This window comes from Miniopterus schreibersii (assembly GCF_964146895.1).
Source record: "Miniopterus schreibersii genome assembly, chromosome: 9".
Lineage (NCBI taxonomy): Eukaryota > Metazoa > Chordata > Mammalia > Chiroptera > Miniopteridae > Miniopterus > Miniopterus schreibersii.
This window is the reverse complement of record NC_138118.1, coordinates 19,532,604-19,676,782: the sequence shown is the minus strand read 5'-3', so window position 1 is coordinate 19,676,782 and position 144,179 is coordinate 19,532,604. Positions and strand designations below refer to the sequence as shown.

Sequence of the window (144,179 nt, the reverse complement as noted above, 5' to 3'; positions counted from 1 at the left end):
CACAGAGTGGAGATATATAGATAGATATCATGTCATATCGAGAGTAGTGTCTTTATAGCTCTATGTAGAGACATAGATTCATATATATAAAATATGTGCTTTCATTTTTTTCTAATCAATACCATATGCGTGAATTTTAACTTCTCAGATGACTTTCCCATCTGCTCTGCCCCATCCTGCACATTTGCCAGCTCTATGCCTGAGACTCAGAGGGAAGTAAACATGCACTGGGACAGCTGATTAGTGGTAGGCCCAAGGACCCAGGTGTCCTTGCCTCCTGCTTTTTCCTCTAGGGCCCATATTGCCACCCTTGCGGTAGGTTTTAGTTGAAGAATAGCTAGATGTCAATCTGCCAATGCAATGCCATTTGGTTTCCACTTTTCTTATTTTTCTTGAAAATATACATAGCCCCCTGCACTATTTTATGAATGTTAGAAACCTATTGAAATATGTCTTTTCACCTTGATAACCTGTGTCTGCAGGTGTCTTTTATTTCTGAGAAAAAATTTAATGTGAACTCTTTAATTCAGCTTATCGCACTTCAGTATCATCGTGGTGTTTATTTTCAGCCCTTTGCTGAAACTAAGAAATGTCTGTTGACTCGCTAAAAGCAAGAACATAATGCTTCCACTTTGGGCACTAATGACAGTGAGTGGGATGAGGAGTACTCAAAGCCTCTATAATGTAAAACACATAAAACTAACTCAGAAGGACAGGATTAAAGCAAATAGTTCTATTAAAAATAGGCCTACATGTTATCAATATAGTTACTCTGTAGACACTCCGTCTTAAGGCCTGGGAGTGTGGAATTCTCACTCTCATTGTTGACTAAAACAAATAAATGTCTCCAGGCTATTGCTAATGCTTTAAGTAAAGAAATGAAGCTTCTGACAATCATAGTAAAAATTAAAGCAGAACAAAAAGAATGCGGGAAGATTCTAACTGTTGAGTTCCCAAAATAGATGCCTAAAATCATTCTTTAAAGAGAGCAGTGGTAGTTTAAAGCTTCCACCCTCCAAAGATCACAAACTTTTATTTTGTATTTCAGAACGCTTAAAGGATATGTGAAGAATCCAGAGTCCAAAGCCAAAATCTACTTTATTTTCAGAGGTGTGGCATCCCCCACCTTCTAGCACCTTCCCCAGGAGTAAAGGCTGTCCTAACCCAGCAGCCCCCATGACCCAGGGGAGCCTAGTGAGAAGGTCCTCGCCCAGGCCGTCTAGTGTGGCTCCAGCGCCTCAAGATTGTGGGCTGGGAGTGCCCACGGACGAGCTCACTGAGTGGAAAGTCTTCCTTTTTGAAGTTCTGAGTGGACGCTGTAACTTTAGTTTTCCTCTGAAACTACTTGGAATCTCTGAAAACCTCCACACAGTTGGGAAAGGCCCTCCCACCCCCAACTGTGTTAGGCCTAATTATGTTTCTCAAGGTCTCCAAATAATGGCTTTGCCAAGATGCTGCTTGAACTTGTGGGGTGTTTCTTCGGCCTGGGTTGGCTTCTCGCACCTGATGGCCTCCTGGAGGGTTAGGTGATGCCAGGTGGGTCCATTAACTGCCTCCCACAGCCAGTCTGTGTCATTTGATCACCTAGAGTTTGCACTTTAGTATGGCTAGATCTTTTCTGTATTGATTGTCCTTCATTCGGAAACCCAAGTTTTATGTATAAATAAATGTATAATTAAAAATCAACTATAGATTACATGTAGAAGCAAAATGTGTAATTTGTGCACTGGCTGCAGATTTTCTTCAGAAAAACAAAAATACTTCATGTGAGGTTTTGGAATTAATAGAAACCTGTTCAGTTGTGATTTATGTGCACTTCCAATCTGAGATTGTTACAGAAAAAATTGTGGCAGTTAATCAACATGCAAATTACATGTTTATGTATGAGTTAAAATGAATTTTGACAGAAGTATGGATGCCAAATATTAAAATTTAAAGCTTTAGCTTTGTGATGAAAGAGACTCAAACCACAGAAATATCTGCCTTACCTGTTAGGTATATTGAAGGTCAAGAGAGTTTTAATTAATGCTTGTCAGATAATTTTTCACTTGTTGGTAACAGGTGATATAAAATAAAATATTCAAAATGCAGGAAGTAAGAAAACACTCATACTCAAAACCTCACTTGCCACCTCCTTTACAACATGTTGTTATAATATCCATTCCAATAAACATAATTTTTAGACATGTTTTCAGAATTAAAATGGGTATATTTAAATGACCATTGTGAGATGAAATTCTTTTTTTCTGTTCATAAATACTTGAAAATAAACTACTGTTTCATGGAAGGAACACCATGGAATACTATGCAGCTGTAAAGAAGAATAATCTTGTACCCTTTGGGACAGTATGGATGGACCTGGAGAATATTATGCTAAGTGAAATAAGCCAGGCAGAGAAAGACAAATATCACATGATTTCGCTTATATGTGGAATCTAAAGAACTTAATAAACTGATGAACAGAATAGATTCAATGACATAGATCAAACTAATGAGTCTCAGAGGCATGGAGGAGGGCAGGTAGGTGCAGGGGGAGAGATTAACGAAAGAATTTATATGCATATATGCATAACCCAAGGTCACGGACAATGGTGTGGTGAGGGACTGGGGAGGGGGGTGGGACGGGGTGGAACGGGTCAATGGGGAGAAAAGGGGACATCTGTAATATTTTGAACAAAAAAAAAAAAAAAAAAGAAAGAAAATATGCTACTGTTTCTGAATCTCAATCACAAAAGTTCAACTTTTGTTAGAAACTTTACAAGATTCTGAATAAAAGAAAGGAGCTGTGCCCTGGCCGGGTAGCTCAGTTGCTTACAGTGTCGTCCCAATACACCAAGGTTGGGGGTTCAGCCCCCAGTCAGGGCACATACAAGAATCAACCAATGACTGCATGGAGGGGGGAGCAGCAAATCAATATTTCTCTCTTTCCCTTTCTCTGTCTCTCTAACATCAGTAAGTTTTAAAAAAAAGAAAGGTGCGTTTATGAAAAAGTATGAGATTAAAAGATAAACACGAAGTAATTAAAGTAATTTTCAGTAATGTCACTCATCTGTGCTCTCTTTAATTCTCATCGCTCATTTGGAAGAGCCTCAAGTTAATGTGATTTAACACTTACAGGGTGTCCCATCAGTGTTAGCTACTGTTATGTACTAGGCAGTGCACTAATTGCATTACAATCATTATTCTCTTTAAATGCTGGGAATTCAAGGAAACTGAAGCAAACTGAGGCCAAAGGAATGAAATAACTTGACCAGCTCACCCTGCCAAGAAGCAGTAGAGCTATGTTTTCAACCAAGGTCTGATCCCAGACTCCATGCACTTAACCCCTACACTGTACATTTCAGACTAAATAATTGACAAAGGACAATGTTTTCTCCCCCAATTCTTTGTCACTTCCTGGGTACATGACTGGTTCATGAATTTGCCATGGAACTAAAGTTGGAGTTACAAGATCCAGGATAGCACCTATGATGCCCAGGAACAGTTCGAGAAGGAGAAATACTAGCTTTTGGTGTGAGAGGCAACAGGAAGTCAAAAGAGGGTAACTACAGAGAAGATAAGTGGATTTGGTCAGGGTCCGGGCAGAGACTAATTTCACAAATGATAGGCCTTCAGTGAGACAGCAAGGCAGAAAGTAGGGAATGGAAAGGGTGGTAGAAAATTCAGAATGACAAATTTAAAATGTACATTAAAGAAATTTAATTATAAAGTGGAGACCAAAACGAACCAGTAATTAGAAAGGGCTGATGGAAAGAAGGAAGACCAAAAGAAGAAGGCAAGATAAAGGAAGAGAAACTAAAATGTATTTGTTAGCAGTGGAAAACGGGCACCAGGCCTTAGCACGGAGCTAGGCCAGACCTGGGTTCAGCAATCTTGCTACTTGAGTTCAGGGTAAGAGAAGAATTCAGAGCCAAGACTCAAATTATAAGAGAAAGTTTATTTAGAAAGCCACAGAGGTAGAAGTGAGCCATAGGAGAAACGGGCTCAGGAAGCAAGTTACGGAGACAAAGGAAGGGCCCTTGGAGTTTGGGGGGGAAGGGGCACCCTGGGGAAAGAAGAGGGTGGGGAAAGGCCCAGGCCTGCTCCACAGAGGGAGCCACACAGGCCCTCTGCCCCGAGGGCTGTCGTCTAAGGCCTCAGGGGAGGATCTCAATGGAATATTCATCAGCCTCCCGCTGTGTCTCCTCAGGGTTGTGGTCTCCACTGATTGCTTGGCACCAGGGGAGGGGGTCCTCAGCCATTGCAGCTGGTCCTGATGTCAGTCCTGGCATCCGGTCCATCTGACTTTGGTGCTTCTCTGGGCCTGGAGGAGCCCAGCTCAACTGAAGTCTAGATGTCATCTCCAGGGTTAGTAACACTTCAGGGAGTGGCCCTGCTGGGCTCCAGGGGCTCGCCGCCTGGTGACCCTCGGCGCCTGGCCCATTGCTCCTGCTCTGCTCACGCCTGTCTAACTGCCTACCGCACATTTACTGTCCCCCATGGGACAGGCATGTTTGGATGCTTCGCTCCATTTAATTTCCGTATTAACTGCTCCAAGAGCAAATACCTTAGAGTATATTTTTCCTCGTTGTTATCGATGAAGGTACTAAACCTTTTGAAGAACCCTGGGCTGACAGAACTTAAAGAGCCAGTATTTGACCCCAAGCCCTTTGATTCCAAATGCTGCCCTGTGTTTAAGTACAAGGAGAGAGGGAGTTAATAAAGAGAGATGTTTTAGATGATTTTGAATAGATATAATTTGGTAGGTAAATTGGAAACTTTCTGCCTATTATTTCTAATTGTTTTTTTTACCATCTTAGTCATTTATAAGTTTATAGTTCAACAGTGTTAAGCACGTTCACATTGTGCAACCAATCTCCAGAATTCCTTTCATCTCACAAAACTGAAACTACCTATTAAACAACAACGTTCCCATTCTCCCCTCCCCCAGCTGCATATTAGCTTTTGAATATGAGAGTTATTAGTGGTTGTTGTTTTTTTACTAATCTACACTTTATTTTCTTTTTCATGGAATTTTTTGGGTTATAAAATTATACAGGTTTCAGGTGTATAACTCTATAATGCATCACCTGTATATTGTATTGTGTGTTCACCACCCCAAGTCAAGGCTCCTTCCGTCACCATTTACCCCCCTATACCCTCTTCTACCTGCCCCTTCCCTCCCCTTCTGGTAACCACCATATAGTTGTCTATGACTTGTTTTGTTTTGTTTGTTTTTTCTTAATCCCTTCACCTTTTTCACCCAGGTTAGCAACCCCTTTCCCTCTGACAGCTTGTAACCACCGTACATATTTATGGGAAGAAATGAAAAAAACATTTTCTAAAATTTTCTCTTTTTTTCATTCCTTTTATGAAATATCTGTACTTTTCGTGTGAGTTGAAATGTATTTTTATAAGCCCCAAATGACCTTTTTTGTTTCGGTTTACTCCATCTTTAAAGAAAGGTCTATACGTGAAATGGGGCGTATCGGACAACGATAGAGATCCCCCCTTGGAATATTCTGGGTGCAGCGGAGGTGGAAAGGGGTAAATTTAGAGGTGCAGACTATTTCTTTGAAAATATTATTTTCTTTATTTTGACTGGCAACAGGAAATTAACTAAGGGCGCTGTTTTTGTGCACATGATAAACCAGGACATGTTCAGTCTAAAGGATGTATCACATTCTCTGTGGCTTTAGCACCAAATAAGGCCTCTGGGCTGCCCAGATGGTGAGCATCTGGGCTTCTCTGAGACCTTCTCCACTTATTTCCAGGTACTCTGCTGTGAGGTGGCAGCTTAGGTTTGTCCTTCATTATTTTTCTATTTGATCTACGTGAATTGGAAACCTCTCAGCTTCTGAAGAGTGGCTATCGCTATTTCATATTCACCTGCCTGGAAGGGAAGGGGGAGAGAGAGAAACACCGATGTGAGAGACTCATCGATTGGTTGCCTCCTGCATGCTCCCAGACCCGGGGTGGGGATTGAACCTACAACTCCGGTACATGCCCTTGACTGGGAATCGAACCCGAGACCCTCCCGTGCACAGGCCCATGCTCTAACCACTGAGCCACACCAGCCAGGGCCTCTTTGTTGTTGTTGTTAAATAATCCATTGGTCATTCTAAAGGCTGAGGGGGTTAGACACGCCGTAAATTTACCATTTTAAATCCAAGTCCCTTTTGAGAAGACTGTCTTCATACATTTTTAATGACATATAAATTTTTCAAAACTAAGAAATGTATGTGGGAAATCCTCCAAGTGATTATTTCTTTTGCATATTTGCAAGCCTAGAATATATATCAAAGTACTTTTAAGTACATTGTACTAATGCAAGTATCATGTTGTAAATGTTTTATTTGCCTTCAAATAAATGGATCTAGTGTTTTTATGTGGCTTGTAATTATGTGTCATGATGGGACTAAAACGTTAGTAGGGCCTGCCTATAGAGGGTGTGTAAACATAGTGATCATCAATACCTGTTTGCAGTCTGTGGAAGAAAAGGAAAAATTATTTTTCTTTAGATACCTATTCAGATTACATGTTATTTAAAGCATTCTTTTTTAAAAAAAATTAAAGAAATTTTTAAAAGGAAGTCAAGTCTATAAAAATTTAAAAATTCTAAGCAGCCTGGCCAGGCGTGGCTCAGCAGTTGAGCATCGACCTAGGATCCAGGCGATCAGGGTTCGATTCCCCGTCAGAGCACATGCCCGGGTTGCGGGCTCGATCAATGACTCTCTCATCATTGATGTTTCTATCTCTCTCTCTCTCCCTCTCCTTCCCTCTCTCTGAAATCAATAAAGATATATTAAAAAAATTTAAAAATTTAAAAAAAATAAATAAGAAAAGTAAATAAATAAATAAATAAATAAATAAATAATTCTAAGCAAATATTATTTATGAAAGTTTGTTTGGCTGCTCATGGGAAGGCTACTGTTCTTCTTCTACCTATTTTATTACACCCTTAGTAGAGAGAAAGCCAGTACGTTGCCCCAAAGGCTGGAAATCATGCTTTTTGGACACGTGCATAAACATTCTCACAGCTAATCCGAGAGAGACACCCCCAGACTTTTACCAGCTACTCTAAAGATGTCTCTTCTCTCTCAGAAGGTGACTTCTCCCTGCCCCACAGGGCACTCAAAGCCTTGCAAGTTAGTTGCCCTGAATGGTGCTCCTCCTGAAAGAACAAAAATACTAGTTATAACATCAACAAAATTCTAAATGCCTAGTCAATCCGGCACAAAACTGAGGAACAGAGTCCAACTCTGAAGTGACATTAAGAACACTGAGAGGTAAGTGACAAAACCAGTTTGGGTGTCAGCGGTTTCTGATAATCCCATGGCCGGGCTGGGTGGAAGGAGGCAGGGTTAGAGCCTAAAGCCTGAGTACAGCTTGGCCCCAGCACACCAAACCCTCAGAGTAAAGGCGAATGAAAGATATATTCTCTCCTTAGAAGAAGATGACAAAGAATCGTGTCTGTCTAGAACTCGATGCCTCCTCTGAGAGTTAGAACCAGTAGCAAGCTTTCACCTGAGTCTCTAGTCCAAATTATCACCCCTTTTGTTGTGTGAAGAAAGTTTGAGCAGAAATTTTAATTTCAAGTAATCTTGGCTTTAATTAAAAAAAAAAAAAAATAGAACTTTAAGAAATTGAAAAGACAGACATTAAAGAAATCCAATGAAAGAATTACACAGCAGATCTGCATCGCTGAAGACGGAATGATAGAATCTGTAGGGGGAAAATAAATTGCCCAGGGAGTGAAAGCAAGAGGGAGGAGAAAGACAGAGGGAAAGGACTATGCAGCTATCGAAATTCCAGAAAGATTACCTGAGATACTTAAAGAGATGATTGCTAAAGATTTTCCTAAACTGTTGAAGAACATCAAAATTTAGAATCAGGAAGCTCAATTAATCCCTACAAGAAAATGATAAATAAATTCCCTCTTCGAAACATTATAATAAACTGCAGGGGCCTCTGAAGGCAGAGAAAAGATCATAAGCCACAGTTTTTGCTCTCAGTGGTCTCACAGTCTGCAGACACGTGGAGGACCCAGCCTTCCACAGTTACAGCAGTTACTTCTGGAACGAGAGGCCCTCATGATAATAGTTTCCATAAATGCTATTTTGCCCCTTCATCCCACTTTCATTCTCTCTCATGCCCGTTGACAGAAAGATTGACTCCTGTAGACTTAGGATTTCATTCTGGCTCCAGCAAGTCCTGAGAATCCAGAACCTCGAGGACAGAAGTCTCTCTAAAACAGGTACAGACTGAACATCTCTTGTCTCAGTGCTGCTTCTGGTGCTTTTCCACCTTCTCACATTTTCGATCTTTACTGCTGGTCTATGCCCATCAGATACTCCTGACTATATTTGTATACTTAGCTGATTTCTCAGCACATGACTCATTTTGTTTCTCTTCTGGGCCCAAAGAATCATTTCTATAAGTCATAAATGGGGCAGAAAACTGTACAGGAGAATGACCATAGCCTCCCGTGAACACACACACACACACACACACACACACACACACACACACACACACACACAGAGAGAGAGAGAGAGAGAGAGAGAGAGAGAGAGAGAGAGAGAGAGAGAGAGAGAGGCATGCATGTAAATGTTAGATTAGGGGAAACCACCGGAGTAGGACTCCAGTAGAACTGGGAGAGGCCAGAGAGGTACCTGGGAAGTGAGAGCAACTACTACACTCATCAGCTTCCATCTGAGAAACTAGACAAGCTAGAGAAGAATGTCGCTGAAGGAAATGTCCCTCTCCTGTTTCTTCCGTGTGCTGCACCGTGATGTCATTTGGTCTATGCCAACCTCTACTCTGCCTTCTCTCTGTCATCTGCTGACTTCCTGGTAACTCCCCAATATTCACTGAAGCCTTTAGTGTCTGACTCATGGTTTTTGTCTCTACCTCAATTTCTATTTAAAAATTCAAAAAATGTGAAAATCTTATCCAGTGCCACCGTGGCTTTCTGTCTCCAGTGACCTTCACCTTCACCCAACTTCAGTCATGCACCCCCAATGCCACACCCTGGGCTTTATCATTACCTAACATTTCTCCATCACATCAACTTGAAAGTCCCACTCTGCACAAATTCTTACTCTTCCAGCTCTTTCACTCTATTACTTCCATCAAACATTGTTTTACTTTTTAGTGTTCAGTCCTCTCAAAACCATGTCTGTGAACACCCTTTGGTACTCACATCTTTTATAATTCAATAGATTCCCACGACTCTTATATTGCAAGTCCTACAATCCAACTACTTAAATATTTCATGAATCTGCACTCCTCTACCCCATTGTGATATTGTGATTTATAACTACAAATATATATTTGGTCTTTGTCCATTTCTGGCACAAATCTAGATCCCTTGTAACTTCCTAAGTAAGAGCAGAGACATAGGTATCTTTTGTTATGTTAATGAGGTGGCTTTTGAACCCAATCTAAGGATGGGGGCTGGCTGCCAGTGGAGCCAACCATGTGATCAGAGGGTTGGAACTTTCAGTCCCACACCCTGGTCTCCTGTGAGGGGAGAGGGGCTGAAGATGGAGTTCAGTCACCAATGACCAATGACTTAAGAGTGACTATGTAATGAAGCCTCCATAAAAACCAAAAAGGATGGGGTTCAATGAGCTTCTGGGTTGATGAACATGTGGAGATTGGGGGGAGTGGTGTGCCTGGACAGGGAATGGAAGCTCCAGCCATTTCCCCGTACCTTGTCTGATGCAACTCTTCCACCTGACTGTTCCTGAGCTATATCCTCTTATAATCAATCTGCAGTTTGGTAAGTGAAATGTTTCTCTGAGTGTTTTGAGCCTCTCAAGCAAATTAATTGAGTCCAAAAAGGAGGTCATTGGAATCTCCAGTTTGTCGTCTGTGCCTCAGAAGCACAAATGACAACCTGGGCTTTCAATTGGCCTCTGAAGTGGGCAGGGAGGGAGGGAACAACAGGCTGGTAGGACTGGACCTTTAACTTGTGGAATCTGATGTTCTCTTCGGATAGTGTCAGAATTGAGTTGAATGGTAGGACACCTAGCTGGTGTCCAGAGAATTGCTTGTTGGTGTTGGGTAACCACACCTCCACACTGGAATTGGTACCAGAGCCTATTTACTATTGTCACCACTCTAGCTTAAGTCATCATTCTCTCTCACGTGGATCACTTAGTAATATCTACTCTGGTCTTCCTGATTCTAGTCCTTCTAAACGTACTCTCCAGCCCAGAGTGATCTTTCCACAGTACAAATCTGACCATGCCATTTCCCCCTTTAAAACACTGTAAGGACTTCTAGTTGCTTCTGAAATAAACTACAAATTTCTAAATGTCACATATTACTTATACATTTTCTATGATCCAGTACCCACTTTCTTCACAAGTCCCCCTCCCCACCTCATTAATCTACTCACTCTAACTCGTTCCATATTTCAGCTAGACTGAGTGATTTTTGCTTCGCTAAATTGCCATGCCTTCTCCCACCTATAGGCTGTTGCACAGGCTCATTCCCTTTCCTGAAATATTCTCCTGTACTCTATCTTCTTCCTCCACCACTCCCCTAATCCTGATCATTCTTTAAATCTCACCTTAGAGGTCACATCTGTCAGGCACCTTCCCATGACCTCCCAAGTCTGAATTATAAACGCTTTTGTATGCGCTGTGCTGCCCTATCAAGGCACCTGGCACAATATCTCATAGTTGTCTAATTGTGAGTATCTCTCATTAGATGGAGAGATGTAAGGACACGGAGAGCATACCCATGGCCTAGCCCAGGCTGAAACACAGCTCCTCCATAAATATTGAGTGAAAGAAAAGCCTAGGGCATATAGTCCAAAATAGAGAAATTAAGTACACATAACCCTAAATCAGGATATTAAATTTAGAAACTAGAGATTTCCTATGAGTTTATATACTTGGAAATATGGAACCTTATCTGCTATCATGGAAGGCTACTGAAAGAAAATCAGTATTATTTCCAAAATGATTTGTCTTTTTTATATTACATTAAGTAAGCATTTATAATCCATGAATTCTGCATTTTTTTAAAAAGTTCATGTTGAAATTTGCACGTGTAATCTCCACACTCAGCACATGTACATTAGGGCTATAAATTATTTTCCTGATTTGAAATCAGCATATTTTCTGAAGAATTTCCTTTTACTTTTTGCCTCAGCATGGTGGAAGGTGACATGCAGGGACACAAGAAACTGGTTCATACCAAATCCCTTGTGACTTGCCTTCTGCTGTACTGCTGGTCCCATTGGACCCAAGCGTTTCTGACAGGTTCTCCGCCTTCCACACAGCTCTGGCTTTACATAAATACAGTAAGTGCCACCGACTTATCCCCTTAAAACCTCAACACCAAATCCGCTCAGCACATACATATGTTGAAAGAGAGCTCTGATATTCCCCTGCAAGTCTCCTTTTCCTATAAAAATGGGAGTGTCAGATGATGACAGCTCTCTCTCCATCAAATGCCTGTAAAAAGCAGTCAAATTGAGATAAGATAAAAGTTAGCAAGAAGTGTGTAAAAATAAATGAGAAAAAAGCAAGCTGTTAAAACTCTCCAAGGCCTTCATAATTGCTGTCATTTTGATAACATAGTTCTTTCAGACCATTAGGCCATAGCCAGCTTCCTCCAGCTGACAAGTCCGAGAGGCTCCTGCTGCTCTTACAATTGAGTGATGTGTTTGTATGGAGGAGAGAACTGCCTGTGAGAGGACTTGTGCTTTCATAGCCATGTGGAAGTTGGTAAGGTCTCTCTACCTTAGTTGTTTCGGACATGGAAGATCATCACAAAGAATACATTTCTGAATTCCACTCCCAATATTCTGATCTACTAGGTCTATTTATTCATTTTGTTTTTATTTTTTCTTATGCTTTACAAAAGTACAATTTACATACAATGAAATGCACAGATCTCTTTCTTTTCCTCTTTTGGGTTAACTATTAGCATTCCATTTTAAATATTTTTGGCTTTTCCCTACAACTCCATTGATTTTTTTAGTAATTTATATATAATTACCATGTACATCTTCAAGTCACCACAGTCTAGAGTTAATATTTTTCCACTTGACCTAAAATGCTAGAGCCTAACCACAGAATAATGCTATCTACCCCCGTCTTTTGTGCTATTGTTGACATATATTTCAAATCCACGTACATTATAAACCCAACAATACAACCTTATAAAATTTTCATTAAAAGGCAGTGGTCTTTTAAAGAAGTTTAAAAAAGATATTCTTTTACATGTATCTAAATATTTACCTTTCCTTCAGCATTTAAGTTCTTCCAGAAGATGTGAGTTCCCCAGTCTTCATTTTTTCTTCAATCTAAAGACAATTCTATGGCATTTATTTTAGTGCAAGTCTGCTGGTGGCAAATAATCAAGTTTTATTTATTTGAAATGTCTTTGTTTTGTTTTAATTTTTTAAAGATATTCTTCCTGGAGGTAGGATTCTTAGCTGAGAGTTTTCTTTCAGCACCTTAAAGAATTTGTTTAAGGTGCTCTGTCATCCACAACTTTTGGTGAGAAGTCAACTATCCTTGAATCACTGTTTCCCTGTATGTAATAACATTCCACTCTATACACACACACTTCTGACTGCATTCAAGATTTCCTCATTATTTTTGGCTATCAGCAGTCTGATTATGATGTGTATTCTTACAGCTTTCTATGTATTCATCCTACTAGGGATTCTCTGAGATTTTTAAAACTGACGTTTATGTTACCTTCCTAATTTGGGAAATTTCAGACATTATATTTTTAATCTATATTCTTTCCCATTTTCTCTCTCCTCCTTCCCTGGTATTCTAAGGATATGTACATTAGACAACTTGACATTATCTCAAACGTTTCTGAATGTCCAGATGTTCCCTGTTTTTAGGATTTCTTCTCCTGTTCTTCAAATTGGATCATTTCCATTGATCTGTCTTCAAGTTCAATTCTTTTTTCCTGCCATCTCCAATCTACTATTAAGCCCATCATGTGACTTTCTTATTTTAGATATTTTAATTTCAGCTCTATAATTTGCAGTATGACTCACTTTATAGTTTGCATTTCTCTGCTGAAATTCTCTCCATGTTCACTGAATAGGACCATCTTTTTCTTTCAGCCCTTGAACATATTTGTAAAGGTGGGTTTAAAGGTGTTTTCTGATAATTCCAGCACCTCATTCATCTCTGGGTCTGTTGGTCTCTTTCTAGTGACTGCTTTGTTTTCCTACTGATCCAGTGTCATAATTTTGTTTTGCATATTTAGTGATGTTTGTTACATTTGGGCATTATGAAGGATACATTGAAGAGACACATGATTCTGTATTACTCTCTGAGTACTGTTGATTTTTAAAAGAAATTCCCAGCAGGCCGTTACATTACTGGCTGCTCATCTTGAACTTGTGAGGCTTGCTTTTACGTACTGCTGAAGCAGGCCTCATTTGAGATTGTTCATATATCAGTGCACGTCCCATATAGCAAATCCTGGGATTATAGCCTGAAAGCATGGTGTTCCAATGGAAAACCCAAGGCATCTGTCAAGCCATCCTAACTGGCCATGACTCACAGTTTAAATGCCTGCCTTCCCTGCAGTGGGCAGCAGCTAAAAATCTCTCTTGAACCTTTTGAACTTTGAAGCCATTGATTTTCACTGAACTCCTCAGATTCTTCCTTACACTTACACAGTCACTAAGGATTTGAGCAAAGTTTATATTTATATTTATATTGTAGTGCTCCCTCCTCTGTAACCCCTTACTGGGAGTGAACTCTCAGCCACACAGGCAGCCCCAAATTCTGTCCCTTAACAACCCAAACAGAAAAGCACTGCAGCTTCTGCTTGAGTTCTCGCTGCCCTGTTCTGTGCAAATCAGGGTGAAGAACAGAAGCAGTTCCCTTATGTCAGGGGTTAAATTCCTCTTTGGGTCGTTCTCTGATGGCTTCATTAGCTTTGTTTAAGATTTTATCGTTTGTAACTATGTGAAGTAATGGATATTAACTAAACTTACTATGGTAATTATTTCACAATCTATGCATATATCAAATCATGTTGTACAGCTTAAATTTAAACAATGTTCTATGTCAACTGTATCTCAAAAACTGGACAAAAAGATTTATAATTGTTACCTATAGTGAATGGGAAGAAATGCTGGTCGAGTACAACTTACTTCACTCTGATCAGAACCAGAACACCTGTTCGGGCAGTTGACTGGTTGGTGTTTAAATAAAACTCCTCCTTTCCATTCATTAAACAAATAGTTATTTGTTGAGCACTTCGTACATGCTGGGCACTCTTCCTGACTCTGACAATACAACCGTGAACAAAACAGATAAATTCCCAGTTTTCACGGAGCTGACATTCTAGAGAAATAGGGAGACAGAAAAATGTATACAGAAAGTAGTGTCATGCAGAGATAAGTTCTATAAAAAATTCAAACAGAATAAAGGGTAGATCTGTCTCTTCTCCATTCATATGTTTCAGAGCATTATTGAAAAAATAAATGATCAAAATCTTTACAAAAAAATTAAAAACACAGATAATAAGAAAATCACAGGGTATTTTTTTAAATCAAAATAGTTAAAACCATCTGTAATCTTGTGTTATAATATAACTTAGGAACATCTTGTTCTAGGAGTATTTATATTATAAAAAGTACAAACTGAAGCAAGCTAATTATTTGAAATATAGTAAAGCCAATCATAAAACTACCTGGTTCCTCTATAATTGCATTTGCAGAGACAATGTGAAGATTCCCAGTTGAACTCGCCTCTTAATTATCTAACATTCTGCAGGACTCACTCCCCGCGTCACCGTTGGTTCGCATGGGCTCCCTGTCTGCCCCATCACTGTAACGACTCAGGCCCGCAAGGTGCCCACCCAGGGTTAACACCGGTAACTCCTCTCGGACTTCCCATGTCCATAGTTCTCCCCCTCACAACTCCATTTAATTAAACACATTTGTAACGAGCACCCCTTATGCATTTCCCCCGTGATAATAGCTGGGGATTAAACATCGAAGGGGACCATCGTGTAGGCTCCACCCTAAAAGAATCTAGTGGGAGATGCAGAATCGCTATTAGTCACCCCAGTTCAGTTGCATGAACACATACATTGCAAAAGGATTATCACCACAGGCTAGCTAACCCGTCCATCACATCAAATAATTACTCTCCATATTTCTCATCATGCATAACTATTGACGAGCCATCTCTCCACTTCCTTAATGTGTTTATTTTGAAGCTCTGGTTATCTCCCGTGTGACCTTCTCTGCTTTATTTTCAGCCTGTTGAGCCTTTTGCTCTGAGGTGGGTCTCTTGTAGACAGCATGTATATGGGTCATGCTTTCTTATCCATTCAGCTACCCTATGTCTTTTGGTTGGCGCATTTAACCCTTTTACATTTAAGGTTATTATTGATAGGTACTTATTTATTGGCATTTTTTTCTTTATACCTATGTTTCTCTCTATGTCTTCTACATCATAAGGCAGTCCCTTTAACATTTCCTGCAGTGCTGGTTTGATGGCCATAAACTCCTTTGGCATTTTGGGGGGCGGGGGTTTAGGGGACGCTCTCTATTTCGCCTTCAATTTTAAATGATCTCCTTGCTGGCTAGAGTACTCTTGGTTTCAGATCCTTGTTTTTCCTTACTTTGAATACGTCATTCCAATCCCAAAGTTCCCTTAAACTACCCTCATTTTCTAAATGGAGGAAGGGTAAAGACCAAATGTATTTGCATTTGAAGTCAGAAAATGAAGATTTCTAAAATCTTGAGCAGAGTGTTCTGCTGACCTTGATGAAAATGCTTTGCATTAATTTTATAACAGGCAAATATCCTGATAAACTTCACAAAAGCTGCTTCTTTAGTCCTTATGAAAGTTCACTACAGAAGACAGGCAGTTAACAGTGCTTCAAAAGATAGTAAATATATTTCGTACCTGCACTTGGAAAAATTATAGTTTAAGGAAGTAGTAATTTGTAGTGGATAACACAATAAATTAATGCCAGAACCAATAAAACATTTGAGTCAAGCTGTCTTTTCTCAGTTACAAGAACATTCCCAGCCTATTGGATATTTCTATTCTAATTCAGAATTTCACACCAGAGTTGTCCAATTTGTTCTTGATAATCATAGTGGGTTATAAATTATTGTTGTTACATGGAAGATATTCATGCATATATGTTAAATGAAAGAACAAAAGACTCTCCTAAATGAACCATATAAACCATTCAGTAAAATTAATGGCCTAACAAAACTTCCATGAAGAGCTGAAGCTATGGGATCCAAGGTTCCTAAACTGATCTAAATTCATTCCCTGTTTTAAACTTTTAGACAAATACTGGTTTTCCAGTGGGCACAGGGTTTTTTTAGCCTATTTGTTCTGTCAGGATGGCAGGACAAGTACAAGGACAATTTGGCTCAGATTTAATGCAAGACTGATCTCATAGAACTTTTGATACTTTTACTCAGATTTATTTGAGACCAAAAGCAGTTGCTCTTTAAAAGAGATGGATAGTGTTTACAGAAACAAGCTAGTGTTCTGACATTCTCCCTCATACTCAAGATTCAAATGTTCTGCATCTGCTACAAAGTCAACACTGGAAGCTGCTGAAGTCTAAAGCACATCTTTGCAGTATGTGCAGTAAGTTTCTTATGCAGCCACAAACCCCAAATCCATCCCCTTTTCCAGTGGAAAGCAATTTCAAACGAATATCGACAAACAATTCCCAACTACACAAACCACACCTGCTCACTGAGCAAAATAGAAAATTGTATTGCAGAAAAGATTTTTCTTCAATTATGCATTGTATCTAAAACTTTGTGGAATCAAAAAAGTTTTCCAATAATAATTATAAATTTATAGTTCAACTATTTTATGACATCTTTAAATGAGAATTTTTTAGTACAATTAAAAATGACAGGTCACAATGGTGTTCTATTTTATTGAAAAGATGTTAAATTAAGTGATTTTATACAAATTCTGCATGGCCAAATATTAATAATATGGTAAGGTTCTTCCATTTTTGTACCAATTCTCCCTGGAGACATTTGACTGTATTTTTAAAGAATACCTCTCCTAGTTGCAAAATGGAAATACCAGAAAATAGTGTGGACTTTTATTAGTTTTTCCCTTATGCCAGAGAGTAGGAACATGCTGTGAAGATTGTCACAATGCTAGGATATGATGAGACTACTTTTCTCCAGCTGCTTAAGAAAACCACTTTTATTCTGCCAGGGTTTCTCATCTAAGCAGAGTAAAGTCAGTAAAGTTACAAAAATATATTTATGCTTTAGTTTGAATATGAGTCGATACATGACCCCCACAGGATTCTGAAAAGTAGAGACAGGTTTGGAAATCTGAAACGGATGGCTTTCGGAAAGGGTGGGCCTGTAGTTTTTCGCTTGATGTTGAGGGAAGGGCCTGCCTAGTGTGCGGTGCACCCCCAGTTTCCATCAGTGTCCAGGAAACTGGCTTGTTGGAAAAAATGCACAGACACACATACCGAATGGGGCCCGAGCGCCTGAAGGCTCGGACTGGTGGCTGACCCCCCGTCGGTGACAGGGGCCCAGCAACCTCCTGGTCTAGTCCTGCCCCCACTTGCAAACGCCGGGGAGCCGCTGCCACCCCCAGCAGCCCGTGAGGGGCGGGCCCTGCAGTTGTGCAATGCAGCCCTATTATTCTTGTACACGGAAAGCCCAACAGTCCTCTATCTTCAATAAAGTGTCACTTAAGATTTTATACTAACTTTAAATATTCATACCCACATAAACGATTGCCTTTCTTCCGGACTTATTTGCATTGTATGAAGGCCTAAGTGAACCAAACAAGGGAAGCTCTTCCGAGTGGAGCCTCTGAGGGTGTTCTTTCGGCCAAGAGGGAGTTCTGGTAGAGAGCCAGGTGCAGGCAAGTATGAGGTGGATGTTAACTTTTCACAAGCATCGATCCGGTATTTGGAGCGGATCTGGGAAGTCCTGCTATGAATGGCTCCCCTTGTAAGGGAAGTAACTGAACTGTGGGTTAAGCTCCTCTGCCATGTTCCTTCGGGTGTGGTCTGGTTCTAAAAGATCTGTTTTACCACTATCTGAGGACAACCAAGTGTGTCATAAAGACAGGAATACATGGAAGCCAGGTTTAGGTAAATTTTAGTACTTAATATGTGTTATCTCTATAAGAGCCAAATCTTATTTCCTGAGGCATTTAAATTATGGTATGTGTCACATGCCCTTTTGGTGATCTTAGAGTAGAAAGTAATTTTACACATTCAATATTGGAAATTCAGTGCTTTGCAATAGGTGTCAGTTATGGTCTATGGAACCATAAAATAAGTGTTAAAATATCTCACCAAATATCCTGGCATAAAAAATGCATTTTGATTTGCATTTAGATTTAACTAAAACCACAGGGACTCAGTACTAGTGGTGTATTATACCATCATTCTTTGTTTAAATCTCTATTATATCAAGAAGAGACAGGTACATGGAGTCACACAGGCCATTCCAAAATTAGATCCTACCGAATATTAAGAAGAAACTTTATTGATGACTCTGAAAAACTAATAAATGGCTAGAAATGACTTATTAAATACAACCACTCTTGAGTGACAAGAGCACTGGGAAATCCATCCATTTATTTGTATTTTAGTTTTAAGTGACTTAAATGAACTGAAGAGACTTTTACAGACTACATTGCAAAAAACTTTCCCCATAATATTTACATACGACTTTTTCTTTTCCACCATCATTTTAGAGTTTTTAATCAGACAAAATGCTGTTTAATCTTCATTAAAATACCTAGGTTTTGGCCCTGGCCAGGTAGCTCAGTGGGTTAAAGCACTGTCCCGATACACCAAGGTTGCAGGTTTGATCCCTGGTCAGGGTGCATACAAGAAACCACCATTGAATGCACAAATAAGTGGAACAACAAATCGATGTTTCTCTCTCTCTCCCCCCCCCCCACACACTTCTTCTTCCCTTCTAAAATCAATTTTAAAAATACACCCCACCTAGGTTTTATTTTTAGATGCAAATTTCTGGGTCCGGGAAATCACTTTAAGGGATAATACCACTTTAGGAGCTAATAAATTCTAGAATTCTCAGATTTTGAGAATAGACTCTCAACTATTTTATTCATTCTAGAAATATCCCTGAGCACCTACGACATGCCAGGAACTTCTAGGTACTGAGCAAACAGCAGTGGACACATTGAACTTCCTGCCTCTAAGGAGCTCATGCAGTGTCGGGGAAGGGAAAACAGTGTGAACAAATAAATATGTCAGACGGCTAAATGCAAGGGGGAGAAATGTCAGGGGCGGGAATGAGGCATAATAGGGCAGACTGGTCTTTTATAAGGTCAGGGGTTGCCTTTCTGATGAGGCCACATTGGGACAGAGGATGTGAGGCAGTGAGCCAGGGAACCTGCAACAGCTCAACCATCTCAGACTAAAGTAACATCAAGGGAAAGTCTGCCTGGTTTGCTGAAAAAACAAGGAGAGCATTTGGAGAGGAGAGAGAGGAAAAAAGTGACGGTAACAGACACGAGAGGCAGTAAGGAAATGGATCAGTGGGTGGTGAAGGCCGGGGTCTCGCTGTGTGACGTCAGAAAGCCCTGGGAAATGGCAGTGTCTGCGTTTCACTTTAACGGGTCACCTGGCTGCTGCATGCAGGACACACTGCGGGCGACTGGCAGCAGGAAGGTCATTTGAGGAGCCACTGCTCCGGTCCGGGCAAGAGGAGGGGGCAGCAAGGCCAGCAGAGCAGCAGAGGAAGCGGTGGGCAAGTCAGACTTCAGATACGTATTAAAGAGTCAGCCACAGTGACCTCTCAAATGAGCTGTGGATGACAGAAAGGGATCGAGGGTGGTAAGATCCGATGTTGGGCATTTAGCGTTTATAAAATATGATGCAGGTAAAATATTCTCCCAGCAATTCCCAGCTGGGCACTGGAGTGAGCCTTGTTTTACTTGATAAAGCACCTTCCCTGGAGCATGAAGCTGAAGGCTGAGCGCACACCTTCCAAACGGCTGCGGCTCTAAAAGCCACTTTCTACCTGACATGAAACACTGAATACAAGACACTTCTGGGGTTTCATTACCTGCACTAGAAAAGGAGAGGGTCCGAAGATCTAATTTTCTCAATGATATTTATACCAGAAGGGAACTTTTACATTTTCTCCTGTTGTAATTCATAAGGCTTCTAAGAATTCTTGCATACACAGAAATACTTGAAATGCTTTAATCATTAATAAAACCCAAAGAAAAAAGTACCTCAAATAAGAGCCAAAGGTGGGCAGCCCACTGGAAATTCCCCTGCTCCACTTCTTCCATTTCACATCTTACCTCCCACCGTTTCGGATCAAGTTTCTGCATTTTTAAATGACTATTGTTCACAAAAATCATTGTTTAGTGGGTTAATGTAAAAATTCACCTTGTTACTCCTAATACTGAGATAACTAAAAGGTTTGCATCCTCTACAACATATGACTTTTGTTATTTAATAACAGCAATGGAAACTTGCAGTTTCATGCATACTAAGTTTTTTTCAAAACCTGTAGCATCCCATAGGTTAGGAATGTTGAATTGTTTTAACACTTTTCTTATTTAGCTCCTGTCTTCTTGCCCTATTTCTAAAGGCTGGTCTTATCTGTGGCTTTTATTGTAAACCACATCAAATAAACCCTTTTTGGAGAGACACTGTATGAATAGTAAATGAATGCAAATGTATAAGCAGACTTTTAAATACCAATTTTGTACTCTGTATTATCTGTATTATCTTAATCTCCATTTAAGCTCTGATCATAGCACAGAAATATTTGTCAATTATTCCACAATTTAAGAACAAGTGTATCGTTCTAGAACGTTATCTAATGGGGACTAAGCACATAGAATTTCCTATCCAATAAAATAAAACCACAACGGCACCCATCTAATGCAAGCTGTTTTCATCTGACTCCACAAGTTGATAACTCTGATTTTTTAAAAATGTGTTACCTTTCCTATTAACTGTTACAAAGCTTGGGACAGAAAGTCACTTAAGAGGTCGTTAAACTAGGCAAGAGATTTTAAATTCTAGAAAGACTTTGCCCCCCACTGGAGGGCAAAAATCTGTTGAGGACTAGTTGTGAGCAATGACAAACTGGCTCTTGCCGGGGAGTCCATGTTTCAAAGGGAAAAACCATTCTAAAGGTATAGAAAAAAAGGAGGTAGTACTTGAGAAGGCACTTGTTTAGAAATGACAAAAATATTAGATGGAATATTTTATGAGTAGGTGATAAATAGGTTTTCAATTAACACATACTCCAAATCTTCAAAATATTGTGAACAAACAGATGAAATAAAAACCCTTTTCACCCAAGTTAAAAATGTCTTCCTTTGGCAGCTGTGGACTAGGTTGTCAAGTAAATTACAGTACAGCGCCCTGCAAGGTAACTCAAAGCAGAGGATAAAAGTAAGTGCCGTCCCCCACCCCTCCACCACACACACCACCAATCTGGCTTTGTGGCCTAGATTTCAATGGGAAAAAGAGAGACATCAAGATGTTGCTATTGTCTAAAAGTCGCAGAGGAGTTTCTGCAGGACCCGTGCTTCACCACCGGCGCATCTGAGGGAGGCCCCCGCGTACACTGATGCATTACCCTTGTCATGTAACTGATGCCTCACTCTCCCCAACCCATCAAATGCAGACCTGAATGGAAGGGGCATTAATCTCCCTGCAAGATGATCACCACTTTGCAACCGCAAGTGATCTCGAATTTCCTGACAGCTTCAATGACAATGTTGCAGGGAAAAATAATCCACGGTGCTACTGATTCATTTCCTGCTGCCTGAAGACCATAGTCCCACACGCCGGAGCGCCGGGGCCTTCCTGCTCAGAGTTCCCGCACTATTTCCAATACCAGAGGGAAGAGATCACTGTGCCCAGAGTTTACTAGTTGCCACGTTCTCCATTTCCCTGGAGTGGGCAGGACACGTTAACACTGCCCAGAGACCCCGAGGGGTTGGCACAGGAAGAGGTATTTTTACTTCCCCTAAGATGCTCTACAACTTCAGTGTGACATCGTGGCCTTTGCAGAGCCCGAATTTCACAATGAAAAGTATTACAGAAGGCGGTTTCCTTTCTTACATTAACATAATTCTTTTCACAACGAGGACTTTAAAGTATGAAAGGATATTTCAAGATAACTATGCAATGGCAGAATTCTAATCTGTATTAGGAAGTCTGGACAGGCTTTCAAAATTCTGATTACCTCCAGAAATACCGTGAACCTAGATCCCAGGGGCTCCAGGTTTATTTAAAGGGAAAATAACACCAGATAAAATACAGACTAAAATAACAATAATAATACAATGAATAACTATAAGGTAATAAAGTTAACAGAAGAGGTACAAGAATACATCCTTACAAAAGTGTACTGGCACAATAATAGAACGCTTAAACAGATAAAAAACCAAAAAACACCTCAAAACAGAAAGAAAATAGAGAATCCCCCACTAAAAAGTTACTTATGCTGAGAAGTTTCTCCCTCTATGTGAACTGACATTAAAAAATGTCTACTCTATCAAGTGACAAAAGCAAGTTGCAGAAATACATTTATAGCATGATGCATTTTTTAAAAAAGTACATATAAAGCCTGGCCAGCACGGCTCACTGGTTGAGCTTCAACCTGAGCTTCAACCTGTGATTCCTGATCAGGGCACATGCCCAGGTTGCACGTGCAGGAGGCAGCTGGTCATGGACTCATCGATTTTTCTATCTCTGCCCCCTATTTTTTTTTAATTTTTATTTTTTAAATTTTATTTTTGTTTAAAATATTACAGATGTCCCTTTTTCTCCTCAAAGACCCGTTCCACCCCGTCCCTTCCCCCTCTCCAGTCCCTCTCCCCACCATTGTCCATGTCCTTGGGTTGTGCATATATGCACATAAATTCTTTGGTTACTCTCTCCCCCTCCACCCACTCGCCCTCCTCCATCCCTCTGACATTCGTCAGTCTCATCTGTGCTTCCATGTCACTGAATTTATTCTGTTCATCAAAACATATTTTACACACACACACACACTACATATATATATTTACACGTATGTATAAAAAGTTGAGAAAACTTTTATATATTTATAGTGTGATGCTATTTTTAATTTTTTTTTTATGATAAAAAACAATCTGGAAAACTATATACCAAATTGTGGAAGTAGTTTCCTCTGGGGTACTAGTTAGAACAGCAGTTTCAAATTCTTGTAAATATGTTTACTTTTATTAAGAAAATATTCTGGGGCCCTAGCCGGTTTGGGTCAGTGGTTAGAGCACCAGCCCTCAAACTGAAGGGTCTCAGGTTTGATTCCAGTCACAGGCATGTACCTTGGTTGCAGGCTCGATCCCCGGCCCTGGTCTGGGTGCGTGCAGGAGGCAACCAATTGATGTCTCTCTCTCACAACGATGTTTCTCTCTGTCCTCCTTTTTCCCCCCCTCCCCTCCACCCTCTCTCTACTCTCTCTGAAAAGCAATAAAAAAACATATCCTTGGGTAAGGGTTAAAAAAATATATATATATATTCTGGATAACAGAAAAACTTGATGAAATGCATGGTCAAATTCAAACCACTGAAATAATCAGAATAATCTAGCTTTTTACCCCAGATACTAAGGAAAGCTTCTAGAAAGTGTAGAATTGGATGGGTTGAGTCATAAGTAGTGTCAAACTCATGCTTCGACTGTGACTGTGGAAACACAATGGCGGTTGGCGGGGAAGTGGACAGGGAAAGGTTTTGGCCCATTCCTGTGGTGTGCAGGTAGTTACAGCACAGGATCTACACTGAGTCGCAAACGGCAGCCGGAGCCCCGTGGCGTGGAGATGGCTTTCTCAGGTGGCCAGGGGTGTGTTCAGCTTCTTCACTTCCACCGACACCAGTTTTTCTGTCTTCATTTAGAAATAATCCCCAATGTACAGCATGACCAAGGGTTAAAAAAGGGAGGGGGCAATGACACTCCGCACCTGGACAGGTACGGTTTCCTCAGGTAAGGCCGGGTCACGAGGGTGGCCCCAGAAAGAGCTGCAAGCAGCACACAGTTCACGATCGTGTCTAGATCCAGAAGAATCGACTGCCGCGGGTTTTCTAGGACACGCGTGCTCTGCCCACACAGAACAGGGCAGGGCTGTGAGAAGCACCCAGGAGAGTCCAGAACAGGCCCTGCAGCCTGGGAACCGAGGAAGGGGCTGCACGCACAGTGCTTTCTTAGCTTCATGTAACTTTACACCCGACAGGAAGACTTTCCCAGGACTCACAGGGACAATACAGGGGACAGGGCTCAAACCTGGCCACAATAACCTACCATCTAGCAACTGCTCCAGAAACAGAATTCTCCCAGTCCCCCGGGCTCCTGATTAGCTTAAGGCACAAACAGCACCAATGAATAAACACTAGTGTTGATGGAACTCTTCTTGCTGGAAATTGAAGTTAAAAAATAATGATGACAATGTGGGGTTTACAGAAAAAGGGAACCGGTAGAGAAATAGCTTGTCGTCATGAAGATTCATGTGGGTTCGCCTCCTTACTTTGGAGACCCCACAGGCTGATGCTGAGTCTGTGGCACCTTCCGGCCCCTCCTCTTCCAGGCCAGGTGCGTCCTGAAGGAAGAGACACACTCTCCCCCCTTGGTATCCCAAGCACACCAGGAACAGTGAAACACATCCGCTCAATTTCAGGGTTTTAAAAGTTTTCCTTGAATATGTTCTGAACCGAGCGTAAATACCCCAAATAGCATCAGTCTTTTCTCACTGTCTCTAATAAGCTGGTGATTTGGTGATTAGAAAAGATGGGTAGTTTGGTCTGTGCTAACATGCACAGGAACTAGAATTGAGAGGAAATCAGATATCCAATTCCTTTTTACCAATAAGGTGTTAAAAGCCTCTTGGTTAGTGTAAGAAAACACATCATTGACTCCTCTTAATCCAATGTTTCAGATATTTAAGGCAGGGCTCGTCTGCAGGAAACCCCCTGATAGATTTTGCTCCAGAATCCTGGAGGGGTGAACAGTGCAGCCTCAGCAGAGTACTGACTGGCATTTAATCATTGTGTGAACTTAGACAGGTCAGCTTATCAATCAAGCCTCAGTTTCACATCAGGAAAAAGGGGTTGTTGTGAAACTCAAGTGTTCACACATACCTGGTGTGTATAGTCCTAAACATCCGGTATACTGAGATGCCTGCTTTGATTCTTTGCCTCAAATCATGCCTCAGCTCAAATGCGGCAGACAAATGAAACAGCTGAATTGTGTGCATTCATTCATTTTGAACTAGAAAAATCTGTAGCAAATCTGTAGCAAAAGTCTTTAGCAAATAACATACATAAATCTACATATACATACAGATATATAGACATATTTGTATAAAACCGAATATTCATGATTTTAAATCTGACAAACTGTCGGGTAAAAAGTAGACCATATACTGAGTTAACACCTCATTTAATGTTCAACCTGAAATATATTTTATATAAGACTATTAAAAAAGGGTATTCTCAGTAAGTCGCTAACACTGTGAATCTGAGCCCTTTATTAAGTTGAGGTGGAATGGAAAAAGGAATGACTTCCAATGTCATGTAGAGAAATAAGCAATCAATAATTCTGGTCTAAAAATGGATTTATCCTAAATGAGTCAATATCAGCACCCAAGAAAAGCAATTCTACCACTTTTGCTTACAGTAAAACCACTCTTTAAAGTACACTGTCGCTCACTCGAACAAGCATTTCTTTGAGTATTTGTTTAAGCAGATCCCTTTGTACAAAACAAACAAAACAAAATCACTACCCACTACATACTTGGCACTCAGTCAAAACTCAGTGCTCTAAGGCAAGGATATCTTCTAAGCCCATAGTCAGGCTAAAATCATCAACACTGCTGATATAAAACTCTAGGCAAGGAAAAGCCCAACCAGGGATGGTGGATGGCAGGGAAATCAGTGGCAACCCAACAGGGAAAATGATTTTTACTGCAGGGTAAGAAAATAGCTCCTCCAAGAGGACTACGGCGAGTACATGAAAAGTCATTCTTCATTCAATGTCTCTCTCTTTCATAACCCTAGAAGCGATCATACTGGGTATTTCTGAGCAACAGGAACATTTTTAATTTACTCAGAAGAGGTTAAGATAACACAATGTCTGTTTAAAAAAAATTAAATAGTGGTTAAAATGAAAAATAAACAACTGAGCTAAGTCTTTTGCATGTTTTATAGCAATCTCATAGAAAACAGTAATGTTTTCAAAAATTACAATATTTTACATATGTTACGTGGAATGTCAATATTAGATGACATCATCTGCAACTGTGGTGTCAAAAATCTGATAGCAAATCTGCTGCTCCGTTCCACTTGTGACATTGTAGGACTTGATGAAGCATTCCAACCACGGATATGTATCTGTAAGTCCAAAAGAAAATGTTATTTAACTATTAAAATTAAATAACTCTAGCATACCTGTTTTATTTATTTATTTTTCTCTCTCTTGGTTGTCTGCAAACTAATGGATCCTGAAGTCTGAATCAGCTAAACCCCTTACACTTGTCAAGGTGAAATTACAGGTACCAAGTATCCAGTCAAGGCAAAGTTGGCAGCCACAGATGCCATTTCCAAGCTTTGGTTATTACCACAGCGAATCTATTTATAACATCTAGAAAAGTTTCTGAATGTTTCTTCAGATTTGAATTTGAAAGACATTTAATCTAGCCTTCGATACTGCCCAGTGTCAAGCAAGACGGGCACTATAAATAGGTAAAATATTCTTGAAAAGCAATTTTGCAGTATGTATCAAAAGTCTGCCAGAGCTGTGGGGTTTTTTTGTTTGTTTTGTTTTAAATATATTTTTATTTTAGAGAGAGAGGGATAGAGAGAAACACTAATGAGAGAGAAACATCGAATGGCTGCCTCCTGCACAACCCCGACCAGGAATAGAGTCTACAACCTGAGTATGTGCCCTGACCTAGAATCGAACTGGTAACCTCTTAGTTCATGGGCTGATGCTCAACCACTGAGCCACACCAGCTGGACACACTTGTGCTTTTTAATATGGCAATTTTATTTCCAGAAATCTATCCAAAAGAATCCAAACAGCCAACAGAAATTAAAAACTGACATAAAGTAAAAGTATGTAAGTTAAACTTTGTTACAAATGTACAAAAACTATCTTTTTAGAATTGTTATAAAATGTGTAGACTGACCAGGGGAAAATAAAGCCTGATTAAAAATAACCTATAAAAGTTAAATTAACAGTTAAACCTGCAGCTGGTAAAATTTGTTACTGATGAAAAATTTTTTACAAGGGTAAGCTGTCTTACTATGATTTAGATCTGCATGTTTCAAAGTAAATAGAGATAATGGCCACAGAGGAAAACTCAGTGGCAGTAGGTATAATCTATACAATTTGACCTGAAGATCTGGTTGATGAATCAAATGTTAAATCAAAAACAACTAAAGCTGCCCAGCCAGTGTGGCTCAGCTGGTTGAGCGTTGTCCCAGGCACCAAGAGGTCGCCGATTTGATTCCCCGTCAGGGCACATGCTCAAGTTGTGGGCTCAATCCCCAGATCCCCAGTAGGGAGCGTGCAGGAGGCAGCTGATAGATGTTTCTCTCTCATCAAGGTTTCTCTCTCTCCCTCTCCCTCTCTCTCTCTCTCTCTCTCTCCCCCCTCCCTCCCTTCCTCCCTCTTCCTTCTTCTCTCTCTAAAAAATAAAAACATTAAAAAACAAAACAAAACTAAAGTTGCTAAAAAATTTAGTAAAATAAAAAACTGTAAAATCTGAAACTAGTTAATACTGAATAGAAAATTCATCAATTAATTAAACTGGCTAAATGGAGTTTGCTATAGAAAATGTTTCTTATTAAAATTTCATCTGTTAATATACTTTCAAATAAAATGTTTGCATGCATAAACATAGTATCAAATGTGCTTATGATAAAAACTGCCTCCTTTGATTATATTTAAAACTATCAAAAAAATCTTTTCATTTCAGGAATTATGACTCATACCCATTTATCCTTGCCACTGTCTTCACCAAAAGGTAGAAAGATCACACAGTAATCAAGCACTACTTAGTAATTTACTTGGATTCACAAATCAAAGTTTCATACCTCTAGAAGTCCACAGATTAGATATATGCTAGGTGCTAATTTTTAAAAAAGAATGAATGGGATTGCTAAAATATTATTGCTTACCAATTTTTATTCCTAGAGGACAGAGCATATTCATGATCATATCCATACTTTCCTGAAGGTAATCATTGGTTAGGATTTCTGATGCTGGAATATGGAAGAATTTGTCCTTAAAAAATTATAGAAAAAAAAGAGAAATTATATTAATCTTTTATTCAAGTTATAATTAATACAAAAGGGGTGGGCAAAGTAGGTTTATAATTGTATTGTGAAATTCTTTTGAGTTAACAAAGCTATTTTAATAATCACATTCTGCTGCCCAGTCGGCGTGGCTCAGTGGTGGAGCATCAACCTTTGATCCAGGAGATCTGGGTTCAATTCCCAGTCTGATTCCAGGTCAGGGCACATGCCCGGGTTGTGGGCTCGATCCCCAGTAGGGGGCGTGCAGGAGGCAGCCAGTCAATGACTTTCTCATCATTGATGTTTCTATCTCTCCCTCTCCTGTCCTCTCTCTGAAATCAATAAAGACATATTTAAAAACAAACAAAAAAACCTGCATATCTTTTTCCATATGAACAAGCCTACTTTTGCCAACCCTTATATTTTAATACCATCCAATTAAAATAATCTAGACTATGTTACTCTATCAAGATTTCTGAATTCATAAACTAGAATGCTAGTCTGAACTCTAAAATCTGATTTACTACTTTATCTAAAAACAGATTTGAGATATAAAATTGAGTAAATGGCTCTGACTTAATAATAAAAATAATGATCAGAAAACAGTGAGGCCTGCTATTCTCTTAATAACACATGTATTGAGTGCCAATAATGTGTAAGTATTCAGTTTAAGAGGATAACATAGTATATAGTTAATTTTTTTCTCTTTTACTCTATTATAGGGAGGAAAGGGACTGAGCTTGTCTTGCTCACTGCTATATCTCTATCACAAAGAATAGTACCTGGCACACAGAAGGTGATCATTAAATATTTATTTAATAAATGGATAAATGAATTGTTTAGGCAGGAGAAAAATTCTCCTCTCAATCTTACCCCAGATTCTTTTACAATGTGTGTAGTAAAAAAATTAATGTTACCAGGCTTTTCCCTTGGCTTCTGGGAGGTAATCTCGAAGCCCTTGGAAAGTGGTGCCTGATAGGAGCGCCTGGGGACCCTGGGTCACACTGACAGTCTAACAACGTGGTTTGTGTCATACAGTGTTAGCCTGACCTCTGTGGGAGGCTGAAGACTGCGGTCAGTCGCAGGCACAGCAACCATGACTAAGTGATAGGACTCCAGTGAAACTCGGACACTAAGGCTCAGCGTTGCTTCCCGGCTGGCAGCAGGCCACGTGCACCTTCCACACTGTTGCCGGGAAAGTAACTGTCTGCTGTCTTCTACTCACAAAGGAGGACGAATGAGAGCTCCACATCTGACACCTTCCTGCCTCTGCCCTCTGCACCTCTTCCCTTGGATGATTTTAACCCGTATTCTCTGGCTGTAATAAACTGTAACCGAGTAAAACTAACAAGTGAATCAGAATCAGACTCCCAGAGAGCAGGCTGAGAGCTGTGATGGGGAGGGAGCTAAGTATGGGGGGGGGGGTTTGAGCAAAGAAGAGAAAAGAGACAACACTCACAGACGCTGACAACTGTGGTGGCTGCTGGGGGAGGGGGCTGGAGGAGGTGGAGAGGGAACACCAGCTTTCAGTAAATTCTGGGGCTTCTAGGGAGTTATCAAAACTCAGGGCGGTCCTGGGGGCTTCTGAAACTGCAGCTGGTGTCAGAGTGAGGATGGCCTTGGGAATCCCCACAACTGGAACTGTTGGAAATGAGGGCGGTCTGTGGAAAGCTCCCTAGCTTCACCCAGTGTCACTGTCTCCCTATCAGAGTAACTGTGTTTCCTGAAATATGAAGTGAGGCGTAAGCAGCCTAGGGAAATGCTGATGGTTAATGCGTAGAGGGTGTGGCCATACCTCTGCCTTTGGTTCCTAGAACAGAATTTCTGTGGTATAAAAATGACTCTCCTAAAGCTCCTATTCCAATTCCTCATTATTTGGATATTAAGATTTATAGTGTAATATCAAAAGAGAGATAAACACACAGACAATTTAAGATCTATGCACTCATAATTTTTTAAATCTTCTTAGTAATAAAGTAGGAATGAATAAATGTATTAAAATTCAGAAAAGTATTATTTTTAGTTAGAAATATCTTCACTACCTCTGTTACTTACAGAATCCATGAGATAAGCATCCAATACTCCTGTTCCATCATCAAGAGTAAATGTCATCACAAACACATGCCGAAGGGGTACAATGCCCAGTACTAGTGAAGGGAAAAAAGATTTAACTATATGAATAGTATGTACCTGTTAATTTTGTTTACTAAAATAATTCAGAGGGAAAGAAAAACATATATATATGTATACAGATGTACACACACACACATATTTTGTTCTCTAATACCAATATATTAAGCTCATTATAGTAGGTTCATTTTGAACATACATTATACCTATAAACAAGCAATGACTCACAATTGCATCTTTTTGGATTAAATACTGATATAGCTTTAAAATGAATTGATTTTGATAGAAAACAAAAACTGATTTATGAAATACAATTTACTACATGTTAGCTTTATGAAAGACAAAATTAAAATACCAGAATGCTCTAAAAAACAGCATGCAGTCCAATATTTATGATTATGTAACATGTCTCTCCTCTGTACTATAAGCATAAGGATCACTTATTTTTTAAGAGATATCAGCTGGGTAAATGGAGAAAAATGTCAGAATCTGGGATTCATAATTTGGTAAGATAAGGAAAAGGAAAAAATTAATAAGATAATAAATCACATAAAAATTTATAAGTTAAATGAACACCTTTGTGTTTGGAAATGAAAGACATTCAATGTTTATAGAATGGAATAGGGTTTTCCACTTGTAGAATCAAACAGAACTAATTAAGGGGCAAGTAAGAAGAATAAATTAGGGCATACAATCATGACAGAAATTGTTAATACAGAGAAATTTAATTTTAGGATTTAAGAGGTCTCAATAGATTAAAACTGTGAACTAAAACCAAGAAATATGAACATAAAACCTACTCTGAGGGACCATACAAACAGACAACTGCATTAAGAATAGAATAGGGAGACCAAGCTGTATGGCAAGAAACTTATGTGAAAGTAACCTGGAATTTCACTGACCACAAACAAAATAAGAGAGCAGTATCATATAGCTGAATTAAAAGAAGAAAAACAAAACCAAGTATATGAATTAATATCTATACAGTAAGTTCTCAACATTATCAACAGGTTCAAGCAACATATAACAAAACCAATTTTACCAGAGGCTAACTGGTATAAACAAGAATTAAGTTCCTAAGGCATCTCCTCAGTGTTACCATGAAATGACAATGAATGAAACAATCTTACTCAAGGAAGGACCTGCTATACAATGAAATTTTTCGGCTAGTGGAAGCAGGGTGTCCAATTTTAGGGAAATAAAAATTTTGTTCATATTTTGAATTGGCCAATATCTGCAGCACTATTTTCACCTTTGAATGCCAAGCTTTGTAGAGAACATTGGTAAAGTGAAATGTTTACTGAGGGGGAGAAATAAGGAATATGGGAAAGTACCGAAGGAAGTGAGATGCCTACTTGGAGAAATAAAGACTAAATGAAGGTGCAACAGATATTTTCAAAGGTACAAAGTCTGTTGATCTTATAGAAGAGGGAACAGATATACTCTAATTCTAGTAAACAGAATGTGGCCCAGGTTAAAATTACAGGTAGGCATATTTTGTCCACCATTTAAAATGGCCTAAAAAGCCCTAGACAGTTTGCTTAGTGGTTAGAGCATCGGCCTGCAGACTGAAGGGTCCTGATTCGATTCCAGCCAAGGGCACGTACCTCGATCCCTGGCCTTGGAAGGGGCACGTGCAGGGGGCAACCAATCGATGTACATCAGTGTGTTTTTCTCTCTCTCTCCCTCTCTCTCTCTTCCTCCCTCTCTCTCTCTCTCTCTCTCCCTCCCTCCCTCCTTCACTCTCTGAAAAGCAATGGAAAAAGTATCCTCAGGTGAGGATAACAAAATAAATAAATAAAACTGCCTAAAAATTAAGGGAATATGTTGCTTCGCAATGTAACGAGTCCCCTGTCACAGACAGTTTTAAGCCAAGGCTAGGCGACCACAGTTAAGAATGTGATATAAAAGGATTCTTGTTCCAGCTAAAAGACTTGTATTGGGTAAAAAGTTGTAATACCTATCTCGAAAACTCTTTTTAATTCCAAGGCACTATGAACTAGAGAGATGTTGTAGAAGTTGTACTTGTGATTAATGATTAATACTAAAACAAATTATTGAACATTAAAATATGAGTTAAGATTAAATATACTGGCAGATGCTTGAAAGTTAAGTTTCCAAATATTTTAAACATTTAGTTTATACTTTTATTATAATCACTTTGCTCTGGTTTTACTATATCCACAAATACTGAAATATAATCAGTGAGATCACCTTACCCAAAGACAGTGAAAATTACAGGACAGGAATTTAGCTAACCTTCTGCCACAGAAGAAGGGATCCATGATGTTTTATCAACCAGATTATTTAGATTTTGTATTGGTTTCAAACTAGAACACTTTTTACACCTGAAATTAATAAAACAAAAACAAACATTTAAAAATAACTTATTATAATTACTTATTTCAACTTATTTAATATAACTTACTTTTGCTGTTCAAGTATGTACAGTTTAAAAAATAAGTTAAACAAGAGTACTGTCCCTCCTATATTGTAATGTGCATATTATAAACAGAATTATTTTTTTAAATAAGCTTTTTATAATAGGAGCAATAAAAAAGAAAGTATAGTTCAGAATAAACTGCACAAAACTGAGAGTAAGAGAATCAGGAAGAGGTTTCAGGTCTAGATTATTAATTAATTTGGTTGATTTCCTTACTTGGTAAAACAAAAGCGTTTAAACAGACAATCTTAAGAACTTTCATTTTACGGCTCTGTGAACAATAAACAGCTGTCATGGTCTTGACTGACTACAGCCAATAGGGGCAAACTACTCTAACCACAGGCGTCAGTACTCAGTAAGCACACATTCAGAGGCATACAGCTGACAACGCCTAATACTATAGTCATATTTCAGAATGTAAGTCAATTTAAAACTACATAATATTCTAAAATTGAACATTATTTAGTGTAGGTATTTTCATTTCCTTATATACAAACATTTAAAGTGATTTTTTATTACATATCATCATGAAGTTTAGGTGATAAAAATATACTTAAATAAAAACAAAAATCAACATTCAGGAGGTTCATCCAGACTCCTTATTTGCAATTTGGGGGCAAATAGAGGGTAACCCTAACAAATGTTATCACCAAACAAATCTAAGTTTTGTTTTTTTAACAGGAAAAGATAATGGAAATAAATATTATTGGCTTAAAAATGGCAATATTAACTTCAGACATTTTGATAAAGCAAGTATACAAATTAAAAATTAAGGGTAACAAATAAAAATTAAATAGAGAATTCATTACTTCTAACTAGTAAAAGAGAAAAATGGAGAAAATTAAGAACATTTGTTATAAATCAAGTCCATGAATACTGAAGAAAAAATAAGCAAAAGAATAACAAAAAATAAGGAAGAGTTTTCAAAAATAGTAAGTGTAAGTGAAAAACAACATAAAATGTAGAAATAAAACCTAATTATGTCAATAATTAACACTTTAAACACATCTACTTGAAAACAACTAAAATCTATTCCTAAGTATTTATTCATGAGGCCCACTAAAGGATAACACAGGAACATGAAAACAAAGGGATGAGATACCAAGCAATTATGAACTGACTAAATCCCTGATACAATAAAAATATAATTAAAAAAAGACCTTAGGGCAAAAAATCATGATTAGAGATGAAGTCATTACTAAAGGTATACCAAACGACCAATTCATCAGAAGATTAAACACTGAACCTGAATGAACCAGCAGTGTCAAAGTATCTAAAGCACACAGTGACAGGACAGAAGGTCACCAGCCCACAATCACAGAGGACATTAAGCACACTAAGAAGTGGTTACACTGATAAAATTGCAAAGGGAAAAAAAGTTTAGAATATGGTTAACAAGTCTGTCTAATGAACATAACTAAACACTAATAAACTCTAAACACAACGATTAAAGATACACATTCTTTAAAAATCTATGCGGTATGTTCAAAATCTGAATGGACATATTCTAGGATAAAGCAAAGCTACACAAATCTCAAAAAATCATTATAAAATGCATCACACTACCTGGTTAAAAAGTCATCTAACCAAAATGCAAACAAAAACATAGCACCTGAAATGTGTGTGTAAAAATTTTAAAAGAATTCATGGGCCAAAGATATCATAATGAGAATTATGAAACATTTAGCAGTGACAGGAAAATCACTACATATCAACTGTGGGTTAAAGCCATGGCTATTCTTTTTGAGGAGAAAATTATAGACTTAAATATAAAAATTAAAAATATATTAGAGTTAATGAATGAAGTGAGGCAAAAACATTTGAAAAAGAAAACTTGAGGAAACCTAATGAAAGGGAGAAAATAAAGATAAAAACAATAAAAATAACAGAGCAACAATAAAAACAAAAGCTTGCTGCTTTGGAAAAAGGCCAAGGAAAAAAAGGTGCAAATAATATGAAGTGAATAATTCTTAAAATCAGTTAAACATACAACCAAAACAGAGACCAGTAACTCAAAAGAAAAATAGGTAAAATATGTGAATATGGAATTCATAGAACAGACAACTGAACAGCCAATAAAAATGAGGATTGTTTAAACTCACCAGTAACCTAGGAAACGCAAACAATAACACCACAGATACTACTTGATGCTCATCAGTATAACAAAATTGCAAGTTAAACCAACACTAGGTGTTAGAGAAAACCTGGGGGAAAGTGAGCTTGTTACACACTGTTGATGGGACCATAAAATATTACAATCATTGGAAGAACAATTTGGTATTTTCCAATAAAGCAGAAAATATGCACCCTCGTAATAGCAATTCTAGTTAAACACCATACAGTAAATTTCAAATTTTCTGGCAAGAACTCACAGTAACAAATTTATGTTATATCATGACCCAGAATAAAACAGACACGTACAACTGAAACAAAGGTTTAGAAAACAAAACTGACCCTTACTATGTAAAAAGGTGTCTGTTATGCATCCTGACTCATTCCCTTTTCTACCATACCACACTGTACCATTATTCCACACCATGTCACTTACAGCAGAAATGTGGGTGTGATCCAACTGATAATATGACAAAGAAATATGCAACAAAATACATAAAAGGACTTGACTCAGCACTTCTGTAAATGTAATAATGAAGGAGACCCAAGATGGTGGCGACTGAATGGAAGCTATGCCAACACTCCTGGGACCAATCTGGATTTAAAACTAAACACAGAAAAACCATCCTGAAAACCAACTGAAGCTGAGCTGGAGAGCACCCTCATCACCAAGGAGGAAAAGTGGAGACGGCACAGAGACGGGTAGGAAGTGTGGACACACGAGAGGGCTGGCTGGGCTCCCACAGGCAGCAGCTGAGGTCTGGAGGGAGATCTCAGCTGTGGGGGTCCCACTGAGAACTCCAGGGCCCAAAACCCCAGGCTGGGCTTCCCAGCCAAGAGCACCAGAGCTCAGAAAGGTGCTCACATAACATCTAGCTGTGAAAAGCAGCTGGGTTTCTGTCTGCCAGGGAGAAACTGCAGGCACCCTATTAAAGAGCCAACACACAAAGTTTCCTGTGCAGCCACTCACCCTGGGTTCCGGCAGAGGGGAAGTGGAGTGAACCGGAGCTGTGTGGGGATAGTCTGGGGTTGTGGGCTCTGGAGAGTAAGATCAGGGAACACCTGTGCCAGAGTCATTCCCCCAGACTGCGGAGGACAACTTCTGGGGGAGGGTAAATTTTGGCTCTTGCCTGAGGGGGGAAGCAATTGTCCCACCCTGCTGAAAAGCCTCTCTCACCCTGCCCAGAAGACCTTCTACAGCCTGAGGCTTGTTAAGAAACATAACAACCAGCCGCCCCACCCTGTGGAGATTCTACAGACAGGCTCATTAAGAGAATCAGATTAATCAGCCTGTAGGCAGAGGCAGACCTCAGAGTGCTTTGAGTCTGCTTGATCCACTTCTGGACCTGGGCCTTGGAAAAGCAGACTTTAGTGTGCATCTCGGTCCTGTCCAAACGCACCCAGCCCCAGCAGAGGAGACCTCAAGCTGGGGGTTGTAGATAGCTCCAAACAGGGTACTCAGGGACAGTCACAAACTGCATCTGACATTGGCTTGTACCAGACACTCTCCAAAAAGAGTGAGAGTCCTAGCAGGCCTACCTAACACTTAGAAACAAACCCCAAAAAGTAGCCAAAATGGGGAGACCAAAAAATGAGCCCCAAATAAAAAAGCAAGAGAAGTCTCCAGAAAAAGAACTAAATGAAATGGAGATAAGCAATCTCTCAGATATAAACTTCAGAATACTGATTGTAAGGATGCTCAACAGCATGAAAAAAGATATGGAAACTATGAAAAATGACCAGTCAGAAGTGAAGAATGACAGAGAAGAAATAAAGAATACACTGGAAGGAATAAACAGCAGATTAGAGGAAGCTGAGGATCCGATCAGTGCATTAGAAGAGAGAGTAGAAAAAATCAACCAATCAGAGACCCCAAAACAAAAAACAATTATAAAACAGGACGACAGTCTAAGGGAGCTGTGGGACAGCATGAAACTTAACAATATTTGTATTATAGCAGTGCCAGAAGAGGTTGAAAGTAAGCAGGGGTTAGAGAACCTGCTTGAAGAAATAATGGCAGAAAACTTCCCTAACCTGGTCAAGGAAAAAGTCACACAAGTTCAGGAGGCACAGAGTCCCAAACAAGAAGAATCCAAAGAGGACTATAGCCATACACATCATAATTAAAATGCCAAGAATTCAAGACAAAGAGAATCTTAAGGAAACTAGAGAAAAGCAATCTGTTACCTACAAAGGAGCCCCCATAGGCTGTCAACTGACTTCTCATAAGAAACTCAACAGGCCAGAAGGGAATGGCATGAAGTATTCAAGGTAATGCAAAACAAGGATATGAAACCAAGAGTACTCTATCCAGCAAGGCTATCATTCAAAATAGGTGGTGAAATAAAGAGCTTCCCAGACAAAAAAAGACTAAAGGAGTTTATCATCACCAAACCAGCATTGCAGGAAATGTTAAAGGGACTGCTGTAATAAGAAGTAGAAATAAAGAGAATGAGAAACATAGGCATAAAGAAATAAAATGGCAGTAGATAGGTATCTTTCCATCATAACCTTAAATGTAAGTGGATTAAATGCCCCAATAAAAAGATATAGGGTAGCTGAATGGATAAGAAAACATGACCCAAATATATACTGTCTACAAGAGACCCACCTCAGAACAAAAGACTCACATAGGATGAGTGAAGGGAAGGAAAAAAAATTTTCCATGCAAATGGAAATGAAAAAAAAAGCTGGGGTAGCAATATTCATATAGGACAAAATAGACTTCAAAATGAAGACCATAACGAGAGACATGAAAGGTCATTAGATAATACTAAAGGGATCAATCCAACAAGAGGATATAAACTCTGATAAACATATATGCACCAATACAGGAGCACCCAAATTTATAAAAAAAAACTTCTAGAGGACTTTAAGGGAGAGATTGACAGCAATACAGTCATAGTAGGGGATTTTAACATCCCACTGACTTCATTGGATAGGTCTTCCAGACAAAAAATCAACAAAGAAACAGTTACCCTAAATGACACACTAGATCAGATGGATTTAATTGACATTTACAGAACATTCTACCCCAAAGCTACAGAATATACATTCTTCTCAAGTGCACATGGGACATTCTCAAAGACAGACCACATGTTAGGACACATAACAAGTCTCTACAAGTTCAAGAAAATTAAAATCTTATCGAGCATCTTCTTGGACTACAGTGGCATGAAATTAGAAATCAACCACAATAAAAATACTAAAAAAATCCAAAGACATGGAGGCTAAAAAGCATGTTTTTACACAATGAATGGGTTACCAAAGAGATCAAGAAAGAAATAAAAAACTTCTGGAAACAAATGAAAAATGAACACACAACAACTCCAAATCTATGGGACACAATGAAAGCAGTCCTGAGAGGGAAGTTCATGCCACTACAAGCCTACCTCAAAAAACAAGAAAAACTTCTAACAGACTTTCTAACCCTACAGCTTAAAGACTTAGAAAGAGAACAACAAGAAAAGCCCAGAGTAAGTAGAAGGAAAGAAATAATAAAGATCAGAGCAAAAATAAATGACATAGAGACTAAAAAAACAACACAAAAGATCAATAAAGCTGATTCTTTGAAAAGATAAACAAGACTGATGACCCTTTAGCCAGACTCATCAAGAAACAAAGAGAGAGGACCCAAATAAAGAAAATCAGAAACGAAAAAGATGAAATAACAGCTGACTCAACAGAAATACAAAGGATTGTAAGAAAATACTATGCCACAAAGCTGGACAACCAGGACGAAATGGATAAATTCCTAGAAAAATACAACCTTCCAAAACTCAATCTGGAAGAGTCAGAAAGCCTGAATAGGCCAATAACTGCTGATGAAGTTGAAGCAGTAATCAAAGGGTACCCAGCACACAAAAGACATGGCCCCAATGGCTTCACAGGGGAGTTTTACCAAACATTCAAAGAATTAACACATATCCTCCTCAAACTATTTCAAAAAATCCAAGAGGAGGGAACACTTCCAAACTCTTTTTACAAAGCCTGCATTAGCCTATTTCCAAAACCAGATAAAGACACTACAAAGAAAGAGAATTATAGGCCATATCCCTGATGAACATATATGCTAAAATCCTCAACAAAATATTAGCAAATCGGATCCAGCAATATATTAAAAAGATCATACACCATGACCATGTGGGATTTATTTCAGGGATGAAAGGCTGGTACAATATTTGCAAATCAATAAACATGATACATTATATAAACAAGTTCAAAGACAAAAATCACATGATCATATCAATAGATGCAGAAAAAGCATTCAATAAATCCAATACCCATTTTTGATAAAAACTCTCAGCAAAGTGGGAATAGGGGGATCATACCTCAACATAATAAAGGCCATATACGACAAACCTACAGCCAACATCATACTCAATGGGCAAAAACTAAAACCATTTCCATTAAAAAGCGGAACAAGACAGGGATGTCCACTTTCACCACTCTTATTCAACATAGTACTGGAAGTCCTCGCCACAGCCATCAGACAAGAAGAAAACATAAAAGGCATCCAAATTGGAAAGGAGGAAACAAAACAAAACTGTCATTATTTGCAGATGATATAATATTGTATATAGAGAATCCTAAAGATTCCACCAAAAAACTACTAGATTTAATAAGTGAATTCAGCAAGGTAGCAGGATACAAAATTAACACCCAGAAATCGATGGTATCTTTATACACCAATAATGAACTCTCAGAAAGGGAAACTAAAAAAAAAATCTCATTTAGCATTGCAACAAAAAAGTTAAGATACTTAGGAATAAACTTAATCAAGGAGGTAAAAGACCTGTACTCGGAAAACTATAGGTCATTTTAAAGAAATAGAAGAAAATAAAACAAATGGGAAAATGTACCACGTTCACGGACTGGAAGAATTAACATCATTAAAATGTCCATACTACTCAAAGCAATCTATAGATTCAGTGCAATCCTTATTAAAATACAAACAGCATATTTCACGGATCTAAAACAAACACTTCAAAAATTTATATGGAACAAAAAAGACTCCAAATAGCCACAGCAATCTTGAGAAAGAAGAACAAAGTTGGAGGGAATCACAATACCAGACATCAAGTTAAACTACAAAGCCACTGTAATCAAAACAGCCTGGTACTGGCACAAGAACAGACATATAGATCAGTGGAACAGAACAGAGAACCCAGAAATTGGCCCATGCCATTATGGTCAATTAATATTTGACAAAGGAGGCAAGAACATACAATGGAGTAAAGACAGTCTCTTCAATAAATGGAGTTGGGAAAACTGGACATGTACATGCAAAAAAATGAAACTAGACCACCAACTTACACCATACACAAAAGTAAATTCAAAATGGATAAAAGACTTAAATGTAAGACATGAAACCATAAAAATCCTAGAGGAAAACATAGGCAGTAAAATCTCAGACATCTCTCATAGCAATATGTTTGCTGATACATCTCCTAGGGCAAGAGAAACTAAGGAGAAAATAAAAAAATGAGACTGCATCAAAATAAAAAGCCCCTGAACAGCAAAAGAAACCATCAACAAAATGAAAAGGGAGCCCACTGTATGGGAGAACATATTTGCCAACTACACATCTGATAAAGGGTTAATATCCAAAATATATGAGGAACTCATCCAACTTAACAAAAGGAAGAAAATCCAATTAAAAAATGGGCAAAAGACCTAAATAGACACTTTTCCAAAGAGGACATACATTTTGAATTTACAGATGGCTAACAGACCATCTGTATGAAAAAATGCTCAACATTGCTAATCATTAGACAGATGCAAATTAAAACCACAATCAAGCATAACTTCACAACTGTCAGAATGGCTACTATCAACAAGTCAACAAATGACAAGTGCTGGTGAGGGTGTGGAGAAAGGGGAGCCCTAGTGCACTGCTGGTAGGAATGTAGACTGGCGCAGCCACTATGGAAAGCAGTATGGAGTTCCCTCAAAAGATTAAAAATTGACCTGCCATTTGACCCAGTGATCCCACTTCTAGGAATATATCCTAAGGAACCTGAAACACCAATCACAAAGAACTTATGCACCCCTATGTTCATAGCAGCACAATTTACAATAGCTAAGATCTGGAAACAGCCCAAGTGCCCATCAGTAGGCGAGTTGGGATAAAAAAGCTATGCGACATTTACACCATGGAATACTATGCGGCTGTAAAGAGGAAGGGTCTTTTTATCCTTTGGCACAGCATGGAGAGAACTAGAAAGTATTATGCTAAGGGAAATAAGCCAGGCAGAGACAGACAAGTACCACATGATTTCACTTATATGTGAAATATAATAAACAAAATATACTGATGAACAAAATGGATCCAGAGACATAGAAGCATGGAATAGACTGAGGGATCTCAGAGGAAAGATGGGGAGGGGGAAGTTGGTGGGGAGAGATTAATCAAAGAACTTATATGTTATAAGCATAACTCATGGACACAGACACTGGTCTGGGGAAGGCCTGGGGGTGGGATGGATGTCGGGTGGAGGGGATCAATGGGGGTAAAAAGGGGACATCTGTAATATTTTCAACAATAAAGATAAAGATACTTAAAAAAATGTAATAAATGAAAATAACATATATCCATTAATAGGAAATGGATTAATAAACCCAAATATATTCCATATGAAATAAAATATTGTATAGCCATTAAAATAATTACTAAACCTACATGTATCAATATGGATAAATCATGAAAATAAAATTGAGTGCAGAAAAAAGCAAGTTGCAAAAGGATAGGTATAGTATGAAATAGTTTACATGAATTTTAAAAGCAAAATAATATGCTATATTCCTTACAAGTTCACACATATATTATACTAAGAGAATAAAAACACTGATGAGAAGAACTGACTCCCAAGTTTGGGAAAGTGGTTACTTCTGAGAGGGAAAGGGAAGGAGGAAACTTAAAAGATATGCTAAGGTGTTAAGATTTGTTAAGTCTAAGTGTTCACGATGTAATTCTTGATATTTTTCTGTAGTTAAAATTATTTTTCAAATTAAAAAGAAAAGTCAATAAAAAGATATGTTGGCTTTCAAAGTAATGGAAAATCTAAAAATGTCTTAAAATTTGGAATGTGAGCACAATTTCTCAGTTTATGCTGAAAATGGGGGAAATGATGAAAGCCTTAATAGAACTTTTATTTTAGACTTTTAGTAAGTAAAGGATATTCCAAAGCTTAATAACTAATATTTGCTTTCCTGGTTCTAGAGTGACCAAGGTGCCTGATACTAGGAAGGAGAGATGGAAGAGAGGGAGAGGAGAGCGAGCCAGTGAATGAGGATGGGCATGTGAAAATGAGAAGGCCCATTTAGTCACTTATTATTATTAAAAAGAAACAAATGGCATTTGATGGACTTCTGTAAGGATATGCTTAGAGAGGAAGGGAGGGGGGAGAGAAAGAGACGGAGGGAGGGAGGGAGGGAGGGAGGGAGGGAGGGAGGGAGGGAGGGAGGGAGGGAGGGAGGGAGGGAGGGAGGGAAACCAACCTTGATCGGCTGCCTTCCGCACATGCCCCGACCAAAGATCAAACCCACAACACTGGTGTGTGCCCTGACCTGGAATCGAACTGGTAACCTTTTGGTGCACAGGGTGATGGTCAACCAAGTGAGCCATTCCAGCTGGGCCCCAGACTTTTATTTCTGAACTAACTGTTGGATAAACCTTGATGAACTTGACTCTGAGGTCATGAGTTCAATGAGAGATATAATTAAAGACACTGGAACATCAAAGTAAAAATAGGTATAATCCAGGGCTTTAACTCAGTGACACACTAGTTCCAACTTATATGTGAAGTTTTACAATATTTTGTATATGATACAGAACGCAGGGCAACCTCCCTATGCCTACCAATGACTTCGGTAGTCATAATCATAGCGATATCAGGATTGCAGAATGCAGTTTTCAACTGAAATAAAGATTTACACATTATAACAGTGAGTAACAACTGCTACAAATAAAAGAGTATGAAAGGGAGTAGGCTGGTATGACTAGATGTATTCTATCATCCAAGGTTTCTCAAAGCAGTGCATTTCCAAGGTGATTGTTTCATCAAGTCAAAGGAAAGATTTTATCCCCACTGCCTCCTTCCAAATGCAAAAATCTGTTTCTAGTTCCTAATGTATTCTGATATGTTCCAATTACTCAGTGGCAACTAATTTGTAACTTTGTGTCACAGAAATTCTGGAATTCAATCACTTAACTTTTACTAGTATGTAGCTCTGAACCTTTCTCTGTAAGTAGTATCTAAACGCTTGTGAAAGAAAACACATGATAATTAGTCCCTGGGTAGCACATTGTAGGCACTCAATACATATGCTATCAAAACAATAAATATATATGAAAAATCTAGTACATATAAACTGGTGCTCAATAAGTATACACTGACTATACAGTAACAAGTGGGATAAAATAATAAAAGTAAAAATTACTCTTAAAGTATTTTTAATTCACAAAGTTTCAAGAATTAAAAACATACCCATAGTGATGTATTTTTCCTTGTATAAGGAACGGTGCTGAAAGGTCAAGAAGTTCCAGGTCTTCATGGCCAGATCTCACAGGAATCACACTATGAAACTTGTTTGCAAGTTTGTAGATTTCACTTAGTGTACCTCCTATTAAGAGAGAATAAAAAAACCCTTTCAAGTAGTACAAACACAACATAGGCAAAATGAAGTACCTGTTAAGTAACACAAGAGATATAGTAAAAGGCTAAAGGGATTGAAAGAAAAAGACAATGAAAGCCATGAAGTTAGAGATTTAATAGATTTATAAATTCATTCTGAAAACTAATGATTTTTAAACTTAGATTCCTATACAGATTAAAGAAACCACTGCACAAAAATGCTGTGACTTGAGCAAAACATAAGGCTTGTGAAAATTTAACCATCTTTTTAAATGTATACAAATTGCTCTTCACACCAGGAACACTTTGGTTCAAAGAATCAGAACAAAGTTAAGAGCCAGAGTACACAGGACTCTCATTATTAAACTTGCTATATACTACTAATATCTAGGCAAGTTTAGTCCTAAATTTGAAATAAATCTTTTAAACTTTCAGGTCAACATTAAATTTAAGTATAGATGCAAATAGTTCATGTAATGTGAATTGGTGTATAGTGTTTGTTCATTTTTCCCGGGAAACCCACCACAATTACCCCAATCCTATGATAGGGTGAACATGAAAACCATCATGCTGCTGCCCAGCTGGTGTGGCTCAGCGGTTGAGCATCAACCTATGATCCGGGAGATCAAGGTTCGATTCCCGGTCAGGACATATGCCCCGGTTGCCAGTTCAATCCCCGGTGGGGGGCATGCAGGAGGGAACCGATCAATGACTCTCATCATTGATGTTTCCATCTCTCTCTCTCCCTCTCCCTTCCTCTCTCTGAAATCAATAAAGATATATATATCTCTAAATATATATATATATATCTAAATATATATATATCTAAAGATACATATATAAAGATATATATATATAAAGTGTTTTAAAACAACAACAAACAAACAAAAAACCCCATCATGCTGGCTGAGAAACAGTATGCCCAACGGTGCTCCATTATTCCAAGGCAGCATTTTCTGAGATAACTCAAACCTCCTGGTACCTTTTCTGGTGTACTTTTTACTTATATTGATAACTGTCCCTCTCCAGGGAAAAAGAATATGATTTATAAAAATACTTTGATTTACTTCCTAAAAGTTGTATAAAATTTGTAACATTAAAATTCAATTATGAGGGGACGTACTCTGGTATAGCAAACTAAGGATGTCCAAAAATACACTTTTCATAAAAGCAAAATGAACATTGGCAAACATTTATTCAATAAATATTTACTGAGAGCCAGTTATATGCCAGGTATACTATGCCAGGTGCTGAAGATACACAGATGAAAATAAACCTATATCCTGTCCTTAGGGAGCTCACATTCTAATAAGAAAACAATCCTATAAGCAGACAGATAAAACACAGACGTAATACAAGAAGAAAAGTGCTGTATTGGAAATACACACAATACGTAGTAAGAACGACTGAAATCTGGTCAATCAGAAAAAGGCCTTCATATTATAGGTGCTCATTAAACACTCCACATGAATTGCTAAATAAAGGGAATTACTGAGCTTACTTCTGAATATGCACCAGAGCAGAAATTGTCAGGAGAATAGCAATGGATTGGCAAAAAGGCACAGAGAAATACACAGGGTTTAGGAGTTGCCCAGTTCGATATGGTGGGATGGGAACTGCAGGAGATGAGACTAAAGGTCCGTGGGGTGAGTCGTAAAGACAGGGTCAGGAGCTAAAGGGACTTTGTAACTCAAGCTTCCTTTGGACCCTCAAGGCCAACTTAGCTTCAGCACAGAATTCTGTGGGAGGCATGTGTATTCTAAATATACCTATTTTCTAAAAGGATTACATATTGCTTTTGATAAATACAAAAATGTCAGTAATAAAAATGATCATAAGCCAGTATAAGAAAAATAATTCATTTATAAAATGCAACTAAAGATTTCTATAATGAAAATTAAAGATGATGGCTTCCTTTTATTATGGAATATTCTTAAGAAAACGTCTCAAGGAAAATAATAAAACATTAAATTTAGGATGGGAAAAAATCTGTGGTAAATAGATAAAATAAGACCAAAGTAGAAAAGCAATGCAAAAACAAATATGACTCACCCAGCCAGCATGGCTCAGTGGTTGAGCACTGACCTATGATCCAGGAGATTGAAGTTTGATTCCCTGTCAGGGCACATGCCTGGGTTGCGGGCTCGATCCCCAGCAGGGGACATGTAAGAGGCAGCCGATCAATGACTCTCTCATCATTGATGTTTCTCTCTCTCTCTCTCTCTCTCTCTCTCGCTCTCTCTCTCTCTCTCTCCCCCTCTCCCTCTCCCTTCCTCTCTCTCTGAAATCAATAAAAATATATATTAAAGAAAACGAAAAAACAAATATGACTCAAAATTTCATTTTTTAAAAACATGTCAAGTTATCTTTCTTTGTTTCAAGGGTCCCTTCTTTGATTTAGATATCGATAGGTGATATCCATTTCATTCTTATGAAACAACAGTGACACCCAGAGGCCAAAATAACAGCAACCATATATCACAAGCAACCTCTTAACTATTATTCAGCTTGATAACTGGCTTGGATCTAATTAAAATTACATGCAAAAATCCAACAAAATGAACAAATGCCAACCCCTGAGTTTAATGTATACTTTATATATGTGTGTATGTATATATATATATAAATCTAGCTGTTATCGATAATATATTCTTTTATGAAATTTAAATTAACAATATTTTGACTTTACTTGTCCTAGGTTGCCCCTAAAATATATTTAACAATAATTAGAGAAAGACACAAGCAAAGCTGTAGTCTAATAAAACAGTAACTTAAATATCTTACCTTCTATCAAAATCAGACAGTCATTTGAAAGTGGGAGAATACCATTATTTTTCACAAAATGAACAGCTACTTTTCGCTCTCCCTGATCTTTAGTGGTCCAGACTTTCGAATCATATAATACTGTATTGTGTAGTTTGGCATCGGGAGTTTTAGTTGCACTCTCTTGCAAAATTCGATCCAAATCACCTTCATGTAGAACTTCCTGCCTAAAATTACCAACAATGAAAAAACACAAAACAATGGTATAAGTTTGGAAATTCAAATTTTACAAATTATCCAATCAAAAAATTGTTTATATGCTGATGAGCCAGCTACTTGTTTTAAAACATGGAGATAATTCACTTTGCAGATTAAAGACTGTTACTCAATAGAAAGGTATTTGTATTTCATGGCTAAGTAGCTGCCTATCAATAATTACACTAACCACTAGAAACTTCCTTGCTTTGTTTTGTGACATCCAAGTTACTAATTATAATTATTTCCAGCACCAATTTGCCCCCCTCTATCAGCTTCCCAGTGGGCTAAGAAAATGCAGCAGTCCCCTCCTTGTCTTCACTCGTTAAATATCCACTTACCACCCAAGTGACCTCATTGTCAAAGGGCATCTACTTTACAAACCAGTATTTGTTTTGATTCCTTTTCATCTAGAGTAATAATTTTAAAAAGTCATATGGTAAAGTACGATTGAGAAGAAATGGCATGATCTGGAGTCAAAAGGTCTGTCACAAACCAGCTGAATAACATTAGGTAACACCTCTTAACCTTTCTGAGGCAACTTTCTTAGTTGTTCAAAAAAATGATCATAGAGCCCAGCTGAGCGTGGCTCAGCGGTTGAGCAACAACCTGGGATCCAGGTAATTGGAGTTCGATTCCCGGTCAGGGCACATGCCCGGGTTGTGGGCTCGATCCCCAGTCGGGGGTGTGCAGGAGGCAGCTGATCAGTGACTCTCTCATTATTGATGTTTCTGTCTCTCTCCCTCCCTCTCTCTGAAATCAATAAAGATATATTTTTTAAAAAAAATGATCATAGAGGGTGGTTGAGTTATGTGATTTTACTGAATTTGGCAAACTATAATTTGATAATACTTCAAGAATTATTTAAAATCTGTATTGATATTTTAATTCCAACTACCATTTCAGATTCAAATGGGCAGCCCAGCTGGGCACGGCTCAGTGGTTGAGCATCAACCTAGGATCCAGGAGATCCCAGTTCGATTCCTGGTCAGGGCACATGCCCTGGATGTGAGCTCGATTCCCAGTGAGGGGTGTGCAGGGGGCAGCCGATCAATGACTCTCTCATCATTGATGTTTCTATCTCTCCCGTTCTTTTCCTCTCTCTGGGATCAATAAAGACATATTTTAAAAAAAAAAAAAATTCAAATGGGTAGAAGACAAATCCCCCCTTTCAGGTAAGAAGACTTTATGATCAAAAATCTCCACAAAGAGTATTATACTTAGATTTTAGAGGGGAATATACATATATTAGTGTACACAGAAGCATAGACACAAACAATATATAAACACAAATATAATGGAGATGTATATATAGTATTTATACATTACATATTTAGAGGCAAGATTGAGAGCTAATAAGTATACACTCATTCTAATGTCTTAATAATTTATATATTTATATAATAATTGATGTTTAAAATAAAAGCTTTGAGGTACTAAGAAATTCTCAATTCCTAACAAGAATTTAAGTTGTATTTACTATACTGTAGTGATTAAACAGGAGCGCTCTCTCTCTCTCTCTCTCTCTCTCTCTCTCTATTTCTCTCTCCCTCTCCCCCCCTTCCATTCTCTCTGAAAAGCAATGGGAAAAATATCCTCGGGTGAGGATTTAAAAAAAAAAGTTATTTTGGCTATCTGGGGTCTTTTGTGGTTCCACACAAATCTGATGATTCTTTGTTTTATTTCTTTAAAAAATGTCATTGGGGTCCTGGCCGGTTTAGCTCAGTAGGAAGAATGTTGGCCCACAGACCAAAGGGTTGCGGCCCACAGGTTCGATTCCCAGTCAAGGGCAGGTTCAATCCCTGGGCCCCAGTCAGGGAGCCTTGGAACCAATCCATGTGTCTCTCTCACACTGTTTCTCTCTCCTTCTTTCCTGCCCTCCTCCCTCCCTTCCACTCTCTCTCTAAAACATCAATGGAAAAAATATCCTCAGGTGAGGATTAAAAAAAAAAGTCATTGGGATTTTGATGGGGATTACATTAAATCTGTATATTGCTTTGGGTAATATGGGCCTTTTAACTATGTTGATTCTTCCAAACCATGAATATGGAATATCTTTCTGATTCATTGTGTCTTTTTCAATCTCTTTTAATAATGCTTTGTAGCTTTCAGTTATAGGTCCCTCACATCCTTTGTTAAATTTAGTCCTAGGTATTTTATTCTTTTTGTTGCAATTGCAAAATGAATTGCCTTTTCCATTTATTTTTTTGAAATTTCATTGTTAGGGTACAGGAATGCAGTGGATTTCTGTACATTGATCTTGTATCCTATAACTTTATTGTATTTGTTTATTGTTTCTAATAGTTTTTTGGTGGAGTCTTTAGGGTTTTCTGAATAAAGAACCATGAAACCTATATAATTTCACTAACAATGTTATCCCAATAAATTTAAGTAAAAAGAACTATAGTTATTAATGGTTTATTTTTAAGAATACTTTTTGTGACAAATGAGTGTCTCCCCAAATATTTTCACAGTTTTTTATTTGTTTGCATTTGTCAGTTACTAAATTGAATTTCAGATCTAAAAATAGCGCCTACTTTTATTTATCATTACTAAGACATATCAAAAGGATTTACTAAGAATTTTGTATTTTCTCTTAAAAACATTAGCATTCTATCAAAATACAATACAGAAAATCACATTTTACTTATTGCCAGGACTTCAACTGATGTATATGAAAACATATATACATAAATACTATGAAGTGAAACTTGTTTTATTAAGGAAAATACTTACATTGAATGACAGTTAGGACAATAAAGTTTAACAGACTGAAAGAGTCTTCTGGGCTTATAAGACCTCAATTTTGCTCGAATGCGATATTGTTGAGGAGCTTTTTGTTTCAAAATAGCACATAGTGGGGTGTTCTCCAAATATTGATGATCTGTAAGTACTATAAAGAATTTTTAGAATAAGGTAGAAAAATCTACAAGAATAAGTATATTCATGACATGAATACCCCTGAAAATACATACAATAAAATCCAATTAAGTTGTATTATTTGTCAACCTTGTTAACATTTTGCCACATCTGTCGTCTCATCTGTATTTATCTGTCTTTCTCCACACATATATAAACCTTACAGATACATAATTCATTTATGAATGAATTACATAATTAATTCTTTCATATATATATATTCATTCATATATATATATATATATATATATATACACACACACATACATGAATCCTTAGAGAATAATTTCCAGACATCACACCCCTTTATTCCTAAATATTTCAGTGTGTATTTCACAAAAACAAGACTTCATTGACATAATACAGTGCAATTTTCAACATCAGAACATTTAATATTGGTGTACTGTTATCACTGAATCAACAGACTTTATTCAAATTTCTCCCACTGTCCTCTCATAAATGCTCTTATTCAGCACTTTATTTCTGGGTTGAGGATCCAATCATGAACCATGCATTTCATTTACTTTTCCTGTCTCTTTGGAATCCTCTAATGAAGAATGGTTCCTCAGCTTTCTCTGTCTTTAATGACATCGGTGTATTTGAGAAGAGCTCATTTGGGTGTGCCTGGCTTTTCTCATGATCAGATATAAATTATGCATTTTTGACAGGAATATTACTATAGAAGTTATATTGTGGCCTTCCTTCTCAGTGTATCACATCAAGAGGCACATGATATCAATGTTTTTATTCCTGGGGATGTTAACTTTGCTTAGTTGGCTAAGGTGGTGCTCAACAGATTTCTCCACTATAAACTTATTTCCTTCCCTTTTAATTGATAAAAAAGTAACTGGGAAGATATAAATATCCCAATCTTATTAAACATTAAAGATTCAGCTAGTTTAGGAAAAATTGGTGATTCACAATTAAATCAATTATTATTATTATGGTTGCAAAATGGCATGTTTTTTTCCCCCTAACTTTATCATTCCTTTTACATTTATTAGTTGCCATTCTATTTTTATTTTTCTTAAATTTATTTATTTTTTTAAATGTGTCTTTATTGATTTCAGAAAGAGGAAGGGAGAGAGAGAGAGAGAGAAACATCAATGATTAGAGAGCTGTCATTGATCAGCTGCCTCCTGCACACCTCTCACTGGGGATGGACCTCACCTGGGCATGTGCACTGACCAGGAATTGAACCAACATCTCTGGGATCCTAGGTTGATGCTCAACAGCTGAGCCACGCTGGCCGGGTACCACTCTATTTTTAATAAGAGCTTTCCATTCAACTTCACTGATTTGTTTTTGTTCTTTTATTTACTATCCACATGAACTAGTGGATTCCTACTTTATTCAATAAATTCTATTCCATCACTAGTATTTTTTATTTTGATCCTCAATTTGTACAAGATTTCACACATTCCATCACCAACTGAGAATTTCTTTTCTCTCTGACATAAGGCATTCCAGACTCATAATATTCCTAGCCTAATCCTGGAACCTGCTATTTCTCCAAGGAGTCCTAATTCCTTTCAAGGGGGAATACTATTTATAAACCAAAACCTGTGTACTAAGTATGCTCACTGCAACTGGGTGCCATTGTTCTGATGGCCTTTTGTTGCCAGAGCTAGGGCATATATGCACACATGTTCATACCTACACTTACACACATGGCCTGTATATGTATGTGAGTGAACACATATATACAAATACACATCTATAAAACATGAATACATACTGACACCTCCAATTTTAATACAATACCACAAGCTTCTAGCCTTCCCCCATTTCATAGTTATATGTCCTTTCTCCAATGAGAGACTTATATTTTATAATAGTATATTATAGAACATTAAGAGACTTGTGCTTACAATTTTTTTTCTTGCCCCACTGGTGTGGCTCAGCAGTTGAGCACTGACCCATGAACCAGTAGGTCATGGTTCAGTTCCTGGTCAGGGCACATGCCCAGGCTGCTGGCTCAATCCCCAATAGGGGGCATGCAGGAGGCAGCTGACTGAAAAACTCTCTCTTATCAATGATGTTTCTATTCCTCTCTCTGAAATCAATAAAAACATATTTAAAAAATTTTTTTCCCCTCAAATTTCTTTCATCTTAGCTGAATTAACAGAAGGATGGCATGTGATAGATTTACTATCATTGTTAACATTAAGTTAAAGTTTGGGGGCATATTGTAAGGAGCTGTTTCATGAACACTGCTAAATGCATAATGTGAATTGATTAAAATTAGTGTCATATTAAGATATTTTACATTCTCAAACTAAAAATAAGCCCCAACTGCACTGTTAAATAGTATATGTTTTATAAACCTTAAAGATACATGACTTTAAGTACATATTTGATGTAAAAACATATATCTTTCTGGGTTCCATTTTATGCTAGTTAGGATGAGGTAAAGGAATAAAAGATAAATATAGATATATGTTTGCCATCATGGATATCTGCTCTTAATATATGATAGAAATGAATGTGTTGATATGTATCAGGACAGGCTTCATTATGCTCACTATTATGCCCATATTTAAAACATGAAACATGGTCTTACTTGTAGCTGACAGTTGCTGACATCTTTCTACCTCATACAGTGATACTGATCCAGAGCCTATGGAAGGAGAAGGAAAGGGGAATTACACAGTTTTAAAATCCATTAAAAATTCAATGAGGCATTAGAAAATATAAAACATTGCCGAGGAACTGAAAAAAATCTGAACGAATAGTAAAATATGCCATGTTAAGGGATGGGAAGGTTCAATATTGTTAAGATATAGATTATCTCTGAAATAATCTGTATATTCAAGACAATCCTAATCAAAATTGCAGAAGGTTAACTATAGAAAGAGGCAAGCAGATTCTATCACTTAGGTGGAAATGCAAGAATCTAGAGTACATCTTGACAAAGGACAAAACTGGAAGAATTACATATACTCCATGACTTAAAGACTTACTAAATCAAGACAATATGGTACTGACATAAAGACGGACCAAATTAAAAACAAAATTAAAAAGAAAGCCCAGAAATAAACCCACATTTACATGATCATTCTATTTTTGATAAAGGCAGCAAAGCAATCCAAAGAGAAAGCAAAACTTTTCAACAACTGGAAATTAGTATGAAGGGAAAAAATGCTTACTTCATCATATTAGTAGGAACTGAACAGAAAGCCCAGAAATAAATCTACATATACACCCATTTGATTTTTGACAAAGACACCAAAGCCATCTTACAGAAAAAGAAAAGAAATAGGTGCTAAAACAACTGTAAATTCATATTTAAAAAAAAATGTCTACCTCATACAATACTCCTAGCATCAAAAAGGAATAACCTATTGATATATGTGAAATATGGATGAATATAAAAAAACATATATATGTACAAGAGTACATATTAATCCATTTATTTGAAGTTCTAGAAAAGGTGCAGTTAATCTATGGTGGAAAACAATCAGAACTTCTGGGGTAGGGACGGTGATGAGGGCTGACTGAGAAGGAGCCCGGGGGAGCTTTCTGTGACAAGGGCAATGTACTAGATATAAGAGACTTAGGTTACACAGATTTGTGTATTAGTCAAAACTCATAAAATGGTACACTTAAGTTGTCCATTTCATTGCATATAATTTTACCTCAAAAAAAAAAAATTCCTAAACAAATACTGAACTCTAGTTAATGATGTTTATTCTGAAATGTTTAGGAGGTATACTTATGTCTGCAACTCACTTGAATCAAAAAATAACATGGATTGATAGACTAAGAGATAAATTACAGAACAATAGCTGATGCGTATATGAGTATTCACTGTACAATTGTTTCAACTTTTCTGTATGCTTGAAAATTTTTATTATTTTGGAAAAATACAATGTGAAGGAAATAAAAGGAGAGGTGGATAAAGTAATAAACTTTCTAAATTTAATAGGATGGTTTGATGAACACCATAACATAGAGCTTTACTTTAACAAGAAAGCAAAAGCAGTAAACAGAGCAATATGTTTTAATTTTTTTGAAGTTTTAATGTTGTTGTTGTTGTTAATCTCACCGGAGGATATTTTTCCCATTGATTTTTAGGGAAAGTGGAAGGGAGTGGGGAGGAGAGAGAGAGAAACACCCATGTGAGAGATGCACACTGATTGGCTGCCTCCTGCACGTGCCCAGACTGGGGAAGGGATCAAACCTGTGGCCCGGGTACGTGCCCTTGATTGGGAAGCAAACCTGTAACCCTTGTGCACAGGCCGATGCTCTAACCACTGACCCACACTGGCCAGGGCAATAAGTTTTAATTTTAATAATGCTTTCTAAAATGAAGAACTTAAGACTTTAAAAGGTACCTATATTTTGTATCTTATATTCTATTATATAAAACAGCATATTCAGTTTTTACAATTTATGGGTCATCATATACAAACACGCATTACTTGTCCCTCTTCCTCACCATAACTAATAATTGCAGGAGAGTCCATGGCAAGAGAACTTGAATGGACGTGTGAAGCTGGCAAAGTATAATTTCAATGAATGTGATTACTTAATATCTGTCATTCTGCATGAAGTAAAAACAATGACAAAAACCTTAAAAGTAGTCAAATACTGAGAAAATATGTGTAAAATATATACATGGTCTCCCATAAACTGATAAACAAAAATGATAAAGAATCCAACAGGAAATCAGATAATGGGTAAGAGATGACAATTCAAAGAGGGAGTAAAATGGGCCAATAAATATATGATAAAATTTTTAAGTTTCTGGATCCAAGATGGCTGTGGAGTATGTGAAAGCAACACATACCTCCTCCTGATGCCAAACCAGGTTTACAGCTAAAATTTTGAGCAATAAGCCTAAATAAACAACTGAAGGACACCTGAACAGGCGTATTATATCCAAGGACTGAGGAAATAAGCTACAGAGACTGGTAAGAAGGGTAGAGACTCGGAGGCGGTTGGTCTCTGCACACAGGTGCAGCGACTGAGAAGCTGGAAGAAAATTGTGGCTGCCAAAGTTCCCCCTGAGGAAAGTGGGGTCTCAATACTATACTGGAACCCCCAAACCAGAACACCAAATACATAGCATTTGGCAGCAAAAATATGTGGGGACTTCGTCCACTGGAAAGAGGAGTGAGCCTGCTAGAATCCCAGGAGCTCTCCTTAAGGGCCAACACACAGGGGCTCCACCTTGGGCACTCACCCAGGGCTCTGGAAAAGGAGAGGAGACTCAGGGCATATGGAAGTCATAAAGAGAAGATCTGGGTGGCATAGCTCCAGAGATCTGGAAGGCTGGCTACTGAGGTCCTGATCTTGAATCAACATCCCACACCACCCTCAGGCACCATCTTCCAGAGTCCAGCATTTCTATTCTTACAGCACCAGCTGGAGAAAGTGCACTAACCTTGTCCTCCAAATACTGGTGATACCACCCTGCCATGCTTCACTCAAGCAGAAAGAACTGTTGGCTGCACCCAATAGGGACCTGAGTTACACTCTTCTTCTGGAGAAACTATAGACAGACTCTCAGACCATTACCGAACTGAGTGGCTCTGGAACAAGGGCCAATCTTTCTCCCTCCCATGAGTTAGGCAGGTGCCACCCCCAAGAGAAGACTCTCTGGTCAGGGTCTCAGGCAGTGGACAGCTGTGGAGCTGGGCATTAACACCCCTCCTAGGGCCCTGCGCCACTCCCAAAAGAGTGATGCCTTGATTTGCATTCCCAACTTCTACTGACACTAGTTTGCCAAGCACAGTTCTGCCAGGGAAGGAAGCACAATTCAGAACTGATCTGGCTCGACCCCTTCAGAGCCTCCAGTTGGGGTCTCCGCAGCGTGCTGCTAAGCTAGGAGAAGGCAAGCAGGTTGCTTACCTCACACAGCACAGTTGGTACCACCCACAAAAAAGAAGCCTTTTTCAATCTGTATGTCCAAGTCCCAGTGACCCCATCCTGTCCTGCTGAGCTTGTTCCAGCAGTGAGGATGGCTACACCCAACCTGAACCTGCAATGGGAAAGCTAAAGTTGGAGACTCTGGCAGAGACTGAACGGTGTGGCTCTGGAGTAGGACCACATTCTCCCCATTGAGTGCCAGAACACACTGCCCCAAACTAGGGGAACCATTAGCCCTGTGACCTAGTCACCCCAACCTACCCAGGTTGAGCATTGTAAGGGATCAGTAGGGTGTGGTCAGCTTGGGCTCTCTCTACAGCCTTTCTGCGTAAGACTTTGGAGGAAGACTAGGCAACCTCAAGGGGAAGCAGAGTAACAACAGGTGGATGCAGATCTCAGGGAGACTTGGCCTTTTATTGATCTGACCCCAGCTCAAAACTCCAGGAAGCTGAACCGTCTACACAGATTGGCCCTCCCTGGCACACCCAGGTCCAGTAGATGCATACGCAAACAGTAAACAGCATGGTAGCTCCAGAAAGGTAGGCCAAAACCGGTTACACAAAACATCTGACAGAGACCTGTACCTGAACACCACCCAAGTGGACCTAGAACCAACACAACCAGTGATGGGCTTCAGATCACACCAGAACTTGACCCATCCAGGCCAACAAGCAACAATCCAAAGGAAGATTCTAGCAGGCACCAGACCCTGCTGGGAACAACTCCACCTTGGAGGGCAGACCCTACAGAGTGTCATACACACAGTAATTGAGGTTCACCCTGATAGCCACCCAGCCTGAAGAGTTAATTCCACCCATGAAAGGGGCAGCAGCATTCACCAAGACATAATCAAAACAGGGGGTGCACACAACCCACAAGGGATATTCCTGGAGCACTGAGCACAGGCGATCTGGAATATTGTGCCACTGAGCCCAATAACACACCTTAAGACTGCACCTGCACAGCATGCTGTGCCCAGGACTGAGCCTCAGTGAGCCAGCCATGAACAAGCCAATAGCAAACAAGACCCAATTACAACAAGAGGACCCCAAAAACCCACACAAGAGACATTACTAGAGCACCCAGCTCAGGAGATCAAGTAGACCGCACCGCTGGGTCCCACAGGACACCTACTACAGAAGGCCACCCCACCAAGACTGGAAATCATAGCAGTTCTATCTAATACACAGAAACAAACACCAAAAGATAGCCAAAATGGGGAGAAAAAGAAACAACCCCAAAAGAAAGAAAAGGAGAATCTCCAGGAAAAGAGCTAAATGAAATGGAGGCAAGCAATTTATTAGAAACAGAACTCAAAGTAATGGTTATAAGGATGCTCAACAGCATGAAAAAAGACATAGAAACTATGAAAAATAATCAGGAAGAAATGAAGAATACCATAGCTGACATAAAGAATACACTGAAAGGAATAAACAGTAGGTTTGATGAAGCACGGGATCAAATCAGTGATTCAGAAGACAAGGTAGAAAAAAACCACCCAATCAGAGCAGCAAAAAGAAAAGAGAATTAAAGAAAAAGGACACTTTAAGGGAACTTTGGGAAAACATGAAATGTAACAAAATGCACATCACAGGGGAAACAGCAGAAGAAGAAAGTGAGCAAGGGATAGAGAGCCTGCTTGAAAAAATAATGACTAAAAACTTTCCTAACCTGAAGGAAAGTCATGCAAGTTCAAGAAGCACAGAGTCTCAATCAAGATGAACCCAAAGATACACACATCATAATTAAAATGGCCAAGGTTAGAGAATCTTTTTTTTTTTTTTTAATTTTTTTAAAAAATATATCTTTATTGATTTCAGAGAGAGGAAAGGAGAGGGAGAGAGAGAGATAGAAACATCAATGATGAGAGAGAGTCATTGATCGAGTCCGCAACCCGGGCATGTGCCCTGACCGGGAATCGAACCCCGATCGCCTGGATCCTAGGTCGATGCTCAACCGCTGAGCCACTCCCGGCCAGGCCAAAGAGAGAATCTTAAAGGCAGTAAGAGAAGACAGTTAGTTACCTACAAGCAAGTTCCCATAAGGCTGTCAGTGGATTTCTCAACAGAAATACTTCAGGCCAGAGAAGTTGGCATGAAGTATTCAAAGTAATGAAAAGCAAGGACCTGAAACCAAGACTGCTCTATCCAGCATGGCTATCACTTAAAATCAAAAGGTGAAACAAAGAGCTTCCCAGACAAAAGAAGGCTAAGGGAGTTCAGTACCAATAACCCAGCATTGCAAGAAATGCTAAAGGAACTGCTTTAAGAAGAAGAAATAGAGAGGCAGAGGAACATAGTAGACATAAAAATAATGACAATAAGTACCTGTCAATAATAACCTTAAATGTGAATGGATTAAATGCTCCAATTAAAAGATAGAGTAGTTGAATGGATAAGAAAACATGACCCATATATATGCTGTCTACAAGAGACCCACCTCAGAACAAAAGATTAACACAGGCTGATTGTGAAGGTACGGAAAAAATATTCCATGCAAATAAAAACAAAAAAAAGCTGTGGCAGCAACACTTGTTTTTGACAAAATAGACTTCAAAACAAAGGCCATAACAAGACACAAAGAAGTTTACTACATAATACGAAAGGGATCAACCCAACAAGAGGATATAACCCTTATAATCACATATGCATCCAATATAGAAGCACCTAAATATATTAAAAAGAAACTCATGGCAGACTTTAAGGGAGAGATTGACAACAATACAGTCATAGTAGGGGTCCTTTAATATCCCACTGTCATCAATGGGTAGATCTCCCAGACAAAAAAATCAATAAGGAAACAGCGACCTTAAATGACATACTGTATCAGATAGATTTAATTGATATTTACAGGACATTTCATCCCAATGCAGCAGAATATGCATTCTTCTCAAATGCACACGGAACAATCTCAAAGACAGACCACATGTTAGGATATAAAAAGTTTTTACAAGTTCACACACAGACTGAAATCATATCAAGCATCTTCTCAGATCACAATGGCATGAAACTAGAAATCAACCAAAAGGGAAAAACTCAAAATATTCAAACACATGGAGGCTAAATAACATGTTATCAAACAATGAAAGGGCTACCGATGAGATCAAGGAATAAAAAATTACCTGGAAACAATGAAAATGAACACACAATAATACAAAATCTACGGAACACAGCAAAAGAAGTCCTAAGAGGGAAGTACAAAGAATTACAGGCCTTCCTGAAGAAGAAATAAAAATCTCAAGTAAATAATCTAACCCTACACCTAAAAGAATTAGAAAAAGAGCCCTGGCTGGTATGGATCAGTTGGTTGGCGCATGATCCCAGACACCGAAAAGTCGAGGGTTTGATACTTGGTCAGGGCACATACCTAGGGTTCAGGTTCAATCCCCAGCCAGTTGGGACACATATGGGAGGCAACCAATCAATATTTCTCCCTCACATGGATGTTTCTCTCCACTGCCCCCCCGAAACATGTCCTTGAGTGATTAAAAAAATTAGAAAAACAAAAACAGGAAAAGTCCAGAGTAAGTAGAAGGAAGGAAATAATAAAGATCAGAGGAGAAATAAATAACACAGAAACTAAAAAAAAACTCCCACAAAAAACACAAAAAAAATCAATGAAACTAACAGCTGCTTCTTTGAAAGATAAACAAGATTGATGAACCTTTAATCAGACTCATGAAGAAACAAAAACAGAGGACCAAATAAAATCAGAAATGAAAGAGGAGATGTAAAAACTGACATCACAGAAATAAAAAGGACTGTAAGAAAATATTATGAACTATATGCCAAAAAAATTGGACAACCTGGGTGAAATAGATAAATTCCTAGAAACATACAATCTCCCAAAACTGAATCAGGAGGAATCAGAAAACCTGAACAGACCAGTAACAAGTAATGAAATTCAAGCTGTAATCAAAAACACTCCCAGCAAACAAAGGTCCTGGTTTGGATGGATTCAAAGGCAAATTTTACCAAACAGTCAAAGAAGAACTAACACCTATTCTTCTCAAACTCTTCCAAAAAATTCAAGAGGAGGAAAGACTTCCAAGCTCTTCTTACGAGATCAACATAGTCCTAATTCCTAAACCAGATAAAGACACTACAAAGAAAGGAAATTACAGGCCAATATCCCCGATGAACAAAGATGCTAAAATCCTCAACAAAATATTAGCAAATCAGACCCAGCAATACATTAAAAAGATCATACACCAAGACAAAGTGGGATTTATTCTGCGGATGCAAGGCTGGTACAATATTCTCAAATCAATAAATGTGATACATCACATAAACAAATTGAAGGACAAAAATCACATGATCGTATCAATAGACGCAGAAAAAGCATTTGATAAAATCTGGCACCCATTAATGAAAAAAACTTTCAGCAAAGTGGGAATAAAGGGACCATACCTCAATAAACGCCATATATGAAAAACTTACAGCCAACATCATACTCAATGGGCAAAAACTAAAAGTGTTTCCTTTAAGATCAGGAACAAGAAAGATGTGTGGTTTCACCACTATTATTCAACATAGTACTGGAAGTTCTTGCCATGCAATCAGACAAGAAGAAATAAAAGGCACCCAAATGGAATAGAGGGAAGTAAAACTGTCATTATTTGCAGATAACATAATATTATATATAGAAAACCCTAAAGACTCCATCAAAAAACTACTAGATATAATAAATGAATTTGGCAAAGTAGCAGGATACAAAATCCATATCCACAAATTGATGGCATGTCCACACACCAATAATGAACTATCAGAAAGAGAAACTAAGGAAACAATTCCATTTACTATTGCAACAACAAAAAAATAATGTATCTAGGAATAAACTTAACCAAAGAATTAAAAGACCTGTATTCAGAAAACTATAGGACAGTGAAGAAGGAAACTGAGGAAGATATAAATGAGTAGAAACATATATTGTGTCCATGGATTGGAAAAATTTACACCATTAAAATGTCCATAACACCCAATGCAACCTACAAAATCAATGTAATCCCTATTAAAATACCAATGGCCTATTTCAAAGAACTAGAACAAATATTCCAAAATTTATATGGAACCAAAAAAACCCCCGAATAGCCTCAGTAATCTTGAAAAAGAAGAACAAAGTCACAGGGATCACCATACCATATATCAAACTATACAAAGCCATAGTAATCAAAATAGCATGGTACTGGCATAACAACAGGCATATAGAGTAATAGAACAGAACAGAGAGGCCAGAAATCAACCTACACCAATATGGCCGATTAATATTTGACAAAGGAGGCAAGGGCATACAGTCGAGTAAAGACAGTCTGTTCATTAAATGGTTGGGAAAATTGAACGGGTACCTGCAAAAAAATGAAACTAGACCACCAACTTACACCATACACAAAAATAAACTCAAACTGGATAAAATACTTAAATGTAAGTCATGAAACCATAAAAACCCTAGAAGAAGGCATAGGCAGTAAAATCTCAGACATCTCTTGTAGCAATACTTTTGCCAATATATCTCCTAGGGCAAGGGAAACACAAATGGGACTAAATCAAACTAAAAAGCTTCTGCACAACAAAAGAAACCATCAACAAAATGAAAAGGGAACCCACTACATGAGAAAACGTATTCGCCAATGACATATCTGATAAGGGGTTAATTTCCAAAATACATAAGGAACTCATACAACTCAACACCAGGAAGACAATCCAACTACAAAATGGACAAGGACCTGAATAGACACTTCTCCAAAGAGTACATACAGATGCCCAATAGACATATAAAAAAATGCTCAACGTCACTAATCACCAGAGGGAAGCAAATTAAAACCACAATGAAATATTACTTCACACCTGCTAGAATGGCTACCATCAATAAATCAACAAGTGCTGGAGAGAATGTGGAGAAAAGGGAACCTTGGTGCACTGTTAGTGGGAATGCAGACTGGTGCAGCCACTGTGGAAAACAGTTTGGAATTTCCTCAAAAAATTCAAAATGGAACTGCCTTCTGACCCAGTAATTCCACTTCTGGGAATATATTCTAAGAATCCCAAAACACTAATCAAAAAGAATATATGCACCCTATGTTCATAGCAGTGCTATTTACAATAGCTGAGATCTGGAAACAGCCCAAGTTCCCGTCAGTCAAGGAGTGGATTAAAAAGCTGTGTTACATTTACAGAATGGAATGCTATGCAGCTATAAAAAGGAAGAACACTTCCCTTTTGTGACAGCATGGATGGACCTGGAGATTACAATGCTAAGCGAAATAAGCCAATCAGAGAAAGACAAATACCATATGTTTCACTTATATGTGGAATCTAATGAGCAAAATAAGCTGATGAACAAAATAGAACCAGAGAAATGAATACATGGAACAGAGTGACAGAGGTCAGATGGGAGGTGGGTGAGGCAGACGGGATGAAAGAAGGTGAAGTGAATAGTCGAAGAACATATGTGCATAGCCCATGGACCCAGAAAGCAATGTGGTGACGGCCAGAGGGAGGGGAGGGTTGGGTCTGGGTAGAGGGAGACAAAAGGGAGGAAAATGGGGGGCATCCGTAATAATGTCAATAATTAAAATATAATTTAAAAAAAATTTAAGTTTCCAAGTTCTCAGGTAAGTTAAAAAAGACATCACTTTATACTTGCCAAATTGTTAAAAATTATACATATTGTTAACTTCCACTGGGCTGAGAGCGTCAGGAAAGGACATTCTCCTACACTGCTATTTGCATATAAATCCTATGACATTTTGGCATATAATCTCACATAATTTATGAAAATAAAAATGTGCTTACCCTTTTATCCATCAACCCCACTTTAAGGAGTTTGTTTTAGAGAAATAAAAGCATAAAAGTACTACTGTTCAAGGATGTTTATCAAAGCATTATTTGTAGGAGAAAAACACTGGAAATAACCTAAATGTCTATCAGGCGGAAATGGTTGAATTAATGATGTTAAATTCATATTATAATATATAATGCAACTATTAAAAGAATGAGTTTGAGCTATGTGAATTATCCCAGAAAGAGGTCTATGATAAAGCAACTTGTATAATACAGTCCCATTCTTATAAACATTTTACACAGAGGAGAAAGTCGTATCTGTTTATGCACTGGTATATATATTTGTATAAACACGAAGGTGCTGAAGGAATCACACTAAACTATTAGCATTACCCCAAGAAGTGGGCTTAAAGGCACGGGAAACCTATGCAACTTGATATTATGACTTGTATTACTTTTGTAATTTACAATTAATTTTAAAATCATTTTAAAAAAAGAGATTTTAAAAAGTATAATTACAAATTATACTGTCTCCAAATGACTGTCAATTGAACTAAATTGGTACCCTAATGGTTGCAGTAATCATAGTTCAGGCTAAAATGCCATCACCAAGGTGCTAGGAAATGTGGAGATCTTTAAGGGAGAGAGAATGAAGACATAAATTTAAAACATGTACCAAAAAATCAAATATTCTGCACTGGAATCTGACTAGCTTTGCCATCAGTTAAAAGTTAAGTAACCCTGGGCAAACTATATGACCCCCATCACTCAAAGCCTGTTTCCTGTCTGTAAAAAGGAGAAAATAATATCAGCCTCATAGGAGTGCTGTTAGGATTAAATGATAATGCATGTAGGCACTTTCTAGGTGCCTACCAAGCCATACGTGCTCATTTTAATGCTTATCATTACTGGTATAGAAAGAGAATAAATAAATATCCAAATGATTCTTTGGATCAGAGCAGAGGAATTAGATTATAAAAAAAATATATAGGATAGAAACATGACAGATTCTAGACCCCAGAATGTACAAGGAGTTATTAAGACAAAATGGTAAGAGAAAAAAATTTTACAAATTGAGAGTTTTAAAATTTAGAAATTTGAACAGTCATCTATTGAGGTAGACAATAATATAAATATATAATATAATTAGATATTTGATTAACTCAATAAAGCCTGGCAATCGTGTATACATCTAAGGTATGTACCATCAAAAAATACTTAGGCAGTTTCAAATAAAGCAGCAAAACCACCTTTGTTCTTTTTAGATACTAACATGAAAAATACTTGCCTAAGAAGTTAATACAGGTTTTAAATTAATGAATAAACAAATATACATACATATACATGAACACATATGCAAATATACTACATGTATCACAAATCAAGTAACCCCTTATTGGAAAATGCAATTATACGATTAAGGATACCTTTTTTGCATAGGACACAAAGATTTAGTGTGTTTCTTTACAATGAATATGGATTTAATGAAAAACAAGAGACAGAGATAGGAAGATATTAAAATAGAGGGTTAATGTTTATAAAACCATTTTACTTGGCAAAAATTAAACTGTCAACGTTAAAAATTGTCCTTACTTGTTGGAAAGCTGTCCTCACACTCTGATTGACATATACCATCTGAATGTTGATTGGCTGTCAAACTTGCACTTTCTAAAACCCTATAATTGGAAGAATATAAATTGAAATTGCATAAAATAAAGTTAATATGGTCAGTTTAGCTCTACCCATAGAAACCAAGAACTCACGAAAATTGTATAAGAAATTCTGCATGTGTGTATGCATTCCTCGGTAAAAGGTCGATATATCGGGTTCCAAGGGACGCCAAATTTAAAAAAAAACCTGAGTCTAGAAAGATACAAGTGCAACAGTGGGATGATGAAACACTGTGAACTAAAATAAGTTGGCAATTTAATGGATAACATTATCAGTCAGAACAATCTCACTCTAGATTCAAGAAGTAAAATATTATGCTGCTATATTTATTACAATATGAGAACATAGTGAAACTCATATAAGATTATTAAAATAGTGAATTTAATTGATTTTAAAGTCATTGGTTTCAATATATTAAAATTTAGACAATATCTACACATCATTACAATATACTGAATGGGATATTTTCTATATCTCTAAATAGATATGCAGATGATTTTTATTTCTCTAGAATACTTGTCAAAAACTTTCTGTACACAGAGACTACTAGAAATACATCAGGGAAAAAGAACTGCATGTATCTAGCAGGATTTAAGGTACTACTTGCTTTCTGAAAACATCTAAAAGTTTTAAAAATATGATACTCTAAAATACTTCTGTTACCTATTTTATCAGCAACAGGCACTTTAGAAAGGCCAATTTCTTTTTTTTCATGGTAGGATCAAGTATATTTGGAATGCTAGATAAGTACAAATTTTTCCAAACTTTAGCTAAGCTCCAGTTTCCACTCTCTGTTGCTGTCCTTGGAAAATGTGGCAAATGATAGAAGAACTATGTACAAGAACAGAAGCACATGAAATGGAAACATTAGACTATACCCTAGCTCTGCTACTATTTAGCTATTTAAACCTACAATCACTTGATCTGGTTCATCTCACTAAAAAAATGGATAATGCCACAGAAAGCTATGAGGATCAACTACAAGGAACCTATTAGATGCCCCCCTTACCATTCCAGAACAAAATTATCTTGAAAATCACCTTAATTAATATCTTATTTACAATTTTTAAGTAGATATTTAATAAGCTTACTTTTTCAGTTGATCCACATCAGAATTGCTTTCTGGTAAGACTCTGATTCCCCGACCATAACTGGTACCTCCATGGAGATGAAACTCTAGAGCTAATAATGCTGCTTGGTTCTCCGAATTCACTGACTGAAGTTTGGTATGGAGGCTATAAATTCTAAGAAAGCTTCCAACCTAAAAAGAGATTATTTTTTTTAGTAAATGGAGAAAAATCAAACAATTTCTAGTATTCAAAATATTTAACAATCATATGGTGCACAGACCAACAACCAGGGGCAATGACCAGTCAGAAAAGATTGGTGGTGTCCTGAATATCAGCCCCAAGGATATTAAAACCAAAATGTGTGTGTATACACATATTAAAAAGTAAGTCATATTTCCATTTCAGAGATATTAAAGTATGAAATAAGACTGAGTCTTAGCACTGATAAATTATAGTAGTTAAGAAACCCATGACCTAAATCAAGTCCAAGCCCCCTATTTGATTAATAAACCTATTTGATTAAGATTTCTGAAAATAACTTGTCTTAACTACTTTAATGCAAGATTTAATTAAATATGATCACTAAAACACTCTCATTGTTAGAATATTAGAAAATAATTTAAAATCTGCTACTATATCACCTAGCTAGTGTGGCTCAGCACTTGAGCACTGACCTACGATCTAGGAGATCCAGGTTCGATTCCCAGTCAGGGCACATGCCTGGATTTCAGGCTCAATCCCCAGTAGGGGGCAAGCAGAGGGCAGCCAATCAATAAGTCTCTCGTGACTGATGTTTTTCTCTCTCTTTCTCCCTTCCTCTCTCTGAAATCAATAAAGACGCATTAAAAAAATAAATCTGCTACTATATCAAAACAATACACCCGCTATTCCACAAGTTCTATGAAAATTTTTGTAATAAACAGTTTGTGTCCAGCCCAGTCGGGCATGACTCAGCAGTTGAGCATCAACCTAGGATCCAGGCGATCGGGGTTCGATTCCCGGTCAGGGCACATGCCCGGGTTGTGGGCTCGATCAATGACTCTCTCATCATTGATGTTTCTGTCTCTCTCTCTCCCTCTCCTTTCCTCTCTCTGAAATCAATAAAGATATATTTAAAAAAAAAAAAAGTTTGTGTCCATACATCATAATGTGAAACATTCCATGACTTCAAATATAGGATTGAAACCATTAGAATTTGAAACTAAATGTTCTATAGTTAATTTCTATAGTTAAATTTTGCTAAACTTAATCTTAAAATTACCTTTAATTATAGAGTATTTGACATGCTTTTAATGTACAAGACTTAAAATGAGGCAGATGGAGATTGTTTATCAAAGAAATTGACACCTACTCAAAAGAAGAAGCTATATAACTTAAATCACATTTATTTTTATGAAGAGATATGAAAAAAGGAGATACCAAGCAGGAAATTTAATTTATTTGTAGAAGATAGTACTCTTGACTACAGATGACTCTGAAATACAATTCTTTTTTCCCTTCAAGGGCAGAATTGAATAACAGTGATAAACGCTGTGCAACAGCAAAGCTATATAAGGGGAAATATAAAAAAGAGCCAGGCAGCTCAGTTGGTTGGAACATCAACCTGTACACCAGAAGATTGTGGGTCTAATTCTCAGTCAGGGCACATACCTAGGGTGCAGGTTCGAACTCTGGTCGGGATGCCTACAGGAGGCAACTGATCAATGTCTCTCTCTCTCCCCCCTTCCTCACTCTCTAAAAATCAATAAAAAAACCCAATAATAAATAAATTAATCAATCAATCAATTAAAAAGATGATGTAGTAAACCAACTCTCCAACTATGCTTATTGCTGTCTCAGTTAATTGTATTTCTCCTCACCACCCTCTGGATTTAACAGAGGGGAGAAATGGGAGAAAAAAGGGGAAATAATCTGCACTCCCAGATGCCACTCCTTCATTCACATGGATCTTTTTGGCCTCCAAAAATATACTTTGTGAGGAGTAGGTAAGGCAGTCAGTTATTTCTTCACTCACCTCTTCCACTAACATCTACATCACGGCAGGGGAACAGTGTAGTCAAAGAGGGAAAACACAGGAGGATTAAAGATGGGGCGGACTGAGTGGAAGCTACACTTATACTCTCCCAAAGATCAAATGAGAATTACAACTAATATATAGAAAACCATCCTGAATAATCAACTGCAACTGAAGCCGAGCTGGAGAGCACCAAGGAGGAAAAGCGGAGACCGCACAGAGACTGGCAGGAAGTGCAGAGGCACGAGAGGGCTGGCTGGGCTCCCACGGGCAGAAGCTGAAGATCCGGAGGGAGATCTCACCTGTGGGAGTTCCCACTGAGGACTCTGGGGCCTAAACCCCAGGCTGGGCTTCCCAGCCCAGAGCACCAGAACTGAGAAAGGTGCTCACATAACATCTGGCTGTGAAAAGCAGCTGGGTTTCTGTCTACCAGAGATAAATGGCTGGAAATGCAGGCACCTTCTTAAAGAGCCAACACACAAAGTTTCCTGCGCAGCCATTCACCTTAGGCTCCAGCAGAGGGAGGGCAGAGTGGACTAGAGCTGTCTGAGGAGCACCTAGAGTTGTGGGCTCTGGAGATTGAGATCAGAAGGCACCCTGTGCAGAGTCATTCCCCCATACTGCAAAGGACATCTTTTTCAGGCAGACATTTACCTTCCAAGCAGCTTTTGTGGAGGGGGGGAGGGGGTTGGACGGGATAGTTGCCCCACCCTGCTAGAAAACCTCTCACCCTACCCAGTGGAGTTTCTATAGCCTGAGGCTCCTTAAGAGACTGATAACAATCAGCCACCCCACCCTGTGGAGTTTCTACAGCCTGAGGCTTATTAAGAGAATCAGATTAATCAGCCTGCAGGCAGAGGTAGGCCTCAGAGAACTTCGAGTCTTTGCCAGATCTGCTCCGGGACCTGGGCCTTGGAAAAGCAGACTTTGGTGTGCATCTTGGTCCTGTCCAAATGCACCCAGCACCAGCAGAGGAGATCTCAAGCTGGGGGTTGTTGATAGCTCCAAAAAGGGTACTCGGGGCCAGTCACAAACTGTGTCTGACACTGGCCTGCACCAGAGATCCTCCAAAAAGACTGAGAGTACCTGCAGATCTACCTAGTACATAAAAACAAACCCAAATAAGCAGCCAAAATGAAATGGGGAGACCAAAAAACGAGCCCCAAGTGAAAGAACAAGAGAAGTCTCCAGAAAAAGAACTAAATGAAATGGAGATAAGCAATCTGTCAGACATAGAGTTCAAAATATTGATTATAAGGATGCTCAACAGCATGAAAAAAGATATGGAAACCATCAAGGACATTAAGAACGACATAGCAGAAATAAAGAATACATTGGAGCCCGGCCGGCCATGGCTCAGTGGCTGAGCGTCAACCTAGGATCCAGGAGATCAGGGTTCGATTCCCGGTCAGGGCACATGCCCGGGTTGCGGGCTCGATCCCCAGTCGGGGGCGTGCAGGAGGCAGCCGATCAATGACTCTCTCATCATTGATGTTTCTATCTCTCTCTCTCGCTCTCCTTTCCTCTCTCTGAAATCAATAAAGATATATTTAAAAAAAGAAAGAAAGAAAGAATACATTGGAAGGAATAAACCACAGAGGAAGCTGAGGACTGGATCAGTGAATTACAAGACAGGGTAAAAAAAAACACCCAATCAGAGATCCAAAATGGAAAAACAATAAAAAAACAGGAAAGTTAAGGGAGCTGTGGAACAGCATGAAACTTAACAATATTTGCATCACAGGAGTGCCAGAAGAGCTTGAAAGTAAGCAAGGATTAGAGAACCTGCTTGAAGAAATAATGGCAGAAAACTTCCCTAACCTAGTGAAGGAAAAATTCACACAAGTTCAGGAGACAGAGTCCCAGGCAAGAAGAATCCAAAGAGGCCCAAGCCCAGACACATCATAATTAAAATGCCAAGAATTCAAGACAAAGAGAATCTTAAAAGAAGATAGAGAAAAGCAATCTGTTACCTACAAAGGAGCTCCCATAAGGCTGTCAGCTGACTTCTCATCAGAAACTCTACAGGCCAGAAGGGAATGGCATGAAGTATTCAAGGTAATGCAAAACAAGGATCTGAAACCAAGAATACTCTATCCAGCAAGGCTATCATTCAAAATAGATGGTGAAATAAAGAGCTTCCCAGACAAAAAAAGGCTAAAGGAGTTTATCACCACCAAACCAGCACTGGAGGAAATGTTAGAGGGACTGCTATAATTAGAAGTAAAAATAGAAGCATTACAATAAATGTTAAAGGGACTGCTGTAATAATAAGAAATAGAAAGAGAAACAGGCATAAAGAATTAAAATGGCAATAGATAATAACCTTAAGGTGAAAATAGACTGAGGAACAAAATAGATCCAGAGACATATAAGCATGGAACAGACTGATGAATTTCAGTGGGAAGATGGGATGTGGGAGTGGGTAGGGAGGGATTAATCAAAGAACGTATATGCATAACCCATAGACACAGACAATAATTTGGTGAAGGGGGGGTGGAGGGGATCAATGGGGGGGGAAAGTGGGGATATTTGTAATACTTTCAACAACAAAGATAAATTTTAAAAAAAATGAAAGAAGGAAAACACAAAAAGAAAAAATGACTTTCCTCATGGTATCCAAAGTAAGATATTCAAAGAAAATATAAAAGTCTATTCCTATTTACTTTTATCTGACTTTTCTGAATGTTTATTATAATTGGTGATTCTTTTTAAATACATATATCGGCACAGTACATGTAAGTCTTACAAAGGACTTAAAGGAGGCCAAGCACGGGGAGGAAGATACCATATTAATGAACAAAAAGCTTCAACATTATAACTTCCCCTTAATTAATCTTTAAAAATCAATGGAATTTCTACCAAAATGCCCAATGTCTTTCATAAAACATGAAAAGTGGCTCTGAAAATGTATATAAAATAGACAAGTCAATTTTGAAGACTAAACTGGGGATGGAGTCTGGACTAACAGAATATTATTTAAAAATAAAGGTATAATAATTAAGAGAGTCTGGTTTTAATGTAGACACATGTATGAACATAGATAAATCCTAAAAATGTCAAAGAAAACAAACAAATTACAGAGTGATACATATACAATATACATTTTTCAGACAAAATTACATAAAAGTATAATAAACGTGGGTATGATGCCTACATGGTAGGATACGTAGAAAGAGGACATAGGGGAGCAAAAAATGAGAACAAGGGGAGGAACAAAGAAGGTTCAGTATGCAGTTTTATTTCTTTAAAATTAAAAGTATCTACAATAAGTGTGGCAAAACATTTAGAAATGTTTGAATAGCAAGCGCATCAATGTTTATTTTAATATCTCCTCTACTGTTGTATTTCAAAATAAAACAAAATTTAAAGACCAAGAGAGAATTTATTTATATAAATAAATAAAGATGACAAATTGCTATTTCCAGAAATTCCTTCTGGAGGCAGCATTGTATTTTTTAAGCTTTCTAAGTATACTAGGAAATATGACAGATGCTCTATTATAATAGACAGATATTGCTTAGTCCTGTCAATAATGTGATAAGATTCCAGAAATACAAGCGAGGGAGTCATAATCAAACAACTGTAAAAAATACTTTAAAAAATTGTTACAAAAGCCCGTTTCAATGCAAAAACATAAAAAATAAAGCAAAGTAAATATGGGTATTAAGAAATCACTCACCCTTTAGAAATAATTTAACGATTCCTTATAAACTCTCATGAATTTCACTTTAGGTTTAATATTTTAAAAACCTGTGTATGTCTGAAAAAAAACAGTCAAATTATATCTCTTGGGTCACTGAAGGCCAAACATAATTATTGCTACATGTTTTATAATTATTTTTTAAATTGTGTCAGGATAATACTGGAGATTAAAAATACACTGCTTTAACTTCTAGACAAAAGGTTTAAATTGTCAGTTTGTGTGTGTGTGTGTGTGTAAAATGTTTAGGCTATGAGATATCTTAAAAGCAAGATTTAGGAAGAATGTTATGGGCAGCCTAGGCTGTAAAATGCTTTATATATAGAAGTCAATTGCATTTACTTATGATTGCCTTAACTGACCTCTTTATTTAAAAAAGCACATTTTTTTTCGTGTTCCTATACAGTAAAAATGTGTTCCATGTATTTCAGTACAGAAGTGGAATTTTAAACACTGATAAGAATTCATTTGTATCAATGTCAGCTGCCTCTGGGATTTCTTAAATTAATATGAAATGGTTGATAGATTGTCCCAGAAAAAGTAAAATGTGTTGTCGATGTTCATTAATAAAAGCCTACGGTTACATTACTTATTCACCAAGAAAATCCTTTTCATGTTTCTATTACACTGCAGATAAATATGTCACATCTTCAGAAAAAAATTAAGCGCACTATATTTTAATTGTGTGCTCAGAGCACCCTCTAGTGGGTGAGAATAAGCAGACAAAAGGGGAGAAAAAAAATCTGAAAAAAATTCACAGTACTCACTGATTCACTCATTTCCTAACATATTATTTACCTCATCTGTACTACACGGAAAGCGTGGTGCTGGGTGCTGATCAGGACCTGGATAAGGAATACGGGGCAAGCGAGGGGACCAGAGGGCATACAGACGCAGCACAGGGAAAGATAACGGCATGAAGTGGTGAAAATAGATCTAAAATGTAAATCTTTTTCACTTATAAAAGAAATCTTAATTTTAAAAAACTTCAGAACTAGCTTTAATGTTACAGTTTTTTGAAATAAACTAATCAATGTAGATAAAATCAGGGAAAAGCATCAAAGATATATCTCCAATAGTTAATTTTCTCTAATATGCCAGAACATGTGGACACACACACACACTAAAGGAGTAAGAAAGTGCAGTTATCACCATCCTGGACCCTGACTTTAAACTAATTTATTTATCTGGGTTGATGGGCTTTATCTGTAACACAAAGTGTAAGTGGAAATTATTTCTTCTTCCAAGTACAAGTATTTACAAAGGAAAACTGGGCACTAAAATTCAGTTCTAAAAAAATTTCAATTCACTTATAGTTTTCTTCCTCTAAGTAGGCTGTATAACTTCCTATAAGTAGGCTGTGTATCTAACTCCCTAAAGGTGGGATGGGAGCTACTGGCAATAAAGAAAATAATTTCTTAATACTGGTTAAGAGGACTGGTTCTGGAAACAGACATTGGAGATTCAAATACTGGCTTCACCCAAGTAGCTGTGAATTCTTGGGCTTAACCTCTGAGTGTGTCAGTTTTCTCATTTGTAAAATGGAATGACGATAGTACTCACTGCACAGGATAATGCTCAATACAGATGAAGTGTGTAACAAATATTATTATTATTGCTACTATTAATGTTGCTGTTCTTTGCTAGAAAGAATATTTGCAAATAAGATATAATAAAATGAAGAAAAATATTCCTTAAAATGTTATTACCAAGCAAAAAGTACCACATCTAAAGAGTGTACTTTTCTCTAAGACTATAACCCCAAAACAGTGAGCAAATTCTAATAGTCAATTGATGATGGTAGAGGGGGATTACCCCTAAACCTAACCTAATTTTTTTTTTTTAATATTATCTTTTTTTTTTGGTTAATCCTCACCCAAGGATATTTTTTCCATTGATTTTCAGAGAGAGAGACCTTGATGTAAGAGAGACATCGACTGGTTGCCTCCCACACACTCCCCGACCAGGGCCGGAGATGGAACCTGCGATCCAGGTATGTGCCCTTGACTGGGAATCAAGCCTGAGGCCGTTCAGTGCACCAGCCAGTGCACTACCTCTGAGAACACTGGCCAGGGCCTAACCTAATTTCTTAAACTAATAAGTTCAAAGACTAGATTTTATCAAACCAAAAATTAACAAAGCTTAATGTTTAAATTTACAAATATTTGTAAGTCCTTTGTCATTTTAAAGCAGTATGTCTTACACAAAAAAATTTTCTTTATATTTTTTTAGTAATATTGCATACAGATTTAAGATATTCAGGGAACATTCTATACTTTGAAAAAGCTGTTCAAGCCATTCATTATATTTTAGTATACTAGTAATTTATTATGAACATACCTTTTACAAATTAAAAATTAGAGAAAATATAAATTTGGAGTTAATTTCTAGACCTCAAATATCATCTATAAACGTGATTTACCCCCAAATTTATAAAAATAAAAAATAGCAAACAGCTTGCTATTCAACATCACCTTCAGAGATTTTGCCACTTGAACATGATTATCATAGACTAAAATGTCTACTGACAGGTTCTGCAGCCGATGGATGTCACTTAAATCACCATGAACAACAAGGTCTTGTACTAAGACTCTCCAAGATGGATACGGGGTCCTGGTGCCATCCCACACCTGCCATAAGAAGGTAGAGCAAAGTTTAATGATCATTTTGTAAAACTGTGGAGGCTAAAAGAGTTTTATTTGCTGGCAATATAACTTATAAGTAATTATATCTATCCTCCCAAATATCTGCTAAACTTTAAGTATTATGTATACCCTTTTCTGATTGTACAAGGACTACATATGGACAGGTAATATGGAAAATGTAAAGAAAAAAGTTCAAACTACAATGACCCTAGAAAAAACATATTGTTGAACTTACTTTATCTTTTTTTCTTCTGTGTATTGATGTCTTTTATTATCATTATTTTTAATTCTGCTTTTCGTTTCTTAGTATATTATTGAGAAATCTATCAGAAAATTAAAATATTCTAAAATACGATTTTCAGTGGCTTTACATTATTTCATGATATGGCTGTATACATATTTATTAAACCAACAATCCCTTTATTGGTCATTTGTTTCAAACCTTTCATACTATTTCAAATAATTTAGCAACTATCATCTTGTATATAAACTTTTATGAATATCTCTGTTAATATTCTTAAGTATAAATTCCTGGCTTTTAGGAATGTTTGTTCAGTTTGTTCTGATTTGGAAAAGGCCTTTAAAAGTACAGATATGACTATTTTGCTTATGTTAGATGTTATGAATACAAATGAATAAACGACATGGGTGCTGGAAAAAGAAAAGGTATGTTGATTGCTATGTAAGGTGCATTCAGATAAAGATGGGAACAGGGGCACAGGGTGAGTATGTACTACCCCATCCTTGAGACGTGAGCCGGCCCGTGCTGTTTACTTAGGGTGTATGGCAAAAGACATTCGTATGAGGTGGGAATGTCTCTGCATGTCGGGAGTTTGACTGGAAAGTAAACAGGCTATTTTAATAAAAAACACTATATTTCCATACAGGACGTGTCTGCCAGTGTCAGATTACAAAGGAAGTATTGAATGATATTCGTGACAGTGGTAAGGTTCAAATAAACAATTATGAGTTTGTATCATTCATTCTGTTCCCTAAATAATTCCAAGACCCAGGACAATCACTTTGGGACCAGTAACATCATACATCACAAATATTTTTCTCCACTTGGAATTTGTTCTTTCATTTTGTGTAGACTGCTTTTGTGATTTTAAAGTGGCTTTACCAACCAATCCACAAGTCCTTTGAGGAACTGAGAAGGTACAGTGTTGCTTTTATGCTCCAGTTTTAATTGCCTAGAAATCAGACTTTTAACAATCTTTCTTCAGGCGTCCAGAACTCTGAGATAACACATTTATGTTATTTTAAGCCATCCTGTTTGTGGTAATTTGTTATGGCAGTCTTAGGAAACTAATAAAAGGAACTTTTTGGTGGTGATAAGAGAAAAATCTCCATGAAAAAATTAAGTAAAAAACAGCGATGGCAAAGTAGTGTGCATAATATGCTATCATATATATATATATATATATATATATATATATATATATATATACACACACACACACACACACACACACACACACACACACACAAAAAGAGAAATAATATTTACATATAAACTAAAATATGTCTGAAAAGATATTCAAGAAACTTGCTTCAGTGGTGACCTGTTTTTTTTCTTTTTTAAAAAATATTTATTGATTTTTAGAGAGGAAGGGAGAGGGAGAGAGAGAAACACTGATGCCTCTTGCACACCCACTACTAGGGATTAAGCCCACAAACCGGGCATGTGCCCTGACTGGGAATCGAGCCGGCAACCTTTTGGTGCACAGGATGACAACCCAACCGAGCCACACCAGCCAGGGCGGTTACCTAGTTTTTGGAGGGAGAGACTGAGAAGATAGGGATAAGAGAGGAACTCAATAGGATAAACTTTCACTACATATCATTTAAAAATATCTTTTTAATTTCTGGGCAATGTTAAAATTACCTATGAAAAAAAGAAAAAGAAAATACCTTATTAAAATACCACTTTCCACTTTTTTTTTTTTTTAATATGACTAAATTTTCTATGTTTTGGTGAGTTAGATATTCTATGCACAATTATGTTAACGCAATGGAATGGCTGAATTAATTGTACGATGATGGTTTTATAACCCAGTTGTACTCTACAGAGTGTTTGTCTCATGACTCCCATTTCATTTAGAAATATGCACTGGCTTTAGTGGCCCATCAGGGATTTTATTTTGCCTCCACTGTTGCTATTTTAACTTAAAGTTTTTTACATTCTCTAAGTCTCATCTAAAAATGGGTTTTTAAAGTTCCTTTAGTGTTACTGAGAATGTTAAATGAGATAATGTATATAGAATACTTAACACGATGTCTATCACAAAGCACGCACTCAGTAAATGTCACTACTGTACTGTGGTTATTGTTCACTAATCCTTTTAATGCCTTTCAGTTCTCTCTACTATCATTCCTTATGACAGTCATGCGCTGCTTAATGTCAGCAATATGTTCTGAGAAATACGTTATTAGGCAATTTTCTCATACACGGACCTCATAGAGTACACTTATGCAAATCTAGACAGTACAGCCTACTACACACCTAGGCTATATGGTGTAGCCTATTGCTCCTGGGCTACAAGTCTGTGCAACATGTTACTGTGCAAAAACATGAGATTAAGTCAAGCACAAGAGAAATGATGCAACCAAGAGACACAGTAAACACAATGTAGGAGATACATGAGGCCGCTGCTGGAGTAACAGGGAACCCTGCTACAGTTCTGTTTTGTTACTGTGTTCAATTTTAATTGAAAGCTTAATCTAATATGCTATGCTCTTTTTTCCCTCTGTTTATGAAGATATTTAAGGATCTAAATTTTGTCTTTTAGTATATCTCTAGCCTTTAATCTATTGTTATAAACATTATATTCTTAATAACCTATAATTATAATTCATTTCTCTTTGAAACAGCAGTATGTAGGTGAATTCTGTCTTTTTTAACATCTAAGTTTTTGGATTGTAACACATTTCAATCGATACATTAATTGATTCTAGTCAAAAGAATGTATTGGGCGAATATATTTGCAGTAATTTTGGGCGAATAAACATTTGCAGTAATTTTGCTATAGTAAAATTATTACCTTAAGAGTCAATCAGACTGTTTTTATTGTTAAATTACAATATCCCATAGTAATTTCTATTATATTTGAGTTTGAAAAGAAGTACACAATTACCAATAAAATAATTTTCAAATTTTAACCCAACATTTTATTTCATAATGTGTTACAATACTGGCAATAGAAATCTAATCGGCTGATTTTAAAAAATGATTTAAATTGATTTCTAACTCCTGAGGAAAGTATTTATTTATACACACACATTAAAAAAACAAAAACAAAAAGGTCTTGATCAAAACTCCAATGTATTAATACAAACTACATAGTAAAATTATGGCTGGTTTAAAAAAACTATGATAATTATTATAACTGATTTCTTTGGCATTAACTGGATCATTTATATAATATTCAGTCTTGTGTTTAGATTAGTTATATAGCACTCCTCTGCGGTTTGCATACAAATAAGTGGTGAAAATCAGAATAGTCCCTTTAATGTGATGATTTTCTGGTTTATGTTTTTTTTGTGTGTTTTTTTACAATCTCCAAATCATATTACAGGTTAGATATAAAAATTATCTACCACTGGCTTCCAATGATCTCTGGCTGTTTACAAACAAACAAAGCACTAAAAAGATGAGGCTGTGGATATCCAAGAAATATATGGACTTAAACAAAATCTAATTTAAGAGTTTACTGCTCAGAAAGTAAGTTGTGTATAAAGAATAGAGAAAAATGTGGATTAATGTTAGTAGGTCTACAGATATATTAAATCATGATTTTAATGCAAACCACTGGTGTAACATGTTTTCTAGAATAATTAAAATGAGTGTATCACAGTTACTAATAAAGGGAGCCATGTTAATATCATATCCAGGTTGAGACAGGAAACAATTAATCTATATTCCACGCTGACCAAGCCTCCTTTGGAGAACATCTGCATCTTTTTGTTTTTAAACATAATTTTAAAGTTATTTTTGGTTTGCAATAGGAAAATCAATTTCAGGAGGAAAAAAACTCACTCAAAATTTGACTTCCCAGAGATAAAAATGAGTAAAATATTGCTATATATTCATTTCCAACATTTGTCTGCTATGTGTAAGACATTTTTAGTATATAAAAGCTGCATTAATTACTGAGTGGAATGTCATGGATCTCAAGCATGCCATTATATAGAACAGGATCTCAAGCATGGATCTCAAGCATGCCATTATATAGAACTCACTCAAAATTTGACTTCCCAGAGATAAAAATGAGTAAAATATTGCTATATATTCATTTCCAACATTTGTCTGCTATGTGTAAGACATTTTTAGTATATAAAAGCTGCATTAATTACTGAGTGGAATGTCATGGATCTCAAGCATGCCATTATATAGAACAGGGTGCTCCATAACATGAATATTTTATTCAATTGATTCTCCACTGTTAGTACCTCAGTTTTTTCTAATTTTGTTACTATAAGAAATATAAGGTTAAATGTCTTTTTAAATGTATTTTTCCACATTTTAAACTATTACTGTACAATAAATTTAGGAAAATAGAATTGTTGAGTCAGAGAGTATACAAAGACTTTGGAGATTTATTTTAAATTGTCCTTGAGAAAGTCTTATTAATGTAAATTCTTACATTCACTTCTGAATGCTGTATAAATAAAATAAAATAACACCTACATGAAAGCTGTTTTCACTTATCTGAAAAGGCTATCTATAAAAATGGGATGCAGACATATGGTTTGCTCTTTAGAGAGAAAATGTAGATTCAGCCAGGCCAGCTAAAAGGTAGCAGATTTTATCTTAGAATCTGAGAATTTTCCAACACAGTAGTCAAAAGACAGCATATACTTCTCTGCACAGTAGATTCCTTGTTATTGGAAGTATTCACTGATTAGCAAATGCTCATTTGTTAAGGATGTCATTTTGGCAGAAATGATGACTGGTTGACCTAATTTTTCTTTCCTAATTTTGGTAGGATGATTTTATTGTAGCTTTAGCTTCAGCGTTTCCATGACTGACTTACTTAACTTTCTTTATAGCATGCACTTACATTTTCAGAGTATTTAATGTGTATATAAACATGTACTATTATCAACTTCAAAAACTTCACATTTTACTCCAGATTTCTATCTTCACCAGTCCTTAATATGGGTAAGGTATAAATGATAATAATGCTAAACTCCAATATTTGTCCAAGTACCACTGCACTCCATATCCTGTCCTACTGTTGCAGAGTCAGAGCTAAAGAAAAACCACAGGACCGAGGCTGAAGCAGTGTTTGCTTAAATTCATCGTGCCTAGGATGGGTAGGGGAGGATCACACTAGACAACTGTCTTCTTCAAAAGCTGTTCATCATTAAACAGGGAGAGCTGTAACAAAGATTAGATGGGTCTTATGTCCCTTTTTTAATTCTGTTGTTTTAAAAACAGAACAAAACATAACAAGAGCAATAAACACTTCGAAACTATCTCTGATCTACCCAGGAAGCAGGCAGAGAAATGACATGAGAAGATAACTCAGCATCAAAGGGCCAAGGAAGTAAGTGAGGAGAAAGGCTACCTTGACAGGGGAGCAGAAATATGCATACAGCACTAAAATAAGAACTACATATTTTATTATACTGTAATAAGTATAATACAAACTATACTACATTTAAAATATAGATTTTAGCCCAGCTGGCATGGCTCAGCAATTGAGCATTGACCCATGATCCAGGAGATTTCGGTCAGATTCCTGGTCAGGGCACATGCCCGGTTTCTGGGCGTGATCCCCAGTGGGGGGCGTGCAGGAGGCAGCCGATCACTCTCTCGTTGGTGTTTCTTTTTTTCTCTCTCCCTCTCCATGCCTTTCTTTGAAATCAATAAAGATATATTTATACACACACACACACACATATATATATTTGATAATACTATTTTTCTCTAGAAATATAGGATAAAGAAGAGAAATTCAAGAGCTGAGTTGCATGGATATCCGGGCTTATCAGAAACTGTACGTTAGATTTCAAGTTCTTCATGTAAGATACAGTATCCAGTTATTCCATCAGAATGCTAAAATATGTTCTTTATAGACATGTAGGTGGTGCTAACTAATAACTGCAAGTATTTAAAAATATCTACCTTTAGAAGAAATGATGCTCCATCCACTTCAGCTTTGCCCAAGAGCTGACAAGTCAGGTCAAAATACTGCATCGGCTGAACATCACACAATTTTACTAATGTCGAAGAAGGTGAAATATGAATAGATGCCCAAGCACGTAAGGTTTCTACCATTTTGTGGTCCTCAGTTGTGAAGTTAAAGTACTTGTTTGAAGTACGAGGGATAATAGGAGCTCCCAAAGTTCCCTCGAATGTCAAAGACGCAAAACCAGAGCTGGTGATACCTTGAGTCTCATTTTTATATACCTGGATCTAAGAAAGTGGGACAAAGTAGAAAACAAAACAGAAACACATAAAACTGCTTACTGATGCAGAAACTGCGAACTAAAACTTGAGAGACTATAAAATCTTGCCAGCATACTTAATAGAGGACATAGTTCTTTAATATCTCACTTAATTAGCATATGAAATTATAAAACCAATTGGGCTGTATATCAAGATCTGCAAGCACCATGTAAACTATGCAAAATCTATTTCTACTTTTTAAAGAACTAGCTGCTAGACTCCCTAATCCTATCAAACTTGTATTTTTCCATTTATTAGGTTATTAGTTCTAAGACAGAATTTACAGAAGGAAAAACAAGTGAGTTACTTATGAATGTAATAGAAAAAACTGGACGACCTAAAATATGAGAGTTTGAAGCCAATAAAATGCAGCCGAGGCTGAGGTTTCATCAGTTTGAGCTGAGACATGCATTGTAGCTTTCTAAATTTTGAAGCTGTTATTAGATGCACATACATTTATGAGTTACATACTTACAAAGCAACCCTTTGTTGACCTTGTGAAATGCTCCCCCTTCTGATCCTTTGTAAACTCTGATATTAATACTGTTATTTTATTTTCCTAATGCTTACTGTTTGCTTGGTATATCTTTTCTACAGTTTTACTTCCGACTTGTTTGCATCATTTCTTGTAGAGATATATTTGGTTCTTCCTTTTTATCAATTTTTTCCTTGCAAATGGAGTATTTAGTCCATTTGTGTAAATGTAATTATTGATATGCTTATATTTAAGTCTACTATCTTGTTTTCCCTTTATAAAATTTTCTTTTCTATTGTTCCTTTCCTGTCTTACTTTGAACATACTATTAGTCTTCCATTCACTTCCTCTTAGCCAAGAACGAATCCTTAACATGTCTATTCAGAATCAATACTGTTCTGCTACATTCTCCCTATTTCCTATTTCACATTTTCCACTTTTCATATCCCACTTTACACTTTTTACTGAGAGTATAACCACCTCTACAGGGAAGAATCTTCCAGTGGTGTAATTCCGTTTAACCATCCCACCCATCCTTTGTGCTACTGTCATGTTTTTCTACGTATTTTACACACCTCACCTCCCAATGTAGTTGTTTTTCTTTTAAATAGCCGTTTATCTTTTGGTGAAATTATAGGAAGAAACACAAAACACTATCTTTCATATCTGCTCATTGATTAACCATTTGTTTTTTGTTTTGTTCTTTGTCACTTTCTAATGATCGAGTTTCTGGTTGACAGCATTCTTCTTTGTCCTGCATACCATCCTTTAGTGCTTTCTTGTAGTGAAGATACTCTAGCTATGGACCCTCTCAATTTCGTTATATAAAAACGTCTCTTTTACCCTCATTTGTGAAGGTATTTTCTCTGGATACAAAAATCTGGGTGAATAGATTTTTTATTACAACTTAAAATTTATCATTACTTTGTAATTCAGGTGTTATTTCCAGTAAGTAATCAAAGATGACTGGTACCAGTTTCCCAGTATGGAAGGTGTCATTTCTCCACCAGCTGATTTCAGTATTTTTTTTCTTTTCAGTGTCACCATGATTTATTTATATGTGCTTTCCTTTGTGGTACCATGGAGTGTACTGAGTTTCCTGGATCTATAAGCCAATATTTTCCATCAAAAATATTTCTGTATTTTTCCCATTCTCATTCTCTCCTCCTGTATCTCAAATGACATGTTTTACCATATACTATTCCACAGATGCCTAAGGGCCTGTCAGTTTTTCTTTAATCCTGTTCTTCAGATTACAAACTTCTACTGATCTACCCTCTTGTAAATGTACGATACATCTAATCTGCTGTGTAGCCCATGCAGTAAATTTTTCATTTCATTTGCTGCTCTTTTCAGTTACTCAGTTTCTATTAGGCTCTTTCATAGTTTCCATTTCTCTACAGAAATTTATCTTGATTAACCACATGTTCATGTAATTTACTAAACATCTTTTGCTTATCTCTGAAAATATTTATAACTGCTTTAAAGTCTTGTTTTAAAATCTAACATCTGGGCGACCATGCGATTGGTTTGGAGTGTCCATACTTTTTTTTTGACTATAGGTAATATTTTCCTGTTTCTCTTCACGACTGGTATTTTTCATCTTTGCAAGACTTTGTAGATGATATACTATAAAAGGCTCTGAATTATGTTACTATCTTCTGACCAACACTGATTATTTTTGCTGGCAGTTCAGTTGTTGGATGATCACCTTGTACTTATAAAGGTTTGGCTTTATGCATTGGTAGGATGAATCTGTGGAAACGCACAGTGTTTCCCAAGGTTCTTCTGCCTTGGTGGGATTCATCCTGCAATATTGTCTTCCCCGTAGGATTTACTTTAGGCTTTGATAAAACACATCTAGAGTAGGCTTTGCTCTAGGATTTGGTCCTTTGTGAGGTGAGGCCTTTGTGTTGTCTCAGCTGAACAGCCAACATATTAGAGATATTAATAAGGTTATCTGTCTCTGAGTAGGTTAGACCTCCAGCAACCCCACTGCTACACCTATAGTATCTGTTTCATGTTTAACCACAATGTGCAGCCGCACAGCAGCTCCTGTAATCCTTAGGTAGTCTTATCCTGTCCATGTACCACCCAGCATTATCCAAGTATTCATGGGCAACAGTCCTACCTCAGTACACTTTTGGCCGTCCCCCTTGGTACAACTCTGTCCTCCCTGGTGAACTGTCTTCAAGATTGCAGCTGCCATGAACTCTGGTCTTAGCTGCCTCTGCTTAGCACATGACCACTGCTTTTTGCTTGCACTTCAGAGTGCTGTGCAATGGTTGGAAAACTGACCCAGACAGAACTGTGGTGACCACGTGGTTTACCTTGTCAGTTTCTATTTTCTCTGATCACAGGCACCTGCTTGTCTATTATCTGAAACAGTTACCTCATATATTTTGTCCATTTTTATGGATCTTTATAGCAGTAGTGCTTGTCTAGTACCAGTTAATTTCTCATAGACAGAAATTCACTCTGCAGATTCTAATTATATTTGTCCCATAACTGATCAATTAACTTGTTTTATACACTTAAATGGGTTCTGTTTGTTGTATATGCTGTTCTTTCTTTCTTTAAGCTTTACTCAAATTTCTAACGATTCTTGGTTCTGTGTTCATCTTTCTTTGTATCTCCAATTCCATGTTCACTAGTCTGTACTGCTTGCTGAAGTCTGCTTCTGCTGGCCATCAGGGTAAACCAAAACAATCTTCCAGCTTAGGTGTGTTGATAACTGTTTTTCACATCTAACTCATCAGTAAGACTTTGTGCTACATTCAAATTATATCTTAATTTATATACTTCTATTTCCATAACCAGCCTAATCAAGTGATTCCCATCTCAAGTTTGTAAAACTGAAATAACCTTATAAATTATCTACTTTCATGTCTGTCTCCTAACAATCTATTCATTTGCCCACAGAAATGTCAGAATGCTTTTCTCAAAATATAAATCAAATCATTCTACTTAAAACCCTCTAATGAATTCCCATTGAATAGAATAAAATCTAAATAACTTACCTACCATAAGGCCATATATGAACTAGTCTCTATCTTCTCTCCAGTTTCACCTTGTACCACCCTCCCCTACAGTTAGCTGACTGGGATCCATAATGGACTTCTTTCTGTTTTTCCAATAGCAGGCTCATAATAATCCCAGGGTCTCAGTACTTATAGTTCCATCTGCCTACAAAACATTTTTCCTCATATCTCAATGTAACTTCTCTTCCTCGTAATTTGGGCTTTGAGACTTATGCCTCCTCACTAGAGAGGCCTTTCCTGATTCTGTTTCATTTTCTTCATAGCAGCTATCACTATCTGAACTTACCTTGGCTTATATGTTTACTTTTAAATTGTCTGTCTCTCTGCATTAAAACATAAGACTGTACAAAACCCAAAAATATTTGTGGAAATATTGACTCTTGTTTTATTTACATTTTTGCTATGAACCATGATCTCCAAATTGTGATGAGCATAAAACAAACAAACAAAAACAGAAAAAGTATTAAGAAATCCTGATATCTAAAGAGATGTCTGTATTTTTAATGACTTTCTCCAACTAAAAAAAAAACACAACAAAAAACTTTCAGGGCTATTCAAAACTAGCTGAGCTATCACACAAAGAGAGTGTAAGACACACTACCAGAACTAAACAGGAACATTGCATAACAATAAAGAATCAATCTTAAAGACATCTTAATGCAAATCTATATAGCAACCTCAAAATACAAAAACCATAAAATATAATTAAATAAATAAGCCTAAATTCAAGTAGAAATAGGTAAATCCTCTACAACAGTGGAGTCTTTAAAAGATGCTTTTCAATAGCTCATAAAATAAGTATGCACAAAATCAGAAAGGACATAGGAGGTCTGAATGACACAATTAACAAACATGATTGAATTTATATTTATAGAGCATAGTGCCAAACAAGATTCACTTGAGTGTTCATGGATCATTTACTAAAATTAACCATTTGCTAGAACAGTGATTTTCAACCAGTGTGCCACAAGAATTTTTAAGACATGCAATACCTGACTATTTAGTCAGGAGCACTGATCTCTTTTGATTAGATTGTCACATCAAAAATGCCAACAGCCAGCACAACAGCTGCCTGGCGTGAATGAATCTAAATTATACCTATTTTTTTTTTGGTCAGATCAGCAAAAAATATATTTTTGGGTGTGTCACAGAATTTTCATAATTAGTTTATGTGTGCCATGAGATGAAAAAAGTTGAAAATCGCTGTCCTAAAATATAGAGTAAACTTCCACAAATTTCCAAATATTAAACACTTCAAAGTATGTTCTCTGACCAAAACATAGAGCAAACTTAAAAATCTAACTATAAAATAACCTAAATATTAAAAATGCATTTTTAATAAAATTAATTTATAAGAAATAATTTATTTAAAGTACAGCATATTCATAAATGTAATTTTAGAAGTATACTGATTTCAGAGAATAAATCAATTGGAAATTAGAAAATATACTGAACTGAAGGATAATGAAATTGTCACACATTAAAACTCACTGGATAAAAGTAAAGAGTATATAGAGAAAAATTTATAGGCAGAAGTGAATATTTTACAAAGAAAGGTTGAAATTGAAGGATTCAGACTTCCATCTCAAGAAGTTACATACACAAAAAAATCACAAAAGAAAAAAGAAAAAAAGAAGCTACACAAATAATAATATCTCAAACCCAAGATAAATAGCAGGAAAAAGAATAGAAACATACAATAGAGAAAAATTAAAGTGAAAAGCTGGTTCTTTAAGAGATTAATAAAAATGATAAACCTAGAAAGACTGATCTGGAAAAAAGCAAAAGAAACACAAATTATAATATCAAGACTGCAAAAAAAAGATTTATCATTACAAATCCTAAAACATCTAAAAAATAAGTGATATTATGATCAACTTTATATAAACAAATTTGACAATCTGGGTAAAAGAGACACACTTTTATAAATATTAAATTTATCAAAGAATTTGTAATTGTTTAATAAGAATCTATCAGTAAAACCGTCACCAGGTTCAGACAGCATCACTAGTGCATTATTCCAAGCATGTAAGGAAGGAAAAAAAGGAATCTTGCACAAGCTCTTCTCGAAGTGAAAAGGAGGGCATGCTTCCTGTTTTTATGAGGCAACACAGCTTTAATTAACAAATTGAATTAATAATTAATAAGGAAATTTTAGAAAAAGAAAATTAGAGATCTAAATATAAAACAGAAAAACAACAAATGACTTAAAGAACAACCAGGTGAATCATGGCATCTAATACACCTCTGTGGAAGGAGGGCAGGCAGTTTGTTCAAATGAAGAGGTTTCTAGTATAAATTATTTGAAGCCTGATACAACTTACATTTCTTCTTATCTCTGAAATGCTTGAATGCTTGATGTCACGTTCTAACAAAGCAACCGCATAATTAGTGCTAACTAGTTTTAGCAAACAATACAGAGTTCTCTTTACAAGATACAATTTCTAGACAGTATGAATCATACCTTCAGCCTGTGAAAGCGCACAATGTCTCCACTTTTATAGATTATTGGGAGGCTTTCATAATTTCCACTAAAGAGCAGGCAGGTTAACTTTACATTTGTCTGGTCCACAATGGTAACAACCGAACAATAATCTGGAAAACACAAAAATATTTTACCTGACTTTTAGTATTTCAAAGGATTTGACAAAATAAGAGTATGTTCAGTTCAAAATACCAAACAAACTTTATCCCTGCCTTTAATTAAGTCTTCTAAGAATAAGATAAATACGATAAATAAGCATTTCTTTGCTCTCAAAATGCACTACAAAATTATTTTACAAGTGTTTCACAAAAACGAAATTTGGTAAAACGAAAATTAAAATCCTACTTTAAATAAATTATCTGAAGTGTAAATAACTTAGTATTACTTCAAAGTTAACAATCATGATGCAGATAAACATACTCACTAAAATGTAATGTATAAAATAAACAACTTTAGAGTGAAAGCAAAAGACAGATGTTTGCAACAAATGTGAAGGTGAGTTGATATACTGCATAAAGGTCCTATGAAAACTTGTTACAGAACCTAGGATTTCAGCCCTGGCCTGTGTGTTCAGTGGTTAGAGCACTGGGCACTGGCCTGTGTACCAAAGGGTCTCAGGTTCCATTCCCAGTCAAGGGCAAGCATCTGGGATTCGGGTTCGCTCCCCCTCCCTGTTAGGGGAACGTTTGGGAGGCAACCAGCCAATACATCGATGTTTCTCTCTCACTCTTTCCACCTCCCTCCCTCCCTCTCTCTCTGAAAAGCAATGGAAAAAATATCCTCAGGTGAGGATTAACAAAAAACAAAAACAAAAACAAAAAAACCCTAGGATTTTACAGTATATATGTAATTCAAATGAACAAACAATTCATTGAAAAATAACAAAATCAAACAGGTAACGATGATCTGCTAGCTAAGTCTGTAAGATTACATACTAGAACAAGAGGTATTTTATATAATTTAAACTGGAAAAAATTTTAATAATAGTTGAGCTGCCATGAAAACAGTAACTTCAAATACTGGTTGTAGTAAAACTGTAACATATGCTGCCTTTTAATATGTTTCCGAAAACTGCACACACAAAATATGTGTTGACTTCCTGTCCCTCCCAGTAGCCTAGTAATTACAACATAGAGATAGAAAAGAATAAACCTACAACAGTGAAGGAAGGGGAGAAGAGAAGGGCAGAGAAAAGTAAAGGGCAAAAGGCACCAACATATTTCAGGAAGATAGGAAAGTAAATGGTTATGGGATAAAATGAACTGGCTCCCATCAATAAATCAACAAACAACAAGCGCTGGCGAGGATGTGTGGAAAAGGGAACCCTCGTGCACTGTTGGTGGGAATGCAGATTTGGTGCAGCCATTGTGGAACACAGAATGGAGTTTCCTCAAGAAAGTAAAAACGGTACAATCAATTCCCAGCAATCCCACTTCTGGGAATTTATCCCAAAACACTAATTCGAAAGAATGTATATGCCCCTATGTTCACTGCAGCGTTACTTACAATAGCCAAGATTATCTGGAAGCAGCTCAAGTGCCCATCAGTAGATGAGTGGATAAAAACGCTGTAGTACGTTTACCCCGTGGAATACTACTCTGCCATAAAAAAGGAAACCTTACCCTTTGCAACAGCATGGATGGACCTGGAGAACATTATGCTAAGTGAAAAAAGCATGATTTCACTCAAATGTAGAATCTAATGAAGAAAATGAACTAACAAGCAAAACAGTGACAGACTCATAGGATGAAAGGCTGACAGCTGGGGGGGGATGGGGAGAAGGAATTGAGAAAAAAAGAGAACAAACTCACAGACATGGACAACAGTGTGGTGACTGCAGCGGGGAGAGGTGTGAAGGGAGAGGGAGGAGGGTAAGGGGGAAAAGAGTGATGGATGGAGATTTGACTTGGGGTGGCGACCGCGCAATGCCACGTACAGATGATGTGCTGTAGAGTTACACACCTGAAACCTGTGTAATTTTGTTAATCTGTGTGACCCCAATAAATTCAATAAGGAGGAAAAAAATAAATTTTAAAAAGGGACAAAATGAACAGAAGACACTGCAAACCAGAAAATACTATAAAATGGCTATAGCCACTGGGATTAAGAGTGGAAGTAAAAAACAGAGCCAGAATCAATGTTAATTAAAAGTTTACACACAGAACAACTGTTTCAGTGTCCATCCATCCTGATGCTCGCTCCCCGTGAAAAGGACATCATGTAAGCAGGCATGAAATCTGCCTTTAACCCCATCGCTTCCTGGAGCATAAGCTGTTTTCTATGAAAGGGGTAAAAGTGCTTTCTATGAAGTGGTAATGCTTCTAATGTGGGTGCTACTGCCCAGAATAAATTCCCCTTCATTATCACATCGGTGGGCCCACAGCCTGAGTGACCGCTCCCTTTACACCCACCCTGGCTGACACTTTCTGCCAACACCCTATGCAAGCACTAACAGTCTCCAACAGATTTCCCACTCAAGGAAGGTGTCAAGTTGGAAAAACAAACTACTTATATACAAAGCAAGAGACAAATGTCTACAACCCAAAATAAACCATACCTACATTTTTAAATGCAAAGACAGCAATGACCAGAAACAAAACAAAAATGGAAGGGGGGAGGGAGGGAGAGGGAAGGACACTGGGGGGAGGGGGGAGAGGGGAGTAGATGAGAGCAAGAGTGGAGGGAAAGGGGATAAGAAATGGGAGGGAGAACCTGGAGGAGGGAAGGAAAGAGGAGGGAAAACAAGAAACCTGACTCTGTGAGGGCGAAAAATTCAGAAAACATTTTTTAAAAACCCTTAAAAATAAAAACAAAACCTTAATAAGCATCTTCAAAAAAGTAAAAAGATATTATGTGCTCATCTCTTGATATACTAGCAGGATCCAATGAACCCAAGTTTAGTTTTTGAGTTTCCTTCTTCAGTAGTTCTAACAATTGTACGGAAAGTCATTTTATGACATTTTTTCTGTCTTAGCAGTCTCCCAAGGATCACTATAAAAATACAAGTTTTACTGTTTTAAATAGAAAAAAACACATTCTTGCTTCTCATTGTCGTATGGCTCTACCATACATTTTTAAAGTATAAGATACATTACAGGATCTTAGATATCTGTTTCCCTACTATATCATGAAATACTTTGCTTTTTGATTATCCTAGTAATTACTTCATTATTATTCCTATCTGTGCTAAAAAAGACCATTTTTTTTTAACTTATTTCAGAGAGAGGAGGGGAGAGGGAGAGGGAGACAGACAGAAACATCAATGATGAGAGTCACTGATTGGCTGTCTCCTGCAGGCCCTCTACTGGGGATGGAGCCCACAACCAGGGCATGTGCCCTGACCAGGGATGGAACCACGATCTCCTGGATCCTAGGTTGATGCTCAACCGCTGAGCCACACCAGCCAGGCAAGATGACAATTTTAAAAATGGAAAAAGATGGAATTGCCTAGAAGAATGACGTAAGATTGAAATTAATCATTGTTGTACTACATCACTCAAAGTATTATAACATCTTTCAAGAAGATATAAAAGGAATTTGAAGACACTATCTTTGGAGTTTCTTCTTTAGCTTTATTTAAACACAGTTAAGAATTAAGAAGTGAAAAGGTTTTGCGAATAGTAACAGAGAAGAAAACTGACAGAGCAAGTCCTTTAACCATTAGTGGAGGAATAAGAAACCAAATGTAGACATGGCAGCACTTTAAGTCCTGTTGATAATGATGAATGTATTTTGAAGAAAACAACTCTCTGAAGGTGGTCTTAAATTTTGTAAAATTTCATAATAGACAAAACACAAGGACAAAGAGATCATTAGTCTAACAAAATCCAATTCAGGTAGCTCTGGCCGATGTGGCTCAACTGGGCCTTCGTCCTGTACACCAGAAGGTCTCTGGTTCAATTCCCAGTAGATACCTGGTTGGGGCGAGGAAGGGGAGGCAACCAATCAATGTCTTTATCACATCAAAGTCTCTCTGCCCCACTCCCTCCCCACCCTCTGCTTCTCCCTTCTCCTCTTTCTAAAATCAATAAACATATCCTTGGGTGAGAATTTAAAAAAAAATCCAATTCAGCTTCTACAAAATCACATATTATAAATTTATTTGTAACTGACTGTGCAAACTCACATTTCATATTTGCACCAGAGAACTATTTACTACTTATATTTGTTATTTTTGTTGCAGGAATTCTACATTACTCCTCTCATTTTAAAATTCAAAATGAGTCACTTTCATAAATTGAGGAGATAAGGCAACAACAAAACTGCAAATTTAATAGGCATAAACAATAATAAATAAACTTAAATGTTAGCCAAGCTGAACTGACAGAGCCCAGAAATATAAAAGCTCTGTGGAGTTTAAATAATTTTACGAGTATAAAAAGCTTAAAAACCACTGATTTAGGGCATCAACAGTATTATACGTTATGAAAGCAAATATTCATAAAGTCCTACATCTTATATAGATCACCACAGAGACAAGGGCTCTTCTAATTTCTACCACAGTCAAATTACAAACAAACAAAAACTGGCCTTCTTTCTTCCCATTTCACAATAAAAACAAATGCGGTTAAAAAAAAACAAATGTGGATAATGGATTGCTTGAAAGTACAGCTCTATCAACCTTAATAGATTTATAATCCCTAAATTTGATTCCATGGAACCAGTTTCCGCAAATAAGAGTCAAAGTGGATTAAAAAGGGTCCCCTGTTCAAATAATTTCAAGTGAAAATATCTTAATAGGTTCCTTTACTAAAATTTTTCAGAGGTTATAATGTGCAAATATGCATTGTGATTCAAGAGCTGAATAAGTATGCAGAATTTCCCACTTTTTCACATAAACTTTCAGAGAGCTGGTGTTTCTCCCAGTAAAAAGGCTTTGTTGAAAGCTTATGTAGCCCTGGCCAGTGTGGCTCAGTTGGTCGAGCATCACCCCATGAATTGTAAAAACAGAATCTAAAAATATCTCATGTGAAGTTTATTTGTTAGTATATTAAATCTAACTTTATAAGTATTTTCTTTGCAGGTACACACACAGACCCATTCTATTCAATTACTGAGCTGCAGGTCCAGACAAGACTTACATTAACAATAGTCTTCAAAATATCATCTAACTGCTGCAAAGCAAGCTCTCTAGAATGTATGTATGTATTCTAGAATCATAAGGATGTTCTTAGAATCTCCTAAGGTTATCTATAAAATAATGAGGAGTTTCAAAATAAAACACCATTTTACATACTTTGTTTTTGTATTTAAATATTAATATATTTACAAGAGAAGGAAACAAAAATTCAGATTCAAGAAACAAGTATCATTTTTAAAAATCTGTCTAATAATTTGACCTTAGGAACAATAAATACAAGTAACAAGCTAAATGAAATATTAAATAGTTTTTGGCTTCTCTCAATTGGCCTTAGATCATGACATGCCTGTAAAACAAACTACCCATCTTTTTCTAGTATGTATTTATTGATTTCAGAGAGAGCGGAAGGGAGAGAAACATCGACTGGCTGCCTCCTGCATGCCCCCTACCAGGAATCAAGCCCACAATCCAAGCCTGTGTCCTAACTGGGAATCAAACCAGCGACGTGGTGCATGGGATGACCATCAACCAACTGAGCCACACCAGCCAGGCACAAGCTACCCATTTTAACAAATACTAAAAAGGCAAACTACTAGGGTAAGTTTTACTTAACTACTCCAAGAAGGGAAGTGTTCTACCAAATACATACATACATACATACACACATAATCCTTCAATAATGACTACATAAAATGAAAATATTTATTTCCCATTACTCATTATTTACTTATTCTCAAATGAAGAAAAAATAAACTTGTGAAATTAGGGACAACTTAAAACTTCATATTTTAATAATAAAGTTTAAAAGCTAAGAAGGTAACTTTATAGTCTATTTTCATGACAGCTAATATCAGCATGGAAGGTAGGGACAGTAAAAAGACCTTTAATAAATCAGTATTCTTTACCTAAAGAGTACATAATCTCTAAAAATATACTGAAACTTTTAATAAAGCATTGACTTTAACTACTTTAATGCATTAGTAAGACTTCATATTTAAACTGTTGACAAAGTATTTAACTACTTTAACCCTTAGGTAATACTTCATGTAACTTGATATAAATATGGAAAAGATAAGAAATGATAAATTAAGCCCTGTGTTCTACAATCTTGAGCAATTCACCTAATTTCCTCAGTATGATTAAGTGGAAATTGCCTTGGAGTTTTATTATAAGAAAAAGCTGGTAGTACATCTATCTAAGCAAGGTCTTTAATCAAAGCACCATCCATGGCTAAATTATATAATCCACAAAAAATACCTCCATGAAAGCTGCTTTACCTCCTTTTAATCTACCACAGCACTGTTTTTAAACTAATCAGTATTTTAGCTATAGATTTCCATTCATATAAAAGTTTATTATTGAAAGATTCAAGTAAAAGCTATGAAGCCAAATCATTGAATGAAGGCCATAGTATATGCTACAATCTTTGTTTTACAAGGAAACATTATACAACACACATATAACAGCACTCCCTTCATTAGGCTGATGTGAGGTTACATAATTTCCCTTCATGTTTTTATTATGTTGCAAAAAGGAAGCATGAAAGAGAAGAAAGCATAAATACTATACACACACACACAGAGATTAAATGAATAGGTAGGTAGGTACACAGGAAGGTATTCTACGAGTTCATAGTTCATAACTTATTCTGGAATTACGAAGACTAGCAATGGTTCCTATCTTCACAAAGGTTGTATTTAAAATAAGGAAGACCAAACAAAAAGAACATTTTTAAAATACCTACAAAAGTATTGATATTCAGTAATAAAAATTGATTCCTGCTACAACATGGATGAATTTCAAAGTCATACGCTACGTGAAAGAAGCCAGAAGCAAAGACCACATGTTCTATGAGATTTCTATATGAAGTATCCAGATAGATATACAGACAGAAAGCAAATCAGCGGTTGCCTAGAGCTGGGGAAGGGAATGAGGGCTGAATGCAAACAGAACAGAGACTTTGTAGTATGGCGTTGCCTGTTTATGCCTTCCCCACGCATCAAAATAAAATTCACTCTTCTTGATTAAATCACTTAGCATCAACCATCCAAATCTCAGCATTGAAGTTTTGTTGGTATATCTTCTTAACTTATCATCTCCTCTTCCATTCTATTTGACATTAAAATCATACCTTTATTTAAAAATATGTTTTTATTGATTTAGAGAGAGGAAGGGACAAGGATAGAGAGACCCATCGATTGGCTGCCTCCTGCATGCCCCCTACTGGGGATCGAGTCCACAATCTGGGCATGTGCCCCGACCAGATATCGAACAGGTGACCTGGCGCTCAACCACTTGGACACATCAGCCAGGCATACCTTTTTTAAACTTTGATTTTAATTGTAACTTCGGAGGGAGCAAATATAAACACAGCACTCAACTGTCTGATTCCTTCTAAAATGTGATGAAAACCATAACCATGAACGAGATCATGGTTATGGTCCATGACGCAAACATGGCCTGGCGCAAACAGCTGCCTATTGTTATAAAGTTTCACTGCAATATCGAATAACCTGTAGCACTTCTGAACCAAGTTTCCACATTTATACAAGAGAGAAGATACTACATTATACTTAGGGTATCTTGTAAAGCATAAACAACAATCAATATAAAAGACAACAGAACTGAGTAAGAGCAAAAATATTATTTAGAGGGTCATGACCCTGAAGAAATACAGGCAACACAAATACAGAGAGCACAAGGGTTCATAAACAGCTTCAGTGTAGTACCATATAATGTTTCTAAACTCCTTTTCAAAAAATACCATTAGGTGGAAATGGGAAGGAAATAGTCCCTCACAGAGAAAGTCATCTTCATGACAACTTTTGTTGCTATTTCCAAAGTTTGGAATGTTGGCCTCTTCTTCCTCACCTATCAAAATCCAATTTCTCTCTGAAAGTTCAGCTCAAATGCTATTCTCTCTTGGAAGCCTTTGCCCTGTTAACACTAATCTCTCCACTCTCACTCCCAAAGCATGTTGCGTGTTCCGCAGTCACAGCGTACACCTGTGCCTCACAGCTAGTTGACTACATTTAGGTCTCCCTCACTTGTAAGCTGAGCCTATCATTTTATCAGTATGGACAACAACTAAGTCTAGCACAACGCTACATAAGGCTTGCAAATATTTTAGTGGAATGAATAAAAGAAGGCACCACAAATTCCAAGAGAGGATAAGAACAGTACTGATTTTTATGATTCATTAAAATAATTCAATAATAAGCCAATGAAAGATAAGGGTAATATCCTAAATCAGCAGGCTAATAACTTGTTAGAAGAAAAGGCCATGAAAGACAGAATCCTAGGATATGGACAGAAAGCCAGATGGAAGCCTCAAGCTTCATCAATGAAGTCATTTTTTAATACAAGAAAGCAAGCAATACAAAGGTTCAGTGACAGAGGAAGAAAGGCCTTCCTCTACCTTCATTCTCCAAGTGGAAGCTAACTTCCTACTGGCATGGACAGAAGAGCTGGGAAAGAGTTGAAAAGAGGCTTAGCTGACCTTTCCAAATTGTTAAGGAAGTAAGCAATGACTAGCCATGCCCTGGTTGCGTTCCACTCCTGAAAGTAAGGGAGCCAAGCACTTGGGAAGAGTCTTACCTCACTCAACTAGACATGACAATTTTTTAGCTTTTGAGAAATAAAAAACTCCATGCCTACCCAATCCACAATCTCCATCCATTGTTCAACTTTAAAATGTACACTGAAAAAACACTGTATGTTTTACAATGAAGATTCTGCCTTATACAGCACTCAATATAAAGGACAAATCATTTTACAAATTGGGACAAGACTAAAAACAAAGTGAATTCAGGAATAATTATAATCCTTGTATTGCAATTATTAATTGATCTGTCAACCATAAACTTTAATTCTTTGAGGGTAGAAACAGTAACATACATACTTGAATTGCCTGTGTCTAACATAATACCTGGCATATAGAAAGTACTCAATATATGTTTGTTGGATAAATGAATGAACTAATGAGTGAACCAAAAAAAAAACCCTAATATTTTTATTTTAAATGCATATATTAAACCAAGAATGTCTGTTGTGATTTTGATATTAACTAACTTCAAATAAATATGAACACACCACAGACCAGGAGTTTGCAATGTGGAACTCAAAGGGGAAGGCATGAACCTTCGATATTGTATGCTTTAGTCTTTAATGCATGTATGTGCACTTTTCTAAGACAGGCTCTATACCTGTCATCACATTTTCATAAGGATGCTGAACTGCAAAATAGTTAAAACTCCAAAAGATGCATTATCAATTTTAAAAAGTAAAAGTATAATTAAATATTACATATAATTTTATATTGTACTAGATGCTTTAATCTCTTTGATGAATCAGAGGGATCCTGGATCTTATGGAGTACCAATGAATCATTAATTATTCAGTAACTAATAAATTCTTTTAAACTATTTTATTGTGGGATATGTGAGAGTTTGCTATTATTCTTCACAAAATTAAAAGGCAATAACTATATAAGCATTTAATAAGTAACCAATATTATTCATACAAAACAAAAATATTCAATTATGCTACATGACATTAATGCATAAATGCCAAGTCACTATCATAAATGAAAATAATATTTTTACACAGCTAAAAATAGCATTCTAGTGCTAGCTGGGATATTTTTATAGAAAAGGAAAAGAAAAAATCTTAGGGCCCTGTATCTTAGCACCCTATTCCAAGAACTAAAAGTAAGTAAAACTATTAGGGGCTCTCAGAAGTCCAATGTTTTGGATACTACTCTAAGAAATTTGATTATAATGATCAGCAAATGCCTAAAACAGAAGGTATTCATTTATAAGATAATGAACAGTAAAAGAAAGGTCTGCTTGTAGGAACACCGTAACATCCCAGACTGCCCAAGTTTTAATCAAACTGCTTTTCTAAAACAGAGAAATCTGATGGGATGTAGGGTAGGAAAAACAATTTAGGAATGTAGAGCATTCCTGAGGTAAGGGAGGGAGCCACAGGTGATAGGCCACATTATGTGGCACAAAATGGCTCAGACCTCTAGGGCATCAAAATTTGGGGACGGAACTAAAGGAGAGGTGAACAGTAAAAAAAATATGAAGATATAAAGTAATAATAGGTTGACTATTCTCTCCCTTTCTCTGAGCTCAAATATTTGGAGAGGAAGAAAAAAAAAAGTGTTCCCGAACCATTAACAAACCTGAAATGTTTTATGGCTTACACACATTTATCTTATTTAGCAAAACAGATGATAAGAGTAAATGTGCCCTGGCCAGTGTGACTCAGTTGGCTGGGCATTGCTCTGTGCATGGAAAGGTTTCCAGTTCGATTCCCCATCAGGGCACATGCCTGGGTTTTGGCTCAATCCCCCGTTGGGGGCACGCAGGAGGCAGCCAATCGATGTCTCTCTTTCACATCCATGTTTCTTTCTTTCTCTCTCTCCCTCTCCCCCCCATCTCTAAAATCAATAAAAACATATTTAAAAATAAATAAAATTAACGGGAAAAAGTTTAAGGAGAAACAGAATATTTGCGCAGCCACAAAATAACCCTTTCCAAAATATATCAATTTAAAAAGAAAAATCGTAAGAACTTTACAGCTGAGAAGCCTCACAGGTGCCACCTTAACCAAGTATTTACATAAATTGTAATAAAAAATTCTAGCTAATGATATGTAACAGAATAAATTATTTTCCATTTACCTAAATTAGAGTGGCATAAAGGTAATTTTCCTCCACATAAGTAGTTATGTACATCTATATATAATATTAGATTTGTATTTACAAAATAATGTTGCTTTATGCAGTATAAAAAGGCACAGCTATGGATTGTTCCCGTATATTTATTCTGGCACTTCTCAGTGCTAATACTAATGAAGTTGATCCCTTCCTGAACACAAAAATCAGTGCTATTTGTCTGATTCACCTGCAGCATACTGAAGGATAGGTTCTATCAACAGAAATAAAACTACGTATAACTAAAGTTATAAGGTAGACAGTTTTAAAACTTTACCATCTTGCTAGTAGTAAAGACTTCTCACTATACCTTACGGTATATTTTAGAATTTCAGTGAATATGATCAGATAAAGTTGATGACATTTTAATTTATTATCTCACAACAAATAGAGAAATATCTTTGTGACAACAGATGGCTTATTACTACTCATGATTATTTTTATTAAGGGACTGGATCCAACTAAACATATATAATTATGAATATATAATAAATATTAATTTCCCAATGCTTTCATTATATACACATGAATTAACACGGTAGAAGAAAACTATGCTAATAACTTAAAATTGAGTTATCAATGTTTTAAAAAGTTATAAATTTATTCAATACTACTATGATTTTACTGTTTTTGAAAATAATATATTTGCTGATTAATTTACTAAAAAGTTTTAATGATAAGAATTAGCAACATGCCCGGACAGGCATGGCTCAGTGGTTGAGTGTAGACCAAGGATCCAGGTGATCCGGGTTCAATTCCCGGTCAGGGTACATGCCCGGGTTGCGGGCTTGATCCTCAGTTAGGGGCGTGCAGGAGGCAGCCGATCAATGACTCATCATTGATGTTTCTATCTCTCTCTCTCCCTCTCCTTCCCTCTCTCTGAAATCAATAAAGATATATTTTTTTTAAAAAGAATTAGCAACATATCAAGGGCAAAAAAATTTTAAAATTATATCTCTTCCCAAGTTCAATGGACATTATTACCAGTAATGTGGCTTATTCCTCAATTTGGCAAGCCAACTACAGCCAGCCAGATAACACTTGCAAATGGAAGATCGTTGGTTGGCAATTGTAAATCAGAATTGAGCTTCTAAGGGTACTGAAGAAGCTATGTTCCTGAAACCAATAAAGCAGTTCCAGTCCATTAAAATCTTGATCAGTTTTAATACCTACCAGTTCCTTTGCTTAGATATGGAGGCTTAAAGAACTTCACAACACCATAGACATTGACGATCATGCCACCTTTGAGTTCATTCAGGGGTGTATATACATAACGTGTTGCTGGAACCTAAAGAAAGACAGTGAATATATCAATATTAAGTATTTACATTTTAGAATCACATTATGTCAAAGATGAGTCATCTAGCTGCATTTTTTTCCTTTTAAGTGTCTAAAAAGAGGATGAAGCCTGAAAAAGGAAATGCACAGCCTAAAAGGTTGCTGTATAAACCAATATTGTTAGTTTTTCTTAGAAATAACTTTGATTATAAATGGTATAATTTGTGCACAATTCTAAGAAATGATGTTTAAAATACTTTGGCTCGGGTTTTTAATCTTAAGTAATATCACTTCAGAACTTGTGGGATATAGATTTTATTTAGGCCTAAATAAAGCCAGGTTTTGATTATAAATGGTACATCTGTAATACTTTCAACAATAAAGATTCTTTAAAAATGGTAATAAGAGAAACACAATTTTCTGAAATAACTGTATATAAGTCTGAAAAGAAAAGGGAAAGTGATTCACAAGGATATGTCTGCATATTAGTCAAACAACCCATAAAGGAGTTCAGACATCGGATCCCATTACCCACCCAGTACACTATCTTAAGAAGTATCTCCCAAACGCCGAGACAAATGGGAAGGCCAGCACAGCTCAATGACCATATCCATTTTGGTCATCCAAGTAATGTACTTGTTAATTCGTGGCCAACAAACAAGTTCTTAACTATAATTTGGCTTTCCATGTAAATAAGCCAGTATATGTATGCACAGCAGCTAAGTTATACTCTAATAGTTCAGAATATCTGGGCTTTCTGAAAAACCATTTTTCTCAAGTTTAGAGGTTCCTTTGTTTACTTCTGCCTTATTTATGTGTTCATGGATGTATCAAATATTTGTACCTGATCTATTTAAAACAATTCTGAGAAATACTAATATTTGGGGTTAATTCACTTTTTTTAAAAAACAGTACATTAATCCTTTAATTGGTTATACTTTCCCTAAATCACAAATTCAAATTATATAATTATAGAATTATTCAGAATTTAAAACCTGTATCTAGTAGTCATTGTCAACTAGAAACAACATCTCTGAACTCTGTTTGTCTATTAGAAACTAAAGGTTTAAGAACATGGTAGAACATGAATTTTGCATTAAACTTATCAATATATTAGCTTCTTTCCAGTTTCACTCAGCTACAAATTGCCCACCTGTAAAAATAGGAACCTTCCTATTACTATGAGATAACAAAATTTTATAAAATACTGAAAAGAAAATGATTTAAAAAAAGAAGAGCAAAATGTGTGAAAAGTATAATAAACTACTTGTAATTGCATAATTCAACACATAAAAATCTGTTTAAATACAAGCTGATAAAAGCAAAATAAATACATTTGCCTGAGGCTTAAAAGTAGTACAAATCCCAATGTCTTCACACAATAAAACTTTTTTCCACTTTAGTTTTCTTCTGCATGTAGCTTACACAAAGTATCAGCAGACAGTCCAGACAACAGAATAGCCAAATATTAATCACTAGGTAAATATATAACTTGAAGTAACATCAGATAATCCAAAAAAGTAGAGATTATGTTTTCCCACTGTACTGATACTACTTCAAAATCAGATTATACAGTGGATCAAATATACATATACATATACATGTGTGTATATGTGGAAGGGGTGTACATAGTCCAAATTAAACTAGATATCATCTTACCAAGGACATTGACTCTGTAGAAAAATCTATTACAGATTTAACATAAACCTGAAAAAAAAACCAGAAAGGGCTTATTTGTACACAAACAACTTCCCGTGTGACTACAGACCTTTAATTGTAGTGAAACTACACATTTAACTGTATATAATATTCAAAGTCATCAGAGTGACATAAAGTTATGGCTTACAAATTAAGAGTGCCATGTGCAAAGTTGTCTAAGCTAAGCTTCCGTCTAATTCATTAACTTTAATATCATAGGACAGCCCCTGGCCCAGTGATGCCCTTGTGCATACTACAAAAAAACAGGCAGATGCTGGCCTATAAGCACATGGCTTGACCCAACTCTACTTGACAGCCTTCTTCAAACAGAGAGAATCTCCAAATGTGTTTGTTAGGGGTGGAGGGTGGGACTGGAGTAGGGAAAAGGTGAAGAGAAAAAGAATGAGCAACTTCATAAAGAATAAAATAGGAGGAAATCAGTTTTACCTGAAAAGGGATACTTGATCAATTTAAAGTGAAACCAAATAGATCATCAAAAGAGGCTGAGAGTATCATTGCAAAGAATAAGATAAGGACTGGAGTGTCTGGAGTTTTAAAATTTTCATCAATAAACAACTATCTTTAAGGGATTTTTCTTTTCTACCTGAAGTCATCTAAATATAAAGCCAAGAAAAAATTTTCTATTTGTAAAACTTAAAATATTAAATTAATTCAGACTAGTTTGCCTGTAGATTTACAGAAATACTTCTATTCCAACACCTTATCTCATTAAAACCACTAACATGAGTAGAGACTAAAAGTTTCACATTTACATAAACAGTTGATTTGAAGTCCTCATATGCTTTCAAAAATAAGCTATGTTCACCATCTTTGCTTGTAGAGGAAGACAAAACAATAAATCCAGCCACTGCAATGGTGTCCTACATAAAAAAAAGAAAAAAAGAAAAAGAAAAAGGTTTCATTATCAAAATATCTATAATTGAGAATGACACATAAATCCTTACTTTTTATTATTTAAAAACAGGAATCATTGCTATAAATTGGAAACTGGTTAGCTTAACTTGTTTAATGCTTTCTGAATGTAAGACTGAGCCTACCACCTCCTCTTAAAGGGTATCAACAGTGGGATGGTGTAATGTCCCACTTTGTGAACCAGGAAAACACCAACTAAATCACTTAGAAAATTTTTATTTAGTGGAACTTCAAAAGTCAATGTTTATCTCAATTTATGTAAGTTTGCACAAATAAACACAATAAAGGGAAAACAGGTGATCAAACAGTATCATGAATGGAATTTAAGTGAAACAATCTCAGAATTGAGAGGCTACATTGAGAAAGATGTCTCAGTACAAAAATTCCACATGGTTACAAAGCTAACATATGTGCCTATAAATTCAGGGTATGAAATATAAGAAATTTCTGTTTATAAACTAATAAGAACAGAGATTTTTCCTTTCTACTTAGGTTTATAATAGTACTAAGAAGTCATTCTCCATTTATTCCTGCCTATTTCACTCTATAGTTAAATCTTATTTTCCAAATACTGAAACATACACACCTAACAAGTTCTGTCTTGCTGCATTATATATATTTTATTATCTTACTCCTCTAATTTTATCACCCAATTCTTAAAATACATAAAAATTCCTGGACTTTTGGCAGCTTCCTTCAATAATCTTAATCTCTTACCAAGTGGAAGTCTTCTGTATAGAAGACTTCAGCTTTGCACATACAGGGTCTTGTGTCAATTCCCAGGATTCTCTACTTGGACCCATTAACTAGGCTAAGATGGGGGTCTGCTGTGTATTTACAGGATTTGGCACATAGTAGGCCCTCCATAAAGAGTCTGTGAGTCAATGGAAGGATCATATATTGCCTTTCTAAAATCTCTGGCCCTATTCAGATATCTTAGCTCTGCAAATTTCTGCATTTTTTTCTTCAGGTGATTGCCAACACAATTATGTCTATGCTGATAATGCTAAATAACCACAAATCTTCATAGTTAAATGGGAGAAAATGTTCCTTCTCACTCTATGTCTCTACCATGTTTTAGGCAATTTTAAAGGGCACTAAAATAAACAGTAAGATTGCTTCTGGAATAAATTATTTTTACAAACTAAAAAATATGCAATGCTTTCAATTTACCTCAGACTAATAAATCCTGATTTAAATGAAAAATTAAGATTTTAGTCAAAGATTTAAAGTTTAATCAAACTAACACAGGAAGATAAACAGAAGTAGGTGAGGCTTACCAGTTCTAGATTCTCTTAAAACCACAAAAAATAACCTACCTATGTTATTGTCTATTTAACTTTAAAATGTCTTAAACATAAATATTATATGAAAAGAAATACATTAAATGCAAGTGTTAGAGGTACAAATGCATGTTTTTCTATTTTTTTTTTGTATAATCTAAACTTTTTTAGAAGTATTTATGATAGAGAAAAGATTTCAAATAAAGGGAATAAATCACTAAAAGCTGAACATCAGCATTCACAAGAAAAATGTATTATATTTGTAAACATAAACTTATATTTGAATATATATACATAAACTTCATTAAAGGCGCTCAGTGATCTCATCCCAACTGACCTTGCCTGTTTTATCTCCATATACTTCCATTCAATACTACACATATGGGATTCTTTTATATACCTACTGCTCTTCCACATACACTCTATGCTTATTCCGAGGCCCCACTAATAATGAGTAGCATTTTTCTTTTTTGCAAATATCTGACCCTATCTACCTTTTAAAGTCTGGGCTATAAATGCTTCCTCCTTGTGAGGTCTAGCTTAGATTTTTGTCCCTCTCCCAGAAAAATAATTCTTTTTTCCTTTGAACTCTCCAATGCAGCATTTTGATTATTTTTTACTTTGTGTGTTATTTATAAACTTTTTTAAATTGTTTTTAACGCCCTTAAAACTCTTTAAGATCCTTGGGACTAAGAATAGTATATCATCCATCTGTAGAACCCATACAAGTGACTGGCAGAGGCTTCTGTGCTGTTCTTTTCATAGTCAGTGCTCAACAAATACCTGTTGAATAAATTAATACTGGTGAAAACTGAAGTACAGATCTAAACAAAAGTGAGAAAAAATGGTTCCCAGGATTTGGTCCCCATGAATTTACAAATCATAATGCCTTTTAAATTAATTCACATACAGAGAAGATAAGAAAGATCAGTATATAATAGGCAGTATTAGTTTGTATAAACACTCATTAGATTGAGTTGAAAATGAAATTTAATATGCATTATTCTAAGTTCTAAGCTTCTTAGAAAAGCACACTGAAGCTGTTCAGACAACGAGAATTACATAGTTCAATGATAAGAGTATATTCTGCTACATTAGAGTAGGTGTTTTCTCATTCTGCTAAAAAAGTATTAGGAAACCAGCCTGAGAATAATGCCATGCTACTAAAAGTAATAAGGTTTTATCAATGTATGTGCAGGAATATTATAAAATGTGAAAACATATCTGGTCTAACTGAACTCTCTGAACTACCTTACGATACTCAGATATCAGCAAATGGGTCTTTTCCCTTCTGTGTCTGTACGTCTCTGTCACAGTGCCTTAGAAAGAGTAAGCCCTTGTCATTAAACAATTGTCTATTTAGTTTAGCCAACAGGAATATTTCTACAGCAAACCAATCTCAGAAAAAATGAATGAAAGCAGTATAGGTCTTTTTAACATTAATAAGTGTTCTTGAAAAATCAAGAATTAAAAGGCCAAAAAATCAGACAATTTGTTTGCACATTAACAAATATGGTATTTACACGCTAATATCTCCTAATAAAGAATACAATCAGCGATAAAAATAAAAAGCAAATTGGTAAATAACAAAAATGTAAACCAAAAGATCAGTGTATTAATTTGCTATTTTTCAACAGACAATATTAAAAATTCTTAAGTGGTTACCCTCAGTGAGCAGGAAAAGGGCACAGACAATACGAAACAACCCCAAAAGAAAAGCACTTACTGACTTTAACAGGCATTAAGTAATTTTTACTATACTGATCTTGCAAACTGTGTTAGGTTAACATTTTAAAACACTGTAAAAGAGAGAAAGAGTACAGGACTCTGACATCACTGATAGTCTTGAGACAGGCAGAAAATGTTTTTCTAATATAAAAAATATATTTCCTGAGTATTAGCATTTTTTGGATCATGTAACACCAAGGACATAATAGGAAGTACTTTATGTAATATCACAAAACCCAAAATCTTTAAATGGACTACAAATCACTACATAATCAGATGCCCACCCATCTCACCAGCCACATATTATGTGACTCACTCTGGAATTCCACTTTCTCATAATTCTTTAGCATTCCAAGATCCCCACTTAGGGCCTTTAAATATGCTGTTCTGCCTTACTGATCCACTCTCCCAGGACCCCTGTGCTCATTCTTTCTGCTACTTTTCTCATTCTATTAATCCCATACTAGTTATTTAATTTCACTCTTCTCCATTAAACACTGTTCCATAATGGCAAGGTCCATAACTGTCTTATTCAGTTAAGATGTCTCTATCATTTAGTATAGCAGAAGACAGAAAACATTCAACAAATGTTTGGACAACCAAATGTATTACCAAATATATGAATATAAGTATAAATACAGAGAGATAATACAATAATACCTTCATTAAATCTTAAATAAGCAGTACATACTATAAAACTTACTTCATAGCATCTGAGCATTGTAGAAATTGAAAAGGACGTTCATTTTTCAGAAAATAAGGGCCAGACAGGATGAATGAATAGCCTAAAGTCACACAAAAATCCAGATCTCCTGACTTCCAAGACAGGCACTACTCTACTTCCTCTTTCAGAACCAAATCTTACAGGAGTGAGGAAAGTGGATTAATAAATGTCTAATTATGACAGTTTAGTGATAAAATATTTTTTAAAGCTTTCAAAATACTACAGAAAAGTATTTTCTCATATTTTATATCCACATATTAAATGTTAAAACTTATTTTAAATGAAAGCTAAAACTGAAAGAAAGAAAAAGCCTCATATTGAGGGAGGTTCAATCAGAACATATGTATTCCAGCAAAATGTATCATTAGTCCAGCAAAGCAAAAATTAAAATTTTGTTAAAATTTATTTTTTAAACCCTCACCCTAGGATATTTTTTCCATTGCTTTTCAGAGACAGTGGGAGAGAGGGGAAGAGAGAGAGAAAAAGAGAAGACAGAGAGAGGGAGAGAAACATTGATTGGTTGTTGATTTTAGGATTGTTGCAATTTTAAAGATATTGGTTCTCTAAGTATCTTTTTTAAAACAAGAATATGTCTTTATTGATTTCAGAGAGAGGAAGAGAGAGGGAGGAAGGGATAGAAACATCAATGATGAGAGAGTCATTGATTAGCTGTCTCCTGCATGCCCCCCACTAGGGATCGAGCCCAGAACCCAGGCATGTGCCCTGACCAGGAATTGAACCGCAGTCTACTGGATCATAGGTTGATGCTCAACTGCTGAGCCATGCTAGCTGGGCTAAGTATCATTTTTTTATGTACCTGCAAATATATAATGCATCTCTAAAAAAAGGTCTATAGGATGAATATAGCATCATCAATAATTCTAAATCTACTTCCAAAATAATAAAGTAATATAAAAATATTTTACCCCTTCAGAGAAAACTTTTGCACAGTCCTTTGCTAATTTTCCAAAAAATAGCACATTGATGGTGTTACTCTCCGAATCCGAATTTTCTTGTTCTAGAGAAAAACACACACACAGAAAAACACTTATTAGATACAGCAGTTTTATACACACAAGAAAACCAATGGCAACTACATTCTAAAAACAATAGTTATACCCTGGAGAGTATAACTCAGTTGGTTGGGCATCATCCTATGCACCAAAGGGTTGCCAGTTCAATTCCCAGACAGAGCACATGCCCAGGTTGTGGGCTCAAGCCCCAGTAGGGGATGCGCAGGCAGCAGCCAATTGATGTTAAGCTCTCATATCAATGTTTCTCTCTCCCTCTCTCCCCTCTTCTCTCTCTAAAAATCAATTTAAAAAGAAAAAGAAAAAGAATAATTACTTTAAAATGTAATTATAAGGAATAAGTAAAATGTTTATAATTCAATTTTAGTTTACTATAATACTTTCATTTTGAAAACAATGAACAGAATGCTACGGGGCATAAAAACCAAATGTATTCAACTAGAATACATTATATAAATTTTTATAAATATCACATTAACATCACCTAATGATCACTTCCTATTTAATTTCTCATATTTATAATCAAGAGAAACTGAATGAGGTATTAATTATTCAACTTTTATACAATATAACAATATCACCCTGCAAATATTTCATTTACTGAAATTGCAGTAATCTACAGTTTTTGGTATATTAAGTTTTTTTTTTAAATCCTCACCCAAGGATATTTTTTCATGTTTTTCAGAGAGAGTGGGAGAGAGAGAGAAACACACATACATGTCAATATAAGAGAGACACATCAGTTGGTTGCCTCCCACATGGTGATTGAGCTGTAACCGAGGTACATGCCTCCCTGGCCTGACTTGAATCTGGGACCCTTCAGTCCAAGGGCCAAGGCTCTAACCAGTGAGCAAAACTGGCCAGGGCTGGCATATTAAATTTTAATCTAGACAAGTGCGGTCTAGATTACACTCACCCATACATCAAAGAGTAAAAGACCTGTGTGTGTAGTTAAGGACCAAGCTATCTATAATTTTGAAAATAAAAATTACTTGGGCATAAGAAATAAACATTGTACAAGTAATTTCATTTGTATCTTCTAGGCTTTGGGAAAGAATCTCCATAATTTTCATTCTCAGAAGTCATTTCCTATAACCACCACAGGAAGGCCAAATGCTAAGACTCAATTATATCATCGTATAAGTAAAATTGTGTTTTTTTGTGTATTTATCTTTATGTGTATATTTATATACAAAGTCACACCTTTGTAGATTACAGTCAAAATGTTAAATAGAAATGGTCTTATATACCTTGTAGTTGAATCTTCAAAATAGGTGTTCTGTTTCCACCATAAGTTAAAGGAGAGATACATGAAAGTTTTCCCTGAAATAAGAGAAAATGAGTCACACAGAAAAGCCAGAAGTGCTCATTATAACATCAAGATATAAAAATTATAAATAAATAAATAAAAATCACTGTTTTAAAGGCAATTGATTTTTATCTTTTAAGAAATCAAAGTACTATGTTCAAGTCAGTATTTTTAAGACATGAAAATGATTTATCTAGAGAAAAATAAGAGGCCCTAAAAATACTTCTGGTTCGTAATTTAATTTCTTAAACAATCTTATTAGTTAAATATGATCAATTCCTCATTTTATATATAAAGATGAACTAGCTCAACTTTAGCTTTATTTTAGTCTTTAAATTGTTCTCTACTAAAGAAAAAAATTAAGAGTTTGCTCTTAGTCTGGCCGGGCGTGGCTCAGGAACTGAGCATAGACCTAGGATCCAGGAGATCTCGGTTCGGTTCCCGGTCAGGGCACGTGCCTGCATTGTGGGCTCGATCCCTAGTCAGGGGTGTGCGGGAGGCAGCCGATCAATGACTACTCTCTCATCACTGATGTTTCTCTCTCTCTCCCCCCACTTTCCTCTCTCTGAAATCAATAAAGATGTATTTTTTTTTAAAAAAGAGTTTGCTCCTAGAAAGAAATTAAAACTTATTAAGGAAAAATTTTAAAGTACAAAATGAAAATCTCATAAATAAGGACAGAGTGGACAAATCAATGGACTAAGCCACAAATACAGTTTAGTCTATGAACTGCTTCTGTATAACTAACCAGTTCTGTCAGAGCCTCAGAAAAAAATAAAGTATTTAATCTAGATAGTTTTTATAATTTCTTCTGGCTCTAAAATTTAATGAATCTATGAGCAAATATGGGGCTCTTGGAAAACTTCCACACAAAAATATAATTTATTTAATAAAGTTTAAAAATAGATCTTAAAATACATATCCCCTAAACTAATATTCTGACTTTGATACAGCCAACAACAAAAAAATAACAGCTATATTCATAAATCAATCTTACTTAAAAGACAGGAATCAGAAAAAAAAAAATACATGACTATAAGCAGCACACAATGATTCAGTCCTACCACTTAGGAGGTAGGAAGCTGGAAAGAACAAGAAAACGTTGAACAATGCACAAACTCAAAATTTTTCCTCACCCACCAGAGTTGAAGTCAGAAGGCAACCAAATAACCAGAAATGTAGGAAAAAAGAGGTACCTCCAATGAGTGATGGGAGGAAGTGCTGTGACGTCACAGGGCAACGACTAGCCAGAAACCTAAGGAAAGAGACTCCAACGGGAGGTGGGGAGTAAGAACTTGCTTATTCGACATAAATGGCAAATGCTGCCTGACATCTGTAAGAAAAATTCATCTAACAATTTCAGTGAGTTGCTACAGGCCAGCTACGGGCTAGTGAAAGACATGGAGTCTCTGGGAGCTGCAAACACAAGGGAGATTCACACTAACTTAAAGCTCTTCTCTACAAACCTTACAAGATCCAGGCCGGGAGCAGTACAAGGGCGGGTGGTAGCAGTTACTACAGGAAAGGCAGGGGGCCCTGCCTGGGTCTTTCTTTCCTGTCTTTCTTTCAGAACCAAGTCCTCATCTGCTGCGAGGTAGTCAACAAACCTATGAATCTTAGAGCTTTGGTGAAACCCCCACTGCAGGTAGAAGGGGAAAACATAAAAAAACTAATATGTAAAACTTCATTTCATCCGAAATAAAACACCAGGAAAATGGAACACAAACCGAAGAATAAAGGATAAACAAATGTCTACAGGGAGAATAATGATTAGAAGGGCAAAACTGAAATGTAGCATTATTTCGCTTCCTTTTACTCTCAGACTCATTATACTGATTAGCCTCTCACCTCTCTCCCATCACTCTCCCTAGTCCCTAACTTAAATGTACAATAACAAAAACAAAAAATTCACTAAATATGCATAACAAAATATTGGGTAGGGCAGAAAAACGGTTCAGTGAACTTAAAGACAGATCAATAGAAATTAATGTAAAAATCTCTCCCCACCAAAAAAGAAGACAATGCTGAAGAAAAAGCAACAGTACCCCAGAGACCTGTAGGACAACAGCGAAGAGCGGATCATACAAACATACACATCATTGACATCCAGAAGGAGAAAAGAGGAATAACGTGGGAGGGGGGAAAAACTCCAACATCAGCCAATAATTTCCCTGTTTTAATGGGAAACGTTGACGTAGGGATCCAAGTAGCTCAGACACCAAAACACAGGAGACATTCAAACAAGCACCACACCCAGACATACAGCAGTCCGCTAAAAACAAAAGACTATTCTGAGTAATGAAAATTCTTACCTGGATATATTTCTTGCTATAATCACAGCCTAGCTGTAGGGATCTGAAATCTACCTTGTGTAGTTTATTTAGAGGCTCAGTTTCAGGCACCCCGTGGACTTCCTTTATCAATTCCAGTGGCATATCAGATCCGCCCGGCCGGCCAAGAGTCGCCGGCGAGGTCGCTGTCCCAAAGCTGAAAGGAGAAGCCCCGCGCTCTGCACAACCCGCGCTCAACCAGCCGCCTTAAGCCTCCAGGGCTCAGTTTCGCTTTGCTCTTCCTCTAAGTGGTCATCACCCTGGTGGGGGATGAGGGCTGGAGAATGGATCATGCCGCAATTTTATTACAAGGATCGATCTATGCATTCTCCTAAGGCATCGAAACTTAATCCTCTACTATTAAGTTCTGTATTTTAAAAAGTACCTCTAAAAAGTCAGTTTTAGGACCTCTGAAAACTGCTAAGAATAGCCTCACCACTGTGCTTTGCGATGTACAAGCTCCCGGGGAAGGGCCGGGTGAAGAGCTGGGGCTTCACCTTTTAGCCCCTCTGGCGGTTGTAACGTCGCACCCGCAGACTGCACAGCAAAAGCAAGCGGCTCCGAAACGTTATCTGCAGCCCCTGGACAACCAAAAGGAACGACTGCGGAACTGATGTTCACTTGCGCACCGCAGCTTCAACCGTATCTCTCAAAACTCTTAACCGGGGCGGTCACTAGCGTCAACGCTTAATTTCGGCGGCCGCGCGCCCGCCGCCCGGGGCCGCCGAGCTCCGCGGGCGGGGACAGCGACCGGCTCGGCCGAGCGGCTCCCAAACCCCAGCGGGATGCTGAACACAGCGGGCTCGCGACGACGACACGCGCGCACAGCTTCTCTGCGGATTGTTTTAAACTAAACCAGCCTTCATTATACCAGCTCAGGTCCCAACCCACCTCGGACCCGCGCTACAAACTCCAGACCTATTGAGACGCATACTCACCGGCTCTGGAGCAAAACTAAGCGATCTGACGGGCGCGCCTATGACGTCACACGCACGCCGGCGGCGTAGTTCCCACGCATGCGCACTCGAGCGCTCGGACGACATTGCCGTTCTCTCGCTCGCCTGTGGCCGACGGCTTGGTGGTTCCCTACGTCGCCGATGTCCTGGGAGTTTAACGGACTGCGAAGCAATGCGTGGAGGCTGCGGCGCCAGGAGGCCAGTGCGCCCGCTGTACAGCGCCCGCTGGGAGTTCTCGCCGCCCCCTTAGCCCCGCCCCGTCGGTTTCCCGCGGTCGGGGCCCGGAGCCCTTGTAGGGGAGGCGGGAGCTGGTTTCTCAACCCCGGGACCCGTTAGAAACGATTCCCAAACCGGGGCGGGATTGGAGATTCCGTTTGGTAGAATAGAAGCTTCGGTGGGCAGGGCACTTCTAACCTCCAGTTCTCCACCGACCCCCCAGCCATGACCCAAACGTGTATTCTACAAAGAAATGGCTGCGGCAATGAGTGATGCTGTTTTCAGACAGGTGTGATGAACCTCTTCCCTGGTTTACAGGGCTCCGATTTTGTGGTATAATGGGTAATCATTCGCCGCAGACAAAATGCGGGCCGGGTAGTCCTTCAGCAAGCAGGACTTCCTGGGGCGGAGGGGGAAGGCCTGCAGCTCAGCCCCTGCCTCCGTGACCAGAAGAGAGGCAGACGGTAGGAAGCTCTTTCAAACGGGGAGAGGCTGCTGGGGCGGGTACAACCGCAGAGTTGTGGGTAACCATAGAGTTCTTCACGCAGGGCGTTCAAAACTGACGTCCGTTACGGAAGGTCCTGCGGGAGGACCTCTTGGTGAAGGCCTCGTAAATTTGGACAAGATACTGTTATATGTGAGTCTTCTGCTAGTTTATGATTCATGCCTCTGGTCATTTAAGTGAAACCACCTAGCGCGAAACAATAATGAAAAATTACATATTTTCAAGGCTGATTTGAGCTAAAATATCTGCTGTGGATGTACATTTGCAGGAGGAAACAGCCAGCTATTTTTAAAGTTACTTTTTTTCAGCAGGAAGCATTCAGTTTTAGCCCATCTTCCCTCCCACTCCTGTATTCATATACTCTGCATAAACCAGCAGTGACAAGATTTCATTTATTTATTTTTTTGAGAAAACTATGCTTAGTTAGACACTCCTCTTCCTACTCCGGCTTCACTCAGCTTAGAAGTAACCGTTCCTCCTTCCTGAGTGAAGTCCTCCACCTTGATCTTGATACTTTATTTCACCTCCGTCATCAATTATATTGTGTCTCAACGTATTTTCAACTGTTTTCTTAAATTCTTTGCCGTCAGCCTTTAAACACATTTTCCCACAGCCTAAGCTTATTAAAGACAGAGAGAACTGTTTACTGTTGTTTGCACAGTTTCTGCTGTGCCTGGTACATTGTAGGGGCTGAATATGTACTGAAGTAACAAAATGCCAAAAGAGAAGAAAAAGTTTCTCCTGCGGCTTCCCCTCCACCTCAGCAGCCCCGCCCTGTGTGCAGACGCCTCCAAGATCCTGGTGGCCTCTTTGTTTCCAGGCCTAAAGGACACTTTTTAGTCTTTCCTCATCATCTTCTTTTAGTGTCTCCACTTTGCTACATATTCTTAGTTTTCCTCTTATCCTCTATGGACTTAATATTTTAAAGTTTTTCCCCTCTTCTTAGTCTATAAATGTTCATTTTTCTAGTGTAATGGAGACATGTAACAGAAGTGTCTATAACCACTTTTATTGTGATTATTCTCATTTCTCTGGGACCTAAGCACCTGTTACACATCCAAGTAGATTCCAATCTTGTTTCTTCACAGCCTCCTAGTTAGTGGCAGAGGCTGGGCTACATATGGCTCCAGAGCCCGTACTGCTTTCCCTCACATTAGCAGTTAGTCTGTCCTACAGATAAAGAAAATTGAACATGAATATACAGTACAATTTAAGATAATGCGAGAGGGAAAAAAGAGATTTAATCAATTACATAAGACATTGAAGTCATATATGCCAAAACCATCCGTTACTGTTTTTCTATGTCCATTGAAGCAGCATTAAAGCTACTTCAAGACAATTAATGTAATAGCTATTACAAGCTGTAATTTTTAAAAGTGCAAAGAAGAAAGTTTTGATATAATCTACAATGTAAACATGTTCGATTTTAGGAAGAGTTAAAATGAGATTCTCACTAATAATTAATGAGCACCAGAAGTGCAAAACTTCTTCCAGTTTCCTTCAAATCAAGTGCAGTGAAAAGCCCTGTCAGAGAGAAAGTCTAGGAGACAAACCATACACGAAGGGGAAGTGAATGGCTGGAAAGAGAAAATAAGTCTAAAAGCCAAATTAGCCTAACAGGGAATCCAAATGTGTGAGGAAAGGCATGGACTCAGCACAAAGGGCCAAGACTTCATTACGAGGAGGAATGGGACATTCTCCTGTCTTGCTTGGTCCATGCCATGTGACACCTAGGTGGTTCATAGTTTGTAAAAGACACAGAGTTGAGATAGGCTGTCTCAGAGATAACCTTTGATTAAGTTACACCAAAGATATATGTTGAGATGAAAAAAAAACTGCATTCACAAACACTAACATGAGTATTAATTCAGAAAAAGTTTCTCTGACAAGCTTATAGGAAAACACAAAGACCCCCAGGCACCTATGTAAGAACCACGTTGCCGAAGAAAATGGTTGGTTCTTCAGGCTAAGAGGCTGGCAAGAGAAAAATTGAGGTGGAACCGTCGCAAAGCCAGAGGGTATGTCAGATCCTCAGAGGAGATGTCGCTCTTTGATGCCTGTGCTGTCTTCCATTCACCCATTCCAAAAAAGAAATTATTTTTTTAATAATGTAAAGTTATTGCTCTCAAAGTAAGGAAGTAAGGAACTTGGTTTATATTCAGATTGATACAAGAATAATTGAGGTAGCACAGGTAGAGGGAGATAAAAAAAATAAGAGGAAAAGACTTGCTGGAAATGAACATATATGAAGGATACAAGAGGATGTTTCAGCTCAACACAGTAGAAGTCGTGGTTTATGTCTTGAGCTTAGAGTCCCTCTCTTCTACATGCCCTGCGTTTTATACCATGAGAATACGTCCTGGAAAATACTGCAATGACACTCATACAGAGAACCTCACTTCTATGTAATCTTAGACTAAAAAACTGTGTTGTTGGTTTGGTTGCTTTGAAAAGATGATGCTCTAGCTCTGATCGATGGAGGGCACGTTAGCATATAGCAATTAGTTAGTCTGATGTTTTCCTCTTTGCCCTCATTTTTTGTGAGATCAAAAATAAGCACACTTTACAAACTTTACAATGAATAGCTTTAAACAATGGAAAACAGATTAGGAGGTTGCATGTTTTTTAAATTCATCATCATCATTTGGAATATCTGAGACCATTTATTTCAGGTTCAAAATGCATTTTTAATTTTGTCCGTGTTAGTCCTCACCTGAGGATATTTTTTTCCTTGCTTTTTCAGAGAGAGTGGAAGGGAGGGAGGAGCAGAGAGGGAGAAACATCGATGTGAGAGAGCCACATCCACTGTTTGCTTCCCACACCTGCCCCTACTGGGAGCAGGAAGCAAATCACAACCCAGGTATGTGGCCTTGACCCGGAACCACACTCGAGACCCTTTGGTGTGCAGCCGACACTCTAAGCACCGAGCCACATGGGCCAGGGCTCACAATACACTTTTAACACAGACGTTTTGTAACTTTGTTGGATGTTTTTGTTGTTAGTGTAAATAGAATCTGCATTTATTCATTGTGCTTATACATTTTTTCAGGAACTGGAAAAGTCAACATCAAAGAGTTCTATTGATGAAAATTGAGGGATTTTACATATTTTTTAGTTGTATACGATAACAGTGAAATTTCCTATGTCTAAATGACAGTTTGTCTTTTCTTCCCACAATTGTCCATCAAAGATTGTGTGTTGTTAGAATGATAGGGTTACAGCTACTGTATTAATTAGAGAATAAAATGACATTTATGTTGGCCCTACTTTTATCTAGTTCTCAATAGGAAAAAATTAGTCCAAGATATTTTTCCTATGATTAGAGCTGAATAGAAATGATTACCATATAATCACATTTGTAAAACTTCATTTTCATTAGGGTATATTCAATCCAGAGTGCAGTGCCAGAGTCCAGCACAGGTGAAGGAAAACAAATACTTTATCATTGCTGCTTATTTTCATGCTAAGATGGTGTGAAACAGGACCAAAGTCTAGAGGCATGTTGATTTAACGGAGTTTTGTAAATCTATTAGAATAAAAGGAAATGGTGAAAAGGAAATTTATTCTCTTTTCCTTGTCATTTATATCTGACCACCAAGAGTCTTTTATGTATGCTAAAAATCTGCTAATTTTACTCATATTAGACTTACAAATACTAATAATATTAATCTTGGTCAACCTCCTCCTTCATTTCCCGTTATATTAGAAATGCCTCTTTCCATTTATCCCAGGTATTTATATCAAACCATCTATTTCTCCATCAGAAGAATCCTATCTTCTTTCCCACAGTTACAGAGTCAAGAATGAACATGTGACCTAATGCAAGCTGAGGAGAAGTGAAGGGATATTTGCTGGGTCTTCTGCAAGAGATTTTTTTCTGCTCTTCCTAATATTAAGTAAAAAAACAAACATGTAAATCAGTTACTCCTGGCAACCATTCTATAACCACCACCACCCCCAAAAAAACAACGATTTCAGATGAAGCCAATCTGTGGTGCCAAACAGAATGTCAAATTTAAAAGAAAAAATAAATCGCCCTGGTGGGTTAGAGCATCGGCCCTCGGACAGGAGGGTCAAAGGCTGGATCCCGGCCCCAGCAGGAGCACATGCAGGAGGCAGCGAATCAGTGTGTCTCCCTCACATCGACATTTCTCTCTCTCTCTGTGTCCCCCTTCCACTTTCTCTGAAAAGCAATGGAAAAAATATCAAGTGAGGATTAAAAAAAAAAAAATCCCGCAATCTTGATGGTAGGGTTAAGCCCTTGAATCAGCCTACTCTAAAATCTCACGTCTCTGAATCCCCAGTTATGTGAGCCAGCAATTTTCTTATTGTTGGAGTCATTTTGAGTTTTCAGTTTTCGGTTACTGTCAACACAGCCTTCTTCAAGGCAAACACCAGGGAATTCATAGGTACAATACACCTAACATCTTGTAGATCTAACATCTAACATCTTCATTAGCAAAATTTGACACTAGATGGGAGAATAGGGAAAATAGCTTCTAAGAAATTTGATTTTAATCTCTTGTTCATTCTTGACATCCTGTTGGCCAATCACTCCCTTCCCGCTGTGCAGCAAAATGCTTATGCTTTCTCACTATACATCTTTAGCTAGACATTGACATCCAAATTTGTATGTCCCATGAATTGCAAACTTGTATTTTCAACTGCATGCTAGATGTTTTCGCTTGGATATCTAGAACATATTTCCTACTTTCAACCATAACAGGCCCAAAAGAGAACTCACTATTTCAAAATAACAGCGCTCCTAAAATGATTTCCTAACTTCCATTCTTATCCTCTTACATCAGATTCTCCACATAAGACCCAGAGTGATTCTTTTAAAATATGCCCAGCCTGCCTGGCCAGGCGTGGCTCAGCGGTTGAGCGTCGACCTAGGATCCAGGTGATGGGGGTTCGATTCCCGGTCAGGGCACATGCCCGGGTTGCGGGCTCAACTAATGACTCTCTTGTCATTGATGTTTCTGTCTCTCTCTCTCCCTCTCCCTTCCTCTCTCTGATATCAATAGAGATATACTTAAAAAATAAAATAAAACATCCTTTAAAAAATAAATTAAAATAGAAAATAAAATAAAATATGCCCTGCCAGTGTTGCTCAGTGGTTGAGCATCGACCTCTGATCCAGGAGATCACAGTCTGATTCCCAGTCAGGGCACATGCCCGGGTTACGGGCTCGATCCCCAGTAGGGGTCGTGCAGGAGGCAGCCGATCAATGACTCTCTCATCATTGATGTTTTTCTCTCTCTCTTCCCCTCTCCCTTCCTCTCTCTGGGGTCACTGGAGATATGTTTGAAAAGATACAAATAAATAAAAATTAAAAAATAAATAAATAAATATAATAAAAAATGACACTCCTTAATGCAGTCTTTTGATGGTTATTCATCACACTAAAAAAAATACAAAAACAAAAACAAAAAAACCCCACACTAATCTGGCCTCTAACCACCTCCACTTTTGTATGTGTTCAAATATCCTTTCTCAGTTCCTCTGCTAAAGAGTACTGACCCTTTTGCTGTGTTTTTTTAATATGTTTTTTTAAATTTATTTTATTTTTTAAAATATATTTTTATTGATTTCAGGGAGAGGAAGGGAGAGGGAGGGAGAGAGAGAGTTAGAAACATCAATGATGAGAGTCATTGATCGGCTGCCTCCTGCACGCCCCCTACTGGGGATGGAGCATGAATCCGGGGCAAGTGCCCTGACTGGGAATCGTTCTGAGATCTCCTGGATCATAGGTGGATGCTCAACCACTGAGCAACACTAGCCAGGCCCTCTTGCTGCTTTTGAAGCAACCTAAACATATTAAACATATTGAAATTCTCTTTTTTAAATGTCTATGAAACTCACTCTCTTCAAATCTCTGCTGAAATGTCACCTTATCAGGGAGTGGTTTCCTAACTGCTTACTACTCCATTTACTCACCAACTACTTCCTTACCATTTACTACCTATTCCTCCTGCCTTGGAATTCTTCTAGCTTCTTGCAATCCTGTAACAATAAGAGCTAATTTATTTTTGCTTATTACATTTTTCACAATGGGTATTTGTTTTAAAACAATACAGTGGACTACGTGTTACCGTCCAAATGACAATATTTGAGCTCCAGATTTGTTGTTATCTGATCATCTGTTCTTAGACTTTTCAGTTACAATGTTAAAGGCACTTCTCACAGACACCAGAGAGGTGTTATGGGACAGTCTCCCTGAGTCAGAGGGAGAGGGGTGTCCCCTCCTCCGTTCTTGTCGTCTTGTATGAAGGAATTCAAACAAGTGATTCCAGATGATTGTGTTGTGTTAAAGCAAATTTATTAAGAAAGTAAACCATACAAATTTATTAAAGGAGCAAGGTAAGCAAATCTATCATCTGGCATAAAGCATGGTTGGGCTCTTTGGGCTAATCCAAGGAGAGAGTGGGGTGTGGGATTTCTGCATTATATACTTTTCTGTCTATGGATTTTAAAATTCCTCTGCTGAATAGCTTGGTACAGATTAATTTTCAAGGCCCCCCTTTTACTTTGTTGTGGCTTTCCCTGAATTTGTGAGAAACATCTGGCAATTCTGTCTTGCCAAGCCCTGAGACTGCTGGCTTTTCTGTTTAGGGAATGGGATGAGATAAGACTGCACTCTTCCTTCCCTTTCCTCCCTTCTCTCTGCTGTCTTTGGAGAGATATTAACCAGTTGCTTTCAAGCGCCACCGTTGGCTGAGAGAAGATAAGGGCTTGCTATTTACAAGCAGGCTACCAAACTGTTTGGCCTTTAATTTTCTTGTCTCGATTTCCCTGTTCCTCCTGCCTTGGAATTTTTCTAGCTTCTTGCAATCCTGTAACAAAAAGAGCTAATTTGTTTTTGTTTATGACATTTTCACGATGGGTTTCTTTCATTTGCAACAAAATAATTAATACAAGATCTCCCTCTCCATGAACAAAAAACTGAACTTGGTCTCACTATTTGCACTTCACTTTTGAAACTATTGTCATCACCTTTTGTTTTTTTCTTTTGCCAGTGTGATTACTCTTTCCTTTGTGACACTTGAGGCCATCCTTGTCAACATAACCTAGTAAGGCTGTAGACCACTTATACGTTAACAGCAAGGAAAGGGAGCAGCTCCTGGATCCTAGAGTCGTACAGAGAGGACTGCCTTGAGCAGAGATGTGACCTTCAGTGTAGTGATGCAGCTGACCTCAGACTACCCCACAGATCTATACTCCTAAAGAGCTACTGCCAGGGCTCTTCATTTTCTAAAGCCAAACAGAAGCCAAGGGTAAGGTGTTGCAATGACATGGACTGTACACGTCAGCCCCTCTGTCAGAGAGCAAGGCAAAGAAAAATGGCAAGGTCTGGAAGGGCAAAGAGAGGATATATGCCATATCCTAGAACTCTTGTATCCACATTTTGAAGACTACATAATTATCTATTTAATTAGGAAGTAAAGCATTTGTCCCTTAGGGATTACCGAATCAAAACAGAACAAGCTCAGACAGTGAGTACCTCAAGGCAAAGCAAACCTCATTCGAACTGTTTTTGAGCATAAGTAAAGCAATCTGGGAAAAAACAGTAACAAAGACACTTTTCAGGGTATACTGAAATCTGTTATAATTGTTAATCCAATTTCTTAGAGGCCAGTTTTTTAGAAGTCCTTTGGTAACTACAACTATCCATTACTCTAGCGCTACTGTAAATTCCAGAGGCCTACAAAAAAAGTCATAAAATATTAACATAAAATTGAAATATTAAAATTATAAGACTTTTCCTAGAAATTTTATATGGGATAATTTCTATAGGCCTCTGTAAACTTCAAAATTTTCAGCTCTCCCCAGAATCAAATAATAAAATACAAACTACAGATAGAGTCATATTTTTAGATCGATGGTTTCGGCTTATTCTAATTATAATCACCTAGCCTGATTACCTTTAGATAACTCCAAGTTTTAATATGAGACTTTCCAAGTTATCTTTCACGTATCGGCCACTTTTTAATAAAATCAAATGTAAGAATAACAGCCATACATGTGAGAGTGCAAATAACCACATTTTTTGGAGATTCATCTGTGCTATGCCTATTCCCTGCATTTGCATTCTATGGTGATGTCTACCACAAAGGGGAAAATGTGAGTACCACTAAATATCTAAAACCTCCAAGATAACCTAAATCACAAGTTTCAAAAGGCTCCATTCAGTTAGGATCATTGGACAATAGAATATCTAGTGATATTCCTCAGATCTTTGCACCACCAGTTATTGCATTTTAATGTATAAGGTATCACATGGCGTTTTTCCTACCATTATGGCCTTTATGAACTGCCTCTTCCCTTAAACACGTACAGAAAAACATTCTGCAAGTGACAGATTCCCTCACAAAAAAATGCCACTAAAATAAACACCCAAATTTCTAGAAGAAATTATTCTATACAGATATTGAAACCACCCTCCCTGCTCCTTTTCCCTTGCATGCAGCCCTATGTAACCAGCCAGGTAATAAGGGAAGGGCAGAGCAGGTTTTATGTGGACAAATCCCTCTGCTCTCCCATATTGTGGCAATAATGGAATAAATGCCCAAGTGATTCAACCTTGCCTCTGTTTAACTGGCTGAAGTAGCGACAGGCCGCCTGAACCCATTGTGTCTGGTTTCAATATTACATTATCTTCTTAGAAATGTTTATCCCAGGCCAGAAAAAACACATTTCAAATCAGGAAGTGCCGAACAAGGACACTGGATGAAGGTGGCTGGCAAAACATAAGAACCCTCTTCAACTCAGGTCACCTTTAAATGGCCATATATATATAATTTTTTAAATTGATTTCAGAGAGAGGAAGGGAAAGGAGGGAGAGATAGAAACATCAATCATGAGACAGTCATTGACGGGCTGCCCTCTGCACACCCCCTACTGGGGATCGAGCCTGCAACTCAGGCATATGCCCTGACCAGAATCAAACTGTGATCTCCTGGATCCTGGGTCAATGCTCAACCGCTAAGCCACACTGGCCAGGTTGGACATACATATTTTACAAAATAACAAATCTAAAGCAGTGATGGCAAACTAGAATATCTTTTTATTAATTAGCCATATCATTTGAGGAATTTGTTAAATAGAGAAAATAGAAAAGAGGCTCATGAAAACCACAGCCCAAAAGGCATAGAGAAGAAAATTGAGTGGCAGATGTGAATGGTGATAAAAGATGTTTCAAGCCCAGAGCAGCACATTTAAACAGTTGGGGAGATCCCCAGGGAAGGGATTATTTGGGTGAGTGCATGTGGAATAACTAGACAGTGTTCTCTCCTTCACTGGCCATCAGTTGCATTTGCTCTCAGAGCAAAGTGCTAAGAGTGAGTGCTTGCATGCTTGAAGCCAGACATAATCAGACAGAAATTTCTGGCCGTTTCCACTATTGTTTTACTTCCATAATCTCCTGAGGCCAGTTCTGATGTCAGAACATCCATCCACAGCCAGGCAAACAAAATTTCAAACAAAAATATGAGGAACTAGTAAAAACATTACCAAAACTTTGATGAAAATATACTTTATTGACATAAGTCACCAAACCCAGTTTGACACAAAATTAATCAAAAGTTTTGAGAACAAACAGAAAACTTTAAAACCTTTATAGTGAGTGAAGATGTTATATTATAGTTGTTGAATGTTGAATGAGATATAGATGTGGAGATATTAAGTGAGTATAAAATAATTGGTTCAAAAATTTAAACCAATAAGATTTAATAAAATGGATACTTTTCTTTCTCTTAAAACATGTAAACTTGTGCCCGGCCAGGCGTGGCTCAGCGGTTGAGCATCGACCTAGTATCCAGGCCATCAGGGTTCGATTCCTGGTCAGGGCACATGCCCAGGTTGCGGGCTCAATCTCCAGTCAGGGGCATGCAGGAGGCAGCCGATCAGTGACTCTCTCATCATTGATGTTTCTCTATCTCTCTCCCCTTTCCTCTCTCCGAAATCAATAAAGATATATTTAAAAAAATAAATAAAAATAAAATAAAATATGTAAACTTGTAAAAAAATGTTTGTTTTTTTAAATTGATTTCGGAGAGAGGAAGGGAGAGAGATAGAAACATCAAAGATGCTGAAATGGATACTTTTCTAGGGAAATACAAATTAGCCAAGTTGGCTCTACAGTAACAGAAACTACAAATCAATGAGTAATTATAGATAAAATGGAAAATACAGTAAAAGATCTACTGAAAAAATGCACAATGGAAATATTCACTCTTAAACTGGAGGAAGAACAATATCTCTGCCCACTTCTAACAAAGAAAATGAGAAGTAGAAATAGAAATTTTATCTTAGATATTAGCACCAATAATGCCAAACTTTAAAACATATTGATTCAGGACACTAAGTGCATTGGGCATTGGACCACTTTGAGAAAGCTGAGAGAGATGACCAGCGGCTTCAGATAGATCACGACCAATCCGTCAGAGCTGTGGTTTTCCAAAGTGGTTGGTACCATCCAACAGGAAATTAACTCTGTGTCAGACGTTGGGATTGAGTGTGCGGGCTGAAGAAGCCATCCTGGTTCTGCTTTGTCCTCTTGGAGTGGCAAGGGAGTTGGAGTTGAAAGGGAAAAAAAACCCTACATATATTCCATTTTTTCCAACAAAGTCGTTTACTACACTCTTCTCCACCTTAGCCTGAAGTATTGTTCTGGTCTTTTTTTTTTTTTTAAATATATCTTTATTGATTTCAGAGAGAGGAAAGGAGAGGGAGAGAGAGATAGAAACATCAATGATGAGAGAGTCATTGATCGGCTGCCTCCTGCAGGCCCCCAACTGGGGATCAAGCCTGATGTGCCCTGACGGGGAATCGAACCCCGATCACCTGGATCCTAGGTCGACGCTCAACCGCTGAGCCATGCCCGGCTGGGCCCCACATTAAATTCTGTAAATAACTGGGGCCAGGAAGAACTTCTCACATTCAAAGATGTGCAGCAGTGGAAAAGGACCTTACAATGGAAAAAGTCATAAAAGAATACGAAAGCTAAAAACAAAAATGTCCAGCAAAATATTTTGACATAGAGTAGACAGAAGCTTTGGTGAAGTATTTTCCTATGAAATCAAATAACTTGGTTAAAAAAACACACTCCTCCATGCATGAACATTTCAAGACAGAGATATAGGAACTGAGAGGAGACCTAATAATACAATAAAAAGAAGTTGTAACAAAAATAAAACCACAATTGAAACACCCATACCACTGAAGACAAATCTACCTAAATGAAGGACATATTTTTAGCATATTGAATTGAGTGTAATAGAAAAGATAAAAGCATTTAAATAATTAGAAAGAGATAGGCATGGAAGTTTGTCAAAAGAGATCCATTATACACATATTTGGGGGGCATGTAGAAAAAATAGAACAATTAAAACAGAAAATAGACTTAAAGATATAAATCAAGAAAAAAATTTCTGACGTGAAAAAGAACACGACTCAATGAGTTGAAGGTGAACTTGGATTCTAATTAAAATTGGCTCAGGCTTATTAATAAATTTTCTGGACTTAAAACTAAAGATTTCAGTGGCAAGCAAGCCACTAAAACTAAATAAAATAAAGGATTTATTCATCTTAAGAGGCATTTATCAGATTGGTTTTAACTTTCTTTACAGTATTTTTCAGTGAGAAAGAAGTGAAGTAATGCTGGGAAGTCCTCAAGTAAAGAAAATGTGACTCAAATATTTTGTGCTGTTCTAAAGTTCTATTCATATATAAAGGCAACAGACAAGTAATAGTGGCTGACTCCCTTCCTTTAGCCAGCTCTGAAAAAAACAGGCTGTCTGTTCTCATTTGGATAGTCTATGTTATTTAAGGAAAATTAGAAGGACTTCTTAAAAGCTGGACTTCACAGTGGCTGTAATATGGAAATGTGCCTTGTGAACTTCCAACACTGACAAAAAGGCAAATGAAATGTTTCTCAAGCTTATTCTAACATACATTCTTCTTTTCTGAGAGTACAATCCAGGAAATGGGTTTGTGCAAATGTACAAGTCTCCCCAGTGCAACTCTTTTTAGCTTGACAGTTACCTTCCTGGAACAATAAACAGTGGAGCCTGGACACAAATGAAGAATGTTTTCTCTCTCTTTTTTTTGGTTACATTTGTAAACATAATCTTATCGGGCTGAATTTACATTAGATGTAAATGGTAAATATTTTAAATTACGTTATGATATTTATTTTATTTCTTAATTAAAATTGTCTGCCTAAATATCATTCATTTATAAGTACAAGCAGACCTAGACCATATTGTGGGTTCAGTTTCAGACCAGCATAATAAAGTGAATATCATAATACAGTGAGTTATACAAATTTTTGGTTTCCAGTGTACATAATAGTTATGTTTATGCTGTACTGTAGTCTATTAAGTGGGCAATAGCATTATGTCCAAAAAATGTACATGCCTTAATTAAAAATACTTTATTCTATGGGAATAAATTTCATAGAAAATAAAAGAAAGCAAGTATTTGTCTATATCAAACGGGACTTGCTTATTAAGGTTCATTTACAAGTAACTAAGAAACAGAAAATGACAAATACCTTAAAAATCTTACATGTCTATAGATAGATAGATGGTCATTTGGGATATCATTTCCCAAGTAGGAGACTCTATTCAAATGTACTGGTAAATTTTTTTAAACAAGAAAATATCTAAAAGAAGAGCTAACTAAGTTTACATTGACATCTATTCTATTTGTACCCACGACCATTTGCTAAACTTCTATCTACAGAAACCTGTGAGAATCCCTCCGATTTCTGTTAATTTTTCTCAAGTAATCAAAATATAGAAGGAAATTAAAATGTGCTTACTTCTGCCCAAAATGTCCTTGGCAAATCTACTGTCCTAGTATTTGAGCGTCTACTGTACTATTTGAAGGACAATGTGCTGAGGATTTAGGATACACATGAATAAGGTAGTGTAACCAGGTGACTTCCCCAGGGACTCACAGATAGTAAAAAGCAGATCAGAGGTTCAAAATCAAGTTTTACTGACTCCAACCTCACGTATGTTTCATATTCAGCCTGACAGCTTTGTAACAAAAAGTACCATCTTTTCCCTCCCCAACATAATTCTCTGTAAGAAACACCTTCTCTACTATGATTTTTAAAAATCAATCTTGGAAAATGACCCAATGTCTTGACAATGTTGTCCGTGTCTCATTTCTGTTCATCTCTGCATTATTTTCTTTCCTTTGAAAAACCAGCTTTCACTTTTTCAGGACTCACGTGATTACACATGACCACCCTGCAGATCCTCAGTTTGCATCTTCTGCATGGTGATTCCCCCCGCCCCTCCCATTTAAAAGCATTTTTCTACATTTGTAATGACATGTTCAATAGTGTGGTTATTTTGTTAATGTCCCCTCCTGGCATAGCCATTAAACTGTGAGCTCCATGGAAGCAGAAATTATTCCAGTACATGTGCAACATTTCATTGTTAGTGCTGCTAGCATATCAGAAGTATCACAGGTGTTCAATACATAACAGCTGTTGAATTAATAAATGAATGAATGAATAGATCATCTTGAATTTAGGGGGTGACTTGGCATCTTTTTGGCCCCCTGAAAAATGCATTAAGTTCAGAGATGTGTATATAATTTATTCAGATTTATCAAACTGCCAATGTCTGCCTAGAATAAAGTCTTTCCTTTTTAAAGTTGGCCACAAGTAACTTTTTCCCACAATGGAAATTTTAATAATTAGCTTTGTTTTATACATCTGTTAAAATTGAAAAAGAAAAAAAAACTTTATTGCTAAAAAATTCTAACTATTGTCTGAACCTTCAGGGAGTGGTTATCTCTTTGTTGATAGAAGGTGTTACCTTCAATTGGAAAAAAATGCAATATCTGCAAAGTGCAATAAAACAAAGTATGTCCGTAGTTAAAAAATGAATATCCTTGGTTTCCCTTTTTAGCCACTTGTATTTTCTTCATCTTAATTCTGATGGTATATGAGACTCTCTCTTTGCTTTTCCACTTTTCATTTCCAATTGCTCCCTTCTATTTTAAGGGCAAGTATAAATTTATAATGAGACAATTCTCCACATTGAAAATAGGGGAAGAAACTCTCTCTTACCCCTTTTCTTTCTTTTTTTAATCTTCACATGAGGATATGTTTTCCATTGCTTTTCAGAGAGAGTGGAATAGAGAGAGAAACATCTACGTTAGAGAGACACACCTGCATGCACCTCGACTAAGGCCTGGGATCGAGCCTGCAACTGAGGTGCGTGCCCTTGGCCAGAATGGAACCCGGGACACTTCAGTCCAAAGGCAGACATCTAACCACCAAATCAAGCCAGCTAGGGCTCCCTTGCCCCTTTTCTTAGAGAACTTACCTTAGAAAATTTTTAAGTTCTTTCTCTGATTTTTTGAAATGTATGTAAATCTTTTTAGAAGACCAATAATCCTCTTACCAGCTTCACGACGCAGGTATATCTCTCTCAAGAACTGGGACCCATCACTCATCCCTGTCTCCCTGTTTCTGTGGGAGGGTTGAAACTTTACTTGGGTGGAAGCCTTTCGTTAAGTTGCAAAACTACCTCCAGTCATAAATATAGGAGAGGTTTGTTTTTTCCTTTGGATAAAGCCCATTAACTACCCACAGATAGTCATATCAATTACCAGGTACATTTAGAATAAACTATGTGTGACAATCGGTGCTGTCAAGCTCTCTTTCTTGAGTACTAGTTATTGTTTATCTTGAGAACATGTGTGTAATAAAGTGTATCTGCGTGTCTATAAAAACGAGACTGCTTTGTGAATTTGTAATCTCTCAGCAGATTGCTTGTGGCGCACATGCCATTCTGATAATGCTTTTTCAGTAATGAAACTGTTTTTTCTCCTCTCCCTTCATGGAGAAGTTTACTGGGTATTTAATTACATTTCCTCAACATTCCCTTTACCTGAAATGGTGTTCCCAGATGACTTAGGTGATGCCAGAAACGTTGGGTTACCAGGCTGTAGACGGTTACGCCTGGAAGCAGGACTGAAGACAATGAATGGGGCAATCGTTCAAAAAGAGTTGACAGATGATGCCTGAGAATCAGTGGGATAGAGTAAAAGTGCAGTTCCAGTTGTACGTTTACAAATGTAGGGAGAGCATAGTTATGGCTGAGAGAGTCCCTACAGAGGAAACAGGACTTTCTGAAGTCCTAATGGGGAATGGAAGGCGGAGGAGCCTGACAAGAAGGAAGCAAGGAAAGGAGATGCAGGGTAGTGAAAAAAAGCAGGAGAGGCCTTTGAAACAGAAGAGTTTTAACTGCTGTAAAGTGGATGGGAATGAGGAGAACTGAGAAATCTCCCACTGGATACGTCCAGGGCAGGGGAGGAAAAATAATTTTCCCTACGCCCTTCTAGTTTCTTCACTGAGACACTCCTGTACTAAAGACAGACTGCACAGGAGAAACACAAACAGAAATTTAATAATGGTACCAAACTGAAGGGGTGTGTTTGCCTGTGCACATCACAGCTCGATAAAACGTGAACAGGAGTTTGCAGCAAAGAAAGTAAAGGTTTATTTAAGGAAATGGTGCCAAGCCAGGAGACAAAGGTGAGCAAGTGTTCTAAAACCTGGCTCCCCGATGGCTCTTAGGGGTAGGTTATACATGAAAAAAATCATTAATCATGGTGATCAATGTAATTGGAGTCGTGGGCTCTATGGATTGGTTGGGTCCAGGGTAGGGAAGCAGTTGATCATTGTATCAGGTCCTGATGTCAACACAGAGTTGTTTTGAAACAGGTCAGTAAGCCAGGACATGTGGAATGGGGAAACTGAGCCAGATATCTGAACAAACTGGCCCAGAATTTACAGCCAGATACAGAAGGCCACCTCCCTAGAGATAACATCTAGGCCTCAGTTGTATTTCAGCTCCAGTCCCAGAAAAGCAGCAAAACCAGGTAAGTGACTCCAGGACCAGTGCAATGACTGAAGGCCCACTGCCTGGTCTGACCAATCACTAGAGACCATGATCCTGAAAAAGCACACCTGGGAAACTGATGAATATTCTGTTGAAACCCTCCCCTGAGACATCCCCTAAGATTCGTGCCTGCAAGAGAGAGATAAAAGCCTTAAGACAAAGGACGCAGTGTGTGCTCTCCCTCTTGGGGAGTATGTCCATGCCATTCCTACCCTTTCTTCTTCCCCCATGTCTTCTCCCACAGGCAGGCATCTCCTAAATTCTAAGGGACCCCAGGAGACTTGCAACCAGAGCAGCAATGGGCAGAGGCACCTCGTCGAAGGCCACCCCCTGAACCTGCCTCCAAGGTCTCCTTTCCTCTGACTCCCCAGTAAGCTAAAGCAGCTCAGCCTCGGTCTCTCCTCTTGTTTCTTCTATACTAAGCCCTTCCTTGGTTTACTGTCCCAGCTTTAATAAACATACTCTCATAGTGTCCTGGGCTAGTACTGTGAAATCTTTCCTGCATGAAGCCAAGAGCCCACACACTACTGGCTGGCCCTAGGGAGACCCACTCAGGGCTAGGTCCCCTGTGTGATAACGGTTCTGTCTAGTTTCGTGAGGCTGTGTCAGTAGGGTCCTTCCACTTTCACGGGCCTGGGGCTGAAACAAAGCTGATGTCAAGATGTTACCTTTAGTTTGACCAAAACTCTTGTTCAATAGACCTGAGGTTTTATTATTAAGACAGCTTGACCATGACCATAACCTGATGTCCTAATGTTAGTGGAGAAATGCATGGATGGTCTTTCTCCATTGCTAGTAGGAGTGGGGTTCTTGGGGTATCATTGGAATAAACATTTCTGGAGGCCCCCACGGGAAGATGAGATGTGGCAGAAAGTTTTATTTGCTTGGAATTCTATCTCTGGGTTTCTAAGATCCCATTGTTACCAGAGAGACAAGGAGACCTTGGTTCTTGTCTTTTCTTTTTAATCTTCACTAGAGGATTAAGTTTTTTCCATTGCTTTTCAGAGAGAGTGGAAGGGAGAGAGAGAGAAACATCGATGTGAGAGAGACACATCAATTGGTTGCCTCCCACACATGCCTGGACCAGGGATCAAGCAACAGAGGTATGTGCCCTTGACTGGAATCAAACCCGAGACCCTTCAGTCTGCAGGCCGATGCTCTAACCACTGAGCCAAACCTGCTAGGGCAGTCCTTGTCTTCTTGAAGGAAAGATTTCAATTAAGAGACAAAGTGTAGAAAAGCAAGCAAGAATTTATTGACAGCAGCAAAAATAAACTCAGGACAGTGAAACAAGGAAGGGCATAGAAGCAGCAACAGGAGAGCCTGGGCTGGGCTGCTGGGAAGTCAGAGAGAGAAGGGGGCTTGACGACAGGTTCAGGGGTTTAGCCCGGGATGAGCTGCTGCTGCCCATTGCTCCCCTGGCTGCAAGTCTCGTGGAGTCCTTTGGAGTTCAGGAGATATGTGCCTGTGGGGAAAGGAGAGAGGGAAGGGAATGACACAGGTGTGCCCTGAGGGAGAGTCCCTGGGACCTTTTTTTCTGGGGGTTTTAAAGGCTGGGCATCTAGGGGAAGTCTTAGGGGAAGATCAATAGAATATTCATCAGCTTTATGCTGATGTACCAAAATGAGATTTATTCTCTTAATTTGTCTGTCTTTAGGTGTGGCTGGCAAATGGCACTAATTGGGTTTCTGTTATCTGTCTCCCTGGGTAGGGTGATTTAAGCTGTTTACCCTCTGGCTGGGAGGAGAAATGCAAACCATTTACTCTTAGGCGTCCTTGAGTAAGGAAAGACAGGATTTACCAGGTGGCCGAGACTGCTGTCTAACTGTCTCAGTTTCCTTATCCCACTTGTCCTAGACTTTTCTGAGCTTCTTTCTATGCTATAACACCGTCGCCCTTAATCCAGTCCTGGAAAATGAACAGCTGGGCATTCAGCAGGGCTAGAGGCAAAGCCAGCGTCCAGAGTTTCCATTCCATGGTGGAGCGGGGCCCGGTGTAGTATTAGGCTGGTTACAGTCCATCAATCCATTGTGTGGGGTCCACATGGGGAATGCAGTGGAGCTAAGTGTGTCCCTGCAGCGAGAGTCCCAAGAGAGCCAAGAGAGTGAACTCCTTTGTTTAGGAGCTCATACAGCTCAAATCTTCCCACAGGTGTAGTGGCCATGCCTATTCTGGACAGTGACCTGTTCCCAGGTGTGACTGACAAGCAAGACCTTCCTTATGTCCCCCAGACTTTACTGGGCATGCATCCAAATGTCAGCTTCCTGGCAAAGCTGCATAAATGGCATGCCTGTCCCATGCGGCCTTCCCTTTGCTCCTTTCCTTTATCGCTAAAGGCTCAATGATAAGGGAGCGGACGTGCACTATGTGCAAATGTGGAAGAGTCTGGTTGACGGGAAGCAAGTGGGTCAAGATGCCGTGAGACTGGGCAAAGTTGCCTCGAATTAGGAAAAAGTCACACAAATGAAGTTTCTGTGCAGTTACAATGACGTGCACACGTCCTTTACACCTGGGAGGGACCAGGAAAACAGCAATTTCTTGAAATGGCTCCAAGCTATCACCTTAAATACCATTTCCAGCTAAAGACAAGAAGGTGTGTGTGTGGGGAGGGGGTGTGGCTGGCGTGAAGGGGGAACAGTTATAGGGTTGCCAGGAAATCACCATAAAGGAAGGTATGTTTGTTATGCAGATTTAGGTCACTGTCTTCTCCATTGATAAAAGTTTTTAAAGATTTGGTCCTCTGCTTCTTGGTATGGAGAGGGAGACACCCTTACAAATGGAAATTTTCCTTATAAATTTAAATTTTGCCTGGCTGGAGTGACTCAGTGGTTGAGTGTTGACCTATAAACTAGGAGGTCAGGGTTCAATTCCCGGTCAGGGCACATACCCGAGTTTCGGGCTTGATCCCCCAGCAGGGGGCGTGCAGGAGGCAGTCAATCAATGACTCTCATCATTGATGTTTCTATTTCTCTCTCCCTCTGCCTTCCTCTCTCTGAAATCAATAAAAATATATTTTAAAAATTTTAAATTTCTCTTACAAAAAGGTAACCTCTACTTGGGTTTACAGAGGTCCCATGTCTGCTCCTTAAAAATGAACAGTTCGAGATAATCCTTTTGCCAAAGAGACTTATTTTGGGGTGGCAAGTCCTGTTCCACTTCATAAGCAAAAATATTTAACTAGAGGAATAGTTTGTCAAAATAGTAAGTTTAAGCATTTTGCAACTACTTCTGTTTTCAAAATTAACAGGATCAAGGACTAATTATCTTATGAAATTGTTTAGATCTTAAGATATTGAAGAGACCCCTAGCCGGTTTGTTCAATGGTTAGAGCATTGGCCCACAGACCGAAGGGTCTTGGGTTCAATTACGGCCAAGGGCATGTACCTCAGCTGAAGGCTTGATCCCTGGCCCTGGTGGTTGGGGCGACTGCAGGAGGCAACCAATCGATGTATTTCTCTCACATCAATGTTTCTCTTTTCTTTAGACTCTCTCTGAAAAGCAATGGAAAAAATATCCTCAGGTCAGGATTAAAATATACATATATATTGAAGAGAGCTGTGATGTGCTGTTGTATTATTATTATTATTATTTATTTAATTAATTTAAATTTTTCACATGGTGTAATTTTAATTTTTTTTAATGTTTTTATTATTGATTTCAGAGAGAGGAAGGGAGAGGGAAAGAGAGAGAGAAACATCAGTATGAGAGCAAAACATTGATCCTCAGCCTCCTGCTCGCCCCCTGCCAGGAATCAACCTGTAACCGGGGCATGTGCCCTGACCAGGAGTTGAACCAGCAACCCTTGGGTGCATGGGACAACACTCAACCAACTGAGCCACTCCAGCTGGGCCTTATTTATCAGTTCAGTCTAGAGTTTAATAGTTAATTTTAGCAATTATAATATTGCTGGTAACTTTTGAACATGCCATTTAATAGCACTAGAAAGTATACCACAAGCCCCAAATGGCCTCATTTATGCTAAAGCCCATGCTACCAAACTTGGATGTAAAACCTGACTAATTCCTGCTCCCAGAAACAAAATATTTGTCAGCCAGTCTGGAATTTCCTGGTCAAGCACCAGTAAAATAATCCGCCTGGGGGAGGGTGTGTGTGTGTTCTTCTCCATCTGCCCGTAGAAAGGAGAGGCAGTCTGCATGATAAAAACCTTTGCCACTTTCTTTCCCACAAAAGAAGATGTCCTGGTAAAAAATAATATATATATTTTTTCCTTTGGTTAATAGCTCCTGTGCCCTCCCCTATTAATATAAAAACCTTTTATTTTGTACAACTCCTCAGAGAGCCTTTCTAGTTGCCTGATGGGATCCTGCTCAATTCATGCATCACTTAATAAAGTCAATTAGATCTTCATATTTACTCAGTTGAATTTTGTTTTTTAACACTGGAACATGGAACCTCTGGTATACCAAATTCTCCCATTTCATACTTGACATTTTAATTAAAAAATGTAAACATAGAACTTTGTCTTTCCTCATTCAGTTTTATCTGGCTAGAATCAGCTCATTTTTTTTCTAACAGGTCTTTATGAAGACGTGTTATTCAAGCTATTAGCTATGCTCTCAGTTCTACAATATTAACAAATTTGATAAGTATGTTTTTTCCCCCCCTCTGGATGAGAGATTAACTTGTATTAGCTATTCTCTAGAACAAACTAATTTCCATAAAGATAGCAGACATCACACAACTGAAAATGATTTTATGCTACACATGATATGTATTATTGGATCAAATATATTTGAACTCATATAGAGTATATGTTAAAAACAAGAAAATAAGCCAAAAATGAAGTTGCTTATGCTAAACTCCAAGTCATCAAATTGAGACTTAATTACAGTTTCAAATCTCCTAGCAATGGGTTCTTAAATCATCAATCAGAAATCACCCAATCAGCACTAGTTAGCAATCTTCCTGCTAGACCTCTACCAACCCCTAAAGGAAAGTAACTGCAATAACCCACCCACTCCTTTGTCTAGTATAACTTCCTTCTTTTTGCTCCCTTCTGCCTATAAGAATCTTTTATTTTGTACGGCTCCTCAGAGCTTTTTACTATCTGCTAGATGGGATGTTGCCCAATTCGAATTGAGTTTTGCTCAAATAAACTCAAAATTTTAATTTGTCTCAGTTTATCTTTTAACAAGTATTTATATGTTCCAGGCAATGTTTTAAATGGAAATATCAACCCAATTAACATTTTTCCCAGCTCTATGAGGTGGTACCATTATCATTCCATTTCCAGATGACTAAACTGAGGTACAAAATGGTTACAGAATTTACCTCCCAAAAAGTCTTAGTAAATAGTAGAGCCACTATTTCAACCGAGAAAATCTCACTGCAGACTCAGTGTTTTATAACCAAGCCAAATCCTGTTCTATCCCAATGTATACCTCTGTGGTAACACTGTAGTTTTATTACATGATAGATGAAGTCAATGTTCTTATTATTGATAATTTTTATCAGTATAGTAAAATGTTTTTTCAGTTTATGCTCAGAAATTTATTTTGCTAATTATCTCATTAGTTCTAGAGAACCAATTTTTTTTATTGTTGACACTATTAGAAATGTCCCACTTTGCCCACCTCTACCCAGCCCCCCCCCCCCCCGGCCTTCACCACACTATTGTCTGTGTCTGTGGGTTATGCATCTATGTTCTTTGGCTAATCTCTTTCTTTTATCCAGACACAACAGCCCCCTTGCCTCTGAGATCTGTCAGTCTGTTCCATGTATTCATGCCTCTGTATAGTAGTTAAATAGCAGAACCTAAGAAAGGTTCTGAGCAATGAAAAGTGATTTAATTAAGTTTCCATAATTGAATCTGAGGATTTTTATTTTGGAATAAAACTGCAAGTACTTAAATATTTTTACGTAAACACTTTATTAAAATAAATAGAGGAAATTCACACATCTCTTAGTGTTAAATTGTTCCAGGCTCTCTGGCTTTCTTTAAGGCAGCTTACAAGAAGCTAGTGCATTGATTTTCAACAGGAAGGCTATCTCTGCAACCACAGAGGCTAGATGTTTTATATTATTTGGTAACTTGAATCTTAGATTGTGAAAACAGCAAAATTTACAGTGAGAAGAGTATTCCCTCATAATCTGTTGTTTAGAGCGGAGTTCATGTAAATTTAAATCAGCTGAGAAATGAAGATGTTTTTATTTTATTATTATTATTTTTATGTCTTTACTGATTTCAGAGAGAGCAAGGAAGAGGGAGAGAGATAGAAACATTAATGATGAGAGAGTCTTCATTGATTGGCTGTCTCCTGCATGATCCCCACTGGTAACCGACCCTGAAACCCAGGCATGTGCCCTGACCAGGAACTGAACCTTGATCTCCTGCATCATAGGTTGAAGCTCAACCACTGAGCCATGCCGGCTGGGTGAAATGAAGATGTTTTTAAATAAAAATGTCATGTTAATTCTCAATTCTTACGTTCCACCAGTATCTCACACTGATCTTCAAAATTTTTCTGTGAATACACATATTTTGAAAAACTGCTAGATATACTATAATGCTGGTGAGAATCTCTGCAGAAACTTGAACTGTAGCAAGTGGCAAAAACGTATACATTGTATTTGTGATAGGGGCACTTATAATTTCCAAAGATTGAGCACCTGAAGTAATCTGAAATAATTATATTACTTATAAAACCGTAGAAGACGTACACTTATGTAAGTAGGGATTTAAATTTTTTCCCCTTAGGCTTCTTTCTCCTGCCTTTGCACCCTGCACTCCCCTTGATCCCAGGCTGAGGCAATTAAGGAGATGAAAGCTGTGAGCAGTGGGTTAAGGTACCAAGAAGCACGGCTGGGCCGACCTAACGATGAGTCAAGATATCACCTTATGGAGACATCGCCAGGCACCCAAGATCAAAAGAATGACTTCCAGGACTGCACGTAGCTGCATCCGGTTCCCAGCCTCAGTTTCCCCATATAACCCGATCCCTCAGGCCACTCCTTCAGACAGGTTTTGGGTGCTCGTATGCCCCCTGTCTTCTCGGTTGGCCGGCCTTCTCAATAAATGCCTTACGTGGTTCAGCCCTGCCTCCGCTGAATTGGATACAGTGACAGGCAGCCTGAGCCTCACGGGGATTTCCTGGTAACATTTGTACTTGACATTATTCTTCAAGTTTGCTAACTGATTAAAAAATATTTTTCGGAATTATTTTAGGACAACTTTGTAATTCTTGATGTCTCAGAAATTTTCATCATTTTCAAAATCTCGGTTGGGATGGACCAGAAAATTAACTTTGAATTTTTACCTCTCAAATAGGAGAAATGCAGGCAGTCATACCTTTTCCCTCACTTTAACAAAAAATTCTGAAATAAATATAGTGAGGTTTTCTCTGTCATTTGGGAGAGAATGGCATGTTTTATTTATTATAACCGAGACACTATTGTATCTTATATATCTTTTATAAAAGCCCTTATATTTATTTTATGGCACCATTGTTATTTGACATAAAACTACTCAAAGGAAACTCTTAAATAATGGATGATATAAAAGCAAATGAGCTACAGAAACAGATATGCTAAAAATAAAAAAATCTTACACTTTCACCTAAATGTGAAAATTTTTTCCATGGGAGGTAAAATGTTCTTTGGAAGTTAATTAACATAATAATAAGACATCACTTCTAAAAATCTTAAAAGGTTTAATTATGAGAAAACGAGATTGACATCAATTTAGACATGCAACAGAGCAAAACAATTCTCCATGAAACAAGCTCACACAGCTAAGGCAGGCTGTCAGCTGATAAATCTTGTTGAGAAAGCATCTGTTTAAGGCTTCATTCTACAATATGGAACCTAATGAATTATGATTGGGGGAGCATAGTTTGCCACCCAAGTATGCCTCTTTGGGATATTGATTATTTTAAGCTAGTTACTTTTTTTTCCCAGTCTAAACCTGAGGATATCTTTTTATTGATGTGAGAGAGTAAGAAAGGGGAGGAGAGAGAGAAACATTGATTGACAACCTCCCATATGCACCCTGATCAAACCCAGAACCTGGGTATGAGCCGTGACTGTGAACTGAACCCAAGCCCGTGTATGGAATGATGCTCCAATCAACTGCTCCAACTAACTGAGCCACACTGATCAGGGCTGAGCTGGTTAATTTTAAGAAAGGAAAGGCTCAGGAAGAAATTTTGACCTTTCCATTAACTGCCTAAAAGGACTTAGATAGAGGACCTGCTTTGCGAAGGGAGCTATCATCATAGATAACTATAGTTCAACGTGAACTGTGTGTGATAGACAGAGTGGTACCTCCAAGGCCTATCTGATCCAAGTCCTTTCTGTGTCCCATTGTTAAAGGTGGCCCAGCAAACATTTGTTTACCAAGCATTTGCTTTACATTTTTATGTCAATTGCCTTCCTGCCCTTTGAAGTCCCAAATCACAATCCTCTTTTCTCCTTAGCTCAAGACAGCATATACAGCTCAGCTGCCCTGTGGTCCTCATATTCTTATGGAACCCCCATATGTACATATGTAATTAGATGTGGTTATTTTCTCCAGTTAATCTATATCTGTCAGGCTTGCCGAGGAGGAACACCCAAGGCCACGTGAGAAAGTAAAGGCAATTTTATTAGTGCTTCTGGATCCACATGGGCTGAGCCCCAAGTGGCATCAGCCCCAAGTGGTTGGGGAGGAAGTCTCTTTATAGGGTGCAGGGAAGGAACTTTTTGGTGTTCGCATGGCTTTTCTGAGCAGTAGTAGAAAGTTACTGAATATAAGGAACAGGTTGTTGCTTGAGATCATCTAAAAGTTACATTCTCATGCAGCAGAGGGGTGAGCCCTCAGGAACATCAAATTTTTGTCCAAACCTAACAATGTCAATTTGATTATTAGACCAGCCAGAAGAACTTAGAAAGGTGAATGAAAATTATTTTTTCTCCCCTGCAATGCAAAACCAAATATCTTGATAAATTGGAATGATCATTAAATTAGATCAATTTTCACTCAAAACACAAGTTGAAAGATATATAAAACAAAAAAGTTTTACATTCTGTAGACATATCCATCTGCTCTTGTCAAAATATGACTGTACAATGTGCTACCTACAGTTATGAGGTGTATATCTTAGCAATTGTTCTACTTGATGGAGTAAGTCATATCTATAAATTCATTCATACACCAAGCACATTGTATATTTTGGTTTTTGCTTGTCTTTTCTCCTCAATAACCCCCATAGGCATTTAATATAAATACCTAACATGCTCTCTCTCTAACCAGGTAAAAAGAAAGTAATCAAAGCTGTGTGGTTAGAACATATTTTGGATCTATGTGAAGTCATTCATTATTTTATAAGAACACCTCTGATTTGTAATGAAAGTGTTGTTGAAATATTTATTTGAAAAGAATCAGTTTTGATGTTAAAATACTGACTTATTGCTTGTCAAAATGTATTTGACACATACAACACAGGAAAAGCTTTCCAGAAACAAGAAAAAGTTTAAATGTTTAAAATTTTAGTTTAAAATATATTGCATACCTGAGATTTAAAAAAATATGTTTTTTAAAAATTTATCTTTATTGTTGAAAGAATTACAGATGTCTGCTTTTTTCTCCCACTGACCCATTCTACCCCGCACCCAGGCCCCTGCCCCAGCCTTTCACCACACTATTGTCTGTGTCCATGGGTTATGTGGGGGAGAGATTAACCAAAAAATATGTATGTTTTTATTGATTTTAGAGGGAGAGGAAGGGAGAGGGAGAAAGGGAGAGAGTGAGAAACAAACATCAATGTGAAAGAGAAATATCTTCCACACCCAGACAGGGGACCAAATCTGCAACCTGAACATGTGATCTGACAGGGATTCCAACCCTCTTGGGTCGACGCTCAACCAACTGAGCCACACTGGCCAGGACCATACCTGAACTTTTAAAGTAACAGTTTCATCACTGTGAATAAAATCAACTTTAAAAGAGCTTTAAAATAAAATATTAGGATTAAGTGTTTATTTTATTGCTCTTTTATCAGAAAATAAAAGATGGATTTCTATTTCAAGAATTTCAAGAATTAAAGGTAAATGTTCTCAAGATTATTGTGGTTTGTTGCATAATTTCTATGCATTAATAATTGAAATTGGTGAGTTCTCCATAGCTAATTATTTTTGCAGTAAAATAGTTAAAATTCTTCTCTAACCCTTTTTTTTTTTTTGAGACCTTAGACATCAATGATTTAAATCATGCATTGCCATAAATGTTTCATTTCAGTGAGGGAGGAAGAGTACTTAGAAATTGCTTGCTTCACCACACCATATCCTGCATTTATATTTGAATAAATGCTTTTGCCTTCAAGTAAATAGAACCTCATATATAATATAAAATGATGACACTAATTTATTTTTACTTCAAAATCCATTTGTAAGTTAGTGATTTGGAACTCTAAATGCATTTCCCCCCTATGGAGATAGTAATACTATGTGAACATTAAGTAACTCCCAACGTAAGTCATACATACATGTAATCCAATATATAACTGAGTAATAACAAAATTAATATAATAATTTAAATTATTAAGGGGCTACTAACTTATTGTCATTACTAATATCCTGGCTTAGACTATCTCATTTAATCCTGATAATGACTTTGTACATTCAATACATACAAAATTCAGTTTGTTTATATTAATAAAATTTAAGACACTCATGTTCTTGTTTCTATAGGAGAATATATTCCATATTTATACTTTTCCAACTGTATTTCAATTTTTAATCCATACCTTTAAAGTTGTCAAACAAAAACAAATCAATATATTTGAATTCTGCTCCTAGCAAAGATTTTAGCAAAATATGTCTATCCTCATAAAAACTTTAAAAAGATGGATGCATTGTAGCTCAAAATAACCTAAATAGGTAAACATATATATATGTTTACAATGAACAAATGAAAATTTAAAGTGTTGAAAATAAAGAGAAAGAACAATTAAGAACACAAGTTGATGCTGTACATCTAGGAGGTGATTATTAAATTCAGAGCTGGAGTACAAGGCCCAAAGACTTGAGTTTTAATGTTCAGGCAAAAAAGGTGAAACATTTGGGGCAAATAAGTTGTGAGTTGGAACTAAGGCACTTACACAAATCTGGGTTTCTCTGTTTTTTCACCTCTTGTGAAAAGGGGGTTACAAAATGTTCCAGTGACCAAATCTAAATCAAGACATCATGTGTCTGCTCAGTTCTCTGGGTAGAAAACAAATATTTTATGAGAGTTCAAAACCAAGTGTGTGCCATGCATGGGTTTGAAGCCTGATCTGAAACTACTTGTTTATATGTGTGAATCTTATATGTGTGAATCCTGAAATAGAAACATAAACATTAATATTGGTACTTGTGTTATAAGGATAGATATAGAAATAAATAGAATAAAAGAAATAGAATTAAAAGTTCAAAAATAAATCTGTAAAATTAAGGCCAGTGATTTTTGATGATGGTGCTGTGTTAGTCAAGGTTCTCCAGAGAAACAGAATTAATAAGTTATGTGTGTGTGTGTGTGTATTTGTGTGTGTGTATACACAAATATATGGGGGTAAGTGGGGGAGGGAGAGAGAGAGGGAGGGAAATAAATTGATTTTAAGGAATTCATTCACACAACTGTGGAAGCTTGGCAAGCCCCAAATTGGCAAGGTAGGTCTCCTACAAGCTGGAGACACAGAGAGAAGTTGCAGTTTGAGTCCAATGGCAGTCTGCTGGCAGAATTCCTTTTTGCTAGAGGAGAGATCGTCTTTGCTCTATTCAAGCCTCCAACTGATTTGATGAAGTCAATATGGAGGATAATCTTTACTCGAAGTCCACTGATTTAAAGGTTAGTCTCATCCAAAAACTTCTTTACAGAAAAATCCAAAATAATGTTTTACCAAACATCTGGGTACTGTAGCCCAACCAAGGTGACTCATAAAATTAACTGTCATAGGTGTCAACGCAATTCAATGGGCAATGAAAAATATAAAGATAGTGATTAACATTAGACTTTGTTAGGCTAGGTTACGCATATTAGAAATTTAAGGGGAACCACTAAAATACAGAAAAATGTACAACTTCCAATAATTTAGAGCAGAAAAAAAGGGAATACAGACACTTGTTCAATCCAACTGAAGATAGTAAAGAAAAAAAACACACAAAAACACAAAGTGAGGTAGCACAAATAAAATACTAAAAAACACAATAAGTAATAAACCTGACCATTAAAAGAAGGTAATTCTATGACTGGATTACAAATTCCCAGCTATAAGCCATTATAAAAGGCACATCTAAAACATAATGACATGGTAAATTTGAAAGGGGAAGAAAAATGACATATCTGACAAATATTAATCAAAATAAGCTCGTGTAGCTGTATAACTCTCAGGGAAAACAGTTTAAGTCAGAAAACAGTAAGGTTAAAGAGGGTCATTGTGAAATGATAAATTGAAAAATTACTCACTAGGAACCTATGATAAAGAAAAAATCTAGAAATCCATTTTCTGAGTATTTATACATGTATAATTCTCAAAAAGTTTAAAACTAGTATCGTCCTACTTCAGCAAACTTTCTTCTTTTATTCCTTGACATCTCTCCTTGAAAGTTGAGGACACATTTCTTTCACCAAGCCTTCCAATATTGATTTTTCCCAACCCTCTCTACCTTTCCTTTTGCTCTTATACAGTGTATTGTATATTGAAGTTGATGGGAAACCTCACAGGAGCTTTGTCTTTTATACATTTGTAAGTACCATGTATCCTTACAACTAATATAAATAAATAATAATAATCATCTTGGGATGAAAATAAACATAAAAATGTCAACCTTTCAAACAAAAATGAGTTACCGTCTTCTCTTTATACCTTAGAGATTCACTCTTGTAAAGTTCTAGAAACTCTTTTGAGTATAGATTTAAGTTAAAAAGAAAAAAATAATGCTATATCAGTTTAGAGTGAACAACCATCTTAGTTCGTCTGATTTTAGTACTGAAATTCCTATTTCCCAGGAAACTCTTCAGTCCCAGGCAAACTAGGATAGTTGGTTGCCCAATAATATCACTCTCTGTCAAAAAATCTAAAGCAGACTACATGTGTGTGATTTAGTTTCATGCTCTAGAAAATTATTAGATTCCCAAAAGGACATAATATACCTATTACAACAGCTGGCCATGAAAGGACATGGATATTCAAGAACAAGTTCTGATTCTGTCTACCCCAAGTGAAATGCTTTGGTTATCTAATATCTAAAGATGGGCTACTGATTAATCCTGAAAGACTCAGAGGAATCCTGTCCTTTCCTCTTCCAAAAAACAAGAAAGCAGCTCAGAGGATTCCTGGGCTTGACTAAATATTGTCACAATTGGGTTCCAAAATTTTTCATTAATGGCCCAGACTCTTTATGTCTTATTATAATCAAATTGACTTGATCCAATTCAGTGGAACTCAGAAGGGAAACAAACTATAAAACCTCTAAAGAATTATCTAGGGGAGATCCAAGACGGCAGCAGAGCGAGTGGAAGCTACACTGACACTCTCCCAGGACCAAATGGGAATTACAACTAAAACATAGAAAAACCATCCTGAATAATCAACTGCAACTGGAGAGCACCCTCATCACCAAGGAGGAAAAGGGGAGACCGCACAGAGACTGGCAGGAAGTGCAGAGGCACGAGAGGGCTGGCTGGGCTCCCACGGCAGAAGCTGAAGGTCCGGAGGGAGATCTCAGCTGTGGGGGGTTCTCACTGAGGACTCTGGGGCCTAAACCCCAGGCTGGGCTGCCCAGCCCAGAGCACCAGAGCTCAGAAAGGTGCCCACATAACATCTGGCTGGGAAAAGCAGCAGGGAGAGATGGGAGAGGTGCCAGGGAGAGATGGCTGGAAATGCAGGCACCCTCTTAAAGAGCCAACACACAAAGCTTCATGTGCAGGCACGCACCCTGGGCTCCAGCAGAGGGAGGGCAGAGTGGACTGGAGCTGTGTGAGGAGAGTCCAGGAGGGCTGGCTGGAGAATAGATCTCAGAGGGCACCCCGGTGCTGAGTCACTCCCCCATACTGCAGACGACATCTTTCTCAGGCACTCATTTACCTTCCAAGCAGCTTTTCCCTGGGGGGGAAGCAATTGCCCCACCCTGCTGGAAAACCTCTGGCCCCACCCCATGGAGTTTCTACAGCCTGAGGCTTATTAAGAGATTGAATAACAGCCTCTGGCTGCTTTGAGTCTTTGCCTGATTTGCTTCTGGACACAGGCCTTGGAAAAGCAGACCTTGGTGCCAATCTTGGTCCTGTCCAAATACACCCAGCCCCAGCGGAGGAAACCAGAAGCTGTGGAGTGTGGAAAACTTCAAACAGGGTACTCAAGGCCAGTCACAAACAGCGTCTGAGACTGCCTGCACCAGAGACCATCCAAAAGACTGGGAGTCGTAGCAGGTCTACCTAATACATAGAAACAAATCTAAGCAGGCAGCCAAAATGGGGAGGCAAAAGAACAAGCGCCAAGTGAAAGAACAAAAGTATTCTCCAGAAGATGAGCTAAATGAAATGGAGATAAGCAATCTATTAGAGTTCAGGCCAGAAGGGAATGGCATGAAGTATTCAAGGTAATGCAAAACAAGGATCTGAAACCAAGACACTCTATCCAGCAAGGCTATCATTCAAAATAGATGGTGAAATAAAGAGCTTCCCAGACAAAAAAAGGGTCAGAGGAATTTATCACCACCAAGCCAGCATTGCAAGAAATATTAAAGGGACTGCTGTAATAAGTTGAAATAGAGAGAATGAGAAACATAGGCATAAAGAAATAAAATGCCAATAGATAAGTACCTATCAATGATAACCTTAAATATAAATAAATTAAATGTCCTAATCAAAAGACATAGGGTAGCTGAATGGATAAGAAAACAAAACCCATATATTTGCTGGACCTTGAGACGTACCTCAGAAGAAAAGATTCACACAGGCTGGAAAAAAACAAAACAAAAAACTTCTGGAGGACTTTAAAGGAGAGATCGACAGCAATACAGTCATAGCAGGGGACTTTAACACCCCACTGACTTTACTGGATCTATCTTTCAGATAAAAATTCAACAAGGAAACAGTGACTCTAAATGACACACTAGATCAGATGGATTTAATTGACATTTACAGGACATTCTACTCCAAAGCCACAGAATAGGCATTCTCCTCAAGTGCACACGGGACATTCTCAAAGATAGGCCACACGTTAGGACACAAAACAAGTCTCTACAAGTTCAAGGAGATTGAAATCATATCAAGCATCTTCTTGGACATTTACACCATGGAATACTATGCAGCTGTAAAAATGAAGGATCCCTTACCCTTTGAGACGGCGTGGTGGGACCTGGAGAGTATTACACTAAGTGGAATAAACCAGTCAGAGAAAGATAAGTGTCACATAATTTTACTCATATGTGGAATCTAATGAACAAAATAAACAGATGAACAAAATAGATCCAGAGACATAGAAGCATGGAACAGACTGATGAATCTCAGAGGGAAGGCAGGGGTTGGTGAGTGGGTGGAGAGAGATTAACATAAGAATTTATATGCATAACCCATGGACACAGACTAGTGTGGTGAAGGCTTGGGGGGAGGGGTGCAGGGTGGAGGAGATCAAAGGGGGAAAAAGGGGACGTTTGTAATACTTTCAACAATAAACATAAATTAAAAATAAATCTAAAGCACTTTCATGTTACATTTTAAAAAAATATGTTTTTTATTGATTTCAGAGAGAGAGGAAGGGTGAGGGAGAGAGAAAGAGAAACATCAATGATGAGAGACTCATTGATCGGCTGCCTCCTGCTGGGGATTGAGCTGGAAACCCCTGCATGTGCTCTGACCGGGAATAGAATCTTGATCACCTGCATCATGGGTCAATGCTCAACCACTGAGCCATGCTGGCTGGGCTATCTTACATTTTTTATTGAATATTTTATCTAAGTAAAGTTTTAGGCAAAAATCAAAAGTTAATATCCATAATGAAGAAAAATATCATAACTTTTCTTAATCAGAGTTGCTTATTTCTATTGTTAAAAAAGAAGAAAATGTTTACACTTTTGTAGCCTAAGTATCTTTTTCTAATTTGATTTTATATAGGGCATCTTATTAAGTGAAAAATTAGCAAAATGGCGGAAAATGATTTTTCCCTTAAACTAATTCCTATTGTCAAGAAGTCTCTGGCATTTCTGAAATTTTTATTAAGCATTCTGGAGAAGTACACGCTTATTTTCAGCCAGTACAATGTCTGCCTTTGAAGAAGGTGAAGGTATTATGAAGTTAATCTCCAATTCTTAAAAAGAGTATTTCTAAAATGTTTCATAGCCTTGAATTTTCTTATATTAAACTGCTAATTTTTTAGCCAAGGAAGTGATTAAAATAGACTATGGAATTTACAGTAAAGAGAAAATATGTGGTTACAATAGGATATATTTCCATAAGCCAATGATATAAATCTCTCTGCTATCTGAATTATAAGAAACATATTTTCCATATTTGATGACTTGTAATATTTAAATTTTCTCCTGTAGTCAAAATGCTTCTGGCAACCTAATAGTATTTTTTCAAAAATGTTCATCCACTCACAAAACTATATATTAGGTGTCTGGAATTCCAAAGATGACCCAAATATTTAAGGGATTCATATTCTGTATATATTCACAAGTAAACAAATTGATTTATTAAAGTTGAATATAATGCCCTGACTGGTGTGGCTCAGTTGATTGCAGTTCCATTCCATACACTAAAAGGTGATGGATTCGATTCCCGGTCAGTACACATACCCAGGTTGTGGGCTCAATCCCTGGTCTGGGCCAGCAGGACACAACCCTCTTCCATTGATGTTTCTCTCTTCCATTGATGTTTCTCTCTCCCATTGATGTTTGTCTCTCTTCTCTTTATCTTCTCTCCCTTTCTTTCTCTAAAATCAATTAAAAAAAACGCATTTAAAGTTAAATATAATATAGTTTTACATAGAAGGTGCTATCATTATAACAAGAAATAAGTTACTAAGATGTATAGCAAAAACTTCAGAAAGAATATGATGCTTGAATTAGATTTTGAATTCATTTATTCACCCATGAATGCATTTATCAGAATTATTAAGCGACAATGTCCTTGAATTTTACTTGGTAACTGTCTGAAAGAGTAAATCCTAACATTACGTCCCCCACATTCTAATTTGTTTCTAATCTTTCACCCTTTGACCTCATGTCTTCTTTTCCTGTTTATTTATTGCTTTGCCAGACTTTTTATTTAATACCATTTTCCTGCCAGCAAGTTTTCCTTGATTCTAATTCCTATTTTTTCCTGACCGGAGGTAAAGAGAGACAGAGCAAGGAATGAATATCAAACTAAAAAGCCAAATCTTCTTTAATTTTCATGGTAAAACACGTAGGAGCAGAAAAAGTTCATTAAAATAAAAAGCAGGCCTGGAAAGAGGTGAACAGATGTCAAAAGGAGAAAGAGGAAGGGGAGGGGGCAAAGAGGAGGAGGGGGGTAGGAAGGGAAAAAGAAGGGAAAGGTCAGAGCAATGACAGAAGATCCAGATACTCTACCCAAAACAGGGATGAGACAGCCCAAGTTCTACCTCATTGGATAGAAATACAGGAGTGAGTCAGTCTCAAGTAAAGATCTAGAGTTTTTAGAAACCCGCCAACCCTTTGACGTCAACAATACTGCTATAAATTTGGGGTTTAGTTTGTAGCTTTATATGGA

At 37.4% G+C, this 144,179-nt stretch overlaps 1 protein-coding gene across 12 annotated transcripts; it reads right to left on the bottom strand.

Moving 5' to 3' along the window:
• Positions 1-26,165: 26,165 nt before the first annotated feature.
• Positions 26,166-109,850, bottom strand: POT1 (protection of telomeres 1). Of its 12 annotated transcripts, none has more exons than XM_081146424.1 (20): positions 109,805-109,850; positions 108,849-109,023; positions 106,478-106,550; positions 105,123-105,214; positions 100,302-100,409; positions 99,490-99,537; positions 97,726-97,840; positions 85,730-85,860; positions 79,426-79,716; positions 73,122-73,277; positions 64,952-65,121; positions 63,783-63,865; positions 52,100-52,156; positions 49,354-49,510; positions 46,384-46,589; positions 43,453-43,588; positions 32,668-32,756; positions 30,334-30,425; positions 28,162-28,267; positions 26,166-26,370 (listed from the first exon to the last, which is right to left on the bottom strand). In XM_081146424.1, exons 2-20 carry the CDS (start codon positions 108,969-108,971, stop codon positions 26,258-26,260), a joined length of 2,346 nt encoding a protein of 781 aa, XP_081002550.1. In that variant the 5' UTR covers positions 108,972-109,023; positions 109,805-109,850; the 3' UTR covers positions 26,166-26,257. The 12 variants fall into 12 exon arrangements, with proteins under 12 accessions (XP_081002550.1, XP_081002551.1, XP_081002552.1 ...); XM_081146425.1 differs by having other exon boundaries at positions 108,849-109,143; positions 109,805-109,835; XM_081146426.1 differs by having other exon boundaries at positions 108,849-109,143; positions 109,303-109,811.
• Between the last annotated feature and the right edge of the window lie 34,329 nt (positions 109,851-144,179).

What these genes read in the sequence shown, in the direction of transcription:
- POT1 (XM_081146418.1), bottom strand. Translation starts at nt 109,798, where the DNA reads ATGCGTCTCAATAGGTCTGGAGTTTGTAGCGCGGGTCCGAG. An exon ending in ACTTCAAATCAACTGTTTAT is followed by an intron (nt 99,538 to 100,301) that starts GTAAATGTGAAA and finishes TTTTTTTTTCAG; the next exon opens with GTTTATGTTAAATCTGTAAT. An exon ending in ATGCTTATCTCATGGATTCT is followed by an intron (nt 28,268 to 30,333) that starts GTAAGTAACAGA and finishes TAATTTTTTAAG; the next exon opens with GACAAATTCTTCCATATTCC.